This window comes from Tamandua tetradactyla, chromosome 2 (assembly GCF_023851605.1).
Source record: "Tamandua tetradactyla isolate mTamTet1 chromosome 2, mTamTet1.pri, whole genome shotgun sequence".
In the NCBI taxonomy this organism is placed as follows: Eukaryota; Metazoa; Chordata; class Mammalia; order Pilosa; family Myrmecophagidae; genus Tamandua; species Tamandua tetradactyla.
Window position 1 is genome coordinate 36,407,368 of NC_135328.1, and position 116,182 is coordinate 36,523,549.

General features: G+C 36.3%; 1 protein-coding gene and 1 pseudogene across 1 annotated transcript; both read left to right on the forward strand.

Moving 5' to 3' along the window:
- Positions 1-210: 210 nt before the first annotated feature.
- On the forward strand, positions 211-115,787 carry C5 (complement C5). Its single transcript, XM_077143278.1, has 41 exons — positions 211-469; positions 4,424-4,616; positions 7,004-7,166; positions 11,576-11,646; positions 14,580-14,671; positions 16,757-16,839; positions 27,457-27,547; positions 29,332-29,446; positions 32,755-32,881; positions 35,027-35,142; positions 38,303-38,488; positions 39,745-39,948; positions 41,743-41,952; positions 42,080-42,229; positions 44,046-44,175; positions 45,202-45,264; positions 46,373-46,570; positions 54,194-54,284; positions 57,854-57,927; positions 58,533-58,672; positions 62,384-62,611; positions 63,741-63,801; positions 66,095-66,184; positions 67,171-67,383; positions 67,851-67,926; positions 72,521-72,680; positions 75,277-75,372; positions 76,795-76,966; positions 83,573-83,775; positions 86,204-86,356; positions 88,746-88,808; positions 90,000-90,081; positions 91,022-91,070; positions 95,605-95,707; positions 96,065-96,139; positions 96,243-96,348; positions 98,153-98,236; positions 99,132-99,221; positions 101,413-101,496; positions 114,565-114,703; positions 115,249-115,787. Exons 1-41 carry the CDS (start codon positions 405-407, stop codon positions 115,385-115,387), a joined length of 5,028 nt encoding a protein of 1,675 aa, XP_076999393.1. The 5' UTR covers positions 211-404; the 3' UTR covers positions 115,388-115,787.
- Positions 77,145-79,095, forward strand: LOC143666367 (poly(rC)-binding protein 2 pseudogene; annotated as a pseudogene).
- Positions 115,788-116,182: the final 395 nt, after the last annotated feature.

Sequence of the window (116,182 nt, forward strand, 5' to 3'; positions counted from 1 at the left end):
CTATGAAAATCATCACTAAAGAGCATGAGTTTTTTTTAAAAAAAGAAGCATATTCTACGTCTGAATCAATGCAAATTTTGAATTAGTGGTATATGAGTTAATAGATAGTGGAGGAATCCATTTTCTACCCTGAAGTATTTAGTTATTTATTTCCTAGAGAATGATGCCCAGAGTTCTCAGCATGGCATTTTCATTGTCAATCGTAATCTTTCCTCTTCCTAATGTTCAGTTTCTTCTCCAGACTAGAAAAGACCAAGGAACAATTCCAAAGACACCCTTTGTCCCTCTTTCTGACATTAATAATTAACCAGAGGACTGAAAAACCAAATTCTCCAAGCTCAATCTACTTAACAGGAAAGTAACTTCAAGCTGGTTGTATAGATGGTTTACTACCACCTCCAGCCATGGACCTTTTGGGTATTCTTTGTTTTTTAGTCTTCCTGAGGACAAGCTGGGGACAGGAACAAACGTAAGTAAAACTACCAATCTTCATTTTTCAATGCATCTTAGTTGTGATGTGTGATAAAATAAATTTAACAGAATGTATTAACTTGAAAATTAACTTTTTACTTCTGAGAACACTAATTGAATAGTCTTATCTCTGAATAAGAAAGGTTTAGAAGCATTTTGATCTGATGAGTGGCTAACAACATGGCAGCTTTTATGGGGTTGTTAATTATAAACATTTAAATAAGTGATCATTCAAACTCCTCTTAAGAAACAAAATAAAATTCAAGATGACAAGCTTTCTTGGCATTTGCTGCTTATTTCTATTTAGTGCTTGGTTTTCTTTGTGTTTTTCATGGACTATACATAGTTAAGGAAGGAGTATTTGGGGGTTAATTCCAATACCATGATTTGAAAAGCAGTTAAGTAGCCACTTTACAATTTATGAGCTTATTCTTCATAATTTTTATATTATAATTAAAATATTGTACATTTAAAACCATATCTTAAAAATAGTGATCTCATATCTAGAAATAATATTTTAGTATTGAAAAAGAACTTGATATTATCTAACCAAACTTACTCATTTTATATATGAGGAAACTAAAGTCCAGACAGTGGAAGTGACTTGTTCAAAGTCATACAGCAAGGGTGCACGGGTGGTTCCGTGGTAGAATGCTCGCCTTCCATGCAGGAGACCCAAGTTCGAGTCCCAGACCATGTACTTCCCCCCCAAAAGTTATACAGCAAGAGAGAAACAAAAGCAGGACTCTCAGTTAAGCTCTCCTGTTTCCCACGTCAGTTTTTTTCCCATTTTGTCATACATTTAAACATATAAATATATGTAAAATATATTACAAATAGAAATATGTACTTTAAGATGTCATAAATTTATGGTGCTCTCCCATCCATAATCTTATTTATCTTGCTGTCCCAATCACTCCATTACCTTACGTAGTTTTTATTTATTCCTATTTGAAAGACTGTTAAGTAGCTGAAGCTTCAGGGAGATTGAGATTGAATGACTTCAAATTAGTTGTGAAACGAGGACTAGCACCTGAGTCTCAGGATTCTTGTCCAGAGTTATTCTAAATTCTTTCGGTTACTCTATACGGGCCCTTAATAAGCATTTCCTCACTTTCTGTGAAAAAGTGAGAATGTATGGTTTACAATATGAAAATCAATCATTCGATTAACTAATTAATTAATTCAATAATTATTTATTGAGCACCTATCCTGTAACAGGCATTGAGAATATAGCAGTCAATAACAGATAATTTCTAGAAAAAAGAAAAGATAATTCCTAGAGCTTGCGTTTTAGTGGAAGAAACCAATAATGAATGAGTGAACAAATGAATGCATGACTAAATAAGGTCAGGTATTTATTAGTGCTATGAAGAAAAATATAAATGAGAGTAAAAGGATAAAGAAATAATGGAGCACTATTCTCTGAGGAGGTTATACTCAGAGCTTGAAAGAAGTAAGGTAATTGGCCATGCATATATCTGAGGAAGGAATATTCAGATAGAGGGCAAAGTACAAATTTTGCATTTCTGCAAGTTCAGAGGCCTGACAGTTGTACTGCTATCAAAAGAAATTAATAAAAGTACACAATTCTTCATAGGGATAGATTGTTATACTGGTAAATTGGTAAGGATCAAAATCTGTATGAACAGTGGTTGTAGAACCATCTTTTAGAGACTCCCAACACTATTTTATGTTTCTCCATAACTACCACATACATGATTGAAAATTATGATAATACTAAAATGAAAAACATAAAACTTTTAAGAAAAATGAAACTAAAATAGCTTTTTTTCTAGATTTTCCTGATTGTAAAATACTCTTGAAAAATTCCATGTAGTACAGGAGTTGAATGTGTTAATTCTGGAAGCAGGCTGCTTAGGTTCAATTTTTACTTCTTTTGAGCAAGTTAATTAATAGTTTCTTCATCTGTAAAATGTGAGTAATAACAACTTCATCACAGAGTGGTTGTGTTTAGAATGGATCTAGCATATAGTAAGATTTCATTAAATTTGCCTTAACATCAAGGTTAATTAGTTTTTTATTTCATTTTCTGCTGTCCCCTGCACATGGAGAATTCAGGTGATGGCTGTAAATCTGGAGGGTTTTTTTTCCTCTTTTACAATTTGTCTGTGTGGTTCCAAATTAGTTGTCATATAAGAGAACTGTCAGCTCTTTAAAAGATTTAACTGCTTTCCAATTAATTTCACTGTTACTAAAGATTTACAATCTTTTAAAGACTTCTTAATGTCATATGTTGACAGAAGTCTGAAATAATTCTGCCAGACAGGGTGGAGGGTACATACCAGGCCTGTCTGGCCCCTGGAATTAGTCGATGACTAAGCTCTTTTAGGTTGAGACACGCTCCTTTAACCACAGATTCCCATATGCATTCAAAATGGATGCTTTTGCAATATAAACATATTTTTTAAAGTTTTCATTTAACGTAACAAACAAATCTCTTGGGGGAGGGGGAGTAGAAACTGTTCTCTCTTGTTCACTTTTGTATTTCAAAAACCTATATAGATTCACCTCCACCCTCATATAAATCACATGAAAAATAAAATCAAGGGAACAGTCTGTGAATGTAAATAAATCTTTGTCAAAGAAAAGCTGAGGTAGTTTTAAAATGTTATTAAAGTTTACTTGTGCAACAAATGATTCTTCAATCAGGCAGCACCAAACCGCAAGTGGAAAGGAGCACCATTAAGGGAGTAGAAAGACAGAGCTTTATATAGGGCAAACATGGAAGCAAGCAGGGAAATTGGCTGACATTTTTAGTTTCCATCTTACAAAGTGGGGAGCAGATACACATGGATTAGTGTGGTATGTCCATTCTGATATGCCATCTCTCCTGGACCAAAGTGGTTACTTATCTGCAGTTCTGTAGGGGACATTCCATTGTTTCATTTCCTCAGAAAGCACCTACAGGTCTATAGTTTTTCCCTTCTGAAAAAAAAAAAAATCCTTTTTATAAAGTGGTCCTTCCCAGCTATGCCCAGTACAAGCAGACGTTTTATTTTACTTAACAGCTTGTAACTTTGACCTCAACTTACACATAACTGTGTAATTTACTCTAAAAGACTGAGTATGAAGTCCTGTCTCATTCACTCACAAGCCATATGACCAATGGTCAGGTTAATGTCTCTGATCATCTGTAAAATAAGAATAATAGTTCCTACTTCATGGGCTTGTCATAAAGACTAAAAGAGTTATATGAAAAGGGCTAATTCTCTCAGATATATAACTGCTCAAATTACTCTTAGTTACTATCATTATAGCCATACAATTATTATGGGTTCCTGAAGGCTCTTCATCACCGCTTCCATCACCACATGCATCCCCCCCAGCTCATTTACATTATTTCTCATTATCCACTCACTATTATAACAAAATGCTTCTAATATACCTCCTTTCAAATAAGCTAGTGAAATTAATTAATCTTAACATTCATTGAGTATTAGACAAGCCAGGCACTTTCTTTTACATTTTCTCATTTAATTCTTACAACAGCTTGATAAAGTTATTTTCACAGGTAAGTTATTTTAGCCCAAGAGAGGGTTAGTGACTTAACCATGATCACTCAACTTGCAAAGAGCAGAACTGAAACTTAGTCACTGGTGCCTATGTTGCTTTTTCCTCATTGGGCAATACTGACCCTATTTACTCATTCTGGTCAACACCATTGGCTGCAGTTGCTCGTGGAAAGTGCTATTCCATTTCAAATGTAAGCGAAACCCCTCTATTACTCAGGTTGTAATTCCAAACTTAGTTTTCCCTGGAAATTATGCTGAGGTTATCATAGATCACAATAAATTTTGACAGAATAAAGCATTTTTAGATTGAGGAAATGTTGTCTATTTTAAACTGAGTCTCTCAAGAGAAAAATATCGGAATATAAGGAAATGTGTTATATAAAAATATTGATCTTTCTCTTTCCCTGTTTCAACAGATATGTCATTTCAGCATCAAAAGTATTCCGTGTCGGAGCATCTGAAAATATTGTAATTCAAGTTTATGGATACACGGAAGCATTTGATGCAACGATCTCTATTAAAAGTTACCCTGATAAAAAGTTTATTTACTCTTATGACAATGTTAATTTATCCCCAGAAAATAAATTCCAGAACTCTGCATTCTTAACAGTATGTATCTTTCCTTTAGTTTCTTTATACATACAGGATATTCTCAATAAAATATGTACAAGGTTTGAATATTGATAACATAGAAATTGAATAGTTTACAAAACTATACCACTATGTGATTATTAGGCTATCAGTCACTAAAGATAAGCAAGTGAACTAAATAATTCTAAATAGAAGGATTGTGTCTGCTTTTGAGCAATGTATGTGCATTTTACAGTTATAATTGGAAAAGAAAATTGTATTAAGGTGAAAATATTTGGAATGGAATTGAAAATACCTGCTTACTGAGAAAATTACACTTAAAAAGGAACAGAGAAATACGAATATGTATTTTGATTTGTAGTGCATTATCCCTAAAGCCATAGATGCTATTCAACATTCGTTTGTGTAAACGTCAATATTCTACAATTATAGCTTCCAAAAATAATAAAGTGATTGGTTACTAAAATGAGTGTCTCTCATTGACAACCTGCAGCTAATAGAAAGAACTAGAATTAAATGATTTTTTCTTTCTATTAAGACATTGTACTTTTGATTGGTTAGAAAAGTACTTATTACTTATTTATTATTAAAAATTCTGTTATTGAATTAGAAGTAAATTATCCATACCAAGTTACTGAATAAGCAGAACCAAAAATTGTCTGAAATTCTATCACAAATTCAAAAATAGAGAACTATAAAATTGAAAAATATCAGATATTATACTAGTATTTTTCTAAAATGAGTTCTTCATAAAGAAATTAAAATTTTATAAAGTGCTTAAAATTTGAGTTTCAGTAGCTTTGTTTAACTTTATTTTGTAAATTTGTCTTGATTTTATAATGATAAAAAGTCATAAGCAAAAGAAGTTTATATCTAGTTTTAGTTTGTATATATTTAATCAGCATTGTGATAAAAATTAATTTACATCAAAAATGCGACTTCTACAAAACCTATTTTCTTTGAAAGAAGATCTGTATATTGCTTGTTTGAGAAGCACTACTGATATAAACAAGCTGTAACTAAATGCAGGGGTTCTTTCATTAATAGTCTTGATGGTAAATGTTCCAATCCCTTAACAAATAGTTTTCATTTATTAGGCTTATTGAGAATTATAATTCTTTTCCCCGAACTGTTATTTTCAGTATGTACTCTCATATATAATGGGGCCTAGTAATTGTCAGTGTGGTAGACAGGAGCCACCTGTGACTGTTTATATTTAAATGTAAATGAATCAAATTAAATAAAAGTAAAAAATTCAGTCCCTCAGTCGCAGAAGCCACATTTCAAGTGTTCTCGGTAATCACATGTAACCAGTGGTGACTTTCTTGGACCACAAAGATGAAGAACATTCCCATCACCAAAGAAAGTTCTACTGGATAGTGCTGAGTTAGACAATTAATTGAAAAAGCGCATTAAGATGGGGAATCATAAAAATTGATGCATATTTTAAGGACTTAATTTTATCTTAACATTATAATGTCTATTGATTGACCAATTGCTAGATGTTGGGCCAAGGTCTTCTTTCATCATGGGTCCTTTGGCTGGAGTGTCAAATATTTATTTTATAAGTTATATCTTTAACAAATCATCTTTGTTTACAGTTTCTGTTTCTTTAAAGTGAAGAAAGAACTTAAAGACACTTGCAAAGCAATCTGAGGGCAGAATCTTGTTAGATTTTTTTTTTTTACTGTTTTCCCAATCTTTTATAGTAATCTCATATATCTAATTCCCGTAGCCCTTGGTTTTAGTGATTAACTCTTATTCCATGTTTCCAAAACCTCGGTTTTCTTTTTTGGGGGGAGGGGGGGTGCATGGTTCAGGAATCGAACCTAGGTCTCCCGCATAAAAGGTGAGCATTCTGCCACTGAACCGCAAAACTTAGGTTTTCATAGAAACACTTTTTATCTTTTATTATTTTTATGTATTAAATGTGCATATTATTTAATGTCAAGTAGATCATTACAACACATGCACAAATTGGAATGAATGCAGTTCAACCCAGGGGAACAGAAATGTGCATGTGAAATACAAAATGTCTTAAACATTAGTCAGGATGTTGTACCAAGAAAATGAAGAGCATGGGGTAATCCAGCAAGCTGATTAAGTGGCGGTTTATTAAGAGAGTTTCTATAGTAGTAGTTTAACTAAATGGATGTAAAATCTAGGGAACATGAAACCCAAAAAGACTTACTTGCTTAAAGTTAAATTTTGATTATGACATTAGGGCACTAAGGAGCTTGGGGGCAAATATTTATTTACTTATTCTACTTCCTGCACCACTTTTTAAATGACTGGAGATACATAATAATTTTTTTCTAATGAAATTACAGTGGTGTTTAGTAAGCTGGCTTGTTTTATTACCTTAAAATTCTTCAATTCTTTTTTGTTAACATTTTATTTTACAGATACAACCTAAACAATTGTCTGGAGGACAAAACCCAGTTTCATATGTATATTTGGACATTGTATCAAAGCATTTTTCAAAATCAAAAAAAATGCCAATAACCTATGACAATGGATTTCTCTTTGTTCATACAGACAAACCTATTTACACTCCACTGCAATCAGGTAGGGTCTTAAGAGGCTTCTTTCTCTGTAGCAAAACACTGTCAGTACGTTGTACAGTTTTTTAATACTTGAAATTAAGTGGAGACAGGTTTCCAGTTTGCTCAAAAGAGTTTCTGTTCCCAACGAATTTTACACTTATAAATGACATTTTAATTTTAAATTTATATGGAAATTGCTAACTGATTGCAAAATCAACAACTATATTATCTGCCTTAATAATAATTTCTAAGTGGAAAAAGCTTTTAAAATTGTGAAATGTCGGGTTGCATCTTATTCATTGAACAAATGTTAAGTCTTAATTGCAGATATAATTTTGGCAGTAAAAAAGTATTTTATTTTAGAGACATGCTCATTAAAAAATATTGTTGACTTTGGAGCTAATCCCCAAGTCCAGAGAACAAATCAAATTCTAGGGAATCAAAACAGATGTTTCAGCAAAGAATAAATTAGATTACAAAAATATGTGGATATTTATTTTCTAAGGAGAGCCACATAAGAAAATTTCTCTTGTAATATTGTTTCATATCCATGGTTAATTAGAGGGGAAAGGAAAGAATAGCCCTCCAAGCTCTGTGATTGAGGAATGACTAGAATTATTCCCAAGGAACCAAAAGTAAAATGCAGAGAAGTGTGAGTGCTGCCCAAATTTGTTAGTGTGATTACAAAACCTTCAGTTACCCCATTTTTCCCCTCTAGCCATCATTACCTTTTAAGCAATGATAGAATTATGAGAAAAGAGTACGTGGGGAGTGAGAAGTGATTTGGAGAGGTTATGTCGTTTCATTAGACTTTTCTGTTACAAGGCAGAGGGAAGGCGGAAAGACCATCTGGCTTTGTTGAAAAGCTTTGCACACAGTGGATACTTGCTAAATGCTGGTGAATGTTAATACTGGCAGTAGAGGGAAGGAACGGGGCTACACTATTACTGTTTAGCAGGAACATCTGTGTGATGGGCTCCGAAGGGAAAGACATAGAGAGGGTGGGAATACTGCTGTTATCTTGGACAGAATATCATTGCCAGAATATTGCCATCTCCTTAACTCCAAGAAGATGACTTGATATAAAAAGAAACAGTCTCTACCTGTTTGGGTTCTTATAAACATAACCATACCTAGAGACAAGCATATCTTCACCCTTGTCTTCCTGTATTAATAGATGCTTCATTAATTGAGTCCTGTTGACACTACCTAATATTTAGGGTATTTAGTCTTTGTCCAAAAAGGAGTCCAATGTCGAGGTCCAGGGGTCTTTCTTAACTATCAACTCTTTCCTTAAGAACAGTTTCATTTATTATGTCTCTATCAAAACTTTACTATAAGAAGATATAGTATCCTCAACAATTCTGGTCATAGAGAAAAGATAGATAACTTTCCTTTAAATAGGTTGACTCCTTAATGAACAGTAGTGAAATGTAGTGGTTAAAAGCAGATTCTGGAGACAGATTGCTGAGTTCAAATTCCACCTTGGGCTCTTATTAGCTTGACCCTGGAAGAGTTACTCAACCTCTCTGTACCCGCTTTTCTCACCTGTAAAATGGAGATTATTTTAGAACAAAGAACTTACCTAATAGGGTTTTTGTGAGCCTTAAATGAATTCATATATATGAAGCACTTAAAACAGTGCCTAGAACATAGGAAGCACTGAGAAAAAGTTTTCCATTATTATTTAACCTATGGAATAGCACAAAGTCTTATCTATAAAAAGGTAATCACTTAAAGGTGATTTTAAAAAATTGATTAAATCTTGCTATTTATAGCTCCAATGTCCTGTTTGACAAATTTAATCTGAGGGATTTTTAGTATAAACATCTTTAGGATAAAGGCTTAAACCTTCAAGGACTTACTGGGCAAAATCCTATTTCATGCAGTCTATCTCCTGCCTTCCTCCCCAGCCTTATTAGCCATCATGCTCCCACTCACCTGTGGACACCAGCCAACCCCACCTGTTTTCATTTCCTTTCTCACACCATCTTCCCATCCATATTAACATTGATGTAACATGCTGTTACCTTTGCTTGGTACATTTTTGCCTCTCCATTGCCTTAACTCCTACAACTCTAAAGTGTCACTGCAGTATCTCTCTTGAAGTCAATCTTCCCTGGTCTTCCCAACACTTCTGTATTAGTTTGCAAGCTACCAGAATGTGATATACCAGACCTGGAATGGCCTTTGGAAAGGGGAATTTAATAAGTTATAAGTTTATAGTTCTAAGCCTATAAAAATGCCCAGACGAAGGCATCCAGTAAAAGAAACCTTAATTCAAGGAGGGCCAATGGGTCAGGAACACCTCTGTCAGCTGGGTAGTCACATGGCTGGCATCTGCTGGTCCCTCCTGGGCTTCATTGCTTTCAGCCTCTGTTCTTGTGGGGGTTCCTCACTTTACTTCTCCAGGGCTGGCTTTCATCTCTTGGCTTCCTTAGCTCTCGGCAAGTTCTGGCTTGATTAACATCTCATGGCAACATCTGTTGGGTTCCAACATCTCATGTCAACGTCTGCTGGGCTCCAAGCATCTCCAAACATCCATGGCTCTGTTCTCTGCCTGTCAGCTCTGCTCTGAAATTTCTTTTGGCTGTCTCCAAAATATTTTCTCTTTTAAAGGACTCCAGTAAATCGAGACACACACTGAATGGATGGAATCACATCTCCGTGTAATCAAAACGTCACACCCACACGTGTCTAAATCAAAAGTTTCTGCCCTACAGTATTGAATTAGGATTAAAAGAAATAGCTTTTAATCAGGATTAAAACATTGCTTTTCTGGAGTAGATAATAGATTCAAATACACTCTTATGATAGCAAGCAGGTGTCCTTTGAAACTCTTCATATCTTTTGGAATTTTACATATGCTTGTGCAAGTATGTGTTTTCCTCTTTTCTCTACTTAGTTAAATTTGTCTTACCACTTTTTCCCAGTGTCTAGAATAGTGCCAAGCACATGGAAAACACTCAATAAATATTTTTAAATTAATAAGCCATATATATAAATATTTTTAATTAATAAGCCATATCTTTGGTACAGAACATTTGACTAAATCTTGTTGTGAAGACAGAATTAATTTTCTAACCCAAACAGAAGCTAAAGAGTTATTAAAGAGTTAGTGACTAAAGAGATCATAGAAATAGTGATTATATTATAAAAGTTATAAACATTTATCGATTACTTATTTGTGCTGGGCTCTGTCTCATTTAGTTCTCACAACAACTCTATGAAGCAGAAACTAGTATTTGTGTTTTACAGATGAGGTGATTAAGGTTTAGAGGGGTTAAGTATCCTGCTCAGGGTCGCACCAGGAAGTGCAGAGGCAGGCGTGAAACCAATGTTTTTGACACCAGAGCTCTTAATCATTATGGCCTACCGCCTCAGGCAGCGTCTCAGCATGCTCAGGCCTGGACTGGGTGTGTCCATAAGGCAACAGGAAGGATTTGAAGTGGGCCTCGAGGGTAAGAAGAGTGAGGAATGTAGAGGATTTGCTTTTGTCTTTTGGTTTTAGGGAAACCAGGTTTAGAGAGTTTAATAAGACTTCTTGTGTAAGCTTTGCATATTACTGCCTCTTTAAAAGAAATTGAATTTATGGTGCTAGTTCTATTTAGTTTGCGGGTGAAGTTTTCATCATGAAATGATTTGAGCACCAATAAAACCTTAGAGAAATTACATTATGCCGTTCATTGGCAGGAACTAGATCAGCTTGTCTTTAAAACAGCTATGATTTAAAGGCTAAACAGATGCTTTTGCTTAAAAAGTTGGGTAAGGATGTATTAACTGATTGAAAGAAATGGAAGAAAACTAACAGTTATTGGAGTCTCTACTACTTACTCTTAAAACAATAAGAGAACAGTTTTAGAATCTGGCTCAATATATTTAACAAAGCCGCAATCATAACTGGCCATATCAAGTATAAAAACTAATTTGAGGCCTTGTGGTTTTCATAAGTAGAGGAGTGTGTGATGTCTGAATTAAATACAGTAATTTCCCATTAAAGCCGTCAAGTCTAGTTTGAGATAATATATCATGTACCTGTGCAACCATATCGTAGATATCAGTATTTTGCTATTATGAAATTATTGATAAACAGTGGGCTAATTACAGGTATTCCTAACTTTTTACTATGAGTGTATGCCTCAAAAGTTGTACGCAAATATATTCTCATAAAGAATAAAGTGAACTGTACTTTAAATCACTAGAAGTGGTAGCTATTTAAAGGAATCCAAGAGGATTTTCTTTAAAAGAAAAGAATCTTTTGTAATGTATATGTCTGCAAATTAACTTTTTCTTTTTTTAAATATGGACTTTTTGAGTATATATATTGTACATTGATTTTTTGTGGGACTTATCTCTTTTAAGAATAGTTGTTTTTAAACTCAAATTACTCTTGTGTTTAGCAGTTTGTAATGATGTCAATTTCTCTTACAGTAAAGGTTAGAGTTTATTCATTGGATGATAACTTGAAGCCAGCCAAAAGAGAAACTGTCTTAACTTTCACAGTAAGTATGTTATTTATTTAAATAATAATTTAACTCATTTTCAGAACAAAAAAAAAATTCATCATTCCATACCTCATTCAATGTTCCATAAATGGTTACTGAATACCTACTGTGAGTACTGCGATGTAGGTCTTGACCTCTACAACAGACAAATGTGAAAAACTCTTGAAAATTAAATCTCAACAAGTTGAAAGATTTTGAGTGAAATCATATAATTACATCCTTGGCAACTTCTCTTTTATAGAATATAAATCAATCACTAAGAAATAATTTAATATCTTTTATGTACAAGTTTTTTATTTGTACAATTCTAGATAAAGAATTATGATCCATAGTACTAGCACTTAAGGAAATTTAGTAACTAATAGATCAAAATGTGAAAAGTAATGTCAAACCATGAGGTAAATATTAGGAATCAACCATTTATCAAAAATGATACATAACAGATGGTATATAATAAATTTCCAGAGTCTTACCCAGTTTACATCACACTCCTACAAAATTTTCATGGAGAAATTAAATACTAAATTAATCATTACTGTCTCACCTGTTGCCAGGAGGTATGTTAATATTTCTTCACTGCAGGCTGTGGCACATTTTCTCCTACTCAGAAAGAAAAAAAAAAAGAATGCAAATTAAACAGAGTGATATGGGGGTAACTTTGAATCCTTCCTAACTTAAAAAAATAATAAACCTTTCACAAATTTTAATATCTAGTGATTTTGTAATAAATTACTTGCTAACTAACAGAGTGTCCCAGGAATTCAGAAAAGAGAGAAATCACAGAGGCTAAAGGAGGCTTCAAGGAAGAGGTGGGATTGAAGGGTCTGGAACAATGAGCAGAATTTAGAGATGTGGACAAGTGGGAAGATTTCTAGAAAAGGAATGAAAGTCAACAGCCAGTACAATAAGACAAAAAGAAAATAACTTGATTCAAGAGAGAAGGCATTTTTGAGAAATGGAAGGATAATTAAGATTCTAAAAGTTAGACTAAGGCCCGAGTTGGATAACTACACATAGAAGTTAAGACATCACATGGCAGACTGTAGGGAACCACTGTAGATTTAAAGCCAGAGATTCATGCAAGGATGGAAGCGATATCTCAGGCAAATTTGTGGCAATGAGCGTTGTTTGTGGAAAGTGTAGCATAAGGAAAACCCACTTGGGGCTACTGCAGAAAACTAGATGCAGGAAGAGGCAGTGTGGGATCGACAATAGGAGGATACAGAGAGACACCTCAGATTGCCTGAGTGAGGGGGTGAGAAGAGAAAGCAGGCAAGAGTGGCATTAACAGAAATGAGGAAGCTCCTTTACAGGAGTGAAGATAAATGGTAGACCCCAATGCAGATTTACAAGTTTATAACCTTGGGTCTGCACATGTCGGGTTATCTTAAAACAGGGTTCAACATGCTCTGAATGTTTTCCTTTGGAACTCAGGATTTGAATTTAGGACAATAGATACGCATGTATAAATAGATCCTAGAGAACAAAACCATACCAGAGTACAAACCAAGCAAATTATACAGTAGGAAAAATGACACATGAGCTCAGAGGGAAGATGAAATGGGTATAAGGGTGAGGAGCTGATGTAATTCTTTTCTGGAATGGAATAGGGAAAGGACACAGGAAACAAGCTGGATCTTGATAAAAGGAATAGACATAGTTTTGTTGTTTTGAAGAACATGTCAAGTAAGAAATAGTGTGGATTAAGGTACAGAGGAAGGAAAAAGTAAGAAATGAGGATAATAAATGAATGGACTGGCTGATACAGAGGTCTGGAAGAGAACTAAGGAGAGGCAGTATCAGCTAGAATGCCCTTTTTCTGTCCGTGTTCTGTACGACATGTGGACAGGTGGTCTTTATCCCATCTCCTACCGCTCTCTGAGGTTGAACTGAATGATGCAGAATCCTGGCGCCATGCTAGGAAGAATGTCTCTTAAGAGATTGATTGAGGAACCAGTGTGTAGGAAGTACCCTAAAAATAGTACCTAAAAGAGGTCATCTTAGAAGCATTGTGCATGATGGACATCAGGTATGAAGAACAGCTAGGAAGATATTTGGCTATTATTCTAATTCTTGTTTGAAATAGGCGGTTGTAACTAAAGAAAAAAAAATACCCTAAAATTCCAACTGTGAACTTCTCCATCATGGCAAATGGCATTATGTTTCTGATTAAGGCTAAAATCAACTTCGACATGTAGTCTAAAGACCAAAGGAAGTCCAAACTTCATCTAAATAATGCTCTAACCCAAACAAAAAATGAAGTTTATGAGGAAGATTTATGAGAACTTTCAAGATTGTTTAGCCATTTCAAATGTTTTATCAAGGTCAAAATGTCCATACTGCACATTCATAAAATGTCTACTAAGAAATACATTTTAAGCGTATTCACTTTGGAAAGCTCCAATGAACATATATAAAATTTAGATTCTGGTGTGTATAAAGCCCACTAAGTTCACATTTGGTTAATAATATGTTTTGTTTACATTTTGATAAATATATTTTTTAAGTTTGCAATAGAGAGTTGAGCCTCTTCTAGATAATCAAGACTAGGATATCTGGATACTGATGTAACGTATTTTTTTGGGGCGGGGTGGGGTGCATGGTCCAGGAATCGAACCCGAGTCTCCCACATGGAAGGCATGCATTCTCACCACTAAACTACCCAATGTGGTGTATTTTTAGATATACTTTTTTCCTTTTTTTCTATTTTTGCTGAGGCAGGAGATGGGGGAGTTTCTGAAAAGGGAGGAGAGTGGCTTCAATGAACCATATTTGTCTTCCACAACATTTAAATGATCTTCCTCTTTCATATTTAATTTGAAAACATGCTTATTTGTCTGTAAATATTTCTGTAGATCAAACATCATATAATCAGTTACATTTTTAAAATGCTATCTCTGTGCATTGAGATTGTCTGTTTTTATTTAAAGGATCCTGAAGGATCAGAAGTTGACATAGTAGAAGAAAATGATTACACTGGAATTATCTCTTTTCCGGACTTCAAGATTCCATCTAATCCCAAGTATTTTGAAGTATTTGTTAAATTATGTTTTCTCTAATAAGCACACCTGGAACTTGGTTGTGAAGCAGATAATGGGTAAAATGGAACCAGCTAGTGTTACCAAATGATGTCACTGTAAAAAAAAAGAAAGTGTGGATATGTAAAATCTTTTTAAGTCTACTGAGAGGGTAGGCTCAGTTCCTGCCCCCCTCCCAAAAATTACTTCTCATCATTCCTCTTTACATATAGAAGTAAAAATTGAGAATAGGCAAAAATAGTTCCTAAACTGTTGTTTTTTTTAAATCAAAACTATCAACTGTCCCACTCCTCAAGGACTCTAATATTAGACTGTCAGCCTGAAAGGTTGGTGGGCTCCATCACTCATTCTGAGTGGTATGAAATATTGGTCTTTAATCTTTCTCTGTATAGACCACCCAAAACCAGAATCCAAGAGAGACGAGGTTCCCAGGGCCATTTGTTCCAGTTGTCCTCATGTTAAAGATTTAAGAACATGTTTAAACAATTCAATATAATAAATATTTAGGAACCACATTCCTGATATGCGCAGAACACTGTGGGAGTGAAAGATGCAAAACAGAAATGAAGAATCCACAGTCTCTGCCTTCGAGGAACTTAGAGCAGGACAACTAAATGCACCTGTAAATGGTTGCAATACAACGTAGAGCAAAACCTTTTTATGTTCATTTTTGTTCTGTTGTCCAGAAGGAGATTTGCAGTGAATTCATTATACTGAAAGTTTTTTTAGAAATTCCAGTAAAATTGGGAAATTCAATAATTTGTACACTTTTTAATGTATAGAATTCCCTGAAAATACTACATGCCCTGTAGTACAGAAATGAACCTATTATTTTTATTACTATTATTATTTCTCCAGCTTCATCTTGTGTCAACAGCTCGCCCTGTGGCAGGTTAAGCTTCAGTTGTGGTAGCCGATCATGACAGGGACTCTTCCATTTCAAAATCTCCTCCTTACTTTGTGTGCTCTGTGTTGCCTCTCACGGGGCTATCTTCTCCATTCTTCAGGATTCTATTCAAAGAGCCCGTCCCTGGATGTAGGATATAGTGTAGTCCCTTCCTTCCTTTCCCCTCTACCTCAATACCTTGTTTATTCCCTTCATAATGCTTATCTCAGTTTTTAATTATTTATTTATTCTTTTACTTGCCTTTTTATTCCTCACTAGCCTGTAAACTCCTTGAGGGCAGGGGTCTCATCCTTCTTGCTCACTGTGGCATTTCTGGCACTTTGCAAAATGCCTTCAACATAACGAGCACTTGGTAAACATTCACTGGATTGATGATGGTGGTGATAATAATAACCATAATAATAATGTTGATTGCATAACCAACTTGTAAGGAAGATATTATTTTCCCATTTTATTAATGTGGTTAAGTGAATTACCCAAGACTAAGCTTCTATTAATGGTGAAGTGGAAATATGAATTCTCGTGGACTATCGGCTCTAAGAGATAGTGACTGTTCTAGCTTGTTCATTTTTGATCTCCCAGTGCTTAGTAAACATATTTAAATGGAAGTTGTTAATGAAACCCAGGTTTTATTTTTCTCTTTAAATCACGCTGTATCTCCCCAAATAATTTCATATCATGATTGATGCATTAGGTGTGAATTCTATCATCTACATAGGCTTGACCTGTATTATATGTTTCTAAAAATATTATTATGGATTTTTTTTCTTGCTGTGTTATAGATTTAGTATTATGTTAGTATAAATTAAACTCCAGGATTAATTAAGTTGTTCAGTATCATAACTTCATTAAATCAAGACCAATAAACTGTCATTCTAAAAGGCTGGTGGGTTCCATCACTGATTCTGAGTGGTATGAAATATTAAAATATTTGGAAAAATAACTCAGCATTGAAAAACTAATTACTAAACAATTTCTGTTATTCTGGAAATGCTCGATTATTTCTATTTATTACTTTAAAACCTGTCCCAAATAAGATACATTACTTAAGCTATGTACGTCTTTACATTTTCCTCTTTAAAAGAGGAATTGATTAGATTTTTCCTATGTGAATTAAAAATATATTTTGACATCTGCAATTTTTAATATTTTGCTTCCATAGATACGGTGTGTGGACAATTCAAGCTAAATATAAAGAAGATTTTTCAACAACTGGAACCACATATTTTGAAGTTAAAGAATATGGTAATTTCTGATAATTATGTTTCCTATAAAACTGTTAATGTTTTTGCAATAATTGCTTTCATTAACATACTTATTTTAAAAGCATTCCTACCCAAAGTTGAGGAAGCTTGCTGGTATGATTAGAACTTTTGGCGGGGGGGGGCATGATTTAAAAAAACTTTTTATTGTGAAATATGTTATATATACAAAAAAGCAATAAATTTCAAAGTATATTGTAACAAGTAGTTATAGAACAGATTTTCAGAGTTTGGTATAAGTTAAAGTTTCACAATTTTAGGTGTTTTTTTCTAGCTGCTCCAAGACACTGGAGACGTAAAGAAATGTCTATGTAATGATTCAGCATTCATACTCATTTGTTACATCCTGTCTTCTCTGTTGTAACTCCTCTTTCTCCTTTGATCGTTCTCCCGATCTTTAGGGGTATTTGGGCTATGCCCATTGTATCTTTTTCATGTTGGAAAGGGGCGTCGATAGTATGAAACTAGGGGGATGGAACTAGTTGATGTTCTTGGAGAGGTGGCCCCTCTGAGTTTCAGAATTTTACCTGGCCTAGGAATCCTTCTGGAGGTTGTAGTTTTCTGGAAACTAATCTTAATGTGTGAAACTTTTTTGTAGAATCTTATTTACAGCTCTAGGTTTAGGGTTAACAGGAATGGTTTGGGTTAGGGTTTGGAAAACTGTGGTAATTAGCAATATCTAGCTGAAGTTTGCATAAGAATAGCTTCTTGGATAGCCTCTTGACTCTGTTTGAGGCATGATGATTTGAATGCCTGTGTTCTAGTTTCCGCATCTCCCTGTTAACCCTTAAGCAAGCGTATCAGCCTTTCTGGATTATGTTCTTCCTCATAGAGCCAGAAAAGACCTAGTCTTCTGAGGAGCTTGGTTAGTTAAGGTCCTTCCAGAACTATGATTTTAGGAAAATCTTAAGCAATCAGATATGAGGTGAGTGGAACCCAGTAATGATTTACTCACGTTCTTATAAGCCAAACAGTGTCAGTATAAGGGCAAAACCTAGTCCAATGCTGTTTTTTCTTTATGGGTCGAAAATTCCTGTTATATTTTTTTGGGAAGTTTAATATATTTCCCTTTTGAAATTAATCATATTGAAGGGACTAATAACATATAAATATTGTAATCGTCCCATTTCCCATAGTCATTTACTAGAGTATTTGTAAGCTCTGTTAACAAATGAAATGCTCTATTTGAAGCCATTTTTTACACCCTTAGGAGACTCATAATGATATTGAGAAGAATAAATACACAAACTTTAACAAGTAACAAGCAAAACAATGATAAACAAATTTGTTATAACGAAACTCAACTAATACAGGCTTTTAATAAAATATAATCTGACCCAAGCACTCTTCCTGCAAGTGTTTTTACTACTTCCTGTATATACCCAGAATTCATCCACCTCTTACTATCTGCCTCCATCCATATTCATGTCATTACTAGGTGGCCCCCATCTGGACTACTGCAAAAGCCTCCTAACTGAAAAAAAAAACAAAACACAAAAAAACCTCCTAACTGTGTCTCTTCTTCCAAGCAATTATTCCTTGGTAGTGGCCAAAATAACCTTGAAATGCAAATCTGATTGTGCTATTTCACTATTGAAAAGTCCTCAGTAGCCCCCTATTCTTTTTTATAATAAAAATCAATGTCCTAATTTTGATCTCAACTCTATCTACCTACTCTTTAGCTTCAGTTTATACCACTCTCCACTTCACTTTCACCTCATTTAAAGGAGGTAAGGTGGAGAGTTTTGCACATGATGTCCCATCTGCCCAGAACACCTTTCACTTTCCTCATTGTCTAGCCACCTCCTATTTGTATTCCAAGTCTATGTTTAAAAGCCAGTTCTTTAGGGAAGATTACCCTGAATTCCCTTTCTTGGGTAAGATCCCTTGCACATCCAGTTTTCACACCATAGGTTTTAGGTGTTTGTGTGATTATTTAATGACAGGAATGCAGCCCAAAGTAGCAGATTTCTTTGCTCTATTACCTCAGCCTTCATCATCTAGATCACACATGAACCACATATCTGAAGCCAACTGTCTCATCTACTCTTATGTATCAGTCTTCTCCACAATATCAGATTCACCTCGACACCTATTTTTTAATTAACTGTTATGCAGGTTAACAGAATTAGAATCCATAAACCCCACTACACTGAGTTACTTTAAAGAGAAGACAGTGACATTTGGATAAATTAAATTGCTTTGTCTTGGGCAATCAAAATACTAAAGAGATAGAAAAAATCTAGAATTTCCTCTTTTTTTTGCCCAAATTTTTACTTTTTAAAACGTTCTTTCTTATAGTGAACTATAAACACTCTCTTCCTCACTAAAGTCAGAGTTTGATGCTGGCATTTTGGGCACTGGATGAACTAGACAAAAAAGGGAAATATAAATAAGCAAGAACTTTCCTTTTCTATTTTCATTTTTATTCAATAAAAGTTTGCTGAGCACAAACAATACTTAAGACATATGAGAAGGGTGAGAGGGAGATATACAAAGATAGGCAAACAGTAGTCTTTTTTGCTATAGTTTTCAAGGAGCCCATACTCCAGGGGAGAAAATAATAATTTGTCTAAAAAGAATGAGTAATATAAAATCCTGGCTATAATAAATACTGTCATCAAAGTATAAGCAAAATAGGGAGGAGGGGCCAAGATGGCGGCTTAGCAATATGCGCGTTTTAGTTCGTCCCCCAGGACAACTACTAAATAACCAGAAACAGTACAGAACAGCTCCTGGAGCCATGATAGTGACCAGACACACAGCGTACCCCAGTCTGGACCAGCTGGACCAGCTGCGAGTCTCCGGAACAGTGAGCTCCCCAAGCCGCGGCGCCCAGCGCCGCTCCCCCACAGGCGGCTTCCCAGAGGGAAAAAGAGACTCTAACAGTAGCAGGGACTGAGTCCAACCAAACACCAACTGTGGCATTAATAAACAAATTCTGATTACTAAAAATAGGCCCCCAGCTCAGGCGAAACTGGTCAAGGCGGAGGTCGTTTATTGGGCTAACCGAAAAAAGAGGAAAGGGGATGAAACAGGTTTTTGTGGCTGTTTCTACGGAGGCTTGGCTGCCTCTGGATTCATTGGCGGGATTACACAGGCTACAGCGGCCCCAGGAATAGGCAGAAACAGACTGCTTTCAGGGCTACCTCCCACGTGTGCCTTCCCCAGGAGAGGGGTGAAGCCCAACTTAGGTGAAATCCCTCTCTCAAGGAATTCAGACCCCAGGGCTTGGCAATTTGAAGCCATTAACCACCCTACAACCTCTCCTCTGTCTCCACCACGCCCCCAGCAGGGAGAGCCTTCCAAAGTTAAAGGAGCCACAACATCTTTTGCTGGTGGGACCCGCAGACAGACAAGCACCACATACTGGGCAGGATAAGAAAAACAGAGCCCAGAGACTTCACAGGAAAGTCTTTCAACCTGCTGGGTCTCAACCTCAGGGAAAACTGACGCAGGTGACTCCTTCCTCCTGATAGGAGGCCAGTTTAGTCCCGGAAAACCCAGCTGGAGTCTGTAATACCTATGTAGACTCTCCTAAGGGTGGAGAGCGAAAAGGCACCTTACAAGCAGAAAAAGAAACAAGAAAACAAGAACTGAAAAATTACCCTCTGTTAAACAAAAATTAAGCTAGAGGCCCAGAAAAAGCTGAACTGAAGGTCAAAGAACAGATAGACAACAAACTCACCTAGCAAGAAAACCCTAGATAAGATAAGTGAAAGCAATCTCCAGAATAAACTAATTAAGGCAATTAAATGTCTAGATGCCAGCAAAAAATAACAAGTCACACCAGGAAAATTGAAGATATGGCCCAGTCAAAGGAACAAACCAATAGTTCAAATGAGATACAGGAGCTGAAACAACTAATTCAGAATATACGAACAGAAATGGAAAACCTCATCAAAAACCAAATCAATGAATTGAGGGAGGACATGAAGAAGGCAAGGAATGAACAAAAAGAAGAAATGTAAAGTCTGAAAAAACAAATCACAGAACTTATGGGAATGAAAGATACAGTAGAAGAGATGAAAAAAACAATGGAAACCTACAATGGTAGATTTAAAGAGACAGAGGTTAGGTTTAGTGAACTGGAGGCTGGAACATCTGAAATCCAAAAAGAAACAGAAACTATAGGGAAAAGAATGGAAAAATATGAGCAGGGACTCAGGGAATTGAATGATAATATGAAGCACACAAATATACGTGTTGTGGGTATCCCAGAAGGAGAAGAGAAGGGAAAAGGAGGAGAAAAACTAATGGAAGAAATTATCACTGAAAATTTCCCAACTCTTATGAAAGACCTAAAATTACAGATCCAAGAAGTGCAGCGCACCCCAAAGAGATTAGACACAAATAGGTGTTCCCCAAGACACTTACTAGTCAGAATGTCAGAGGTCAAAGAGAAAGAGAGGATCTTGAAAGCAGCAAGAGAAAAGCAATCTATCACATACAAGGGAAACCCAATAAGACTATGTGTAGATTTCTCAGCACAAACCATGGAGGCAAGAAGACAGTGGGATGATATATTTAAATTACTAAAAGACAAAAACTGCCAACCAAGAATTCTATATCCAGCAAAATTGTCCTTCAAAAATGAGGGAGAAATTAAAACATTTTCAGACAAAAAGTCACTGAGAGAATTTGTGACCAAGAGACCAGCTCTGCAAGAAATACTAAAGGGAGCACTAGAGACAGATACAAAAAAACAGAAGAGAGAGGTGTGGAGAAGAGTGTAGAAAGAAGGAAATTAGATATGACATATAAAATACAAAACACAAAATGGTAGAGGAAAGTATTACCCAAACAGTAATAACACTAAGTGTTAATGGACTGAACTCCCCAATCAAAAGACATAGACTGGCGGAATGGATTAAAAAACAGGATCCTTCTATATGCTGTCTACAGGAAACAGATCTTAGACCCAAAGATAAACATAGGTTGAAAGTGAAAGGTTGGGAAAAGATATTCCATGCAAATAACAACTAGAAAAGAGCAGGAGTAGCTATACTAATATCCAACAAATTAGACTTCAAATGTAAAACAGTTAAAAGAGACAAAGAAGGATACTATCTACTAATAAAAGGAACAATTCAACAATAAGACATAACAATCATAAATATTTATGCACCGAACCAGAATGCCCCAAAATACGTGAGCCATACACTGCAAATACTGAAAAGGGAAATAGACACATCTACCATAATAGTTGGAGACTTCAATTCCCCACTCTCATCAATGGACAGAACATCTAGACAGAGGATCAATAAAGAAAGAGAATTTGAATATTACAATAAATGAGCTAGACTTAACAGACATTTATAGGACATAACACCCCACAACAGCAGGATACACCTTTTTCTCAAGTGCTCATGGATCATTCTCAAAGATAGACCATATACTGGGTCATAAAGCAAGTCTCAACAAATTTAAAAAGACTGAAATCATACACAACACTTTCTCAGATCATAAAGGAATGAAGTTGGAAATCAATAATAGGCAGAGTGCCAGAAAATTCACAAATACGTGGAGGCTCAACAACACACTCTTAAACAACCAGTGGGTCAAGGAAGAAATTACAAGAGAATTCAGTAAATATCTCGAGGTGAATGAAAATGAAAACACAACATATCAAAACTTATGGGACGCAGCAAAGGCAGTGCTAAGAGGGAAATTTATTGCCCTAAATGCCTATATCAAAAAAGAAGAAAGGGTAAAAATTCGGGAATTAACTGTCCACTTGGAAGAACTGGAGAAAGAACAGCAAACTAACCCCAAAGCAAGCAAAAGGAAAGAAATAACAAAGATTAGAGCAGAAATAAATGAAATTGAGAACATGAAAACAATAGAGAAAATCAATAAGACCAGAAGTTGGTTCTATGAGAAAATCAATAAGATTGATGGGCCCTTAGCAAGACTGACAAAAAGAAGAAGAGAAAGGATGCAAATAAATAAGATCAGAAATGGAAGAGGAGACATAACCACTGAACTCACAGAAATAAAGGAGGTAATAACAGGATACTATGAACAACTTTATGCTAATAAATATAACAATGTAGATGAAATGGACAACTTCCTAGAAAGGCATGAACAACCAACGTTGACTCAAGAAGAAATAGATGACCTCAACAAACCAATCACAAGTAAAGAAATTGAATCAGTCATTAAAAAGCTTCCCAAAAAGAAAAGTCCAGGACCAGACGGCTTCACATGTGAATTCTACCAAACATTCTAGAAAGAATTAGTACCAACCCTGCTCAAACTCTTCAAAAAAATTGAAGTGGAGGGAAAGCTACCTAATTTATTCTATGAAGCCAACATCACCCTCATACCAAAACCAGGCAAAGATATTACAAAAAAAGAAAACTACAGACCAATCTCTCTAATGAATATAGATGCAAAAATCCTCAACAAAATTCTAGCAAATCAAATCCAGCAACACATTAAAAGAATTATACATCATGACCAAGTAGGATTCATCCCAGGTATGCAAGGATGGTTCAACATAAGAAAATCAATTAATGTAATACACCATATCAACAAATCAAAGCAGAAAAAATCACATGATTATCTCAATTGATGCAGAGAAGGCATTTGACAAAATTCAACATCCTTTCCTGTTGAAAACACTTCAAAGGATAGGAATACAAGGGAACTTCCTTAAAATGATAAAGGGAATATATGAAAAACCCACAGCTAATATCATCCTCAATGGGGAAAAATTGAAAACTTTCCCCCTAAGATCAGGAAGAATTCACATGTGAATTCTACCAAACATTCTAGAAAGAATTAGTACCAACCCTGCTCAAACTCTTCAAAAAAATTGAAGTGGAGGGAAAGCTACCTAATTCATTCTATGAAGCCAACATCACCCTCATACCACTATCACCACTGTTATTCAACATCGTGTTGGAAGTTCTAGCCAGAGCAATTAGGCAAGAAAACAAAATACAAGGCATCAAAATTGGAAAGGAAGAAGTAAAACTATCACTGTTTGCAGATGATATGATACTATATGTCGAAAACCCTGAAAAATCCACAGCAAAACTACTAGAGCTAATAAACGAGTACAGCAAAGTGGCAGGTTACAAGATCAACATTCAAAAATCTGTAGTGTTTCTATACACTAGCAATGAACAAGCTGAGGGGGAAATCAAGAGATGAATTCCATTTACAATTGCAACTAAAAGAATAAAATACTTAGGAATAAACTTAACTAAAGAGACAAAAGACCTATACAAAGAAAACTACAAGAAACTGCTAAAAGAAATCACAGAAGACCTAAATAGATGGAAGGGCATACCATGTTCATGGATTGGAAGACTAAATATAGTTAAGATGTCAATTCTACCTAAATTGATTTACTGATTCAACGCAATACCAATCAAAATGCCAACAACTTACTTTTCAGAAATAGAAAAACCAATAAGCAAATTTATCTGGAAGGGCAGGGTGCCCCAAATTGCTAAAAGTATCTTGAGGGAAAAAAACGAAGTTGGAGGTCTCACGCTGCCTGACTTTAAGGCATATTATGAAGCCACAGTGGTCAAAACAGCATGGTATTGGCATAAAGATAGATATATTGACCAATGGAATCGAATAGAGTGCTCAGATATAGACCCTCTCATCTATGGACATTTGATCTTTGATAAGGCAGTCAAGCCAACTCATTTGGGACAGAACAGTCTCTTCAATAAATGGTGCCTAGAGAACTGGATATCTATATGGAAAAGAATGAAAGAGGACCCGTATCTCACACCCTATACAAAAGTTAACTCAAAATGGATCAAAGATCTAAACATTAGGTCTAAGACCATAAAACATTTAGAGGAAAATGTAGGGAGATATCTTATGAATCTTATAATTGGAGGCAGTTTTATGGTCCTTACACCTAAAGCAAGAGCACTGAAGAAAGAAATAAATGGGAGCTCCTCAAAATTAAACACTTTTGTGCATCAAAGAACTTCATCAAGAAAGTAGAAAGACAGCCTACACAATGGGAGACAATATTTGGAAACGACATATCAGATAAAGGTCTAGTATCCAGAATTTATAAAGAGATTGTTCAGCTCAACAACAAAAAGACAGCCAATCCAATTACAAAATGGGAAAAAGACTTGAACAGACACTTCTCAGAAGAGGAAATACAAATGGCCAAAAGGCACATGAAGAGATGCTCAATGTCCCTGGCCATTAGAGAAATGCAAATCAAAACCACAATGAGATATCATCTCACACCCACCAGAATGGCCATTATCAACAAAACAAAAAATGACAAGTGCTGGAGAGGACGTGGAGAAAGAGGCACACTTATCCACTGTTGGTGGGAATGTCAAATGGTGCAACCACTGTGGAAAGCAGTTTGGCGGTTCCTCAAAAAGCTGAATATAGAATTCCCATATGACCCAGCAATACCACTGCTAGGTATCTACTCAAAGGACTTAAGGGCAAAGACACAAACGGACATTTGCACACCAATGTTTATAGCAGCATTATTTACAATTGCAAGGAGATGGAAACAGCCAAAATGTCCATCAACAAATGAGTGGCTAAACAAACCGTGGTATATACATACGATGGAATATTATGCAGCTCTAAGACAGAATAAACTTATGAAGTATGTAACAACATGGATGGACCTTGAGAACATTATGCTGAGTGAGACTAGCCAAAAACTAAAGGACAAATACTGTATGGTCTCACTGATATGAACCAACATTAGTGAATAAACTTGGAATATGTTGTTGGTAACAGAGACCATCAGGAGATAGAAATAGGGTAAGATAGTGGGTAATTGGAGCTGAAGGGATACAGACTGTGCAACAGGACTGGATACAAAAACTCAGAAATGGACAGCACAATGCTACCTAACTGTAATGTAATTATGTTAAAACACTGAATGAAGCTGCATGTGAGAATGATAGAGGGAGGAGGGATGGGGACATAAATGAAATCAGAAAGAAAGATAGCTGTTAAAGATCGAGATGGTATAATCTAGGAATGCCTAGAATGTATAATAATAGTGAAATGTACAATGTACAAATTTTAAAAATGTTTTGGCATGAGAAAGAACAAAGGAATGTCATTATTGCAGGGTGCTGAAAATAGATGATAATTAATACTTTAAAATGTCACCTTATGTGTGAGACTAAAGCAAAAAATGTTTATTTGTTACAAAATTTATATTTTGACTAGAGCATTTCCTAATATAACTCATGTAGGTAGTTTGACTGAATGTCATAAGTCCTTGGAATCTCAGTTAGCACATGAGATTTTGTTGGTTTGTCCAGAGTGATCCCTCAATGAATCCCAGAATGATTTGATCAGTGACTGGAGAAGTATTTGCAAGCCCCCTTCGGGGAATGGAGAGTGGGGAGAAATTCAACTTCCCCAAGTTGAATTCTTGATATTCTCACAAGCAGTGTGGACAACCAAAGCTATAGGCAGAGACCCCGGTCTTGGGGTTTGTTCACATGAAACTTAACCCCACAAAGGATAGGTCAAGTCTACTTAAAATTTAGGCCTAAGAGTCACCCCCAAGAGAGCCGCTTTTGTTGCTCAGATGTGGCCCCTCTCTCCAGCCAACACGATGAGCAGTCTCACCACCTTCCCCTTCTCTGCGTGGGACATGACTCCCAGGGGTGTGGACCTTCCTGGCAACGTGGGACAAAGATCCTGGAATGAGCTGAGACTCAGCATCAAAGAACTGAGAAAAACCCTAGAATGAGCTGAGAATTAACATCAAGAGACTGAGAGAACCTTCTCGACCAAAAGGGGAGGAATAAAATGAGACAAAGTGTCATTGGCTGAGAGATTCCAAACAGAGTCGAGAGGTTATCTTGGAGGTTATTTTTACGCATTAGGTAGATATCACCTTGTTGTTCAAGATGTAGTGGAGAGGCTGGAGGGAATTGCCTGAAAATGTAGTGCTGTGTTCCAGTAGCCATGTTTCTTGATGATGATTGAACAATGATATAGCTTTCACAATGAGACTCTGTGAATGTGAAAACTTATGTCTGATGCTCCTTTTAGCTACTGTATCAACAGAAGAGTAGAACATATGAAATAAAAATAAACAATAGGGGGAACAAATGTTAAAATAAATTCAGTTTGAAATAGTGGTAAATGAAAGCGAGGGGTAAGGGGTATAGTATGTATAGTCTTTTTTTTCTCTATTATCATTTTATTTCTTTTTCTGTTGTCTTTTTATTTCTTTTTCTAAATCGATGCAAATGTACTAAGAAATGATGAATATGCAACTATGTGATGATATTAAGAATTACTGATTGTATATGTAGAATGGAATGATATCTAAATGTTTTGTTTGTTAATTTTTTTAATTAATAAAAAAGTTTTTAAAAAAGTATAAGCAAAATACTACTGGTATACAGAGGCTGGTATACTGGTATACAAACCTCAGTTTGCTGGAGTGGGAAGACTTCCCAGAGATGTTGTTGTTGATGATGACAGCGAAATTGATAAGGAAGATGTTGTATTGCTATTAACAGCTTGTCCAACTATGCCAGAAAGTATAATTGGCTGCTATTCTTTAAAAGCTGCTCTAATTTAAATGGTAACATTGTTCCTTTATTTTTATTTTCAGTGTTGCCACATTTCTCTGTCTCAATAGAACCAGAAAATAATTTCATTGGTTATAAAAACTTTAAGAATTTTGAAATTACCATAAAAGCCAGGTAAGAAAAGTTATTATTTTTTATTGTCTAGCTAAATTGAGTGCCAACTCTGGTTGTTGATTGCTACCCAAGGTGAGATCTATGATTTATTAGCAATATCTTCCATGACCTTGGGACTCACTGACATCATGTCTGTAGTTTATTTGTTGATTCTGATTTTGTATGCTGATTATTCACCAGCAAAGAATCCTAAAGCTTTAAACTCAGAGCGATATGCTTAAGAATCAGCATGATTTCAGATTTTGGGACTGAGACAGGAAGACTTTACTTCTTGTCATTTACATGTACCAGTCAATTAATGCTACATAACTAATTACCTCAAAATTTAATGTCTTTTCCCTTAACTTTCTACTCTCATTAATCCTTTTTAAATAAACTAGATAACTTACTCAAAAAAAAAATCCGATGCCTTAAAATCACAGCCCTTTATGAGTCAGCTGGGAAGTTCTGCTGATCTGGACCAGGTTGACATTAGCATGGCTTGTCTATACATTGGCATTGAGTTGACAGGTCACCTGGGGGCTGGGTGGTCTAAGATGGCCCCACTCACATGTCTGGCAGCTGGCTGTCATTTGGCTGGTAGTTGGCTGGGACTGCAAAGGTGATGGGACCATATGTGTGCCTTATCTTTCATCAGGCTAGCCTGTAGGAGCAGCAAGGCTCAAAGAGAGAGAGAATGGAAGTATGAAAATCCCCTTGAGGCCAAGGCTTGGGACTAGCACACCATCATTTCCACCCCACTCTTTTATCCTGAGCAGGTTACAAGGCAGAAGAAATAGACTCCCACCCACCCACCCCCGCCTGCCCACATACAACCTTTGCATTGCAAGCTGTGGCAAAGAGCATAGATACAGAGAGAGGTGGAGAACTGAAGTTAGTAGTGCGAGTATTCTACCACAAGAGCTTAGGACATTACAAAATGACAACATAATGTAGTTCTCACTAACAATAGCCACTTTATATAGCTCTACGTATCAGATTCTTTTCTAAGCACTCTGCGTATATTAGCTCATTTCATCTTTACGACAACTCTACGGGGTAGATACTATTATTATTCCCATATAACAAATGAAAAAATGGAATACATAAACGTTAAGTAATTTGTCCAGAATCACACAGCTAATAAGTTGCACAGCCATCCTGATTCCAGATTCCATGCCTTCAAACACTGTCCCATACTGCCTGTCATGAAATTTCCTTTCCGACAAGAGAGTATTTATCTATTAGTCTAAACCAGCATAAAAGGTTCGATAGACAGAGAATTACAGAAACTGAATTATTTTTATGGAGACACAGGCTTTGTTTCAACTATGAATAAGGGAAGTTAACTTGCTGTAGTATTATTTGCTGTGTGAAAATTTCCTTCATTATTGATTTAATTCTAAACTAAAAAGAAAAAATGTGGTTGGAATCTTAACCTAGAACTTATCTTGTACGACAGTGCATTTGGACATATGATGATCCTTTAAAGGACTTCAAAGAAAATAGGTAGAAGCTCCCTACACATATCAAAATCATCTTGGAATCATTGTGACCTGTAGAAAGGGCCTTGAACCTGAGTTTTTTTTTTTATCTCCCCATGATCAGTTTTTCATCTAGCATGTAGTAATAACTACCCATACTATAGCTTTATTATTGTGCCTTTAGGAGGATGAAATGTAATAGTGACTGGAAGATACTTCAAAGACTATCAAATGCTCTATATAATTTCAAATTGTTGCAGTTTATCTGAATCTTGTTGTGACCATGTCAGCAAAACATTTTATGGTGTTATTGTTTGACAGATATTTTTATAACAAAGTAGTCACTGAGGCTGAAGTTTTTATCTCTTTTGGAATAAGAGACAACTTAAATGATAATCTAAAAGAAATGATGCCAAAAGCAATGCAAACCACAATGGTAAGATGTTAAGATGTATTTACTCATATACTTGAAGATATATATATGTTTATCGTGAAAGCTAGAGATGGAAAATTATTTCAAAATCATCTGCTTCAATCCCTCATTTTATGTGGTTTGGAGGTTGAAGCATAAAGTTCTCCATTGGTTTCCCATTGCCCTTAAGATAAAGTCCACTCCCTTTGACATCAGCTTTCCTCGCCAGCCTATCTCATGCCACTCTCCCCTTGCCTCCCCTTTGTTTTCGTCATTCCAGTTTCTCAGACTTACCATCTCTTTGCCTACAGGATTTGCAGTGTTCTTTCTTTGTCCCCTCCTGCCCCTTCTTGCCTGATTAATTTCTTCTTATTCTTTAGCCTGAACATGGTCCCCTTTCCCTGGGACGGCTCGTGGACTCCTCCATGTTAAACTAACTGCCTCTGCAAGCACTTGCACAGAGACTGAACCTCTCTCATGAGAGCATTTTTCATACTTTATTGCAGTGGTTCTCTGGTACAGATGATTTTGCCCCCTCTCTCCCATGGGGGCATTTTGCAATGTCCAGAGGCTTTTGTGGTTGCTACAACTAAGTGTGGAGGTGCTTCTGGCATCTTTGTGAGTAGAGGCCAGGATCTGCTAATCATCCTACAATGCGTGGAACAACTTCCCACAACAAAGAATTATCCTGTCCAAAATGTCATTACTATCGAGTTTGAGAGACCCTGCTTAATTGTAATCATTTATTTACTTATCTGTCATTCTCCACACTAAACTCAGTGTGGGTCCGAATCATTCCCATTCTATTCCCAGAGCTATCACAGTTCCTAGAAAATAGTTGGTGCTCTGTAAATACTGTGAATGAATGAATGAGGCAGAGGGAAGTTATCGGTCCATGGTTAAGGGTTAATGATTGCTGGAGCTGTGATTGGAGCCCTGGTCCTTGTTTCTCTGTTCAGAATCTTTTACATTATACCACAGATGATATGGGTCATGTCATTTTGCTCTCTGTTACATGTTCATATAGCTTGCATTATTAATTGTTTAGGCTATACTTTTTCGAAACATGGTTTTATTTATGAAAGATAGAAATTAAATTCCTTTTAAATTCAATACACTGTGCTACATAGAGATTTAAAGCTGAATAAGACAAAAATCTAAATTAAAAAAGGCATAACCTGATTTACAATATCAGTTAATAAGTAAAGAATATGCTATGACTAATCCCAAATCCTTTTCCCCATTGTATGTTTTTAAACTTGTAATTACTACAAATTAAATATTATAAAACCCAGCCCATTTGCAGTTGAGGGCAGTAATACGCTGAAAAGAAAGATGGATAATGGCTCTGGGATTTGAAAGAAGCTCTCTGCCAACCAGTATGAAAAGATCATGGGACTCATACACAGTGGCAGCCTCAAGCCTGCCTCACTCATCGCCAAAGGTTACTGTTCATTCCTCCAAGACAAATCTAATTTCTCTCTGGTCTGGCTAATATGACTAATTTTTTCCATGTACTTTATTTTGAACCCCCAACTAGATTTTTAATTCCTTGGAGACAGAAACCTGCTTATCACCATGTTACCTCAGGCAAAACACTTCATGGTGCTCAGCCCAAGCTTTTTCATTGTAATATGAGAGAGAGAGCTAGAGCAGGTGATCTCTAGGGTGTCTTCTATTGCTTTATAGTATTATGATTAGAGGATTGAGGTAGTTATTCTGTTTGTTTAAAGGAAGGATACATGCATCCCTTTCCTCACACAGCCGTCGCATTGCAAGCCCATCTTTGGTGTTTATTCTAAAAGGCTGCCTGACAACCACCACAAATAGCAAAAAGTGGGAAGGTGTTCTGAGTCCTACCTAGCCAGATTCCTACTTTCACCATTAATACTTTCCAGCTCTAAATTCCAATGACTATTAAGATTTAGCCTGATCTAAACTTTGTAAGTTTGGACACGGAAACATAAAGTACTATTTCCCCCCATCACTGCACCTCTCTATTGACTCAGAATCTTGTTAAATCCTCATGTATCATTTGAGCTCTTTCTTTTAAGAAAGTTTCCTTTAGTTTTCTTAAAGGCTGTAAATTTGCCTTTCAGAAAGCTTTAGAAACTAAACAAGGAACAGGTATGGACTCTAAATATTGAACTCTTACTTGCCAAGCAAAACTGGTATTAAACAATAAGGGTATATTTTAACTATTAGGGCAGAAATCTCTACTGTCATTGTGGTGTTTTTCAACACCTCTGGAAATATTCTTAGGGATTCCTGAGTTCCCTAAGTATTTGAAGTTCCATAAGTTGTTTAATTTTTACATTTTAATTTTAATGATAACCAAAAGAATAGCTAATCTATTATAAAGACAAAGCCCATTTGCAATAATAATTCATAATTGAAAGATTTTTTTATAGCATAAGCTTTCAGTTTCTTAAGTCACAGTTTCTCAAAGAGACCCCTAGAAGCTCACAGATATATTTTCTGAAATACAAGTTTTCCCCTCTAAGTAGGATCTGTCTGCACTGTTCTTGGCAATAGTAACAGCTTATTATATCAGATACATCCTGCATTAATAAGGGAGAGAAGTGAGAGCTTAAGAGGTTTCAGTTCTAGTGTCAGCTCTGCCCCTTACTTCCTAAGAAAGCTTGGGTAAGTCGCATAGCCGTTCTGAGCTTAAGTCTTCTTATTGTAAAACGAAAGAATGTTGAACCATATGATGGCCAAGATTCTTCCGCCCCTAGAATTCTATAAAAACAAATGAGAATGTGTTAATCTTTATTGAATGAAGTCCAACAACAGCAAAGCAAAATAGGTCGAAAGCTTGATGTTACTTTTAAGTTGTTAATTATAAACAACTTAAAGTATGCCAAAGAAATGTAAAAGAACTTTTTTGTCACTTAAGACAACACGAAACAAACCTCTCACCTATTCCCAAACACAAATGCTGCAGAGCAGAAAAACTCTTGAGACATTTTGTAGAATGCTTAACAAAGCGTAGCCTTTTATCTTGTTTTTGTATGTGTATTTATTACAAATATTCTGGTTAAATATTGAAAAGTTATATGCTGTAGTCTAGCATTTTGTCTTTGTAATTTACAGAAGTTACTCCAGAAAAGAAATTTTTGTTTCGTTTTGCAAAAAAAAAAAAAAGAGAGAGAAAATAACATTCTGTGCTTAATTATGGACTCAGTTATCTACTTTACTGGTGGTGACGATAAACCATTACTTTGACATATGCCTTCAGTCTAGAGGCTAATACAAGCAGATTTTGTTGACTTCCCTGTAAGCTCTAGTTCTTCTCTGAAGTAACTTTTCCATTTCCCTGTTTTAAAAAGTTGATAAATGGAATCGCTGAAATCACATTTGACACTGAAACAGCAATTAAAGAACTACCATATCATGGTCTCGAAGATTTAAACGACAAATATCTTTATATTGCTGTAACAGTAATAGAGACTACAGGTAAGAATTTTTTTTTCCCCTAGCTTTCTCTTGGGAAATATTTAGACACCATATTAAAGGTAAAAATAATTGTTATAGTTCCTTCACATTTTGTTTTCTTTAATAGTGAAGTTTATTTATGTCATCAAAACTAAGATTAGAGCAGAGCCCTGTGTTCTCTAGTCACTGGGTCCCTATTACCTCAACTGCAAAAAATGGGGATAAAACCTGTCCAGCCGAGATCCCAGGTGGCTGTGCAGGCTGTCTGGTTTGAACATCTAGTACCCAATATTCTCACCTGGTGAGACTCAAAATAAAAATCAGATAACGTATTTTAAAGTTGATAGAGTTGACAGAGTACTATACAAGTAACGTTATTTCTGTTACTGTTTTAGTCTCCTTATCTGTACAATGAAAGAGTTTAATTAAATGCTTCCTAAAGCCCTTTTCCATTGCAATATGCAGGGATTCTATTTCAAATTGGAGATAATAAGACATTTCTAAAATGGTTGTAATAATACTACATACTTCATAGAGTTGTGATGAGGATCAAAGGGTCAATGTATGCAAAGTCCATAAAGCGATAACTCATGGAGTAAGTGCCACATAACTGTTAGCTGCTGCTGCTGCTCCTTCACCTCTTCTCCTTCTCCTTTTTGTCCTCTTCCTCCTCTCCCCCCACTTCTTCCTCCATCCTTAACACGAGAGTCCACCTACTACTTTCTTAACATCCTCAACATTTTGTCTCATTCCTTCAACCCCACTCCAGTGGTTTTATAATAGTTACCAATTATTGCTCCAAGATCAGTATAATTGTCTTACATCTGGTATGCCTTGATTATTAATATTCTTTATATTTTCAGGTTTATATTGAACCCCCAACTAACTTTGAGCAGATAATTTAGACACACTGAACCCTAGTATTTTTTAATTATAAAATGGAAGTTAAACTTAGATGATCCCTCATGTCCCTTCCAGATCTTTATTTTGTGCTTCTGTGGAAGCAGAATGACGAATTGAGATAATTATCCAGTTATTGAGCACTTTGTATATATCAGATGCTCAATAAATGCTGGAGAATGATTGTGACTTTATCCTTCCTGTCCTGGCTATTGCTTTTGACATTATCTTAGTAATATCAAAATGTCAATCTCTTAATTCTACTTTTTTCCTCAACCTATTTCAAATAAATTCAGCTGAAGCAATATGCAAAGAATGTTTCTAAGCATGCGCATTTACAAACATGAATAATGTATAGTCCCAGCTCTCAAGTGACATACAAGCTAGCAGCAAGCATTAGACAAAGAGCTGAGTTAGGAGAAAGAATTCATAAACTCTCTAAGCAAAACACTGAATGCTATTGACCTTCAGAAGAAGGAGAGCTCTCAGATGTTTGTCAAGCACCAAGAAAGGGGTCTTGAAGAAGAAGAAACTTGAGATTGGTTTTGAAAGACAAGTAGGGTTTTGAGGCAGGAATGGTATACAACGTGAAGCAGGGTTCTCTCCGCAGAGGAACATACCAAGGCTGGAAAGTGAAGTTTGAGCTTTGAGAATAACAGATTAATCCAGTTTGGCTGAAGTATAGGATATGTATTAGGGATATTAAGGACGTGATATTGTGGAGGAGTTTGGGGATGCTAGAGTTTTGAATGTTATTCTTAATACTTCGAACTTAATTTTTAACTGGAGAGCAACACTATTTATGCTCTTACCATCATATGCTCACAGTTCTTTTTCTGTTTTCTTTTACATTTTTCTTTGTATCTCTGTGCTCTAAGAATAAATGTCCTTCGAGGCTCAGTCTCTGGCCCACTCATTTTCTCTCTCCTCAATCCTTTGTACATATTCAACTGAAACCGAGGCCATCGATGAAAAGTGGCATCACTTCCCAGTCCAGTCCTTTAGCTCCACTCCTATGTGGGGCATATCTACATATAAGTCTGTACGTAAGAGTGGAAACACCTGAGGCCTAAACTCTTTCTCTGCACCACCCCTCTGAACCAAGAACCATGTTCTACTTATTTCTGCTATACAAGCGAGCAAAGGGATGAAGGAATGGAGTGAGTGAATGATCAAATCTGTGGAGACATATAGAGACAAAATAGAAACTCATCCAGATCATTATACTCTAAAAAAATGTCAACAAGATGCTTGTCATTTCCTTAGGTGGATTTTCTGAAGAGGCAGAAATACCTGGCATCAAATATGTCCTCTCTCCCTACCAACTGAATTTGATTGCTACTCCTCTTTTCTTGAAACCTGGGATTCCATATTCCATCAAGGTAGAAGAGAATACCCCCTACAGAATATGATTTTATTTTTCTGTTTACAGTAACCAGGGGGTGGCAAAGGGGAGAAGGGTGCTGGGGTGGGGAGGCAGCAGATCACTGCAAGGACTGAACTATAAAACCTGCTCCTTCTGTGTATACAATCATGGGTGGGAAAACTGCGGGCCAGCTTTTGCTTTGACAGTGACTTCAACACAGGCAAGTGTCAGCATTTAGTAAGATAGTCTTCATTAGGCACTCTCCAAATAATCATTGTATTAAATCATATGTACATAAAATTCCACTAGGGTTCAAAAAATACCATCATTTCTATCTAAGCCCCTAATACCTACTTTCTGAGGGGCCTACTCAGAGCTTCTGCTTTGTTATCCAAGAAATGGGAATAATGTTGGCTTTATGAAGTTATTGTGAGAATGAAGAGTTTAAGTACATAAAGTACTTCAGAAAATACTTGGTATATGTTGGGTACTCACCTTTTTCACATTTGAAATAAACATACACACTAAAGATCATCAAAGTATGTTCATTAGCTTACAGTGGAGTAAAAGAAGTTTATGAATGTTTGTGGTCCAGGGATTTCCCATCCCTAAAAAAAAAAACAAAAAAAAAAAACCAGCATTTAGAATTATTTTGTGGCAAGCTCTTCAAAAGCTTTATAGAAAATATTATTCCTTAAAAATAGACAACTTTGGAGGAAAAGAAGTGTAACAAATGAGGTATCGGGGGCTGAGAGAATTCAAATAGAGTCAAGAGGCTACTCTGGAGGTCACTCTTACACAAGCTTCTGTTAGACATTGCTACCTATCATCACTTGCCAATCCCAACCAAAACCTTTCTTGCCAATCCTAAAGAACATCTAGGGCATTATATAAGATTCTACAAGGTTCCATGAACTAGGGTAACTTTCCAGAAACTTACAACCTCCAGATGGGTCCACAGACCAGGTAAGTCCTGAAATGCAGAGAGGGCAGCCTCTCCAGAACATCAAGTAGTTCCACCCCTTACCTCATATTATTGACAGCCCCTCCCAACATGAAAATTTAGAATGGTCATAGCATAAATACCCCTAAAGAGTGGGAGAAAGGTCAAAGGCGGTGGTGGAGTTCTACAGAGAAGAGAGGGTTTAGCAAATGAGTATGATTGCTGAATCATTATATAGATATTTTTTGTTGTCTCCAGTGTCTTAGAGCAGCTAGAAATAAAAATCTAAACTGTGGAATTGTAACCCATATCTAACTCTGAAATCTGTGCTACAACTAATTGTTGAGATGTACTTTGAAATTTATGACTTTTGGTATATATGTTATTTTTCACAAAAAAGAAAAAATATCTTATGGAGATTTTCCTTCCATTTGTTTTTACTGCACTGACTACAATTTAAGCCAACACTCTGCACTCAATTGAATTTCCATTCTTCTAATCACTGCAGAGAAGTGTGTATGTGTGTGCACATGTGTGTGTTTGCACACTTCTTGACCTCTATGTAGTTAATGGTTTAGTCTGTAGGATTCCCAGATCCTGTAAAGTATGAATTCAAACTAAGCTCAAAAATAGGAAGTGTATAACTCTATATATTAGTAAATTCATGTGTTTATATAAACCAGCTAACGAAATTATACATAGAAGCAATTTTCTAGGAATGTCTCACAGATGGTAATACTATCACAAAAGTATAAAGTTCAGCGTGAGTACAGTCCTGCAGGATCTGTTCAGTCACTAGAAATACTACAAGGAACTCAGAAGCCCTGTAGCTCTAGGTAGAAAATTGTGCCCAGTGAGAACTTTTCACCTATTTTTCCACCCAAGTTTCTAAAATGAAGGTTGAAACGTTGGATTGATTATGGATCTATGGTAAAGAAAAGGCTCCCAGATCAGTACTCCCAAGAGATCCTGTTTTTAATGAAGTTGCTTCATTACTTTTTTGGGGTGCTCACTTTGAAAGTGAGTTTATTCCAATTATTGAATGTTTATCCCATAAGATGTACACTTATACATTGAAGATGCTTTAAAAGTCACTAAGCTACCCATTGTTTTATTCAACTGCAATAATTTTATAATTATCAAAACTTAAAATGTACATTCTTTTTCTTCTGTAAATATGTATTATGAGAAATAAAGAATGGCAGGACCATTGCTTTCATTAAAAAAAAGACACCCTTTTCTCACCATTTTTATGCTTTCTGTGTGTCTCTCGATATGTATTTCTGTGTTTTTCACTGTCTCTATGTTCTTTTTGTGCATTACTTAGACTCCTATCTCTCCATCCTTCCCGTTTTTAATTTTTCTGTCCCCAACTCTCTTTTCTCTGCTTTTTTACTTCTTCCTTCCTCTTCCCCTTTTCTTTCTTAAATGCTGATAATATGAAGTCAAAATGTTCATTTAATTTTTCATTATATTTATTCAATAGAAATCATGTTCCTTAAACTTAGGAAGCTAGCGTAGAATGTATTACTATTCTTTACTCTTTAAAGATCAGCTTTAGTATAATTAAAATTTGTTACCTTTTACTTACTGCAGGTCACTGGCTTTTAAAACAAAAAGATTTTCCAAGCTAAAAGCAAGCTTTGGACATACTTGTAGCTTCCTTCATCCACAAACATGTACACAGGCATATATAAATATCATATAACATAAAATACTACTATAAAGAATATTTTTATGTTATATATTTTATAACATAGAAATAAAATATATCTTTGTGGAAATTATATGTGACCACCATATGCATGGTGATGAGAAATAGAAGTTAAGAAAAAAAGGATGCATTAATTGTTTTTCATTAAAAAAAAATCATTTCCAAAAGTGATTGCCTCATTTTCTCCTTTACCCAATACAAACCAAGTGAAGAAATACAGAAGTTAAGTAAGCAGAAGACCTTATCACATCTACTTCTGGGTGGACTTAGTAGGATAATATATATATATATACATATATATATATATATTGAGTCTGCTTGATATACAGGGGAATCCATTCAAAATGACTTAACTAAATAAGATTAAACTTTTCTATGAGTAGAGAACCTACTTTTCTTTACTGAATTAAACATGAATAACTTATACTTGGGTGGGGAAAGGAAATTATATCAGAATTGTCTATGTTTTAAAAGAAGCAATATGCTATTGAAATGGATTGGGACTGTTTTGACAAACAGGTGCAGGTTAAAGATTCGCTTGACCAAATGAGAGGGGGGGTCCCAGTAACCCTGAGTGCAAAAGCAGTTAATGCACAGCAAGAGACATCTGACTTGGAGTCAAAGAGACGTGTTACACAGGCCAGTGATGGAGTCGCTTCATTTGTGGTCAATCTTCCATCTAATGTGACAGCATTGGAGTTTCACGTAAGCAGAATTCTCCTGTTGTATTTTCTAGGATGATATGTACTTTTGACTGTGTGTTTTATCACCCACTTTCCAGAACTACCTTGTTTTCAGAAACTAAAACCGATTTCAATTAAAGATGCAGGAGATTTTATACATGAAACCAGTGAAGAGCTCTTCAATTTTGCATCCCCCAAACATGAGCACAGAAGGCAATCTGCTAAATCATTCAGTAGTCCTTGAGAAAGACAGAGTTATCAATTTTTTTTATTTGGGAATTAATTATTGTGTTTCATCACATAAAACTATAATAAGAATCTGGAAGGTTCTGAATAGGTGATATCGTGGAAATCAGTGATGGTAGTAGAAGTATCCTCTCCCCCCACCATATGTCTCTCTTCAAGACCACTTGAAAAGGGTAAACTGTTGAAGCCTCCCTTTTACTGCTAGAACCACTGTATGTTAGTGCTCTGGAAGTGATATTTAAGTTCCCAATTCCAATTAAAATATGAGTAAGTTAATGCATGTCAGCTGCAGTGTGCACACATTCGCTATCATCTATTGAACACTTTCCAAGTACTAGCAGTTATGCTAAGAGTTTTACATAGAGCACATTAGTATTTGTTTAATTGCCTCTGTGAGCTAGGGAATATTATCTTTGTCATTTTGAGGCTGAGGAATGGAGGCTTCTAATCTCTCTTGTGGTTAAGCATCCTGTTCAGAATTAAGTGTTAGTGCTAAGATGCAAACCATTGCACACGTGACCTCAAAGTGTGAGCTATTAACCCATCTATCTGAAGGTGGAGATCACCACCATGGTATAATTTCTGCCTCACCTCGTTTTTGTCTGCACCCCTCTGTGCCACTACTTCACTATGAAACTGGTGCAAATGGTCTTGGTGAAGTTGTTTCACAATTCCAACTCCCGCCTCGCCGGTCCTCAAGAGTTACTGCTCTTCCACACCATTTTTTCCCCTGTCCTGCCCCCAATTCTTGCCATCTCATCACCAATAATTGTTACAGGAACATCTTCCTCTCTTCATTTTACCAGACTTTCCTGCTGGAGCACATAATTCCGTCATTATCGTCCATAGTCTTTGTTGAATTGCTTGATATCACAGCTATATAAAAATTGGAATAATGGAGGTTTTTTTCTTTAACATTAGAGGTTGTGAAATTTAGAAATCTCTAAAGCAAAGAAAGGAATTTAAAAGATATATTTTATAGAAAGCAATACATTAGAGTCAATGTGTCTTTTTGAAATTTTCCCCGTCCAGGTGGAAACCGATGACCCAGACCTTCCAGAAGAAAACCAGGCTAGCAGGGATTACCAAGCAGTAGCATACTCGTCTCTCAGCCAAAGTTACCTTTATATTGACTGGACTAAAAACTATAAAACTTTGCTTGTGGGAGGACCTCTGGATGTATCTGTTATCCCTAAAAGTCCATATATTGAAAAAATAACTCACTATAACTACTTGGTAAGTATAATAATAATAGATTTAAATACATATGTCCCCCAACATGGAACATTCTCCCCCCCCCCTTTTTTTTTTGCAGAGAAGTGTTAAAATGATCCCTTTGATTTGTGTTTACAAAGCACTTTTTTTAAAACTTCGGGACTTTGTAGGCTTACAGAAAAAATCATGTAGAGAGTACAGCGTCCCCTCATAATCCCTCTGTGACACAGTTTTCGTTATTATTAACAATTTGCATTACCTTTGTATGATGAAACAGTATTATTATAATTATGGTAATTATATTACCAACTATACCCTAGTCTATATTAAGATTCACTGTTCGTGCTGTATAATTCTTTGGGTTTTTTTAAATATTTTTATCCTGGTAACACATATACAAACTGAATTTTCCTTTTTTACCCACATTCAAATATACAATTCAACAGTATTACATTCACAATATTGTCCTACCATCGCCACCATCCATTACCAAAAATTTCTATCACCCTAAACTGAAACAGTGTAACAATTAAGCATTCACTTCCCATTTCCTACCTCCCTGGTAACCTGTGCTCTGGTTTCTATGAGTTTGCAAGTTCTAATTGCTTCATATGAGTGAATTTACACAGTTAGTCCTTACAAAGCACTTTTAAGAACATAATCTCATTTGATAATCAGTTTTTCAAAAGCCTTTGTTACAGGGCACAATTTTCATGACCATTTCACAGATAAGGAAACTGAGGGATAGAGAAAAGGTTGGCCATGGTCACTCAGATCATAAGTAGATTTTTATTTGAACTGAGGACCTCTGGCTCCTGATCTGATCATTCTTTCACCCCTCAAAGAGAGCCTGTCAATGCCACAGAGAGATCCTGATTAAATTCTTATGACCAAGTCCCAGACTAGCCTGTTGCCACTGCTCTTTTCATTGCCAAAGATTACAGGACTAGTTCAAATACCTGCATTGCATTGGCATGTCAGGGGAGAGGGAAGCAAATCCTGCTCTTAAGAGTTGAGCCATATCATACCTGTTTCAATTCGACAGTTCCCTGTTGCAACATTTAAATTAAACAGGAGGTGGATCAGTCAAGCTTACTAGTAAAACCTGAAAATGTTGAAAGCTTCCTGACAGTTGCCAAAGAAATGGAATGAGTAATTCCAGTGGCCAGGTCAAATAGGCGATGATGGTTATTTCAACGTTTTTGAGAAATAAATTGAAAAATAAATGAGAACCATAGAAAAGTATTGACTGATGGAGAATTAGGGGAAATGTGCTGAAACCACATATACAGTTCAGCTCTTTAAGAACATTTTAAAGGATCTTTGAGGACATTTGAAGCCATATGATTTGTGATTTTTTTTGTAACCTTAGGCATCCAATTTAAACCTAATAGCTGGCTTTAAAACTTAATCCCCAAATAAGATGCACTCCCCTTACTCATCTGTTTTTTTAATTAATGAAATTAAGGCAGTTTTAGTGAAAGTGTGATGATTTTAGGCGAATTTAGGTTAGAATTTTGTCTCTCTAATTTCTTAGTCATGTGATTTTGAAATAAAATTATTATAGCTTCTAGTCCTAGTATTATAGCTTCTAGTCCCAGTTTCTTCATCGGCAGAATGAGGGCAATATTCTTCTCTCATAGGTATGTTGTGTGATTTAAGGGAGTTAAATAAATATAAAAGTTCCTGAACATATGGTAGGCCCATAAGTGTTGTTTCTTTTTCTTTAACATAATTTTTGCCTACCTCTAAGCTCCATTCTGAAAAACAGACTTTATTCTTGTAGTTATTGTTGTTCCCATTGTTTGTTTTTAGATTTTATCCAAGGGCAAAATTGTACAATTTGGTACCAGGGAGAAACTTCCAAATTTATCTTATCAAAGTATAAACATTCCAGTGACACAGAACATGGTTCCTTCAGTCCGTCTCCTGGTATATTACATCGTCACAGGAGAGCAGACAGCAGAATTAGTGTCCGATTCAGTCTGGTTAAATATTGAAGAAAAGTGTGGCAACAAGCTCCAGGTAAGTCAAAAACTATAAATCACAATCTTATTTTCTTGTGAATGAAGGAAACTATAAGCACAGCTGCCTCTGAAAGTTTTGTCTCCTGCAAATGACTTCTGCTCTCATTTTTCAAATTACCTTTTAGGTTCACCTATCTCCAGCTAAAAATGCATATTCTCCAGGCCAACGTGTATCTCTTAATATGGCAACTGAGTCAGAATCATGGGTAGCTTTAACAGCAGTGGACAGTGCTATATATGGCATCCAGACGACAGCCAAAAGACCCATGGAAAGAGTTAAGTCGGGCAGTGCTGTGGTTACTGGCATGTGGTGAGCTTCAGTGCAGCCCTTCTCAAAGTATGGCCAGAGGGTAGGTTGTGGGGGAAAATTAAGAGAAGACTAGGCCTGGGTTACTATGATCTACTCAAATCAGTGGTTCTTAGGAGGTAAGCCATCCCCATGTTAGTCTCCAAAGTACTGTATCGACTCGTTTTTGTTTTTCTGAGTGTAGATTTGAAAGTACACGGCCATGATAGCAATTACATTCGTGGGGCAAAAGTGCCATCAATTAGGAAGGCTTAGGAATTATTCTTATTATTGGCTTTATAGTAGCAGCACAAGAGAAGTTTGGATAAGACAACCTCTTGGTTTACTTATTATTATTATTTATAGTAGTAATAGCAGCAGCAGGAGTAGCAGTAGCAGTGGTAGTAATAGTAATAGTATAGTAATAAAATTAAAATCTCATTAAAATCTGTGGGACGAAAGACTTGAAAGTGGTTCAATTCCTGTAAGTTCCCATTTTTTCCCACTAAGCTCAGCTACTGTTTTCTAGGCTTGAAGTTACTGGACAAGAAAGAGAAAACTGAGAAACTATAATGCTAAAAACATTAAGAAAGTGATAGTCTCACAAGCAGTGGGGACAACCAAAGCAATAGGCTGAACCCCCAATCTCGGGATTTGTTCATATGAAACTTAACCCTACAAAGGATTGACTAAAGCTTACTTAAAATTAGGCCTAAGAGTCACCCCCAAGAGAACCTCTTTTGTTGCTCAGATGTGGCCTCTCTCTCAGCCAACACAACAAGCAAACTCACTGCCTTCCCCCTCTCTATGTGGGACATGACTCCCAGGGGTGTGGACCTTCCTGGCAACATGGGACAGAAATCCTGGAATGAGTAGGGACTCAGCACCAAGGGATTGAGAAAACCTTCTCGACCAAAAGGGGGAGGAGAGAAATGAGACAAAATATAGCGTCAATGGCTGAGAGATTCCAAATAGTGTCAAGAGGTTATCCTGGAGGTTATTCTTACGCATTAAGTAGATATCACCTTTTTAGTCAAGGCTTAACAGAGAGGCTGGAGGGAACTGCCTGAAAATGTAGAGCTGTGTTCCAGTAGCCATGTTTCTTGAAGATGATTATATAATGATATAGCTTTCGCAATGTGACTGGGTGATTGTGAGAACCTTATGCCTGATGCATCTTTTATTTACCTTGTGGATGGATGAGCAAAACATATGGATTAAAAATTGATGCAAATGTTCTGAGAAATGATCATGATGATGAATACACACTGTGATAAAAAAAGAAAATAGAAAAAAAAAAAAAAAAAAGAGAGGAAAGAACATTCTGGGGTCAAAATTAAAACCAGAAGCCCCCAAATCAAGTTCTCACCACTTAGAACCTAGATCTCCTCAAAACACAAGAGATTGTGCTGTTTTTAGCAACTTAAAAAGTAATTTTTTAATTAAATTAACTCATTCATCCACTCATCCATTTGTTCTTTCTTTTTTGATATTATATTGATTGAGTGTGCATTCTATGCACAAAACACCATGGGTCAGTTCCTAAGAATACCCTCACCAAAGCTATTTCCTTAAGATTAATATCTTGATTTAATTTTGAGTAGGTATGTATTTATAAATACAAAAGAACAAACTAAAAGAATCAAGTTAGAAAAACTAGGAAATTGGGATTTTGGTCATTTAATAAATGAGAACCCTGTATATTTCACAGATTTTTTATAACCGTGGAATAACTGGGCTCCTTAGGTCTATGGAGAAATTGTTTATACATATGAATAGGCTCTAACTTTTGCCTCTCTGGACAGGTGTTTCGTGCTTTAGAGAAGAGTGACCTGGGCTGTGGAGCAGGTGGTGGCCGCAACAATGCTGATGTATTCCACCTGGCAGGACTCACCTTCCTCACCAACGCAAATGCAGATGATTCCCAAGAAAATGGTAAAACATTAGATTTAAGAAAAAAACATTTTTTTCTTTATTTGAAAAATTTACTGCTAAAATTTATATTGATAATTTGCCTCCCAGTCCCAATTTTTGTCCCCCACCAAACCATTCTCGATACTGGTTTCAGAATAACAGGATTACATTACTCTCCTGTGTGAATGCTTCACTGGCCTCCAAGATTAAGTACAATTTTTTTTTTAGTGCAGTGCTCAAAGCTTTCCATTCTCTTCTCCCTGGCTCTTTCTGGTTTTATTGCTTACCCTGCTCTACCTTTCCTTCTGTACCAGCTATATAGAAAGGTAGTTCTTGAGAGGCACAACACTATTTTATGCCTTTGGTCCTTTATTCATCAAGACTGCTTTCCCCTTTATTAGCTTGGAAAAGCTAGTAGAAGAATCATTTCTTCTGTGGAGCCTCTTCCCCATATAGAACTGATAATTCCCTCCTTTATAGGGAAGGTCTCATAAGAAGTATATCCTTTTACAAGTGATATAATGGTAGCATATCATTGCACATTCTTACACTTACTTGCATATCACAAACACAGCCCTGTGATTTCTTTAAGGGCACAGACCACATCTTAATCTTCTTCTTTCTATGGTTTTAAAGTTGTTCATGATTATATTTGGTATTTGATGTCCATATTTATACATGCAATAATATATCACAAAGAGGAGACAATAAATATAGCATATCCAACTAAAACTTTACTTACTCTAAATGCTTAAGTACTTTACTATAATTAATGGAACAGAAAGGTTGCAGAAATTCAAACCCAAACTCAGGCAGAATGAGTCAAACTAGATGACACTAGGTCACGTGCTCCACCCAGGTATTACAAATCAACCTCAAATGTCTGATGTGCAATGCCAGTCCGAAGTTGGTTTTCAATATTTGTTGAACAAATAACATAAATATTTTAAATACTTAAATAACTTTGTGAATCTTTTTTCAGTTTTTTTTTTAACCCTTTTTCCCTTCTTCTACTCGGTCTTTTATCTTTGTGTGTGTGTGTAACAGATAAACCTTGTAAGGAAATTCTCAGGCCAAGAAGAATGCTGCAAGAGAAAATAGAAGAAGAAGGTACTCAAAAAGTTTCATGTGATTGTACAAATGTTATGCTCATAGCATTCAGGAGCTGGAGAAAATTAAACATTAGATGATTCCCCCTAATTCAAATTGAATGGGTAAAAAGGAATATATGTATAGATGTCTAACTCACCTCCCTCAGAAATATTAACCCAAATAAATCTAGACGTTCATTTGTCATAGCCTTAATCTCAGGAAAATAGTTCTTCATTATTTTTAATCTGAGGCAAATAGTTCTTCATTATTTCTATCTCTATAAACTGGAGGATTAACTCTTATTTGTCACAAATATTCCCCCTCTATAAACTTCATCAGTCAGTTAAAATCATATGCTTCCATTTTGATCTAACAAAACCCATGATTTGATTAATTTTGAGTTATTAGAAATCTATTTCTTCTATGTCATATATGTAAGAGCTAATCACATTTTTTTATTATTCTTTGGAAAATAAATTTAATGGGAATTATTTTAAAATAATTATTTAATGGTAATATAATTGGCAATGCTACAATAGAAAGAACACTGAACTGGGAGTCAAGGACTGAGCAAGTAATAATTATAATCATAATAAAATAATCTTTCTTTTATTTATATATGAATTATTTTAATTCCAACATGTTTAAGTTCTAGTGACCTGAAAAAGGAGACACTGATTAATTTGAGCACATGCAATGAATGATGATGCCACTAGTTAAAGACCCACAAACCATGTCATATAAGAAATGTTTGAAAAAATAGGATATTTAGCTTGAAGAAGGGAATGCTTATATAGAGGTGATAGCCTTCTTCAAATATTTGAAGGTTTTTAGATATTTAACTTATTCTACTCAAACAGTGCTGAACCAACAGTGCAATTTCATGAGTTAGCATTTGACTTAGTTGCAGGAAGTCCTTTATTTAGCTATTTATTGTGAAATGGAATGGATTTCCCAGTGAGGTTGCATTCTCCCCATTCCTAAAGTAGCTCCAAGAGGAGGTTGGTCAATGAACTAGACAAGGCTTTGTTGGGAAGGGAATCGTGTCAGAAGTAACCAGGTATCCCCTTAAGATCCCTTCTAACCCTACACATGGTCAAGGGCACTTGTATTATTACCATTTCAGCTGCTAAATACAAACATACAGTATTGAAGAAATGTTGCTATGATGGAGCCTTTCGTAATGATGATGAAACCTGTGAGGAGCGAGCTGCACGGATTACCATAGGCCCCAAATGCATTACAATTTTCAAGGAATGTTGTACCATTGCAAACCAGCACCGTGCTGAAAACTCTCATAAAGAGATCCAATTGGGAAGGCTACGTAAGTTTTATATTTTCTATCAGTATTCTCTCCAATATGAGGAATTTTGTGGAATCATATGCTGCTCAGAAAGACAGTTTTCATGCTCTAATTAAAATTGAAAATAGAAAAGATAATTTGCAAATGTCTGTAAGAAAAATTCATTTTGGGAATTAAAGAGTTACAGTACAGAACAGAGTACACGACTCCAGAGTCACAACCCAGCTTTAGAGCAAAGACCTTCTGTAAATTTGAATAATTACTCTGTTTGGGGCCTCAATTTCTTCATTTTTCAAGCATGAAGTTTAGACCAGATAATGTGCAATATGACATTGAGTTCTAAAATTCTATGATTCTGTGATATACAACCAGAAAAAAAGATCCATTTATAGTTACATTGACTAAACATATCATAATATTTGTACATCTAGCATAAGGTTAAGTGTACTTACATGAAAATTGAAATCTTATTTCTGTTTCATCCACAATACATGTTTTCAGAATTTATAGGATTCTCATTATTGTTTTCAGAACTTTTAAGACTTCCTTTTCATATATATAGTCTTTAACAAAACAAAGCAAATCCAAAATGACAGCTCCTGTTTTATAATCTTGTTTTGCTTAACAGTATATTTTAAATATCATCCTTCTGAGTGGATTTTTCTACAAACATAGTTTTTATGGCTGTTTACCAAAACCTTGCTATTATATATTTTGGCTGTTATCAAGTCTTTGTTCACTGAAAGCACCACCGTTAATGAACAACCTAATACAAACATGTATACACACAAAATATATATATTTAAATTATAGACTATTTTTAGAGTAGTTTTATGTTCACAGAAAAACTGAGCAGTTAGGACAGAGTTCCCATGTACTCCCTGGCACCGCCCCACACAACACACTACGCTTCCCTTGCTGTTAACATCCTGCATTAGTGTGGTACATTTGTTACAATTAATGAATCAATATCAATACATTATTATTTACTAAAGTCCACAGTTTACATTAAAGTTCACTCTTTGTGTTGTTCAATTGTATGTATTTGATAAATATAATGTCATGTATCCATTATTACAGTATCTTACAGAATAGCTTCACTGCCCTAAAAATGCCCTGTGCTCCACCTGTTCATTCCTCTCTCTCTCCTTTCATACTCCTGGCAACCATTGACCTTTTTATGTCTATAGTTTTGCCTTTCCCAAAATAGCATCTGGAAGGGATCATACAGTATGTGTAGCCTTTTCAGATTGGCTTCTTTCACTTAGCAATATGTATTTAAGGTTTTTCCATGTCTTTTCGTGGCTTAATAGGTCATTTCTTTTTAAGACTGAATAATATTCCATTGTGGGAATCTACCACAATTTGTCTATCCATTAACCTATTGAATGACATCTTGGTTGCTTCCAGTTTGGGGAAATTATGAATAAAGCAGCTATAAACATCCCTGTGAAGGTTTTTGCATAGAAATAAATTTTCCGCTCATATGGGTAAATACCTAAGAGCACGATTGCTGGATCATATTATAAGCCAAAAATGCTTACCTTTGTAAGAAACTGATAAACTGTTTTCCAAGGTGGCTGTACCATTTTCTACGAACAATGAATGAGAATTCCTGTTGCTCTGCATCTTTGCCTACATTACGTGTTGTCAGTATTTTGGGTTTTAGGTACTTGTATCTCATTGTTTTAATTTGAAATTCTTTAATGACATATATTGAGCATCTTTTCATAGCTTATTTGCTATCTATATATCTATTTGGGTGATGTGTCAATTCAGATTTTTGCCCATTTTAAAATTAGGTAGTTTGGTTTTTATTGTTGAGTTTTAACAACAATATATTTTAGATACAAGTCCCTTATCAGATTTCTGTTTTGCAAATATTTTCTCCACGTCTATGGCTTATCTTTTCATTTTCTTAACAGTCTTTCATAGAACAGAAGTTTTTAGTTTTAATGAAGTACAACTTATCACTTGTTTTTCTTTCATGGATCGTGCTTTTGGTGTTGTATCTAAAAAGTCATTGCCAAACCCAAGATCACCTATACTCTATCTTCTACAAATTTTTGAGTTTTGCATTTTACATTTAGGTCTATTTTGGGTTAATTTTTTTGTGAAACACATAAGGTCTGAATTCAGATTCATTTTTCTCACAAGTATATCCAATTATTCAAGCACTGTTGTTGAGAAGACGATCTTTTCTCCATTGAATTGTCTATGCTCCTTTGTCAAAGATCAGTTGACTACATTAGTGAGGGTCTAATTCTGGACTCTGTTCTGTTTCTGTGATCTAAATATAAATGCAAAATATAAAATATCTGTAACATAACATAGGAGTCTATCTAGGTGACCTTGAATTTGGCAATAACTTCTTAGACCTAACTCCAAAATCACAATTCAGGAAAGAAAAAATTGGTAAGTTGGACTTTGTTAAAATTTAAAATTTCTGTTCTGTGAAAGACACTAAGAGAATTAAAAGACAAGTCATAGAGAGGGAAAAAATATTTGCGGGATACAAGCTTAATATACAAAAGTCTATTAATTTCTTATATACCAACAATGGACAATCATCCTTTAAAATTTTTAAAAAAACCACACAATGCCATTTACATTAGCAATTTAAAAATGAAATACTTAGGTATGACTGTAACAAAATATATACAAAATCTATATGAAGAAAACTGAAGCTTTGATGAAATAAATCAAAGGTCTAAATAAATGGAGAAATATTCCATGTTCATAATTAGGAAGACTCAACATTGCTATGATGAAATTTAGTCTTAATAAAAGACTTAGTCTATAGATTCAACACAATCCCAATCAAAATTCCAGTAACTTATTTTGTTGATACCGACAAACTGATTCTAAAGTTTATGCGGAAAGACAAAGAATAACCAACCTAATTTTGAAGAACAAAGTAGGAGGATTGATACTACTTGACTTCAAGACTTACTATAAAGTTTCAGTAATCAAGACAGTGTGGTATTCTCAAAAGGATAAAAAGATAGATCTATTGTTCATTAGCATTTCTTTTCTTGTGATATCTCTGATTGATTATTTGGCCCATTGTTTATTGGGTTGTCATCTTATCATTGAGCTTCAAGAGTTTTTTTATATATTCTGGATAAAAGTATTTTATCAACTATATGTTTTGTAGATATTTTTTCTCAGTCTGTAACTTATCTTTTAATTTTCTTAATATCTTTTGAAGAGCAAAAGTTTATCATTTGGGGAAAATCCAGCTCCTCAAACTTTCTATTATGGATCATGTTTTTCTGTGTGTCCTATCTAAGAAATTTTTGCCTAACCCAAAGTCAAAAAAATTCTTTCCTATGGTTTCTTAACAGCATTGAGGTCAGCAAAGTTTTTTTGTAAAGGGCGAGATAGTCAACATTTTAAGCTTTACAGATTACATGGTCTCGGTCGCAATTTGTGGGATGAAAGCAGCCATAGACAATTCATAAGCAGATGGTCATGACTTTGTTCGAATGAAAATATTTATAAAAAAAGGCAATGGGGCAATGGCCTGGATTTGGCCATGGGCTATATTTTACTGAACCCAATCTAGAAGTTCTATTGTTTTAGTACTTACATTCCAGTTTATTTTTGTAAGTACTGAGAGAGAAAGGTCAAGGTTCAGGGATATCCAATTATGCCCACATCATTTGTTAAAAAGACTTTACTCCATTGAATTACTTGGTACCTTTGTCAAAAATCAACTGACCATATATGTATGGGACTATTTCTGCATTCTGTTCTGTAACAATGATTTATATATTTATCCTTACACCAATACACACTGTCTTGATTATTGTAGATTTATAAGTGTTGAAATCAGGTAATATAAATCATCTAACTTTGTACTTCTTTCCCCAGATTGTTTTGGTTATTCTAGATTTGTTACTCAATTGGTTAAAGTTCATATAATTTTAAAAATCAGCTTATCAAATTCTCTGAAAAAGCTTGCTGTAAGTTTGATCAGTATTATGTTGAATCTGTAGATTTTGGGAGAACTGACACCTTAACAATATTGAATTTCTGATCCATGAAATGACATCTCTCTGAGCTTATTTAGGTCTTTTATTTCTCTCAGCAATGTTTTGTGGTATAGGTATACAGATCTTGCATATGTTTTGTTAAAATGATCCCTGAGTATTTCATGTTATGTTGCAATAAAGTTCAGTTTTCAGTTTCCAGTTGTTCATTGCTAGTACATAGAATGCTACTGATTTTTTGTATACTGATCTTGAATCCTGTTCTGATAACTTTTTTGTTGGCTCCTTAAGATTTTCTAAGTAGTTAACTATGTCATCTATGAAAAAAAGCAACTTTACTTCTTCTTTCCAATCTTTACGCTTTTTGTTTACTCCTCTTACATTATTGCCAGTACAATGTTGTATATAAGTGGTGAAAACAGACTTCTTAGTTTGCTCCCAATTTTAGGATAAAAGTATTCTGTCTTCCACCATTAAGTGTAATGTTAGCTATAGTTTTTTTGTAGGTGCCCTTTATCAGATGGAAGACGTTTCCTTTAATTTCTAGTTTGCTGAGAGTTGTTGTTATTATTTTTTAATCATGAAGGATATTGAGTTTTATCAAATGCTTTTTCTGCACCTATTGGTGTTAATTTTGTTTTAGTTTATTAATATAATGAATTACATTCGTTCATTGTTGAATGTTAATTCAATCTTGCATTCTTGGGATGAAACTTACTTGGTCAGCATGTATCATCCTTTTTATGTATTCCTGCATTTGATCTGCCAAAATGTTGTTTTGAATTTTTGTGTCTGTGTTCATGAGGTATTTGGTCTACAGTTTCCTTTCCCTACAATATCCTTGTCTGGTTTTGGTATAAGGTAAAGTTGGCCTCATAAGATGAGGTGGGAAATGTTTCCTCCTCTTCCGTTCTGTGGAAATATTTGTGTAAAGTTGCAATTACCTCTTTTTAAAAAAAAAATATTTAAAATAAGTCACCAATAGAGCTATCTGTGCCTGGAGTTTTCTTTGTGAGAAGGTTTTTAACTACAAATTCAATTTCTTTAACAGATATAGAGCTTTACAAATTATTTATTTTTAATTGAGTAAGTTTTGGCTTTTTGTATATTTCTAGGAACTTGCCTGTTTCATCTAATTTGTTGAATGTATTGCCATAAAGTAGTCCATATTTCCTTATTATTCTTTTAATGTCTGCACAGTCTGTAATAGTGCTCCCTCTTTCATCCCTGATACTGGTGATTTGGGTCTTCTCTTTTTTCCAGTTCAATTTCTCTAGAGGTTTATTAATTTAATTGCTCTTTTCATAGTACCAGTATTTCATTCATTGATTTCCATTGGTTTTTTTTTAATTTTTTTTTGACTGACTTTTGTACTCATCTTTATTATTTCCTTCCTCTACTAATTTTGGGCTTCATTTGCTCTCCTTTTTCTGGCTTCTCAATGCAGACATTTAGACCATAAATTTAAAACTTCTTTTCTAATATAAGCATTTCATACTATAAATTTTCTGTAAGCAATGCTTTAACTGCATCACACATATTTTGGTATGCTGTACTTTCATTTTAATGAAAGTTCAAAATATCTTCTAATTTCCCTTGTGATTCCTTCTCTGACCCATGAGTTACTTTGAAGGGTATTTTTAACTTTCAAACCCTTGAGTGTCTTCCAGGTATTTCATCAATTTCTAGTTTAATTTCATCGCAGTCAGAGAATATATTCTGAGAATTACATTATGGTTCTGAATATGGTTTCTTTTGTGAAATAAATATTTCATGTGTCCTTGAAAGTATCATGTCTTCTACTGTTGTTGGGATGGGTTGAGTGTCCCATAAATGAAAATTAGGTCAAGCTGGCTGGCAATGTCGTTCAAGTCTTCTATATCTTTACTTATTTTCTGTCTAATTGTTCCATCAATTACTGAAAAAAAGAGTATTGAGAAATCCAAGTATAATTGTGGATTTGTCCATTTCTCCTTCCAAGTCTGTCAGTTTTTTGCGTAATTTACCCTGAAGCTCTGGAATTGGGTTCATATATATTTGGTATGTTGTGGGATTTTTTGCAATTTGATTGTGATATATTCTCATACCTTGTAAACCATCTGTGCCGGTTTGAAAGGATTTGTGTACCCTAGAAAAGCCATGTTTTCATCCTAATTGATCCTCTGGGAGCAACAGTTTCTTCTAATCCCTATTTACTACTGTAGGTTGGAAACTTGATTAGGCTATCTCCATGGAAACATGACTCAATCAAGTGTGGGTATTAAACTTGATTAGGTGGAGACGTGTCTCCATCCATTCCAGGTGGGTCTTGATTAGTTTACTGGAATCCTTTAAAAGAAGAAGCATTTTGGAGAAAGTTTCAGAACACCGCAGAACCGGGAAGCAGAGAGTCCACCAGCCATTTTTGAAAATAGTTTTGCTAAGTAAAGAGTTCTAGCTTGAGAGGTTTTTTTCTTTCAAAAATTTAAAGATAAGAAGCCTGCTATCCTTATCTTTTTTCCTCTGTATATAATATCTTTTTTTTCCTCTGGACATTTTTTTTTCACATGGGCTGGCACCAGGAATCAAACCAAGGTCTCCGGCATGGCAGGCAAGAATTCTGCCACTGAGCCACCTTGTTTTTAAAGTTTGCTGGTTTGATAAATCAGATTTGGAGATAATTCATCCCTACTACCAAGCAATATCATTCTGAGCAGTCTCCCTCAGGGACGTTTTAATACAAAAAAATGTCCCTTTGTATTACGAGAACTTTCCTGCTTGCCTTATAAGATTATGAACTATTCTCATCCATGTGTGTTCTCTGGGAATTGTTCTGCCTTCTTCTTTCTAGTAGCTCTTATCTTAATCTTGGGTCGTTGTCTCTTAAATATATGCAGTTCAATACTCAGCCAAAGAATCAATGATTCCCTCTGCAATCTCAGGAACTCACTCTATACAGCTTCCTCCCTTCTGGTACTCTGCCTCTAATAGTACACACTTTAGATTCCCCCTAATTCCTATCAACATTGCCTCAATTCTGCAAGACCATCAGGGTCTGCTTGGGTTCCTCTCCCTTCCCTGAAGACTATACATTGCTTCCAGGCAGTTCACCGGGACAGTTTTAGAGTTTTGTCTAATACATCTCCCTTTTCTCAGGGATCACAGTCCTAGGCTGCTTATGTTCTAATGTCTGAAAATTGTTTGATATATTGTGTCTGCTTTCCTAGTTTTTAAGGCAGAAGGATACATATTAGCCTTATTGTCCATCTTGAACAGAAGCAGAAGTTCTGCCCATTTTTATTAAAGTAAATGTAAATAAATTTCTGAGTTAAGGCAGAGAATCACATAAAGCCTTATTTTATAATGTAAACATGATTACTGTAATTATAAAAATGCAAATGGCTTTATAAACTGATTGGTAGCTTATATAATCTCAGGAACAACTTAAGAAACAAATAAAATTGTTAATGATGCTTTTATGTTTTATTTGTCAGTGCTATTAATGGTGAAATCTTAAGGTCTTTATTGTTCTATTTTGATATCACTAAACAAAATGTTTTAAAGATCATTAAGAAAATACTTAAGTTTAGATTAATCGCCATATTTTAAAATTTGGCTATAAGTAGAATTTATCTTGTTTTTCCATAATTAAATATGCTTTTTTTTTCAGATATAAAACCCATGTTACCAGTAACCAAGACAGAAATTCGGAGTTATTTTCCAGAAAGCTGGTTATGGGAAGTTCATCATGTTCCCAAAAGGTATTATATTTCTTTGTCATTCCTCTGAAAAATGTGGAAAAATGCAAGTATTATTGCCAAAAATGTGGAAACTACCCATCTCCCAATAGTTTGTGTACTTTGCTCTTGTAATTGGCTCCAGGGCAGAATTAACTATCGGTAAAGAAGGCTACTATTCCATCTAACTTCATTTCACTTCAGTAAGCAGTTACTGAGCACAACTATGTGTCATACACTATATTAGTCAACTATTTTCTTCCTAGAATATCTGTACTAAAAAAAATCTGACAATTTCTTTTAATTTGTTATTGCAAAATATAGCATATGTATATATATATATATATATATATATATATATAAAGCAAAGAAATAAAAAGTAATAATTTTCAAAACACATTTAAACAAGTAATTACAGAACAAATCCCAGAGTTTAGCTTGGGCTACCATTCCACTATCTCAGGTTTTTCCTTCGAGCTTCTTCAAAACACTGGAGGCTTGAAGGAATATTAAAATAGTGATTTAGCAGTCATACTCATTTGTTAAATCCTATTTTCTCTTCATTTATTCTCCTTCTCCTTTGATCCTTCTCTTAATCTATAGAGATCTTTGGGCAATGTCCATATTGACAGTTTCATGTTGAGAAAAGGTGTCGACACTAAAGGATAGAGGGATTTAATTAATTTATAATCTTGGAGAGGCTGGTCCCTCTGGGTTTCAGGATTTATCTGACCTAGGAACCCTCTGGGAATTATAGATTCCAGGAAAGGAAACTTAGTGCATGAAACCTTTACAGAGTCTCAGTTCAAGCCCTAGATGTTCTTAAAAGTCAAAAGGAGTCACCAAACCACGGCAATTAGCACTATCTCACTGAAGTTTGCATAAGAGTAGCCTCCAGAATAGCCTCTTGGCTCTGTTTAATCTCTCTTGGCCACTGATGCCTTATTTTAATACACTTCTTTTCCCCCTCTTGGTCCAGAAGATGTAGTCAATCCCATGGTGACAAGGCCAGGCTAATCCTCATGAGTCGTGTCCCACGTTGTCAGGAAGATATTCACCTCTAAATGTCATGTGCCACATAGGGGAGAGGGTAATGATTTTCCTTGCAGAGTTGGGCTTAGAGAGAGAGAGGCCACATCTGAGCAACAGAAGAGGTTTCCTGAAAGCAATTCTTAGGCCTCATTATGGGTAGTCTTAGTTTCTCCCCTAAAGAAAAAAGTTGCATAAGGGGAAGGCTCAAAATCCAGGGCTTGGCCTTTTTTCTTGGGAGACCCCAAAAGTTGAGAGGGTACCCAGGGTTTCCCAGATGGGAAAGTTTAAAAGTTCCATATATATATATGGCTCTTTGGCCATATCAAGGGGTTCTACCACTACTATTTAATTATCAGCCCACCATAGTCTGAAATGTATCCTGGTATTACATTAAGATATACAGAATTACAAGACCTCATTCCCATTCTGGACTCCAGGAGTTTGGTTGTTTAAATGAGCTATCCAGAGAGGTTGATTTAGATTGTGTGTTACAGAAAATTTAGGTTCTAGACTTAATAAATCTCTCTATTTTTGGTCTCACACAGTAGGTGAAGGTCTAGAGTACAAACACTATCATCTTTTACCCCGTGTATTCTGATTTACCTTAGTCCCAGCCACATTGGCTGCGTTTGTAACTCTAATCGAAACCTGATCTTTTTTTTTTTCTTTGTTTGTTACTTTATCTGTTATTTTATATTGCTATGCTAACTTTCAGGGATGCAGCACTCCATTTCTGGTTATTAGGTGTCATGAAGTTACTCAAAATTACAGGGAAATACCAACTGATACACATATAGTTCATTGTCTCAGAATCTAGAAATACATTTATAACTTCATCAACACATTTCACCAACATTGCCTTTTTTTTTTTTTTTTTTTTGGTATGGGCAGGCACCAGGCATTGAACCCAGGTTTCCAGCATGACAGGCAAGAACTCTGCCACTGTGGCCTGCCCAACATTGATTTCTAAGAAGATAATTTTTTGTCTTATTCAAGTCCTTCATTCAATACTTTTTATGAAATACCTACTCTGTATCAGGCACTGAAAACAGCTATGAATAAGACCAAATCTCTAAGCATCACCCTTCCTAGATGGGCTCGAAGCACCAACTTTCCAATGAATTGTCAAGACATGCTTTTAGTTTGCCAAGGCTGCCAGAATGCAATACCCCAGAGATGGACTGACTTTTATAAAGGGGATTTATTTGGTTACAAATTTACTAATTTGGGAAGACACACAAGATATCTGCTGGCCCCCTCTCTCGGCTTCTGGATTCAAACAGCTCTCCCCGGGGCACTTACATTTTGCATCTCCACACCTCTGGGTCTGTGTGGGCTCTGAGCTGAGTTGTCCTGGGCTTTGCTGAGTTCTCCTAACCTGTTTCTCTCTTTTCTGATTTCTTCTTTTAAGCCCCACTCATTGGGGAAGTCACTCTTCTTAGCTGACCACAGATGTAATCAGCCACAGATGAAATTCACATGATTTAAGTCCACTGCAACAGAAAAACTAGGCACAATCACCTGGCCAAGGTGACACCTAAACCTAACTACAACAGCATGGAACCGAAAGCCTTGCAATAACCTCCAAATAAGTCTCCTTACCTCTAATTTGTTTCCCTCTGATTCTTCCCCTACAGTGTTTTCATTTCATTTGACATATCCCCTTACCTGACATTTCCTCTTGCCAGCCTCAACACTACTCCTCCCCAATCCCTCCAGTGACTGAATTAATTACCCCCCCATGAACCCTATTGCATGTATCACACAGTATTATAATGGCTTATTTACTTGTCTGTCTTCCACATTAAACTGTTAATACTTTGACAGCAAGAACTAAATTCAGATTCCTGTTTTATATTCAGGACCTGACCAAAGCCCTGGCTTGTAGAGGCACTAAAATAAATGCATTGAGTGAATGCACACTGCCTCTAAACTTTTTCAGTGTTTTGTTGGTACTGTTATTACAGTGAATTGCAATTTATTTACTTAACTATTCTTTCACTAGACTGCATGCTGCTTAAGAGCGGGACTATGTAAGTGCTGTATACCCAATACTTGGCACTATACCTGGCACAAAGTTGGTGATCAATAGCTGCTGAATGAATTAAAAGAATATATAAGATTATTTTGTCATAAATTTTTAGTTATATCAACTTTGTTATGAGTAGTATAAAGATATATTGATTTTCTTCACTATTTTCGAACATAGTACACAATGGACATAATTTTTTTGTGCTACAAGTTTTGATTTTATACATGTTTCAAAGGCATCATTCTGAATTTGAATTCTCATCATAAGGGTACAATGTTTAAAAACATGGAACATGTAGGAGAGTTACTTATTTTTCTTGCTTGCTTTTTCCTCAACCAGATAAGAGTTTGTCTCCTTCTGACATATGTCTCTCTTAAAAGTAATATGAAGTTTTGATTCCTAGAGCCCATGCCAAAAAAAAAAAAGTTGGATAAAAGTAATATGAAGTAAAAATGCTGTTAACGGATGTTTGTCAAATTGGGTTGATCAATGTTGCATAGTATCTGAATATTAACATTTTAACTTCCAGAGCCCAGTTGCCCTTTGAGCTACCTGATTCTCTAACAACCTGGGAAATTCAAGGCATTGGCATTTCAGATAGTGGTAAGTAAGCTTAACTTATATACTCATTTTAGGGAATGATTTGATTGGCAAGATGTAGTCCTTTGTTATTGTCTGTTGTGTAAGTTTACCCAGGATTTACGTGGTATCAATTCTGAATATTTCTCTTTTTTGAAATATTTTGAAAATACCCACATCTTTGAACATGCTTGTTTCTTCTTTTGCTCTTCTACTAGACCTTTTGTGGTGACTTAGCACAGATACTTTATAAATAATTTCAGGGTTGGTGTTCGTTTGCTATTTTTTGTCTTTACAAAATCTTGATTTCTAAAATGTTATACCTTTGAATGGAGCCTATAGTGAATATCATAGAAGGAGGCTTTGTGCTTTAGTTGATAAATGTTTTCATGTCTTAAATAGAATTAAATATTTGTTGAACAAATGGATTTTTCTGATAATACCAAGAACCAGCAAAATAAAGATCCATGAGTAGAAAATTCAAGGACATGGGAAGGTAGTGCAGAGAGAAACATGAAGTAATATTCTTTTAGACTTGAAGTAAAGCACATATGAGATATTTTGGTGGTAATAAAGTGTTATGGGAATTTTCTAATATGCTTCTGCTTTGCTTTCACTTGGGGCTAAAGGTATATGTGTTGCTGATACTCTCAAAGCAGTAGTATTCAAGGATGTCTTCCTGGAAATGAACATGCCATATTCTGTTGTAAGAGGGGAACAGATACAATTGAAAGGCACTGTTTACAACTACAAGACTTCTGGGATAATGGTAAGTAGGTATTTGTGGTATGTTAGGATAAATGGTAAAAAGGAAGAATACTTGACTTTCTGATAATTCTATTAATAAAATTATCAAATGCAAAAATTAAAATTCAACTCAGAGCAATATAAACTGAGCACTTACAATGAGTATTGTGCTAGAAACACAAGTTAATAAGTGAAGGGATGGAGCAAGGAGGCAGGGTTACGATTTATTCATATTACTCCAGTTTAAAGTAGACTACAAGTGTGTAAGATAATCAAAATGCTGTAGAAGCTCAGAGAAGGATGAGTTCGCATTTAGTTCATTAATTATCCTGGATTCTGAGTTTCTTGTTCTCCTTGCTTCTAATAACCCTTTGCTTCCCTCCATTTTTGTTGTTCATTCTTTCTTTTTGCTTGTATTTTTTGCTGTTCATTTTTATCTTCATAGAGCTTGTCATTCTCTCTAATTCTTGATTTCGAGCATCCCACCAACAGAGCACAACCTCCATCCTATCCTTTTTCGCTCATTACCCCTAGTACTTTCATAGCTACTGCTATCCAGCATCACTGAAACTATCAATTGACTCTATCATTTTTTTATTATTCATTAGCCCTCTGCTGTCTTTACATCACTCCTCACTCAGGTTAGAATCCATGCACCATCGTTATAATTACACTGTTGCAAATCATGCCCCTATTATAATTTTATGCAATAAAAATTATGTACACAGTGGTGCACCAGTGGCTCAGTGGCAGAATTCTCACCTGCTGTGCTGGAGACCCAGGTTCAATTCCTGGAGCCTGCCCATGCCAAAATATATATATATATGTACATAGTTTGGAATAGAATTATTTTTAAATCTCTGTGATTATAAGACTAAGTGGCAAACAATTGCTTCTGGATTTGGTTATCATGACAAATATTATTTATATACAATTGATAAAATATATTATAAATTTCTATAGTTATTAAACATAAAAATTAAAATTTTCTTAGAAAACATCTCCTAACGAGATGAATGGGACTTTTTCCTCTGTTGGCTTATTATCCAAGGATAAATATTGCTTACTGCTGGACTGAGGAGGGGTTCAGCATAAGTTCTATTCCTATTTTTTCATTTCTATAGTGATAAGTAGTCCTTGTTTAACCCGATATAATCAGGAAGGTTGGGAAAATAAAAATATTGTTGATTTTATGATCCCTATATCAAGACTTTTTATTGATAAAATGAGTTTTATCTTAAACCGTGGAGCTGCACATTTGGCATCTGTAATCTGTTTGCCTTATATTGTAAAATCACTGTTATAACAAAGATAATCAGCCAATGTAAGACTTGCTTTTTGTCATAAAAAGTTTAACTTTTTACTGAATCATTATATTGATATTTCTTTTCAGTCTTCAGTGTCTTAGAGAAGCTGGAAGGAAATACCACACCATACTTTGAAATTTGACATAAAAGTACTTGTTAAAATATACTTTGAAACTTATCGCTTTGTTGTATATATATTTCACAATTAAGATGGTTTAAAAAAAGGAATAACTTCATTTTTCAATTCAAATCATGTTAAATAAAACGTGTCACCCTTAAAACATCTCAAATTGTAATTCAGGGTAGAGATGTAAATAGGTAGATAGGTTAGAGAGATAGAACACAGAGGCTACAGCCAAACCCTGGTCAACTGAGATCAGTGGGGGTTCCTCAGCTCATCCAGTCATACGCGCATAAAATAGATATGTGTGTGTACACCTTAATTAAAATTGCATTTCTACTAATATTACCAGATCTTTCCATGTCAATATATGCAGACTACTTTATTACACTAACAGCTGCATAAAAATTCACAAGATGGGTTTACTATAATTTACTTAACCATTTTCCTCTTGAAGATATTTGGATTTTTTTCCAAGTTTTCACTATTTATAATTGATTTTGCAAAGACGGGACTTATGTGTATATATCTTCATATACATGCATGGGTATTTCTTTGGAATAGATGTTTTGTTTTGGAGTAGAGTAACTGGATTAAAAGACATATACATTTTACCTTTTGATAAACCTTGCCATAATTGCTTAACAAAAGGAATACATAAATTGGCATTTTTTTTTACTGACAGTGTGTGGAAAGCCCTGATCCCTCACGTTCTTAGTTGTAAATTTTTTCCCAATCTGATAAAGAAAAAATGGTATGCCATTAAAATTCTCATTTGCATCACCCTGATTATTAACAACGTTGAGCCTCTTTTCATTTGTCTGTCAGCCTTTAATTTCTTCTTTTATATACTATCACATCCTATGTTACTACCTTCATATCCTTTGCCTGTTTTCCTACTGAGTTGTTTTTTTTTCTAGGGTAAGTTACCTAGCCTCTCCTTGCCTAGTTTCCTCATCCGAAAAATGGGATAATAATAATACCTACCTCATTGTTGAATATTAAATTGGCTAGTAGTGCCTGGCACACAGTAAATACTCAATAAATGTTTACACTTGTTGTTTAAAGGGAAAGGGCACTTTGTATGTGATGACTATTAATCCTCTGTTGGCTATAAATGCTGCTGGTATTTTTTCCACTCTGCTACTTGTCTTTAACTTTGGTAACAGTATTTTTATTTTGTATATTATATAATCTGTATCTCTTTTCCCTTTAGGCTTCTTGGTTTTGTGTTTTAGGAATCTTTTCTGTCCACAATTTAAAAAAATGTTTTTCTATATTTTTTTCTACTCCTTTTATGGCTTTTGTAAACAAATTTAGATTTTTTTACCTAAAATAAGAATGTAAACTTTTTTCCCAAAATAGATAGGCAGTTGTTGTAGTTTGCTAGCTGCTGGAATGCAATATACCAGAAACAGAATGGCTTTTAAAAGGGATAAAAAATAAACAAATAATAGGGGGAACAAATGTCAAAATAATAAATTGAATAAATTGAAATACTAGTGATCCATGAAAGGGGGTGGTAAAGGGGTATAGAAAAAAAATAGGGGAAACAAAGGTTAAAATATATTGGGTAGATGGAAATAGTAGTGGTCAATGAGAGGGAGGGGTAAGGAGTATGGTATGTATGAGTTTTTTCTTTTTATTTCTTTTTCTGGAGTGATGCAAATGTTCTAAGAAATGATCATGGTGATGAATATACAACTATGTGATGATATTGTGAGCCATTGATTGTACAACAAGTATGGAATGTTCGTATGTTAAGAATGTTTGTGTTTATATGTTTTGTCAATAAAAATTTTTTAATGAAAAAAGAAGAAATGCTTTCACAACAGTTTGAACAAAGAACTACAAGAGCGCCCATCTAATTTAATAGATAACAGTCTAACGATGCTGTGATATTCTTGAGTCATCTCTGAGCTTTCCGGACATTGACAAATTTGACAGCTTTTGCATATGGTTTTTCTTTCTTTCTCTTTTTTTGTTAGAGCAGTGGGAATATATGTAGTTCGTAAGCATGTATAGCTATAGTAATATTCTTTCATCAATTGTAACAAATGCACCACACTAATCCAATGTGTTAACAATAAGTGGTACATGGGAACTTTGTATTTTCTGCGTGATTTTTCTGTAAACCTACAGTTTCTCTAACTTAAAAAAAAACAGAAATAAGCTTTCTTTTAAGCCTTAGACTCTGCAGGATTACTTTACCACTTTTAAAGCACCTTGTTTGTAGACAGAGTTGTCTGCAGACAAGTATAGGGAGACAGTGTATTGATACAATTCCTCACTTGTGATATTTCAGTTCTGTGTGAAAATATCTACTGTTGAGGGAATCTGTGCATCAGGAAGCTCAGCCTCTGGCCAGCAGGGGATGAAGTCCTCCAGATGTCAGCCTCAGAAAATAGAGGGCCTCTCCAGCCACGCGGTGACCTTCACTGTGCTTCCTCTGGAAGTTGGCTTCCATAACATCAACTTTTCACTGGAGTCTTCATTTGGAAGAGAAATCTTAGTAAAAACATTACAAGTGGTGGTAAGAAAAAAACATGCTTTTCTTTTTACTGATTCTTTTTAAAAACACTGTTTCTATTATAAAGAAAAAAATACTTGCTATTAGCAACTTATTCTTAAATGGTTCAGAAAGAGATAAAAAAATGATAAGGCAAATGTGGTAAAATGCTAACTATTATCTTGGCAGAAGATATCCCATATTTTTTGGTACTATTCTTGTAACTTTTCGGTAAATCTGAAATTATATTAAACATGTAAAATAATATTTGCTTATGATAGTAAATATAAAGATACCATAAAAATCATTAATAATTCTACCACCCAAAGATGTCCAGTTTGAACAACTTGGTATATAGCCTTCAGGTTTTTACCTCTCCAGCTCATTCAGAAAGTGTAACTTGAGAATCTGTGTGCCAGGTATTACACTAGGTACTAGAGATACAACAATCAGTAACACACAGCAATTGCATTTAAAGAACTTACAGTCTAGAAAAGTTTCCATTTTTTAAATGAGTAAACATATGAAAAAAAAGCAAATCATCATTTATTAAGTATAGTTTACCCACACTCTTGAGAGTTTTCATATTGTTAACACTGGTTGAATGACTTGCCAAGAGTCACATGCCTAGTTAATGACAGAGCTGGACCTTCCTAATCTTTTATCCTCTGAGTTCTGTTTTCAGCCATGAAATTCACATCAGTAAACATTTCTGAACTTACTTTGTGCAAGGCACATTTCTCTGCATCTTTGCATGGTGATACCTATGCACACTCCGGAGCCATGCTGCCTGGCTCCATCACTTCTTAGCAGTGTGACAATGGATAACCAATTCGAGCTCTTTGTGTGTTAGTTCCCTCATTTGTCAAACAGGGGTAATAAAAATAACTATCTCATAGTATACAAAGCACTTAGATCAATGACCTGACACATAATAAATAACTTCTATAAAAGTGATTGATATTATGGTTATTCAGCTAGCCAGAAAATATCATCCCTGTGTGTATGTATATAAGCATTTATTCGTACTTTGTCTTTTACAAAGAAAAAAAAATTTTAATGGGAAAAATATTCATGAATAGTTGATCCAAAGAATTCAGGTCATACAAATTTAATTATGCTCTTAACTGAATGTTTCCTGCCTTTATTTTAGCCAGAAGGTATCAAAAAGGAAAGTTATGCTGGTGTTACTCTGGACCCACAGGGTATTTACGGTAGGAAAGTGACTTCATGTTTTATATCTTGTCTTTTGTGCTAGAAATTAGAGTGCATATGGAACTTGAAACATTATTTTTCAGAATGTTAATTATCTAGAATCATTAATTTCACTTCATTCATTTCCATTCTTGATAGCATTTGTTACATTATAATCTGGATGATTTAAAACAAAGAAACCTAATTCCACTAGTTTTAAATGCAAAGCATGGAAATAATAATCACGATTTCCTTTATATGTCAGTCATTTTAGATTCATCATCATAATAACATACAATATTTTCAAATAGAACTACCAGTCCAAAGAACACCGAAGGAAAAAATCATTCACCTAATTATTTAACATGTGTTCCTTGAACACAATGAAGTTAATTCATCATTTAACAAATCCATTCTTTATCACTCTGCTTCCCCGCTTTTCCTTCAATTACGGTATTCTGAATCTTTTCAAAGTTAGAATTTTGCAAAAACTTGAGCACTGAACCAAAGCTTAAATACATATATATTTATGAAATTTAGAATGTTTTCAGTTAGTCCTTTTTCTTTCAATAAATGAAACAGGCTGCCTTCGTCCTTATTAAATCATTAAAATTTATCATACTGTTATATCAAATCATTTTTCTGTGATATAGCAATAGGAAAAAAATGTTTACTTATAAAACAAGGCCACTATATTCAGAATGTTATTTTCCTCTGGGAAAGCAAAGAATTGAGACTCTCTACATTTTAAATCAGCTGGCCATCATAAACTGAATGTCTTCAAGAGAGTAACAAAAAGAAAAATCCAACTATGTATATAGGTCCATACAATAATTTTTTCTGTAATTTTATTTTCACCCATCTCCTCCCAGCCTACCCATGGTGAATGATTTATGGGGAGAGATTTTACAGTTTCGGGGCGGGGTTTGGGACCTCATCTAGTAACTACTTCAAGCCTCTGAGGGCTTTTAGGGTTCTTTAGCTTCTCTTATTACTCTATTTTTAAAAATGTCTCTATTGTTATATGTATATTTGATTTATTGCTTCTGTATGTACATGTAGTAGTCCAAAGTATGCTTCCATCCCTCCGCTAGTAGCAGATCTCCACTCCATAAACAATACTGTAGTGAACGTCCTTATTCACTTCCTTTTAAGAATCTGTGCAAACATTAATTTGGAGTATATATTCCAGGAGTGGGACTGCTGAATCAAAAGGCACACACATCTTTAATGCCATTTATTTTGTCATGTTGTTCTCCAGAATGGCTATACTATTTATACTTCCCCAAACAGTGCATGAGGTTTCTCACTTTGCCACATCCTCACCAACTCTTGGAATTAATCACTTCTCTAAAATGTGCCATTTTGAAGGGTATAAAGCGATATCTCATTATTGTTTTAACTTGAATTTTTCCGATTATTAGTGACCTGAAGCATTTCTTCATATACTTGGTTACTTAGGCTTTCTCTTCTGTGAATTGCCTATTCATATCTTTTGCACTTTTTTTGATTTTCCATTGGGTTTTCTTGCTTATTTCTTGTTGATTTTGTCTCTGAGGTGCTTCTTTGAGCAACTGAAATAATAATAATGGATCTATCATATGGAACCAGGGTTCTTGTGGGAACCCAATGTAATAAAGCATTTAATTATTGAGAGTGCCTTGTGTTCTCTGTCAGTACGATTAATATTATTGTTTTTAGAAATAAATCCAAGATAACCACACAATAGATGTGAAGAATGCTCTGATATGGGCATTAGACTGGTGAGAAGGATAAAGGGAAAGAATTTCAGGACATCCCAAGGGAGTCAGTATTCACACATCCTTGACTAAAGAGTTACGTGTTAGATATTTTTAGATTTCTATTCCAGGAATAATTCTTTCTCTTTGGTATTAAACACCATGTTCCTTTTTACTGGTGAATAAGAATTATATAATCTATTTATTTCCTTTTCTGTAATGACCAAGAAATTTACATAGATTTAATGTGTTAAACAGACTATGTAAGTCTAACATTTGATTAAAATTCTCAACAATTTTTAGTTTTCTTTTAAAATTTTAATAGTGTTATTATAGAAGTGTCTTTTACTTCAAAAAATCCTTTGGGGGTGGGCCATGGTAGCTCAGTGGCAGAGTTCTCCCCTGTCATGCCGGAGACCCGAGTTCGATTCCGGGTCCCTGCCCATTACAAAAGAAAAAAAAAGAAAAAAAAATACTTTGGAAGTAAGTACATTATAAATAGTTTGCAAAGTAGATTGTGGTAATCTTTCCAAAAGAGCACTGTGTACATTCATTATATATTTTTTAATTTCAGGTGTCATTAGCAGACGAAAAGAGTTCCCATACAGGATACCATTAGATTTGGTCCCCAAAACAAACATCAAAAGGATTGTGAGCGTAAAAGGTAAATTAGCAAATGCCATTTGATTGCTTATTTTACTTTCTACTTCAAACAAAAATCAAATATCTTCAATATTATCCTATTTCTCCACTTCTCTGCTCAGTAGCACATACAAATCCACCTCTGGGAGAACCCCACTCCCCATCCTCACTTTTAGACCTCAAGACCGCTTTTTCAATTACCATCTTCCATTGGCTCTATTTAAGTAGAGTTAGAGGGTAGAGGTTATCTTCAGCCCAAAGAGTTTTCTAAAATGAGGGTGCAGCTGCTTATAGACTTAAAGAACATTCCATGGTCTTAGAGTCCAGTCTTGCTCCAGAAAAGGTTTTTTGACCTCACATGGCCCCAAGAGAGCAGCACTACTGTACTAAGGGCAAATCCCAGAGGGGTTCTCTACCATTGGGTATGTTTACAGAAGTGGCATCCTCGGTGGGTTTTCCCTGGCCTCTAACTTTTACAATCCGATAACGTATAATCAAAAAGATCAGATGTTCTGACTGCATTTTATTTCAGATAAAACCTAGGAATCATAGACTGTTAGTGCTATAGGGGATCTTTTTGATCATGTGAAATCCTACTCTTGGATATATGAGAAAGTGACATACTCAGTAGCGCACACAGAGTTATGGGTAAAGCTACCACAGCACTCCCAGTTTAGGCTCTTTGCTTTATTTTGCCTAATAGATTGATCAATGTGGTTCCTAATAACTAAAACCCATCAAGTTGAGTGGCAACTAATATCATCTATGCACTGTATTGTACCATCTTACCACTATATTCCAGTGGCATATTTACGTCTTCTTTTGTTGTTCCTTCTAAAACCATGTCCCTAGCCAGATCTTTTTTCTTGCCCCAGTTCTGAGAAATAATTCAACTGCCCATAAAAAGGGAAGAACACAGATGGATGCCTATTTCTTAGAATGTGCTGTTTCTTGCTTAGAAGTTCGTAGACAATGGTAATATCTACTTTGATTTCTTTTTTGTTACAGGACTGCTTTTGGGTGAGGTCATATCTGCAGTTCTAAGTCAAGAAGGCGTCGACATCCTAACCCACCTCCCCAAGGGGAGTGCAGAGGCAGAGCTGATGAGCATTGTCCCAGTATTCTATGTCTTTCACTACCTGGAAGCAGGAAATAATTGGAATATATTTTATCCTAACTCATTGACTAAAAAGCAGCATCTGAAGAAGAAATTAAAAGAAGGTAAAAAAAAAAAAAAGACTATTTCACATAGCTTACATAAACATCTTGTGATTTTTAGACTAATGTTTACATTAAACTAATATTTAAGTTGTTAAGAATTACATTAAAACTTCATTGAAAAGCATTTTAGCAAAAAAAAAAAATCACGAAGCAGACTCCATAAATAAATACTGTATCTGTAGAAGTTTGGCTTAACTTAGCAAATGCCTGGATAAGAGACAAGGCACTTGCGCTCCAAACTCTACAAAGCACTTCCTTGTTCTTGAATAAGATCAGAATGTTCTACTTGATAATTCCCAATTCAATCAATTTTTACAATTCCTTTGAGAAGTTTAGCTTTGGCCATAGAGTCCATGATTACTGCCCAACACCAAAGGAAGTTTACCATTCCCTAAGGCTGACAAAGTACCTGCTGAATAGGAATGGAAGTCATTGCAGCACTGTGTTCTTTTTCTGCTGTCTCTTAGGGATGGTGAGCATCATGTCCTACAGAAATGCTGACTATTCTTATAGCATGTGGAAGGGTGGAAGTTCTAGCACTTGGTAAGTGGAGGGGTTTACTTATATTTTCATGTAGTGGTTGACATCTAGAGATTTACTAATAGTTATGATTAATTAACTAAAGAATAACAACCATAATGGAAGCTCCATTTCTCAGTTGTTCAGGCTAAAAGCCTAGTCATCCATCACTCTTCCTTTCTTCACAATACACATCTGATCTGGCAAATACTTTTGGCTACATCTTCAAAATATATCCTGAATTAGACTACTTCTCACCAACCCCACTACACTGTCCTGATCCAAGCCACCATCACGTCTCACCTGGATTATTGCAATAGCCTTCTCTGGTCTTCCTGCTTTGGACCTTACCTCTCTTCAGTCTATACTTGACACAGCAGCCAGAGTAACCCTGTTAAAACAAAGGTTGGTTCACATTACTCAAAGCCATTCAGGGGCTTCCCATTCCACCCAGAGTAAAAAACAACTTCTTGCTGTACCCTACAAGGCCCTACATGCTCCAGGCCCACCTCACCTTCCCAGCTAATCTCCTGCTACTCTTCTGCTCTTTGGTTCCACTCGAGCTCCACTGGCCTCCTTGTTGTTTCTTAAACATGCCAGGCATGCTCCACCTCAGGACCTTTGCACTGATTATTCCCTCTGTATTGCTTCTCCCCGGAGATGTCAGCATGTCTGGCTCCCTGACTACTCTTAGGTCTTTACCAAAAGTTACCTTCTCACTGAAGCCTCTCTTAATCATTCTATCTAAAATTATGACCCCTCCCACCCCAAAACTGATATATCCTTCTCCCTTACTTTCTTTTTCTTTCTTGCATTCATCACTAATATTCTTACTTTGCTTATCTTACTTATTGTCTGTCTCCTCACAATAATGTAAGATCCACTTGAGTAGCTCTAAGGATTCCTAGTACCTGGTATATGCCTACCACATAGTAGGTGCTCAATAAATAGTTATTCAATGAAGCATAATAATTTCCATAATTGTGACTATTTGAAGGAAAGACAGTCTGAATTAATTAAAAATCCATGTGGCAGTCTGTTTTTAGACAATATTTTCATGCTTTTGACAAAATATTTAATGAAACACAATGTGCCAGGTGCTTTACATGCTTTAATATGAAACACATTAAAAGTGTTTGCAACCTAGAATAACTTAATTTTAGACTATGCCACTTAACTATTGAGAGTCCCCAGGACTTTATCCTTGGCTTTATTCTTTTCTTTAAACTCTCCTTATGTAATCTGATCTTTACCCTTTGCTTCCATAACTTCTTTGTGGAATCCATGTCTCAGGGATTACCTTCTTTACTAAGTTCCAGCTCCACATTTCTAGGTGTCTGGGGAGCCAAACATCCTTCAACCATAATCTATACCAAATTCATTTTTCCTTTCTCTAACACACTTCTCCTCTATTGCACAGCAATACTCTACACTTTGTCCCCTGCCAAAGAAGTCGGAATCATCAGTAGGCTTTTTTTTTTTTTTTTTACTCCTTCCCCTTCTTTTGGCTCTATATCCAAATAGTCACTAAGTCCCAAGGATTGTTCCTTAGAATTGTGTCTAACATATGGTGTTCAAGTATGGATGACATAATTTAAAAGACACATAGATCCCTGGAACATGCCAATCATGTTGGCAGGACAACAACCAGGATGCGAGGGTGGGAACAGATGTCGATGCAGACTGGAAACTGCCACAGCAAGAACCAGGAAATAAATGCCTGAAGACCAAAAACCCCCATGGAAGATGTGATAGCTTCTCGGTGAACACCCAGAGCCTTTCAAAAGCATTGAGGCAAGACTGAGTGGATGATGTTTGGTCAGAAACATAGACACACTTGAGTATTGTCTTAGACCCAGCTCCACAAATTCCTTGAGAGGAAGAAATATATACATAAAGGAAAATAGCGAGCACCTGAATACCTGCAATTTTTTTTGAGAAATACAGGGAAGATATAAAAAAGTAAAAAGAATAATAAATTATTCATGTTAGCAAAACCCAAAATCAAGAACTGTGAACATTTTTTATATTCGCTTAGTGTTTTTTTTTAAGGAGGAAAACATTACAGATTTAGTTGGACTTTTCCCTTTAACCAGAAGCCTCCATGTTATTCCTATCTACTCTACCCCAAGGGCATTTATTATCACAAGTTTGTGCATCCTTCCTTTCATATGCACACGTATGAATTCATATGGTGTCCCTTTTTGTGTTTTTAAGTGATCATAAATAGTATCATACTACAGCTGTCACTCTTCAACTTGCTCTTTCCTTCAACGTTTTTTAGATCTAGCAATATTTATATAGGTAGGTCTAGTTCATTCCTTTTCGTTGCTGTATAGTATTTCATTTTCGAAATATATGACTTTTTTTATCATTCCCATTTTGACAAACATTTAGGTTTTTTCCAATTTTTTACTATTACAAACAATGCTGTAATGAACACCTTTATATGCCACCTTGCATGCTTTTATGAGAATTTCTCTGGGGATATCCCAAGAGATGAAATTGCTGGAACATAAGGCATGCACGTTTTTGGTTTTGCCCGACTTTTTTCTCCCAAGTGGCTTAAAAATGCTTTATGACTATAAGTTTAGTCCCAGACCCTAGGGTAAAACTTGAAGGCCCAAGCCAGTCTACATGAAGACCCTCTAGAGCTAGCCTAGGATCTAGAACAAAAGCAAATTAAATACCCTACTCTTTCTCCTTTCCTCCAAGCCAGATTTAAATTTAGAATTTCAGGCCAGTCTTCAAGAGACTGGTCACTGCGAATAAGACAATACAGAAGCTGAAGGAAGATATATTTGCTTCATTGTTAGAGAAGATCTTTTAGATACCTACTCCCTCATTTCTAGGTTAGGGTAGACCAAGGAAAGAGAGATGACAAGAACTTGCATCTATTGAATACTTACTATAATCCAGACACTATATGAAGCATGTTTATATATTTAATCCTCATAATAAGCCCACGGGAGGTGGGTACTGTTTTAATTACCATCTCCATCTTCAGAGATGAAGCTGAAGCACAGATGAGGTACATAATTGACCACATAGCTGATAAGTAGATAGGCAGGTTGGCAGTCTGACTACATTCTAATGCCTAATTCCTAGCCTAAAGGAAAAAGAGATTCCAAAAGCTAAAATCCCAAGAGAACCCCAGTATAAAATGTGGGCTAATCAGTGTCCTTGCACATGACCAATCCACAGAAGTATTTTTCCTCTTTGGAGCAGAGTCGGGGATTAAGTGGAGAAGAGCATTCCATTCTTTCCCTTAAATGCCAACAGAATAGAAAATGAACTTCCTATGTCTCCCAAGATAGAATTAGGAAAAGGGACCCAGTGTGGAGAGGCAAGTTTCAATTATCATTAAAAATTTTTTTTTTTTTAGATAAAGCTGTTTGGGTAAATGTTGGGAACAATTTAAGTGTCCATTGTTAGGGGAAAGGCTAGAGTAATTCTGGTATATCTGTACCAAAATACTGAAATTTAATGTATAAAATAATTTTTGAAAAGGATGGAGGAACATTATATATTAATATGGCTCTCCAAGGTATAAATGTAAATATTATCCAACTGTTTGTTGTGCATGGGATGGAAAAGTAAACAGGAAGACTATTTACTGCTTGTATTTACACTTTATATTTACTGCTTGGGAGGTTACACAAGAAATAAATAACAGTAGTTGATTGTTAGGAGTTGGATATATTGGATGAAGGGAGTCTGGGGCTGGAGGGAGACTATTTATAATATGCCCTTTTATGGTTTTGGATTTTTTTAATATATGAAGCTTTGACCTCTTGGAAAGATTAGCTTAAAATGTATTTTAAAAGTGAAAATGAAAATAAAAATAAAACAAATTTAAAAATGAGTCTAAGTGAAGGAAAGAGGGAAGGAAAAGCCAAGTAGGCTGGGTCTCAGAGACATTTGGGAATTCTGGAAAGTGAGCAGCTCTTGGGCAACTGGACTGAGTGAAAGAATGGAAGGAGAGGAAAGGAGATGAAGGAAGTGTGGGAATTATGAATTGGATCCTCTCTGATATTCTTTGAGAGATATTAATAGAGAATGAAATTGCTTTTTGACTAAGTAATAATAATAAGGTTTCCTTGTGAGGTTGTGAGTTCTTTGTCAATGGCATCGTTCCAGGAGAAGTTAGATAAACACTCCCAGGGAAGTTGGGGGAGGAACTCATGCCTCAAATAGGGATTTAGATTAAATGGTCTTCACAAATTTTAAAATCTAAGATTTTAAGATTTTTCTCTTCTGTGTCTCATGTTAACAGGTCTGTGCCTTGACTCAAAAACATTTGTTTCACCACTCTGGTCCTTAGTTTAGTTGGTAAATTTTTTTATCATCAGGAATCAATTTTTTTGCTTGTTTTCTGGCCAACAATGCTGTAATCTCAGAAGATGTGCTGTAGCATTTTTCTATTGAATGTGTTGGAAATCTTTCTTAGCCCTTCCTTTCCATTATATAATAAGTGATGACAACTTACTTTGGAACTGTAGGTTTTAAATGTTATTTTCTTTTAAAGAATAAACATTGTATGGACTAAAACATCCCCTAAATTGAAGCCAAAGGGATTCAATGTCTAAATATTTATTTATTTGGTTTTGTCTTAAAGGTTAACAGCTTTTGCTTTAAGAGTGCTTGGACAAGTACATACATATGTAAATCAGGACCAAAATTCAATTTGTAATTCTTTATTATGGCTTATTGAGAATTGTCAATTAGAAAATGGATCTTTCAAGGAAAATTCCCAGTATCAACCAGTAAAATTACAGGTAAGGAAGCCAAATGTACAAATTAGCAAAAAATTAAGCTTGAAAGTTCCCTATTTTAGAAGGATGTAGGAGAGGGAAAAACAAACAATCCTCCAAGAAATTCCTCATGTACAGGCAAAGAATATGAAAGGCCTTCAGACAGTTCACTATAGATCAGATAAATGATATCTTAGACATCTTGTTTAATAGTCATTCATAGCTCACAGCGGGTGAGTGTTAGAGAGCTCAAAATGAGTAAAGGTACGAATTTACCTGCCTTCCTTTGGTATAGAATCTGTACCTAGGGCGCAAAACCTTGTTACAGGTCATGATTACAAGGCATTATCATGAAGGATAGGACCCTATTTATACGCCACTGTTAGTAAGAGATATTGGTGTCAGTTTATAAAATTTTAAAAAGCATCAAAATGTATTTGACATTAAAATTTATTTACAAGCTTGTATTACAAACTAATTACAATATCAGTCTATGACCTTCCACTCCTTAAAATGTTTCTTTTAGATTCAATAGACTCTTTTTTCTTTCAGCCTTCCCTACTCTAATCCCCTTTCATATTTGACGTAAGTGGCTTCTGTACCTAGCAGTGGGTCTCATGATTGTCTTCTGTTGCACTAATAAAATTAGGGCTCCCACAAGAAATGGGGACCACTGAAATCATTTTGGTGCTATTTCAGAAGTAAAATACTATAACATTTTTTTTCTTAAGACACCCATCCATCCATCCTTCCATCTGTCCATTCATTCACTAATCAGTCACTGAGCACCGGACACACACAAAGGAAAGGCCTATTAGGGATGGGTCAATAGAAGGAAAAATGTACCAGATGATATCTCTGTCAAAAAGGAGCTTGCACTCTGGTAGGGAAGGTGAAGTATAAATACTAGCAACTCTAATCAAGATTATGATTTGGTGTGTTCATTTATTTACTTAGTATTTATTGAATGTGTGCTGATAGCTACATGTTAAGGACACAACAGTGTCTGAGCCCTGCAGTTATAGAGCTAACAATCTAGCAGGGAAGCCAAACATTTGAGTAAGTCATTTCAAGTGTATGATATACAGTAAGAAAACAGAGATATAATTACATTGAAAGACAGCATCGACCCTAGATTGGAGGAGTTAGAACAAGGACTTAGGAGGGAAGCAAGTAGGAGGGAGGCAGGAAGAGTATTCCGGAGTTAGAACAAGGACTTAGGAGGGAAGCAAGTAGGAGGGAGGCAGGAAGAGTATTCCAAGCAGAGCAAACAGCATCCCTGGCATTTTGAAGTGGAGAAAGAAGTGGGTCCATCCAAAAAGCTGGACCCAAGAGGGCTAGGAGGTGAATAGCATGAAATGAATCTGGGCAGGTAAATAGAGGTCACTTCATGGAAAGTCTTATAAGCATTGCATTGAAATAACACCACCATAATAGAAAAAATATGGAAGATCAGAGACCAAATAGTGCTTCAGTAAGAGTTGGCATTTTGACAGGATTGAGAAGGAGGGGGAGAATTTGAATGTGGTAAAGAAGTATGAAATGGGGCTGGAGTTGGGTTTTGGGGCAGGCCGGTGAAGGCATACCCTTTTACCCAGAGACCCAAAGCCTATTTGAGAAACAGCAGGGAGTTTAACTGGAGTACATGAAGGGAAAGAGTGGGAGATAAGGTTCAAGATAGAAATTAGAAACAAGTCATTTCCAACCAATTCAATTGGCTAAGCCTTCAATCTTGGGGCTTGCCCCTATGAAGCTTATTCCTGCAAAGGAGAGGTTAAGCCTACTGATAATTATGGCTAAGAGTCACCCTCAGAGAAAACTCTTTAGTTGCTCAGTGTGGCCCCTTACTCTAAGCCAACTCTGCAGGTGAACTCACTGCCTTCCCCCCACCACAACCATGTGGGACATGTCTCCCACGAGTATAAATCTCCCTGGTAACATGGGACAGACTCCCAGGGATGACCATGAACCAGCATCATGGGGATGAGAAAGCCTTCTTGACCAAAAAGGGGAAGAAAGAAATGAAACAAGATAAAGTCTCAGTGGCAGAGAGATTTCAAACAGAGTTGAGAGGTTATCCTGGAGGTTATTCTTATGCATTATGTAGATATCCCTTTCTCATTTATGGTATATTGGAGTGGCTAGAGGGAAGTTCCTGAAGCTGTTGAACTGTGTTCCAGTAACCTTGATTCTTAGCTTTTACAATGTGACTGTGTGGTGGTAAAACCTCATGTCTGATGCTCCTTTTATCCAGGGTATGGACAGCTGAGCAAAAAAAAAAAATGAGGATAAAAAAATAAATAATAGGGGGAGATAAAGGGTAAAAATCAGGTAACTTGAAATACTGTAGGTCAATAAAAGGGAGGAGTAAGGGGTATGGGATATATGAATTCTTTTTTCTTTTTCTGTGGTGGTGCAAATGTTCTAAAAATGATCATGGTGAAGAATACACAACAATGTGATGATATTGTGAGCCATTGATTGTATAATATGGTTGGACTGCATGTGTGGATATTTCTCAATAAAAATAATAATAAAAATACATTAAAAAAAACCAAGTCATTTCACTTTAAAAACATTTCTCTTTCCTTTTAAAATATTGCTTTTTTTTTTTTTTTAGGGTACCATGCCTATTGAAGCCAAAGAAAACACCTTGTATCTTACAGCTTTTACTGTTATTGGAATTAGAAAAGCTTTTGATGTCTGTCCCTTAGTGGTAAGTTAGAATTTTCTTACTCTAAAACCCATTATCTACTTCTGTTCCATAAACAGGTGACCATCAATCAGAAGGCACTTAGTTTTAAGGCTTCTTTTCATATTACTTGAAAATTCTTTAACTCCAGAATCAAAGGATTTTAGAACGATGATAGATATTACAGGCCACCTCGTCTAACCTACTCATTTACAGTCTATGGAATGAGGCTTGTAAGGAAGATGAATTTAATTGCCCAGAGTCACAGACTCCAAATTGTAGAACCGATAACTTCTGACTTTATGAGAGAATGATCCACTGTCCCCAGGTCTCCTCTCTTATCTCTGCTAATCTTGCCATTATATTACCATTATTCTATCGTTGGAGCACGCTATATTCTGAGGATATACATGAGCAAGTTTGCTTCACTGGTTATGCTGTCTCATTTGTTTGGAATCTGAAGGGAGAAGAGAGAGGATCCAGTCAAATTAATTAATAAACAAGATTCCAAAGATTTGTAGAGATGCTACCCTGATCCAGGAAGAGTTAGATCCTTAAGATGAGTTAAATACTCATGTCTACAAATCAGATGTAAATTAGACATGTCCTTCAACCAAGATACAAAATTGAGGTGGAAAACCCCAAGGAGACTAGCAAAGCAATTTTTTTGAGGGGAAGGGGTGCATGGTCTGGGAATCAAACCCGGGTCTCCTGCATGGAAGGTGAGCATTCTACCACTGCACCACCCATGCACCCAGCATTTTTTTTTTTTTTAGTTTGTATCAAGAGAATTGGTAGTTATAGTAACAAGACAAGGGAATTAAAAAGGACCCATTCCCAGAGGCTTAGAGAACCGGTTGATACCTAGTGGCCACATGAGTAAGAGACATTGATGGAGCTGGGAGAGGAGGAGCCAGGCAAGATGTTAGCAGCATTAACTCGGGCTTTCCTCTAATCCACTTATCCAAAATAACTATTCTAATTATCTCAGGACAGGATGATAGGGACTGTTTTTCTTGGAGTTCTCAGGATTAAAAAGTGCTTTGGCTATTTTGCTCTTTTATAGCTATTTATGTTTTGTTCTCTGTAAAGCTCCTTTTGAAAATACTATGATGAGCAGGAATGATGAACGCTGTGTCCATACTCAGGCTTTTTCTTCTTGGAAGCTAGGTCTGATGTCAGAAGCTGAAACTAAAGGGGTAAAAACCTCTAAAGGGGAGATGAGAAGTCAGAGGCAAAGAGCTCTGCAGTCACATTTTCCCTACAGAGATTATGTCCTCCTCCTTCTCCTGGAAAGTTTTGCTTCAACAAGACCCCGCGCATAAATGCATTAGGTCATCACTCATTTTGCCTGCCCTCGTATTGTGCAAACTTGGGGTAGTTCATATCAGTTGATAGGCTGATGCTTGACAAAGAAACTTAGGTACCTTCTGCTCTTGTTTCCAGAAAATCAGCACAGCTCTAAATAAAGCTGATAACTTTCTGCTTGAAAATGCCCTCGCAGCCAAGAGCACCTTTACACTAGCCATTGCTGCTTATGCACTTTCCCTGGGTGAGCCAACTCATCCACTATATCGTCCAATTCCTGAAGCCCTGAAGAAGAAAGCTTTGGTTAAAGGTATGACTTACTCCATATTTTTATTCAGCGAGCATTCACTAAGCACAGAGAGACTGTCAATTCTGAGAAGGGGATGTGCCATGCAAAGCTGAGTAAGAAACAACCCCTCCCCTCAAGGAGCTCACAAGATAAGACTGGTATAAACAAACCATCACAATACAATGTAGGAAGTGCTATTATGCATTCATTCAGCCACTCATCCAGGAAATATTTATTCATTCATTTATTCAACGAGTATTTATTGAGCACCTTTTAGGTACCAGGCTCTGTTCTGGGCTCTGTGGATAAAGCAGCAAACAAAACAGACTGGCCAACAGAGGCTGCAGTCCAAGCAGCTCCAGCTTGTGCCCTGGGGTCTCTTTCCCCCTTCCTCCTCCTCTGCCCACCCTTGAGGCTCCCGTTGCCTTCCCTCCCACTCCCCCTTTTCCCACGGTAGCCTCACACCTGTGGTTTTGGCTTTCATCCCTACCAGTGACCAAAGACTTATCCACCCAAAATCCAGCTCCCCCAAACCTGCTTGACATTGGCACTAGTGTGATCGAAGGTGAATTAAATGTCACTCTTACCATCTGGCTACTTATGCATGGAAAGGAAGTTGGCAGTATCATCAGAGAGAAAGGAGACTCAGTTAAGAAGATGCATGGAGAAAATGATGCATGTATCAACATTCCAGAAGTGAATTGTCCTAAGAGAATTATCACTTTGACTGGACCCACTAATGCCATCTTTAAAGCCTTTGCTTCGATCATTGACAAACTGGAAGAAGATATCAGCAGCCCTTTGACTAATAGCGCAGCTACCAATAGGCCCCCTGTCACCCTGAGATTGGCGGTCTCTTCTAGTCAGTGTGGCTCTCTCATTGGGAAAGGTGGCTGCATGATCAAGGAAATACAAGAGAATTACAGGTCGAAATACAGGTCCAGATGGCAGGGGATATGCTCGACAACTCAACGGAGCAGGCCATAACTATTTTTTTTTTAATCATTACAATCGACTTTTTTTTTCTTTTTTGTGAAAAATATATATACAAAAAAGCAATAAATTTCAAAGCACAGCACAACAATTAGTTGTAGGATAGATTTCAGAGTTTGGTATGGGTTACAATTTCACAGTTTTGGGCTTTTATTTCTAGCTGTTCTAAGATACTGAAAACTAAAAGAAATATCAATTTAATGATTCAGCAGTCATATTCATTTTTTAAACACTACATTCTCTGTATAACTCCACCATTTGAACTTGCTATCCCACTCTTTAAGGGTATTTGAGCTATGGCCATTCTAACTTTTTCATGTTGGAAGGGGCTGCCAGTCATATGAGGTAAGGAGATGTAACTTGAGCAGGCCATCACTATTGCTGGCATTCCACAAGACATCATTAGTGTGTGGAATACAAGAACACAAGACATAAGATCTGTGCGGTCAAGTTGGAGTCCTCCCCTGAATGGTGTGACCATCCTGTACTGGGCCAAGCCATCCAGTTCTCTCCAGTCATCTTTGCAGGTGGTCAGGACAGGTATAGCACCGGCAACAACAGTGCAAGCTTTCCCCACACGATCCCACCCAATCTGTTTGCCTCAACCCTGATCTGGAGGGACCACAGACCCCTCCATAGGCCTGTACCATTCAAGGGTAGTATGCAATTCCACAGTCAGATTTGACCAAGCTGCAGCAGCTGGAGATGCAACAGTCTCATTTTCCTGTGCCACATGGCACTACCAGATTCAGTGCAGGTTTGATGCACCAGCTCATACTACTCAGGAACCCAAATGATTTGAATGGCTGCATAATCAGGCATCAAGGCACCACTATCAATGAGATCCTTCAGATGTCTAGGGCACAGATCAAAATTGCGAACCCAGTGGAAGGATCTTCTGATAGGCAGGTTACCATCACTGGTTCTGCTGCTAGCATTAGCCTGGCTCCATATATAATGAATGTCAGGCTTTCCTCAGAAATGAGTAACATATGGAGCAGCTCGTACAAGACCGATTCATCCATAACCCTTTTCTTCTGTTCACCACCACCCATGAACCATCTGTGTAGTTTCTGAACTGTCAGAAATTCCAGGTTTTTAAATAGTTTGTAATAATTTTCAGTTTCTACACACTATCATCCAATTGTAATTTTTTTAAAAAACTGTTTTAATTCCTTTCTCTGTTCAGCTGTTAATGCTGAGACCCATATTTTGCTTGATTTGGTTTGGTTTTTTTATTTTTACATGGGCAGGCAAAACAAACCCAGGACTCCGGTATGGCAGGTGAGAAGTCTGCCTGCTGAGCCACCATGGCCCCATATTTAGTTTTATAAGCTTCTCCTTGTCTTTTGTTCTTTGGTTTGTGTTTTGTTCATGAATTTTTTTCTGTTTGTTATGGAAATTTAAGGGTGGAGTATTAATACATTTCAATTTAGTTAAGTAATGTCAGGGACTTTTCAAAAAAAAATTAAAAGATGGACTGAAGCTTTTTCTTTGTGACTAAAAAAGACAGAATAAAAAAAAAAACAGACAGGAAAAATCCTGGCCCTTATGAAATGTACATTCTAGTAGAGAGAGATAGACAAGCAAGATAAACAAGTAAAAGATGGTATCACGGATTGGCTGGTAAGGACCGATATGAAGGAAAATAAAACAGGGAGGGGAGATAAGGTGAGTTTATAATTTGAGATAAGGTGGCCAGAGAAAGGCTTGCTGAGAAATGGTCTTTGAGTGAAGAAGGTGGGGGAACGAGCCCCATAGCTCTATGGCAGAAGAGTGCTCTAAGCTGAGAAGTAGTGCCTGCATCACGCTTGACATAGGAGCATGCCTGGTGCTCCAGGAATGGCAAGAAGGCCAGTGTGACTGAAGGGAAATGAGATGAGAGGTAGGAAATGAGGTCAGAGAAGGGAAAGCAATGGGACAAGGGGTGCTTGCTTCACTTGTGCAATGTGAAAGAATTCAGGCTGAAATCCAGCCTGTGCTTCACTCACTCTATGGTCCCTGGTTTGCGGTCGCTTCCACCCAAAGCAAGGGGTGTCCATTTCACATTCACATCAAGGTGCTTAGTGGGAGAGCCCTAGAACTTGACCTTCTTCTTTGAATGAGAAGGGAAGACATTGGAAGGTTTTGAGCAAAGATGTGTGTATTTTACCAGGTTTACCACAAAGGTCTTTTCCTTTCTTCCTTCCTACTTTTCTCCCTTCCTTCCTCTTACACTCTTTTCTGGTGACAGCTTTATTGAGACATAATTTGCATACCACACAGTTCACCCATTTAAGTTACATAAGTTACACGATCTAATGCCATTATTTAGTATATTCACAGAGCTGTGCAGCCATCACCACAATCAATTTTAGAACATTTTTTTTTAACCTCAAAAAGAAGTTCCATTCCCTTTAGCTATCATTCCCCCAATCTCTTCTTGTGCTCCCTCCACAGTCCTAAGCAATCACTTTCTGTCTCTCTATATTTGCCTATTCAGGACATTTCATATAAATAGAATCATATAATATGTGGTCTTTTGTGATTGGCTTCTTTCACTTAAGATAATGTCTTCAAGGTTCATTCATATTGTATCATGCATCAGTTCTTGATTCTTTTTTATGGTCTACTAGTATTTTTCATTTTATAGGTATACCACATTTTGCTTATCCATTTATCAATTAACAGACATTTGGGTTGTTACTACCTTTTAGCTTTATGAATAATGCTGCTATAAATATTCCTGTGCAAGTTTTTTGTGTATATATTTTTTTATTTCTCTTGGGTATATACCTAAAAGTGGAATTACTAAGTCAAAAGGTAACTCAACATTTAACGTTTTTGAGGGGCTGCTAGACTTTCCAAAGTGGCTGCACCATTTTACATTCCCACCAACACCATACGAGGGTACCAATTTCACCCCATTCTCACCTATGGTTTGTTTTCTGACTTTTTGATTATAACCATTGTAGTGGGTATGAAGTGGTACCTCATTATGGTTTTGATTTGCATTCCCCTGACAATGATGTTGAGTTGGCCATCTGTGCATCTTCTTTGGAGAAATGTTTATTTAGACCACTTGCCCATTTTTCAAGTGGTTGTCTTTTTATTACTGAGTTGCAAGAGTTCATTGTATGTTCTAGATACAAGTCCCTCTAAGATATGTGATTTACAAATAGTTTCTCCATTCTATGGGTTTTTCACTTTCAATACTGTTCTTTGATACACAAAAGTTTTAAATTTTAATGAAGTGCATTTCATTTTGAAGAGGTGGCCTACTGCTTTCTGTAGGTCAAGAGTAGAGAAATCTAAAGAAAGTAGCAATGGTCTGTGACCAGTTTGCCTAAATCAGCACAGGTATGGGGAAATTTCTGAGCCCTCTACTGGCTGGGGTTTAAAAAATATTTGTAACTCTTACATGAAGTTTATAACCATCTACAATATTTTACTTCTGCCATATTTTTTAAATGACTAATTCTTTTCTGTCTATGTGTGTTTGGTTTTTTTTAATGCAATTTTATTGAGATATATTCACATACCATAAAATCATCTATAGTATACAACCAGTGGTTCACAGTGTCATCATATAGTTGTGCATTCATCACTGCAATCAATTGTTGAACATTTTCATTACTCCAAAAACAATAAGAATAAGAATAAAAATAAAAGTAAAAAAGAACACTCAAAACAATCCCATAACCCATTTCTCACCCCCACTCCCATTATTTATTTATTATCTTTATTTTCTTACTCATCTGTCCATATACTGGATAAAGGGAGAGTCGGTCACAAGGTTGTCACAAACACACAGTCACACCATAAAAGCTATATAGTTATACAATCACCCTCAAGAATCAAGACTACTGGATTCCAGTTCAAAAGTTTCAGGCTGCATTAGCTAGGGTTCTCTAGACAAACAGAATCAGCAAGAGATATCCACAGATATAAAATTTCTAAAAATGTCTCACATAACTGTGGGAAAGTAGAGAGCAAGGTCTGTAGGGAAGGCCACAAGCTGGCAACTCTGAAGAAGGTCCTCAATGAACTCTCAGAAGAGGCTGGCTGGACAACCCTGGAATGCAAGAGTCCAAAATCTAAAGGGCAGGCTGTGAAGCAAGCGACTCCAATGAAGGGTCTGGACAAACTCCACAGGAGAGGCTTGCTGGCTGAAGCAGGAAGAAGAGTGACTATCTCTTCTGAATCCTCCTTAAAAGTCTTCCAGTGGAAAAAAAAAGCCTTCTGGTGATTAGATTAAGCATCACTCATTGCAGAAGATACTCCCCTTAGCTGATTACAAATGCAATCAGGTGTGGATGCAGCCAACGTGATCATGATTTAAGTCCATGAAATGTCCTCATAGCAACAGACAGACCAGCATTTGCTGGACCAGACAACTGGGCACCACCATCTGGCCAAGTTGGCACATGAACCTGACCATGACACAGGCATTTCCCTCTAGCTACTTTAATACACGAAAAACTGAAAAGGTATATCTATATAATGCATAAGAATAACTTCCAGAGTGACCTCAGAGTCTATTTGAAATCTCAGCCACTGAAATTTTTGTTTCATTTCTCTTCCCCCTTTGGTTGAGAAATCTTTCTCAATCCCACAATGCCAGGGCCAGGCTAACTCCCTGGGGGTCAGGTCCCTTGTTGCCAGGGATAAAATGACTAACTCTTAACATACATCTCAAAATAACATGTATGATGCTTAAAAAAAAAAAGCATTTAAAAATGTCTTAGGAATTGTAAGATGTAGATCATAAAACCATAGAATATAAGAGTTAGAAGAAAACTTAATGTAATCAAAGAATGTTTGAGCTGGAAGTTATCTTTACAAATCAAATCATCCCTCTCATTTTAAATGTAGGAAATCTGAGACTTTGAGAGTAAGAAAAAATATCTTGATCAAGGTGACACGAATAATGTAGTTATAAATTATCAACAGGCATAGCAACATTTTCAGTAATCTTGAGAAATAAATTTCAAATATACTTTACTGTTTTTATTATTTCATTTCACATAATTTGTTCCAAAAAGGAGTTGATGACAGTTTAAATTATTAGAGCAATTAAAAATTTAATATAATTAAATTATATAATTAGAACATAATTTATAAAAAAATACCACCTATTTGAGATTGTCTTTGGTGCTTTAAATTGGAAGGAGGAAATAAAGCCTGAACTAAGGTTCTTGGGTGTGATCTCTTAATTTCTAGGATGTGATTTTTTTCTATCAGAGATAAAAACTTCTTCAACTTATCTTCTAGTATCAGTAATAATAATTCTTTATACATGTATGAGTTTCAAATGCAATGTAAAGTACATATTATTTTCACTCTAGTTATTAGGAAACTAAGTCCCATAGGACTAAAGGAACTTGCCCAAAACATGATCAGTTGGTAGTAGAGACTAGGACCTAGGCTTAGTAATTACCAGTTTATTGCACTTTCCACTCTACTATACTACTTCTCCCTGGTACATGTTGACTTTCCATGTTGACCTTTTTAAATAAAGACAAAGAGCAATTGTCTTGAGGGGTTTCGTTTTGTATTGGTCATCCTGAGGAAGTTAATTTTCTTACCAAAAATTAAGAAACTTCTAGAAACCAGAAGGCTGCGTATTAATGAGTATGATTTATTTATGTTCAGGCAATCCACCCATTTATCGATTTTGGAAAGATGATCAACACACAGACAGCTCTGCACCTAATGCTGCCACAGCACATATGGTAGAAACAACTGCCTATGCGTTACTCACCATCCTTGCCTTGAAAGAGATGAATTATGCTAACCCAGTCATCCAATGGTTATCTGAAGAGCAAAGGTATGGAGGTGGCTTTTATTCGACCCAGGTAACATTTCTTTGTCTTGTATCATCCTCTTGTAGACATTTTTACTGTCTTTCACATCACACATTCTACTCTCTTTCTGGCCTTCATGCTTTTGTCCACCAAACAAGCATGTTATAAACATGAACAAATGCTTAAAATTGGAAGGCCTTTGAAGGTTATCTGTATGGCCACCCTCATCATACTGAGGAGTTCATTCAGGCAGTTAGTGGCAGAGCCAACATCAGAACGCGTGTCTCCTGACTTTAAGCCAAGTACTTCCTTTATGATTCTTAATGACCATGAAAGCCTTGTAAGGGTATCAGCAATTACGTCACATTCTATGTAGCTAATAATGGCTGCCATCTAGGTAAACGTACTGGTGTTGACTTCTCCAGCTAATAAATAAAAAGTGATAGAAGTACTGGTTGTTGCATGTTTATCTATATTTATCAATACAAACTCATACAGTTACCAATGTAAACCACCGCTTTATATATTTACCAACATAAACTCATTTGAATATGCTTATTTTATGTTACAACTATTATGTGGTTGTATAATATACATCTGTATTCAAAGTGTAGCGCAAATGTTAACATTTTACCTGTTCGCTGGATGTTAAGATAATAACGGAGTGCATGTATTCATGTATATAAAATTTAGCACTAAAGGGGTCCTTCAGGATCACTTTAGTGATCATCCAATCTGGGAAGGCAGTGGATTTAATCTCAGGTATAACTGTCAGGTTAGTGGGAGAAAAGGTGACCTATTAATTACCATCGGCAGAGAAGGTAGCCAGTGACTCGCCATCTCTGATCTAGTCACACTTCCTCATTTTATAGGTGAGGAAGATGAGGTTCAGAAAAATAAAGTTCATTCATTTATTCATTCAGCAAATACTTATTGAATAGCTACTGTGTACAAGGTGCTGGAAGTAAAATGGATACCAGGGAAGATGTACTACCGGCCCCTATGAATGTTACATAATAATAGGGAAGGCCAACAGTAAACTATATATGAAATGATTACAAAGTGGAGTGAATGCTACGAAGGGCACAGCAGAAGAATAATAGGAAGGAGGGTCTCATTGTAGAGATATTTAGCTGCAAAAGAAGGATGAAAGAATAGCCCTGCGAACAGCAGGAGGAGTTGTGCACAGAGGCTTGCCTGGAGTCACATGCACAGAATCTGTAAAGAGCCTGGATCTGAACTGTACTTCCTGTCCCCATTCCTGTGCCTTTGCCTATATAGCCCACAAACAGAAGCATCCTTGTTGAAGAGGAAGAGACCTTCCTTCTGCCTCCACATTGATGTTCTTATCCAATTTCACTTAGTTTCTCTGGAGTTACATCTCTGCATAATGCTGCCCTACCTTCTCTTAAGAAAGGGTGTTTGCAGAGATAAGCCTGACCCTGGCACTGAGGGATCAACAATGCCATCCTGGCAAAGAGAGAGAAAAGGAGTGTAATGAATAAGGTATCAGTGGCTGAGAGAGTTCAAATACAGTTGAGAGGCTACTCTGAAGGTCACTCTTATGCAAGCTGCAGTTAGACATTGCTACCTATCATAGCTTGCCAACCCCAACCAAAACCATTCCTGCCAATCCTAAAGAACACCTAGGGCATTATATAAGATTCTACAAAGGTTCCATGCACTAAGGTCACTTTCCAAAACCTACCACCTCCAGATGGGTCCCTGAACCAGATAAGTCCTGAAATACAGAGGGGCCAGCCTTTCCTGAACATTAACTAATTCCATCTCCCTATCTCATATTATCAACAGCCCCTTCCAATATGAAAAAGTTAGAATGGGCATAGGCTAAATACCCCTAAAGTGTGGGAGAAAGATCAAAGGTGATGGTGGAGTTATACAGAGAAAGTAGGGTTTATAAATATGACTGCTGAATCGTTATATTAATATTTCTTTTAGTCTCCAGTATCTTTGAGCAGTTAGAAGTATAAACCTAAAATTGTGGAATTGTAACTCATATCAAACTCTGAAATCTTTTCTACAACTGATCGTCGCAATGTGCTTTGAAATTTATTGCTTTTTTGTATACATGTTATTATTCACAACAAGGAAAAAAGTCAATAGTGATGATAAATGAACAGCTATATGATATTATAAACCATTGATAGTATACTTTGGAGATTTACATGGTATGTGAATATATAATATATAGCAATAACAAATTTTTAAAAATGTAAAATTGAACATTGAAAAATAGAAAGCATACCACAGGCATTTTCTAGGCAATTAGTTAATAAAAATATTCTGTTATTTTGGGGGGATTTTGTGAAGTTCATGAAACATGTCACCTCTTTAAAACTTATATTGGTTGTGAATTTTAAGTAAATATTCATTACTATAAAAAATGAAAGGATGTTTATGAGCAGGAAGGATATAGATAAGCTAAAACATATTTTTATGTCTTGATGATTGTTGCTAGGATACAATTAATGCCATCGAGGGCCTGACAGAATATTCACTCCTGGTTAAACAACTCCGCTTGAATATGGATATCAATATTTCTTATAAGCACAAAGGTCATTTCTACAATTATAAGATAACAAAGGATAATTTCATTGGAAGTCCAGTAGAGGTAAATGAAGACCTTTTTTATAATATGTCACAATTGAACGGGACTTTTGAAATAATGTTTAATCTGTATTTTGCAAATGTATTTATTCATCAATCAAACTTATATTGAATGCCTGCTATTGCCCTAAGCAGTGGTATCTCCTGTTTCCTGGGCACAGGGGATTAAAAAGTAAAACAGAAAGAACCTGTCTACTCGGAGGTAGACTTATTTAATAGGGACATGGAAGTACAAAGTGGGGCATCTTGACCCAGTTAGAGAGATAGGGGTAATTTGTCGAATGCATCCAGATGTGTGGGTTAAGTCTGGGGGAATCAGAATGAGTTAGCCAGGTGAAGAAAAGGGACAAATGTTGCAGACATAGGGAATGGCATGTACAGTGGCCCGGAGGAAGAGTGAGCGAGAAAATGCGTTTGAGCATTGACTGATGGCTCGAGGGCCTTCGCCACACATGCACACTATCGTAGCGTTGGAATTGGCCTTTAGGTCCCTAACTCCTTGCCCGTCTACTTTAGCTACTGCAGGCCATTTTAAAGTGAAAATTTTGAGAATTCCCCAAAGAAAAGGACACATTGGAAAAAGCTACTACCTATATTAATAATTGTAGTTCCCAGTGTACAGCTGCTGTTACATATTTTTCTGATTGCTAGATTTATTTACAGGTATATTTAAATATGCATATAGCTGAAAATAAATCTCACTGTTCACATTTTCTTTAGAGTTCACAAATCCATGTTAAGAATAGGCATGACATAAAATTGAATACAGAAACTACAAGCTGGTGGCCCATATTTTTAAAAATGATATATAGATGAATATAGATACATATTTCAACATTTAAAAATCAGATTTCAAATTAAAAATCTGATTTTCAACTTCTTTTGAAAAATCAAAGGATCTGGCAAGAGTGCCATGTTTCCTTCAGTTTGTCACAGTCCTTGCCAGTCACACTATGTATGTAACATGCACTTACATCCATGTTTGCTTCATGCCTGGGTTTTGCAGGCATTTGCATTTGTGGCCCTAGTTTAGTATTTCCTTTCCATTGGGGCATTTAGAGTTGACCAGAGATTTGCATCAAAAGCCAAAGGTCTAAGCTCTAATGAGAAGCTCTTGGCCTGAAGAGCAGGGTAGGCCCATTTGAGGTAGCTGAAGTTATTCACGGGTAATGCTCTAAGAGCCTCCTATTAGGAGAGAACCCTTGTCATCTTGAAATAATTAAAAACCTCAGCCCATGGTTCTCCTGCATATAAAGTCTAGGCTGTTATCCAGTTTGGAATTCTCTACCCCAGCATTTTCTAAAATGTGTTACATGAAATAATTGTTCAGTTGTCAAGTAAGTGTGGGAAACTCTAGTTTAAATGAAGTCAAACAAGTTCTTTAGTACAGGATTTTCCTGTCTTTAATGTGTGGTGACTCTGGAGAGGAATGGGGCAGTACGGAGGCAGGACAGTGGACAACATTCCCCCAACTTCTTTGTCCATAGAACCCTTTTCTCAGGCTACATCTTAAAACACTCGCTTTCCAGGAGAGAGAGAAAAAAAAAGCTGACCTAGTTATGTACATTTTCTAAAATTCAGAGGAAGGGTTGATGATCTTTCATCCCCTTTTGCAAAAAAAATTCCTTTTGCGCTGGAATGCTGAGTAGAGAAGGGAAGACCGCAGTCCTGAAGTTAGTGAAGAGCTGACTGTTTAGGACCCTTGCTCAGAATTCTCTGTCCATACTTTCTACAGAGTAGAGTGCATTAGGTTGGTAGAGTGCCTTTAAAAGGGGACTGATTTAGCTCAGTCTCTTCACTCTGCTCCTAGAAGAGCTGGAGGAAGAGCAGCAGTACCTGAGGATATGGCAGGCTCGGTGGGGTTCTAGGGATTTGGGGCAGGTGTCAGGGGTTTCAACAGAGGCCAGTGGGATGTAGAGATGACCCATTGGGAGTTGGCAAAATGGTCCAAAGGGGAAATCAAAGACAGATTTCACCCACTTTACAGTTGTAAAGGTTACCTTCTCTTGGTGCTACTGAAAACGGTCTCCTTTGGCACATAGAATGTTGAAGCTGAGCTAGACCCTGAAAGGAATTTATTCAGTTGGCAAAAGGAGATGAAGATCCAGTTTTACCACAACAATATATAAATGAAAATGTAACCCAGAGTGACCTCTGACATGTTGATTCACTTGGGATATCTGACATCTCATTTACCAGTAGAAGGGAAAGGGGAAGTTCCAATGTTTTTAGTGCCTACTATGTGCATAGGATCTTCAGTGCCTTATTCATTTGATCTCACAAGAGCTCCAAGAGCGGACCCTGGTAGGTGCCAGCACACTGTTTTCATTGCTGTATACTCACTCCCTATCATATGTGAACAGAAAGCATGGTTTGTTTATCTACCTTTCCAGGTACCTCTCCCTGATGACCTTGTTGTCAGCACTGGATTTAACAGTGGCTTGGCTACGGTGCATGTAAGTGTTTGAGAGCCGATAGGAAATTATGCCTTTGTTTATACTAGGCAATATAAAAGACAGTGAGGAAGTTTGCCACAAAAATCACAGAGACCTGGTCTTGGGTAATTCATGACTAAAGTAGGATTCATTTATTTAATTCTTGCTAGCTGTCTTGATAGCTGTCCTTATAATTGATTGATTGATTTTGTATGCTGTATGGGGTCACATTTCATTATTTTTCCATGTGAGTATCCTGTTATTGCAGCACCAATTATTGAATTTGTTTGTTTTTGTTTTGCTTGTTTTTTGGGGAAGTGCACGAACTGGAAATCAAAACCAGGTCTCCTGCATGGCAGGCAAGAATTCTACCTGAACTACCCTTGTACCCCCCTTATGATTTATTTTTGAAAATGGCTGGTTTAGTCTTTGTATGTATACATTCAGTATTTGTGGAAACTATATATAAAATTATGTATGTATTTAATGGTATAGTTATATATACATATTTTAAATATATATATACATATATATGATATTTTTTATGATTAGTAACAGTTACATCTCCTTTAACCGGCATGATAGGGAATGATGTATTATGTGCAAGGCTAAAGTTTCTTTTCTTTTCAGCCATTTGGCCTTTATGAGTTTATCTATACTGTTTACATACATCTATACATCCTTAAACTGTGTATCCTGGACATAAGCAGTCTATGGATGATTTTAAATATGCTCTGTGCTTTAGTTCCTTTATTCCATTAAGAACATGAGATTGCCTTGGGAGGAGGGGCTTTTCTGTCACTTCTAGTATGCCACACCTGTAGTTTTCTGTTTGCAATGTTAATGTCTGACTGGGAGACAACATGGCATTGTAGCGTTACGTGTAAAATTAGAACATATGGGTTCCAGGGAGAGCCTTGGGAACTTTCTTTTTGAGTAAGGTGTTCAGACTCCACTGCCTGGGGTGTGGACCAATATTCTGCCTGGCCACAGCTCGTTTTTTGGCTTACTGTGGGGTTCTCAGCAATGTTTAGATTGTGGAATTTGATGAAAATCCAGCTGCTATGAAAATGGGTCATTAATGTACACCAATTGCACTGGATTAAAAAAGTGATACTTCAAACATCCATCTGCAGCAATAGTATTGCCATGATACCTTCTTTCACTTTTCCATTTTAAATAGAATCTTCTTGTTTATTTGTTTCAATGTAGATAACAACCGTAGTTCACAAAACCAGTACCTCTGACGAAATTTGTAGCTTTCATTTGAAAATTGAAACGCAGGACATTGGAGGTAAAAACAATATAATTTATGTTGTCATTTTGGCTAAACTTACAGAGAGCTTCCTTGATTAAGAAAAATGTACTTGCTCAAAAAAATAAATTTTTAAAATTTTGTTTAACATCCAATTAAATATTACTGCCGTTTATTGTAATACAGGTAACTTTTCAATAATAGTTGGGGACTGTTATTAAATAACTAAGATAAATGTATTCATTATTGATCAATAAATTATTCTGACATTTAAAAATGGAACTGGTTTTAAAGTCCCAGAAAGGTCTAATTCTTTGCATTTTTTGTTATCTTTGTTTCCATGTTCCATTCCAGAACCCTGGATTTTTGTTATCATCTTGTTAGCTTTCCATCCCTTAGCCTTTCTGTACTCCAAAGGGTCCGGCAAATGCACATTTCTCTTGCTTGGTCCCTCAAGTACATTTGATGTTGTTTTTTCTTTTTAATGTGTCTATGTTTGTTTTCACTTCTAGCCTTCATCACCCTCTGCTAGTTGGTTCTCCCCCTTGCAGTCCAAAATTGAGCCTACTGCACGTTCCATTTCTCCTCCTCTGCCTCTTATATACCTGGAGTAGGCTGTATGCTACTGCCTCGCCCTATATATATATTTATATCATTCCTACATGATACTGCCTAACTATCATTAATTTTACGTGTACTTTAAATGATTTCCTCTTTAAATTTTAAGTGATTTGAAAGCAGAGAACCACGCTGCATAATTCCTGGTATTATTAGTAGTCATGAATTCCCATGAAAATCAGCAAAAGGGCCAACTTCAAAATTATGAATAATCTCTAAGCTGTCTTCAGAGGCCTGCTTATTAATGATTTTGTTTTGATAGGTTCCAAAACAACTAAAGTCAGTTTACTTTTTTATTTTTTGCACTGTTGGTTTGTTTGCTTTCTTGAATGTTTGCTGATTTGTGTGTTGTTTCTGCCAGCATCCAGCTACAGTGACTTGGAATACAAGCGCATAATAGCCTGTGCCAGGTGAGCCCGTTTCCATAAAGATGGACATAGTCTTTTTTATGTATACATTCAGCATTTGTGGAAACTATATATAAAATTATATATGCATTTAATGATATGGTTATATATGCAATTTTGATAGAGTTAATATATCAAATTCTCACCTTTGCCACAAAATTATTTCTTTGCTTTTTTTTAAATTTTAGGGTGGCCAGATGATACAAAGGTTTTCACTTTTTTCTATGCAGAACATAATAGGTATTCTTAAGTACTTGCTATAAAAACACCTTCATTTTAGCTTGTACACTATCACATACATTATTTTTTCTGTCCTCTAGAAGAGTCGAGTTGTGATACAAGTATCATAAAAGGAAAACCAAAAGATTCTTTCATAAGCAGCATTAATCTCTTACTTGCAAAAATCACATTTACCCATCAAAGTCTTTGGCCTTATTAGCCAATAGTTCTCAAATCAGGCTGCACATCCAAGTCAACTGGAGAGCTTCTGGAGATTTCCAAAACTCAGACCTCATCCCCAGAGGCCATTCTAATGGTAGCCAGGGTTAAAAACCCCTTATTCTAAACCCTCTAATCACAGAGACCCTAAATTGGCCACCATTTGGTTTCCTATTGCTGCTACAACAAATTACCACAAACTTAATGGCTCAAATTGATTATCTTACAGCTCTTGAGGGCAGTTCTCAAGTCGAGGTGTCAACAGGGCTGCATTCCTTCTGGAGGCTCCAGGGAGAATCTATTTCCTTGCCCTTTCTAGCCTCCTGAGGCTGCCTGCATTCCTTGGCTTCTGGCCCCTTCCTCCATTTTAAAAGTCAGTGCTGTAGCATATTCCAATCTCTCTCCCTTTTTCTGACTCTGACCCCTGCTTTCACAGTCACATCTCCTCCTTCTCCTTGAGATTCTTAACTTAGTTACATCTACAAAGTCTTTTTTGCCATGTAAAGTAACATATTTACAAGTTCCAGTGATTAAGATGTGGGCATCTTTGGTGGGGAGGCGGCACTATTCTGCTTACCACAATCACCATGCTGACATGTCTATGCAAGCGCAGGTTCTTGAAAATATGAATATATTTTTTACCTTAGCAGTCACACAATGAATCAGCTAATGGCTGAGCCACAACTAAAACATAGGCCTTTTCACTCTTCTTACCATTACCCCTCAATCCCTCCTGTTGTGTTGTAGTCCCTTAAATTTGTATTTTCATAACAGTGATTACTATGGCTGATCTATTTGCCATTTCTATTTATAATCACACATGTTGCCAAAGCACTCAGTGTGGATACCTTAGAAGTTCCATAGGGTTGTGCAACAGATTAGAACTGAAAAACACTACAGGGATGATATAGAAATCCCCTTATTTTAGAAATAAAGAACTGAGACTTGAAGAGGTAAGAAAACCTGCCTGGTTCTCACAGAGTTAGAGGCAGAGCTGGGGCCTAACACCCTGGACCCTGGGAGACCAGTCTACTATCTAAGCAATCTCATTCAATCAGTGTAATCTGAGATGGCCAATTCCTAGAAACAGCAAATTGTTTCCCACTGCCTCCCTTCCAGATGCTTTCCAGCTGTGTTTGTGGTCCCTAGCCTGATTTCTCTCAGGATTCATTCACTGCTCAGTAGGCTTGTAATGCCTACTTCTTTCCTTGGCCAGTTTCCCCTTTCTATTCCCCCTTTTTAGTTTCCTAGGCTGCTTCAAAGCAATACCATGACATGGGTTCAGCTTAAACAATGGGAATTTTTTGCTTATGGTTAGAGTCCTTTTGAAAATGTGCAAATCAAGGCAACATCAAGGCAATGCTTTCTTCCAAAGATGGGCTAAAGGTGATACTTGGCTCCTCTGACACATGGCAAGGTGCATGGTGACATCTGCTGGTGTCTCCTGTCTCTTCTGGATTTCACTGATTTTAGCTTCTTGCCACTGTGACTCTCTCTCTCTCTCTCTCTCTCTCTCTATTCATTCCACTTAAGAAGGACTCCAGTAATAACATTAAGCCCCATCCTGAATGAGGTTGGTCATACTTTAACTGAAGTAACCTCATCAAAAGATCCTACTTATAATGGATTACACCCACAGGAATGAATGAGATTTAAGAACATATTTTGGGGGTACATACAGCTTTAAACCATCACACCCCTCAAACACCTTCCTCATTCCCTGACGTCTTTCCATGACATCTGCCTTTCTCAGACAATTTTCTTCCTCCTCTTGAGCACCCACCTGCAGGAGGAAGGAGGGTGGTCACAGTCATTGTTGTTCAGTCCATAAGGTCTGTCATGGGAAGATGTGATCAGACTTGATGTGGGCAAAGCTAGAATCAATGCCTGAGACTCTACACAGAGGTGCATAGAGTCAACATAAGGAAGGCCTCTCTGATAGTGGACTGGGAAACCTGTGTGGTAGCCTCTACCATAAAATATTCAAGTAACCTTCAGCAAACCAGCTTACTACCCTGGGCCTCTTCTGTCAAGCAAGGATATTGGACTATCTCATCTGAAAATGTCTTCCAGTTCTAATTTTCCACAACTCTGCTCTACATAGAAAGGCTCTTATCAAAAACTCATTCATTCAACTTCATTGACAGGAGGCTTAGTTCCAGATTGTTCATAAACAAAGGAGAGCAAATAGAGATGCAATGTTGACTATTCCATCCTTCGGTTTTTACAAACTTGAGACAGCATGTTTATAAAAAGCCGGATGGAATATGCTTTTGGCTCAGTGACACTAAAGTTAAGTTGGGTAAATTCCAAAAAGTAAACGTGTAGATTTTTTTTCATGTAAAAATCTCTTTCCCTTCAAATACTCTGTCTCGTGCTTTAAAATGCCAGCATGCAATTTCTGTGCCCAGAGGATCTCTTTCGTGTATTTAGCTTTTTACAACCTCTTTATTGTACTCATTTAAAAAGGGAAAAAAGGATTTCATTTCTCTCCTTCTCCCAGAACTAAATGCCTTTGGGGAAGATTGCTGTCTTTGGCAGCAGGCAAAGAGCTTCTTGAAAGGAACGTTTCTGTTCCTAGGTTGAAACAGTCCCCATGGCAACTAGTCATCAAGGCTTTAGCAACCTTTTCATAGACAACTCCACTCGGGAGGCCCTTTTCCATCCTGTTGACAGAGTATTTGCATCTGTGAGCAAGAGCTTTCTGCTTCTGGTGCCACTCACCCATTCAACAGAGGAGATGTTCAGATGTCATGTTATAGTTCCTTGATGCCTTATATTTTGTTCTAAATGCTAATTTGTTGAAGAATGGGGTTACATTTTTATGATTAAGAGATTTTATGATACTTTTAATTATGACCAATATTACATTTAAAACATCTAATAGGATCTGCTTTATATAGGCTCAAAAGGTGTGATTGAGGAAAAAATATCCCCTGCTATCTCACCAATACACATATCTTTCATTTCACGAATACTCAGCTCTTTAGGTCAGATCAGTTCATTTTCCCCTTGTAAATCTGTCTTCCCAATTTCTTCCTCAATCCTGACTGCTCTTCCAAGCTCCTCTATCAGATGCTAACTGCCTAGACAAATGAGGCTGGTACCTGATATTCAGCCTTTACAGAACCATACTCACCCTCACTCTGCACTTCCCCCTGTCCCTTCTAAAATCCCAATCTGCCTTCTTTAAAATTCTCCAACTCTGCCTTTTGGTAGCACCACGCCTCTACCACCTAAAACCAAAGCCTTGGTTTATAAAGATATAAAGATAAATTGTAAAAATGTCTAAACAATTAATTTTTAAAATAAGAGAATGAACTCTATAAAAAGGATATGATTTGTGAAACTTCCTCAGCAGAACAGGGATAAAACCCATGTTTACTGCTTCCTCATTTCAGTGGTCTTTTCCCTCCCACAAAAACAAAACAAAACAAAACAAAAAATTACCATTTTACTTCCTTGACCTTTCTCTTTAAATTTCCACCAGCACAGTTCCTAGAAAAAGAAATGCCCTTGAAACACTTTTTTAAATAATAAAGTATCTATTGTGACCATTGTGAGAAAAGCATGGAGAGGAAAAGAGGTCATTTAAAGTCTAACCATCCATGGAGAAAAGCTGTTAACATTTTAGTGTATTTTTTCCAGTCTTTTCCTGGACATGTTAATTGAGTCTCTTTCTAATATACAACTAATTTGCTTCTTTGACTATGTTCCATTAGACACAGAACTAGAGTGAGACACAAAAGACCTAGATTCTTGCAGCTCTGTCATAGAGCTAGCCCTGTGCCTTCCTCTCATCCTCAGTTTCCTGAGGATGTTAACTGAGTACTTGAACTGGATAGCATTTATACAATACACCTCTCAGCACCTGAATAGTAATACATGATATTATCAGTCAAGCGAGCGAAGGGTTAGGATAGATAACTCCAACATCTCTTGTAACTCTAAAATTCAAAGACTGTAATGCAAAAATTACAGAGGGGTAAATAAGTAGAGAATTAAATTTAAAAATTAAAGCCTACTAATGAATAGGGTCTTTTCTTAAAAAATCTTTCACGTTTGTTTATTCCATTTTCTAATCTCTAATTTATTTTAGTTACAAGCCCAGCAGGAAAGAATCTGCATCTGGATCCTCCCATGCAGTGATGGATATCTCGCTGCCCACTGGAATCAGTGCAAACTCAGAAGACTTAAAAGCTGTAAATGTTTTCTTTTAAATATTGTTGTGAATGCTTGGTTTTCTTGTCTGCATTATTTTACAGGTAGTTATTTCCTTTCATTTTGCTATGCAACTGTCATAATATCACCCAGAGCATTCCATGCAAACCAACCATCTACCTACGTTTTGATTTTTCAAAATGAAGTGGGGATATACTTGCATGGTCTGAAAAATGTGAACGCATATGCCAGTGTGTTTAGACTTTCTCAAGAAGAGGAACTGTTCTACAACTTCTCTGAATCCACACTCCTCTAATCTAACACTCTGTTAACTGGTGAATGCATTTGAACAAATAGATAATAAAATCAAGTTCAAGTTTTTCTCTTTCCTCCCTTAGCTTGTCGAAGGAGTGGATCAACTATTAGCTGATTACCAAATCAAAGATGGACATGTTATTCTGCAACTGAATTCAGTAAGTTCTGCCTCCCCATTGTTCCTTTACAGTTGCCATACAAAATTATAGGTTAACATATTGTGAGTCTTCTCTCCCGTGATTTTCTTAAATCTTCAAACAGATTCCCTCCAGTAATTTCCTTTGTGTCCGATTCCGGATATTTGAACTTTTTCAAGTTGGATTTCTGAGTCCTGCTACTTTCACAGTATATGAATACCACAGACCAGGTAATCAACTTTACTCTACAGTTTCTTCATAAGACCATATTCTTTATAGATCTTTTAAAAATCTACTAGAGGCTAGTTTTCTATGTTATATATTGCCTCTCTCAGGACTTACTCTTCACAAAATTATGAAATCCCAACATGAAAATACAAACTACTGTGCAACTTTGAACAAAATCATTTTACTTCTCTGGTCCTCAGTTTCTTTATTTTTAAAGTAATTAGATTTGATTACTCCCAACTTAAAAATTCTTTGCCTCAGGTTTATCTTTAGTGTACATTTTCAGTATCCATTGCATCTCTCCTTTTTTTGATGAGCCCATTTACCCTCCTGTTTCTTTACTCCTCAAGTCAATTTCTACCCCATCTATATTCTCAACACATTTTATTGATAGTTCTATTATAGCATTTGTCACATTGCATTGTAATTATTTGTTTACATGTCTTTCTCACCAACCCCAGATAGTATCTTCATCTTCATGTCCCTAATATTTAACATAGTATCAGGTACAAAAATGTGTACTCAGTAAATGTTTGTTGACTTAAAGACCCCACATTTGATCACTCAGCCATTTCTGAGAATGTTAAATGATTGGAGAGATCTTTGGTTCACAAGGCAGCCTTTTCTACCTTGGACAGTTCTACTTGTTAGAAAAGTCTTATATTGAACCAAGTTCTGGCACCCATTCATTCTAGTTTTATCTTCTGAAATCATATAGAACAAACGTAACCCATCTTCCCCTTGATATATATGCAGTTTTTCTTCTCTTCTCCAGCCTAAATAATTACAATTCTTTCAGTAGATCTTCATGTAACTTTTATTTTCCTCTCATTCATGGGAGCATCAAATATTTTCATCCCAAGAAAATGAATAATAAACAGTCAAATTTCAAGCACGTAACTAAGATGATAAGGGGAGATCATTTTCAGGATAGAGGGGCCCCTTCCAGGAGAGCCAACACATATCACCTTCTCCAGATAAACATAAAGCCACCTCTGCCCTCTTTCATGTCAACCTGAATAAACTGTACTTTCAAACCATCAATTTTCTAATAGTTGTTTAATCCTTATTGCTCAGCAAATGTTACAAGTTAAGGCATCTCATTAATTATACCACTGTTTTTCTATAAGAGAGACATCATATATGTTACAAATATTTTCCCAGCTCTTCTTTTTTTTCCCCAGCTATTCTCTTTTGACTTTGTCTTTTTAATGCAGAAATTTTCACTTTTTAAATATAATCTGGTCTTTTATGACTTCTGGGTCTCACATCTTAGAAAGACTTTCCCCAAACCAAGGTTATTTTTTAATTACATTTTCTAGCCCTTATGTAGTTATTTTTACCTTTAAATCTTGTATCTGTTCCAGAATTTATGCTGGTATAGGGAATGAGGTAAGAATTCCTCTTTATTATTTTCCAAATAGCTAGCCAATTGTTCCAATTCCATTTACTGAATTATCCCTCTTGTCTGGAGGGCCTATTAACAGCAGTCTGGTCGACAATAGAGCATTGTAACGGCTGACCAAAGAGTCAGCTGGACAGGGGATGATTTTAAAGTCCATTCGCATAGCATGGTGAATAGTAGGAAAATTTGAAAGTTAGTGGAGAGTGTGACAGTGCTAACTTAGTTCCATCTCAAGCTCAATATGCAAGGTTAGGAAAGTAATATAACCTCCTTGGGGCTTAGCTATGAGAGGAATGGTTTGGAATAGGCGATCTCTGAGACCCCAGGTAATGGACTCACCAACTAGTAAATGTGTTGTGCAGCAATCAACCACTTCTCTTAACATGCTTTCATTGCCACAGATAAAAAGTGCACCATGTTTTATAACCCCTTCCATGCCAAACTTCAGAAAGTCTGTGAAGGAGCAACATGCCGATGTGTAGAAGGTAAGCTTCATTTAATGTGTTTAGGCTGCATTCTTGTTGCAATCAAACACTATAATCCTAGGGGAAAGCTATTTGCAAAACTGTTTGGTTTTTTTTTTCTCAGAAATAAGAATGAAATCTCGATTAATTGAGAATTTTATAGCTACTTATCTGCAACTTCTGAGTGCCCTGATAGTTTAAACTATCAGTGGCAGAAACCACCACCCAGCCTGTTGTTGATAGCATAGGGAGAACATGATCTGAATATTAACAGAATATTTTACTTTTCACCTGGTCTTTTTAACATAACAGGACCACAGCCTAAGGGAACAGAGGCTCAGAATTGAACTACATGCTCCCCTTTCTTTCACTTTATTCTTCCCAGTTAATGGAATTCTCTATTTATTAACCAGTTCCATTCAGTCTTTAAAATTTAAGGTAGTCTTCTTGGCCAAGAAAAAACATCCAGAACTGACTAATAATCAGTAACTGGTTCTATGTGGGTCTGGATTGTTTTAGTTTTAGTTTTTGAAATCCTTAATATATACACATTTCCCAAATACTCATTGCAACTTCGTACCGCTTTAAATCTGTCAAATTATCATTTTGGGTCCTACAAGGGATACCTGACTTCTGAGCATACTCATGATGGAAGAATTTCCCCCTTTCTTTGAGAGAAGCATATCAATCTCTAAAGACTGAAACGTGAACAATGCTGGGGAGTGAGCACCCTGTCTAAGAATGTCTTCTGTTTAAAATTTTGGTTTTGTGTTGCTTATTTGTTTTGTTTTGTTTTTGCTTTATGTAATATTTCACTTGATGGAATGACCCAGGGCTCATAGGAAACCTCTACTCCAAAAGACAATGTCTGCTTCCTTACATTAACCTAACTTCTACGATTTTTCACAAAATCCAGCTGACTGTGGACAAATGCAAAAAGAATTGGATCTAACAATTTCTGCAGATACTAGGAAACAAACGGCATGTAAAGCAGAGATTGCATATGGTAAGTTCAAACATTTGATATATAGTTCCATTAAACATGAAATTTATGAATGCATTTTCAATTAGAAGGATCAAAAATTTTACATAGTGATTATATGGACACAACATTTCATGTGTTCCCTCGAAGGAAAGTGCAATCAATTTTCAGCATTTACATGCAATGTTGTTTATCCTTCAGTAAAGAAATGTGATTTTCATTAAAGCAATAGGAAAGACATACACACTCAACCAAGACACTTTACCCCAATAGATCCCTGGGAATTACAGACACTAAAACATATTCACAGGGAGCATTTAAGATTTCAGTGTCATATTCTTTCAGTTGATTCAGCAGAGGCGGAGGGGTCTTTTGAGTCTGGATTTTTAAAAACTCTCTTCAAAAGCACTGTAATAATATAATTTACTAAATAATTTTTAATGTATGCAGAATTACAATCCATGTTTAGGACTGTCCTTTTCTAAAGAAGAAACTCCCTCTGGTTGCCCAGATGCCCAAGTACAGTAGCAGTCTGTCTCAAGTTCCTGATACAATTAGTTGTTTTGCTTTGTATCCAGTTTCTGATGTTTATTTCTGGCTTTTTTTTTTCTTTTGAGATAGCTCTTGAGAGAGAACATTTGAGATAACACTATCTCAAATCCTTTCTTAAAAATTATAAGGAAAAAAATTGGTAAGGTATTATTTTTTTTTTTTTTTTTTTTTTTTAAGGAAGGAAAGACAGAGAAGGAAGGAAGGGAGGAAGAAAGGGAAACATTTTTAAACATTTTCTTGTTTTATTATATTTTGTTTGTTTGTTTTGTTTTTTACATGGGCTGGGGCCGGGAATCGAACCGGGGTCCTCCGGCACGGCAGGCAAGCACTCTTGCCCGCTGAGCCACCGCGGCCCGCCCGGTAAGGTATTATTTATAAATAAATAAATAAACTACAGTTGATTAGCACTTTGAAGTTTACCAACTGTTTTCATGTAGTTTCTCATTTTAGCCCTACAAGAACTCTTCAAAGTTACAGAGGGTTATCACTATTTTACTAATAAAGAAACTGGTTCCAAGAGATTAAATAATTTGCTCAGTGTCACTCAGTAAGTAATAGGATTAGGATGCGTTCTGGTGTCTAGTATTATCTCCGTCATATTACACCGAATTTCCTTAATGGGAACACAGTTATCAGAATGAATTTAGTATGGTTAATAAATGCAATCTGGATTTATTTTTCCCAAGTGGTTTGTTCTGGAGACTACAGATTGATACTGGAATAACAGAACAGAAACAAGATAAAAGAGATCTCTCTCCCCATCCATGCCCACATAGTACATTCCCCATGTCCACGAAAAAGACTTATAAACCTGAAATTGAGGACATTTTAAAATCCATTTTAAGCCATTAATTTACACAGCGTTTTGGTTCTGACAGAATAGTTTATTTCTATCTATCTATCTATCTTATCCATCTAATCCTGGGAATCTCCTAGACTCAGAATATCTCAAAAATGACAAACCTTTTAATTCCTTCACTTCGACCACATCAAAAACAAAAGTAAAAGGGAACTTTTCTCAGGCCACCTAAAAGGAATGGGTCCTTTCACACTGTTCATTCCAGAGGTGAGGTCATACACACCATAGATAAAACACTGACGCCTGAACGAAGAGAAAGCAGGGGTGGGGGGTGGGTCGTGTCAGATAGCTACCAATCCAAGCAAGGATGAGTAAGACAACAAGACTCCTATTAAGAACCAATGATCAAAGTCATTGCGGGTATATGAGGAAACAAGGGAAGGGAACAAAGGGGCTCCCCCAGTGGCCACGTAAAGGAGATGAAATAGGCTCTTCAAAGAAAGAGCCTGTGTCACTTCACCCACCACCTGTGGGCACGTCGCCGCCAAACTTAAAGGATCAGTATCTGAAATTCGTAGCTAACGATGGTTTATTTGGCATGTTCATTTTACGTGCTTGTGTTTTTATTTACATGTTTTTTATTTACGTGACTCGTCCTAATCAACAGTGGCCATAGCTAAGGTAGACTGAGAGGTCAAATCAGATAAAGGGGATTTGGGAAGACTCCTTGGAAGAAATAAAATCTGCCTCAGGGTGCCCATGATAGCTTGCCAGATTTCATTTCTCATTTGTTTGACAAATTTTGGCTTTTATTAGACATGGCATTAGTGGTATTAAGCATGAATCATTTTGGTTTTTTACTAGCTTATAAAGTTAAAATCACATCCATCACTGAAGAAAATGTTTTTGTCAAGTACACCGCAACTCTCTTGGACATCTACAAAGCTGGTGAGAATCCATTCATTCTTTCTTTCAACAAATATTTAGTACTTACTATGTGCCAGGCATTATATTAGACACAGTGGATGTAATTGGAATAGGACAGCCAGGGTTCTAGCCTTCATAAAGCTGATATTCTACTTGGGGAGATAGGTGTTTGTTTGTTTGCTTGTTTGTTTTTTGAAGAAAATGGGCAGACAAATTACAAATCGTAATAAATATTTCATGTGAAATAGACATGGGAACCCATGGGGCAAACTTCTCCAGTGTGATGACAGTTAACCTCTTTCAGGAGATGATATTAGGAATTAGCCATTCTGAAAAGGCGACAGAGGGAACAGAATATGCAAAGTCCCTGAGGCAGAAAAGAACCTGGCTCCATTAGGGAACTGAAATAACGTCAGTGAGTGACTGGACTGTAATGAGTGAGGGAGAGACTAGTGTGAGATGAAGCTGCAGAGAGAGGCAGGAGCTGGGTCATGCAAGGTTTTGAAGAGCATGATGACAAATATGGATTTTATTCCAGAAATCCAAAAGGAAGCTAATTAAAAGGTTTAGGTAGACAAGTAAGATGATATGATTTATGCTTTTTAAAGATCATTCTGGCTTCTATTAGAGGGGACAAGAATAGAAATAGGAAAACCAGTTAAGGGCACCTACAAAGTGCAAAGTCTTGGTTTGGATGCCATGTCACATACATGGAGAGTTTTAACAACTGATATAATAAAATGAATTAATATGTTTAAAAAAAAGACAAAATTTTAAAATATTTCCCTTTTATTCTCTAAGTAAATTATGCTATAAATATTATTAAACTGTTTCCCAAATAATATAAATTATAACACAAATGATTCACAAAATCATTCTGATCATTCCAAATAAGTTTTTAACTCTTAGAAATTGTCAGTGTGATCTTTGTTTAACTCACTACATAATGCCCCTGTTTGAGCCTTCATTCAACAACAAGGAACCACATCAAATTCTTCCAGTTTTGTCTCTATTGAATTGATGGTTATTATATGACCTATAGTTTCAATAAATAATTTCTCCTGGTGGCAACAATATTATTCCTTGTACAGAACCTTCTCTTAGTTTCTGCAAAATTAGCAGTAATTGCATTCAGAATGTGTCTATTCCTTATGACAATGTCTGACACTTTTATGTATTCAATATATCTCTATTATCAAGTAAATCATGAAAATATTTTGTTGAAATGTCATATTAAGTTTTCCTGATTTTCTTAATTTGTATTCCCCTTCATTTCTCTGAATTTTACAATCATTTGACAAGATTTCAGGATTTACAAATGTTAAAAAACAAAAGTTCATTATATTTTTACTTTTGCATTAAAAACAAAAACATCTTCATAAAATTACTTTTTCTTTTAAATTCATATTTTATTTCAAAGGCATGTCGTATTTCTTCACTTCAGAAGCTCTTGTATCATTTTCATAGTTCCCTTTACTTATTATCATAGAATAAATTTTATATTTTATTCATTAATCTGTCAGCTTATTAAAGCTGAAATATTTTTTGTTGCACAGCTAATAATAGTATTGCCATATTGCTGAACCATCATAGCCCAAACAATAAAGGATATATATATTTCCTCTTCTAAGTGTTTACTCTATTTCACAATGTCTATCAAAGTGGATCTACCAATATTGAAAGAATTTCCAAGCTGACTTTGCAGTTCTAGTACTACTGACTGCCCTTCAAAATCCAATATTTGTATAGTTTTCATTATTGCAATTTTTCAGCTCTTTGGATTATTAAATCTATCTAGATTTATTAGTTGTATGGTAGTAAATACAAATTTACAAAGACGACATTTAAAGTGATTAGCTTGGCTTGTACCTTTAATTGATTTATCCAGGGACAACTGAACCGATGATTTGGTCAACACCAAATAGAAATATCTGGGAATTTCAAATTATTTGTTGAAGCCCCATATTTTTCCATAGCATTCTATTTGCATTAATGCGATGTTCATATAAACAACTTTCATTGAATCCTTTAGTCTCAGACTCAACAAAATAGTTTGGTATTATTTGATATGATTTTGTTATTCCTTTCAGTGCCTGGGGATCAACAAAAGCCATTAAACCGTTTTCAATTCTGCATTTTACATAATCTAAAACACTTTTTATATGAAATAGTTATACTTTTCATTGAATTTGTACCTTTTACCTTATTTACATTTTCCAAAAAGCTGCTTTCTCATTTCAGTAGATACAAATTTTGTAATAAATAGTACCATAAATCTAAATTGCAACAATATATGCACACTGATATTTTTCTCTTTTAAAATGCTATTAAATATTTCAAGTTTGAAAATGCTTGATTATTTTTTTTAACTATAAACAGTTTAATCTGAATTATGCCGACACTGTTGAATTTTCATCAAGGACATAGTTTCCAGGGCAATATCTGCTGAGCTTAAATAGAAATAGAAAACTTGATCAGTTTTCTACAGAACATTGTTAACTGGCTCTCCTCACCCCCTTATTTTAATTTCCAATCATATTGGAATCCTTCCCAGTTACATTTTATAACACTGTCTTAATGTAACTTTGTCTAACAAGCTCCATTTCTCTGGATTACCATTTGCAGAGCTAGATTTTATCGTGAACATTTAATTCAACCCATCTTGAGGTCACAATACATTTTTCCTCGTGCTGCATTTCTCCTTACTTTTTTGTTTGTTTGTTTTGTGGGGTTTTTTCTATTGTGAAATATATCTACAAAAAAGCAATAAATTGCCACGTACATTTTAACAAGTAGTTATACAACAAATTTCAAAGTTTGGTATTGGTTACAGTTCCATGATCTTTTTTTTTTTTTCTTCTAGCTGCTCCAAGACACTGGAGACCAAAAGAAATATCAATATAATGATTCAGCAGTCATACTCGTTTGTTGAATCCTACCTTCTCTGTTATACTCCTCCTTCTCTTTAAATAACATATATACATAGAGGCAATTAATTTTGAAGTATTTTGCTACAATTAATTGTAGAACAGATTTAAGAGTTTGGTATGGGTTATAATTCCACAATTTTAGGCTTTTATTTCCAGCTGCTCTAGGTACTGGCAACTGAAAGAAATATCAGTATAATGATTTAGCACTCATACTCAAACCTGACCTTCTCTATATAACTCCAACATCACCTTTGATCTTTCTCCCACTCTTTAGATGCATTTAGACTATGACCATTCTAACTTTTTCATGTTGAAAGGGGCTGTCAATAATGTAGGATGGGGGATAAAACTAATTGATGTTCTGGAAAGGCTGACCTCTCTGAATTTCAGGACTTATCTGGTCCAGGGACCCATCTGGAGGTTGTAGGTTTTGGAAAGTTACCCTAGTGCATGGAACCTTTGTAGAATCTTATATAATGTCCTAGGTGTTCTTTAGGATTGGCAGGAATGGTTTTGGTTGGGGTTTGGCAAGTTATGACAGGTAGCAATGTCTAACTGAAGCACATAAGAGTGACCTCCAGTCTAGCCTCTCGAGTCTATTTGAACTCTCTCAGCCACTGATAATTTATTTGTTACACTTCTTTTCCCCCTTTTTATCAAGATGGCATTGTCGATCCCACGGTGCCAGGGCAGGCTCATCACTGGGCGTTACTTCCCATCCCGCCAGGGAAACTGGTATCACTTGATGTCATGTCCCACATAATGGGGAGGGCAATGGTTTCTCTTGAAGAATTGGGCTTAGAGAGAGAGAGGCCACGTCTGAGCAACAAAAGAGGTCCTCTGGAGGTGACTCCTAAGCATACCTGTAGATAAGCTAAGCTTCTCCGCTACATACATAAGCTTCACAAGAGCAAGCCTCAAGATCAAGGGCTTGGCCTATTGATTTGTGTGTCCCTAATGTTTGTTCCAGTATATGGGGCTTCCATGGTGGTAAAGTTTAATAGCTCCATAATTTTTCTTCCATCCCTCAAGGAACTTTGCCAATACTTTTTGATTATCTGCTTAATATTCTCTGGGATGTATCCAGGCAGTACATTCAGCTATATAGGATTAAAGGCTCTCATTCTTATTTTTGGGCTCCCTGTGTTTGTATCGTTTAAATATTTATCCAGACAGGTTGAGGTAGATTACGTGCTACAGAAAATTTAGGTCTGGATATAATAAAACTTTCTTCCTTTGGTCTCAAGGAGTAGGTGAAGTTCTAAAATACATGCAATACCTTCCTTATCCCTATATTCTGAATTACCTTAATCCCTACCCAACCAGTTTCATTCTTGTCTCTGAATATCAAGTTATACATAAAATTTTAGATAATTTCATCATTCCCAAGAGGAAGAATAAATCTCACCAAATAAAAACCCAAACCTCCCCATAACTCTTATCCCTCCCTCCATTACGTACCCCTGGTATTGCTGCAGTACTGTTGATGTTTTCCTGTTAAACAAAGCCTATAGCATGCAATAACATTTTCCCTCTATACCCTGAAGTTATAAACTTTTTGTACAAGATTTGGACCTTTGCAGTAGTTCATGCAAGAACTTATTTGTATTTGGAGTATTAATTGGTGGGACATATGAGTCTATACAACACTTTTCAATCATGTTCATCCTCAATATGGTAATTTTACATATAGACCCACTAGTGAACTGCCTTCACTTCTATCTATTCCCTTACAATTAAGTTCAACCTCATTAGCTAAACTTTTCACCCATCTCAAGCTTCCATGTATCTCTAGGTCCCCTTTATTCTGTATTATAAGCCTCTGATTTTACATTTACCATGGTCATAAAAGTGGAATCATACAGTATCTATCCTTTTGTGTCTGGCTTATTTCACTCAGCATTATGTCCTCAAGGCTTATCCATCTTGTCATGTGGTTCAGGATGTCATTTTTGTCTTATGCTGCATAATATTCCATTGTCTGTGTATACCACATTTTATTAATCCACTTGTCTGTTGATGGGCACTTGGATTGTTTCCATCTTTTAGTGATTGTGAATAGTGCTGCTATTGAACATTGGTGTTCAAATCTCTGTTTGTGTCACTGCTTTCAGCTTTTCTGTGGATATACTGAGTTGTGTATTGCTGGGTCATAGGGCAACTTGATATTTAGATTTCTGAGGAACTAACAGATGTCTTCCATAGCAGCTGTACCATTATACATTCCCACCAGCAATGCATAAGTGTCCCAGTTTCTCCACATCCTCTCCAATATTTGTAGTTTCCTGTTTTTTTAATAGCAGCCATTCTAATAGGTGTGAGGTTGTATCTCATTTCCCTTAGAACCAATGAGAATGAGCATCTCTTCATGTGCTTTTAAGCCATCTGTATTTGCTCTTCAGAAAAATGTCTATTCATATCTCTAGCCCACTTTATATTTGGGTCGCTTGTACTTTTGCTATAGAGTTGTATAGTTTATTTATGTATATAGGATAACAAATCTTTATCCAATGTATGATTTCCAAATATTTTCTCACATTGAGTTGGCTGCCTTTTCACCTTTTTTGACAGTCTTTTGAGGCATAAAAGCATTTGATTTTGAGGCGTTCCCACTTATCTGTTTTTTCTTCATACCTTGTGCTGTGGGTGTAAAGTTTAGGAAGCTAACTCCTATTACTAGGTCTTGAAGATGTTTCCCTACATTTTCTTCTAGGAACTTTAAGGTACTGGTTCTTATATTTAGATGTCTGAACTAATTTAAGTTAATTTTTGCACAGGATGCAAAGTAAGTGTCCTCTTTCATTCTTGGCTATTGACAACCAGTTCTCCCATGCCCATTTATTGAAAAGACTCTTTTGTCCCAGTTCAGTAGATTTGGGGGCTTTGTCAAAAATCAGTTTACCATAGATTTTGTTGTCTATTTCTGTGCTCTCAGTTCTATTCCATTGATCAAAAGTTGTATCTTTATGCCAGTACCATACTGTTTTGACCTCTATGGCTTTATAATCAGTTTTAAAACCAGGGAGTGTTAATCCTTCCACTTCATTCTTCATTTTTAGGATGCTTTTAGCTATTTGGGGTTTCTTTTCCTTCCAGATGAATTTGGTAACTAGCTTTTCCAAATCTTCAAAGTAGGTTGTTGGTATTTTGATTGGTACTGCATTGAATCTGTAGATCAATTTGGTTAGAATTGACATCTTAACTACATTTAACCTTCCAGTCCATGAACAGGGAATGTCTTTTTACCTAATTAGATCTTCTTTGATTTCTTTTAGCAATGTTATGTAGTTTTCTGTGTACAAGTCCTTTACATCCCTAGATAAGTTCATTCCTAGATACCCGATTTTTTTCAGTTGCTATTTTGAATGGAATTTTTTCCTAATTGACTTCTTGGTTAGGTCATTGCTTGTGTATAAAAATGTTATGATTTTTGCACATTAATTTATATCCCACCACCTTGCTGAATTTGTTTAGTAGCTCAAGTAAATTGTTGTAGATTTCTCAGGATTTTCCAAGTATAGTATCATGTCATCTGCAAATGGTGAAAGTTTTATTTCTTCCTTTCCAATTTGGATGCCTTTTATTTCTTTTTCCTGCCTGATTACTCTTGCTAGAACTTCTAATACAATGTTGAATAGTGGTGACAGTGGGCATCCTTGTCTCATTCCCAATCTTAGGGGGAAAGCTTTCAGTCTCTCTCCATTGAGTGTGATGCTGGCTATGGGTTTTTCATATATGCCTTTTATCACACTGAAGAAGTTACCTTTGTTTCCTATCTTTTGAAGTGTTTTGTCAGAAAAGGATGTTGAATTTTGTGGAATGCTTTTTCAGCATCAATCAAGATGATTATATGATTTTTTCCTTTCAAATTCTTAATGTGCTGTTTTACATTAACTGATTCTCTTGTGTTGAACCATCCTTGCACACTGTATAAACCCCACTTGATCATGGTGTATAATTCTTTTACTGTGCTGTTGGATTCAAATTGTTAATATTTTGTTGAGAATTTTTGCATCTATGTTCACTAGGGAGATCGGTCTGTAGTTTTCCTTTCTTGTAGCGTCTTTAACCGGTTTTGGTAAGTAACATTAGTTTCATAAAATGAATTAGGTAGTGTTCCTTTTTTCTCAATTTTTTGGAAAGGTTTGAGTAGGATTGGAGTTAGTTCTTTTTTTTGAATATTTGATAAAATTCTCCAGTGAAGCCATCTGGCCCTGAGCTTTTCTTTGTAGGAAGATTTTTGATGACTGTTTGAATCTCTACTTCTGATAGGCTTGTTGAGATCTTCTATTTCTGAGTTGGTGTATCTTGTTTGTGTGCTTCCAGGAATTTGTCCATTTCATCTAAGTTGTCTAGTTTGTTGACATATAGTTGTTCATAGTATCCCTTATGATGTTTTATATTTCTTCAGGGTCTGTAGTAATAACCCCCCTCATTTCTGATTTTGTTTAATTGCATCCTCTCTCATTTTTTCTTTGTCAGCCATGCTAGTGCCCTATTGATTTTATTGATTTTCTCAAAGAACCAACTTTTGGTTTTATTGATTCTATTGTTCTTTTTTTCTCCCATTCATTTAACTCTGCTTTAATCTTTGTTATTCCTCTTCTTCTATTTGCTTTGGGATTAGCTTGCTGTTCTTTCTCCAGTTCCTCCGGGTGAGCAGTTAAGTCCTCGATTTATGCTCTTTCTTCTTTTTTAATGTAGGCATTTAGGGCAAGAAATTTCCCTCTCAGCACAGCCTTTGCTGCATCCCATAAGTTCTTATATTTTGTATTCTTATTTTCATTCACCTCCAGATAGCTACCAATTTCTCTAGCAATTTCTTCTTTGGCCCACTCATTGTCTAAGAGTATGTTATTTAATCTCCATATATTTGTGAAAGTTCTCTGTTCTTTGGTGGTTATTGATTTCCAGCTTTACTCTACTGTGATCAGAGAAAGTGCTTTGAATAATTTCAATGTTTTTAAATTTATAAAGAGCTGTTTTCTGTGGCAGCATGTGATCTATCCTGGAGAACATTCCATGAGTACTAGAGAAGAATGTATATCCTGCTTTTTTGGGGTGTAACAACCTATATATGTCTGTTAGGACTAATTCATTTATCAAATTGTTTGAGTACTCTATTTCCTTTGTGATCCTCTGTCTGGTTGTTCTGTTTATAGAGGAGAGTGGTGTATTGAAATCTCCTGCTATTATTGTTGAAACATCTATTGCTGCCTTCAGTTTTGCCAATGTCTGTCTCACATACTTTGGAACTCCTCAATTGGGAGCATAGACATTTATGATTGCTCTTTCTTCTTGGTGAGTTGTCCCTTTTACTAATATATAGTGTCCTTCTTTGTCTCTTATGATGTGTTTGCATTTAAAGTCTATTTTGTCCTATATTAGTATAGCTACTCCTGCTTTCTTTTGTTTACAGCTTGCATGGAACATCTTTTTCCATCCTTTCACTTTCAATCTATTTGTATCCTTGTGTCTCTGATGAGCCTCTTGTAAGCAGCATATAGCTGGATTATATTTCTTAATCCATTCTGCCAATCTGTATCTTTTAATTGGTAAGTTTCATTCATTAACACTCAAAGTTATTCTTGTGATGGCATTTCTTGAATCCACCATCTTATCCTTTGATTTTTATTTGTCAGATCTGTATGTCCTTTTCTTCTTTCCCTTTTTATCCTTTAGGTTATGCTTATTGGTACTTTTCAATTCTGTGTCCTCCTCCAGATCTCTCTCTCCTGTCTTTTTTTTTTTCCCAGCCAGCTAATCTCCCTTTAGTATTTCTTGTAGAGCTGGTCTCTTGTTGACATATTCTCTCAGCCTTTGTCTGTAAAAATTTTAATCTCTCCCTCAGCTTTTAAGAAATTCTTGGCCAGATGTCTTTTTTGGAATCAAGTATATCATACCACTGCCTTCTTGCCTCTATAGTGTCAGTTGAGTAGTCCAAATTCAGTCTTATGTGGTTTCCCTTGTATATAGTAAATTGTTTTTTTCCCTTGCCGCCTTTAGGATTTTCTGCTTCTCTTCAATATTTGACAGACTGATTAGTATGTATCTTGGGGTAGGCCTATTTAGATTTATCCTGGAGTTCACTGGACTTCTTTGATTTGCATATTTATGTCTTTTATAAAGATTGGGAAGTTTCCCCCCATTATATCCTCAACTAATCTTCCTAGCCCTTTTCTCTTCTATTCTCCTTCTGGGATGTTGATGATTCTCATATATGTGTGCTTTGTTTTGTCCATCATTTCCCTAGATCTGATTCAAATTTTTTCATCGTTTTTGTCATTTACTTTGTGTGTTCAAAATCAGTTACCCTGTCCTCTCTCTCACTTATTCTTTTTTCTGCCTGTTCATATCTGCTGTTGCATGTCTCTAGTATATTTCTTATTTGATCTAAAGCATCTTTCACTCTGTGATACCTGCTATTTTTCTACTTATTCTTTCAAATTCCTCTATATTCTCTTTTAGTGTCTTCTTGATCTCCTTTATGTCATTAGCCATCCCATTGATCTTAATTAGTAAAACTATGTGAACATCTTTGATTAGTTCTTCCAAAGTCTGTGTCTCCTCCAATGTTTTAATTTGGTCATTAGTCTGGGCTGTATCTTTTTGCATCTTCACACGGTTAGTGATCTTCTGGTATCTTTGCAACATGTAAATATCTTGATAGAGTTACTTTGGATGTAGGTTTCTTCAGGAGTCTAAGGCTTTGTATTTGCAGGAGAGGTGTGGAGCAGGATGTGGGGCGTGGAGAGAGGCACAACAGTGTAGTGACAGGTTGAGGTGCAGGTATATGCACAGGGTGGGGACTCTACACTGGTGCTTGTAAGGGTGGGGTGCAGGTCACAAGGTTGTGAACATGCAATGCGGGGGGTCATGGGGGCGAGGTGCATCTCAGGCAGGTTTGAGAGCACAAAAGCAGGATGCAGTATGGGGAACACAGTGGTAGGACACAGCTGGAGGCAGGTGGGGGCTGGTATGTGGGCAGGATGTGGGTGGGCGTGTGAAGCATGTAGGTCATGGGTGTCAGGGTATAGGGTACAGAAGTTGGGGCACAGGTGTGCCCTTCCACAGGGGGAGGGATCCTGGGGCACCAGGATGTGGATGCATGAGTGTGTAGGGGCAGGGCACAGGTTTCGGAGGTTGTGGGTTGTGTGTCAGGGGTGGGTGATGACGGGTAGGTGGGGCCCTGGTGCAGGTGCAGGGGTGGGAGTGGGGTAGGGGTGCCTGCTGGTGCAGGGCGGAGGCTGTAAGCACAGATGTGCCCGAAAGCAGTTGCCAGGTGTGGGAGAAGGGCACTTGTGCCGTGGGGTGGGGCAAAGGTGGGCATGTGTGCGGGACGGAGCGGGGGTGCAGGGGTCAAGAGGTCTGTTCATGGGTACGTGGGTGCCTGGCAGGGAGGATGTGGCTGTGTCACTGTGTGGATCTGGGGGACAGGGCCCTGATGTGCATGTGGGCAGAGCTCGGGGCAGTGGGGTGGGATTGTGCCTGCATGGAGTGGGGACAGGTATGGCCTGGATGCACACGTCAGCACTTGCCCAGAGCTGAGGAGATGTGGCATGAGTTTGAGCGTGGGAATGGCCTCTGGAGGGTCAGATACTGATGTGCATGTGCCCAGAACTCAGGGGGGCCTGCTGGGGTCGAGCGACTATATGGGCTGGGTGCGGATGTGGCCTGGATATGAAGGCGAGCACCTGTAGCCTGGATGCGCAAGTGACGGCCTGCAGGGAGCAGGAAGGGAGGGGGGGTTGAGGGGCTGGCCACAGGTAGGGTATGCGGGGTCTCAGGAGGGGCAGGGCGAGACTGTGTGCTGGGGTGGGGGAGATGGGTCAGGTTGGAATAGGCTTGCGCATGCAGGGAGGGGATGGGGTGGAGTGTGGGGGCAGGGATGGGAGGGGAGGGGATCAGGGCACGGGTGTTGGGGCGCGGAGAGGGAGGCAGGTGATGGGGTTCAAGTGTGTGGGTGTAGGGGGAGTTGCCGGTGGTGGGGGTGGGGGGGTGTGTGCACATGAGGGTAGGGGGTTGAAGAAACACTGCTTGGCTTACTTCCTTGTTCCAGTCTCTGTGCACTCCTGAGGGCCAGGTATGCTTGATTATTTTTAACCATCACTAAAATTAAAAATTCTAATAACACTTTCTGACTTGTATTTGCTTTATCAACACTCTGACAAGAATTTTTCTTGTTTCAAATGTTCCACTGTATGAAACTGATTTGTGATATTCTTTTACATTTTTCCTCATTGAAGATCACAAATTTTCTTTTTTTCAACTATGATTGCTATTCTGATGAGATATGTAGATGTCGAGCACTTTCTGCTTTCCACAATCCAACTTTTGAACACTATTTGCATCCGACGTTCACATTACAAGCAATAATAAGCCATGCTGTTTTTACTGAAATAATTCAGTACTTTTCATTATAGAAATACAGATTAATCATTTTATTTTGTATGGTTCTGTAAAGCATCAAAAGACATTCCAGATGGTCCTAATTTCTGCACAGCATTAGATGATCCCCAAGCTGCAATTCTTTATTAATATAATTTTTTCTTTGTTCTTCTATAGATCCCAAAGATTCATGTTTATATTTAAGAGAAAATGTTAAGAAATTTATGCATAATGTATTATCTACTCATTTTACACATTCATTTTTAATATTTATTATAAATTTTAGATGTATAACTATCAAAACACTACACATTTACTGCTTGCACAAGAATTGCTCCAAACTAACAATAAACCAAAATTAAAAACTAAACTAGGGCAGTGCAACGGTGGCTCAGTGGCAGAGTTCTTGCCTGCCATGCTGGAGACCTGGGTTTGATTCCCGGAGCCTGCCCATCCCCCCCCCCCAAAAAAAAACCTATTTAGAATCAAGGGTAACTATGTAGTTTGAGAGTAATGAAAAATTGGTGTTTCTCCTAAAGCACATGGTGCTTAGAGTGAATGAGACTATATAAGTGAAAAAAAGAAGCTGCATATTCTTTCTTCTTTTGAATATGTTTTAATTTTACCCATAACAAAACAATTTTTAAATAATAGGGCCCCATGCAGCCCCACTGCTTACCATGATATGGGGCTGAATTGGCAGTGATGCTGGGAATGCTGCTCAGATGGAAGACCATGTATTAATGGTCATCGGGACAGCCTCAGAAAATTAGCTTGAACTAATGTGTGTAATTAGAATTAATATTACTTAATTAAATTTTACCTTTTACAGTTACTGTTGCATACCAATTGGTTCAGAAGTTTTCCAGTATTTTAATAATCAGCATGATGCTACCAGAGCTTCATAGGTAGATATCAGTTCTGAATATACAATAATGAATCAGATACAGTACCTGCCTTGGGAAGCTTCCAGGCTAGCTGGGGAGGCAGACATGAGGAGTGAAACATTGTAAGAGAATTCAAGTATAATGGGAGCAAGGGGAAGGGGGTGAGATTTTTTGACCAAGAGGATCAAGGCATATTTACTAGATCTGTGCAGACTGAAGATAGGTTTAAAAATGAGTAGAAATGCAACAGGCTGACATAGGGAGGGATGAATTACAGGCAAGGCAATCAGCTTCTTGGCTACTTCTGAGTTCTTTGAGAAGGCCAATTATTCTTAAAACTTTCCAAGTTTTCACACTTTGCATTTTTCTACAAAATTGTCTATTGCCAGCAACCAAATATTTTTACATTTTGCCCTTTAACACGTAGAAAGTAATATTATTCAACTACAGAGAAATTATTTTAATTCCTGGTTCTACAAGAATAATAATAACAAACACTTAGCTATTGCTTACTGTGGGGTCATACAAATATCCTAAGCATTTTCATATATTAACCATTTAATCTCACATTAGTTCCATGAGGTAGGTTTTAATATCATGCCCATTTTTCAGATGAGGAGTCTGAGCCCCTGTACAGAGCGTATAAGTCATACGCCAAGGGCCACACAACTAGGAGACGGCAGAAATGGGATTTAACCCAAGGAGTCTGTCTCCAGAGTCTGCTGTCTTAAACACATGGACATTGCTGCTCACCAACAGCCATTAACTTCTGAAAAAATTTTACACTGATTTGTAAATATCCATCAGGAACCTGAAATCATGAGAAAATCCATAATTGCAACATTAAAATATTCTTGTGATAACCTTACTTGTGCATCTTTCAGGAGGAGCTGCTGCTGAGAAAGACTCCCAAGTCACCTTTATTAAAAAGATTTCCTGTTCTAACGCCGACCTGGAACAAGGAAAACAGTATTTAGTTATGGGTAAAGAAGCCCTCCAGATAAAATACCATTTCAGTTTCAAGTAAGTCACCACAATTTCAGGGATTGTGATTTTCCCTCCAAAGCAGAGTGCATTTTATTCTGAAATATACTATATATTTTCCATGTGTCCTGCTTTTAACAAAAAGCCATTACATGCAAATGTGAAATAATATGAATTAAAACAAAGGACGATGTCAAACAGCAACTGATTGATGAAGCAACTGGGTGACTAAGTCTGATGAGCCTGGGTGCTCATCTGACCTCTCTGACCACCACTATCTCCTCCTCAGCTGATCTCATGCTGCTCTGTTTCTAAAAGTGGAACATGTTTAAATAAGCATTTATTATTCTTTAAAAAAAAAAAAAGAGACTTTTAAATAGATGCTGTTGCTGCCGTTAGCCAAGGGAGCCCCACGCAGCTTCACTGTCCCTCAGGGGTTTGTGAAACTTTCCTGGGAGATGGTGGTCTAGAGAAGTTTGGCTGACAGCCTGACCTCCAGCTCCCTGAACATAAGAAATCAAATACGGTCTTTCTTTATCTATGGCCATAATCGCAAACACACATTTTCATTTTATTCTTGATAGGTACATCTACCCTTTAGATTCCTCGACCTGGATTGAATATTGGCCTATGGATGCATCATGTTCATCGTGTCAAGTTTTCTTAGCTAATTTAGATGAGTTTGCTGAAGACATCTTTTTAAATGGCTGTGAAAATGCCTGAAGAAGTTCAGCAGCATACAATATTCACCTGTGGGTTTCTGTTGCCATTTCTGTGTGTATGCGTGTGTCTGTGCGTCACATTCACAGCTGATCTTATTTGGTAAACTCACTTTACTTAGAATTAATTGCACTTGCTTTTATTAAGGAACAATTTTAAGAGCTGTAACTTGCTAAAATAACATGGCCTTGGGGGCCATGGAGGCAGATACTCCAAAGTTATTGGACACCAGAAGCATTGAATTGGAACACCTCCTAAAACCACCCACCCACCCAGGAATGTCTGTCGGAGCCAAAAGAACAGGCCTACTGAAATGTAGTATCTTACAAAAACATGGCCTTTCCTTGAAAGAAAACACCAAGGAACAGAAAACTGATCATTAAAGCCTGACTTTACTTTCAAAGTGAGCTTAAAAGCGTGTTATTTTATGCTAGGTCAGCTTCAACAGCACAAAGACAGGCGAAGTGAGAGCGGTGGAGAAAAGTGGAAAGCCTGCAGTCTGAGAAGGCCTAACCTCAGCGCTTTCAGCAAACTGAGAAGGAGGGAGAATTTGTCTTTGTCTCCTCCACCTTCCATCACTCTCTGATGGGAGATTTCTCTGCACCCCTTTCTTTCCTCTCAGCACATATTCATTTCCCCAGCACCTTGCTTTTTCCAATAATTTCTATACTGGAAAGCAGGTTCCAGTGCAGCAACTTGGTGAAAAAGAAAAGCTGAAGGGGATATCAGGAGACCCTGGTTTACTTCAAATCAAGTTCTTTCCTGAGCCTCTGTCTGAGCTTTGTAAATAAGGTGTAT

What these genes read in the sequence shown, in the direction of transcription:
- C5 (XM_077143278.1), top strand. Translation starts at nt 405, where the DNA reads ATGGACCTTTTGGGTATTCTTTGTTTTTTAGTCTTCCTGAGGACAAGC. An exon ending in AACAGTAATAGAGACTACAG is followed by an intron (nt 32,882 to 35,026) that starts GTAAGAATTTTT and finishes TCATTTCCTTAG; the next exon opens with GTGGATTTTCTGAAGAGGCA. An exon ending in AGATGATTCCCAAGAAAATG is followed by an intron (nt 44,176 to 45,201) that starts GTAAAACATTAG and finishes TGTGTGTAACAG; the next exon opens with ATAAACCTTGTAAGGAAATT.